At 38.4% G+C, this 125,341-nt stretch overlaps 1 protein-coding gene across 9 annotated transcripts; it reads right to left on the bottom strand.

The window, feature by feature from the left end:
- Positions 1-5,882: 5,882 nt before the first annotated feature.
- On the bottom strand, positions 5,883-124,568 carry PPP1R12A (protein phosphatase 1 regulatory subunit 12A). 9 transcript variants are annotated; one of them, XM_065631497.1, is made up of 27 exons: positions 124,192-124,568; positions 80,360-80,490; positions 62,580-62,698; positions 53,562-53,721; positions 51,482-51,626; positions 48,480-48,554; positions 47,927-48,015; positions 47,638-47,795; positions 44,945-45,072; positions 41,982-42,098; positions 41,395-41,610; positions 40,507-40,601; positions 37,731-37,853; positions 35,747-35,908; positions 35,124-35,300; positions 31,358-31,448; positions 29,300-29,497; positions 28,955-29,123; positions 26,807-26,928; positions 26,060-26,125; positions 20,756-20,772; positions 19,227-19,368; positions 18,425-18,529; positions 17,465-17,512; positions 14,670-14,720; positions 12,794-12,955; positions 8,193-8,269 (listed from the first exon to the last, which is right to left on the bottom strand). In XM_065631497.1, the coding sequence occupies exons 1-26, from the start codon at positions 124,426-124,428 to the stop codon at positions 12,821-12,823; spliced, it is 3,276 nt and encodes a 1,091-aa protein (XP_065487569.1). In that variant the 5' UTR covers positions 124,429-124,568; the 3' UTR covers positions 8,193-8,269; positions 12,794-12,820. The 9 variants fall into 9 exon arrangements, with proteins under 9 accessions (XP_065487583.1, XP_065487590.1, XP_065487616.1 ...); XM_065631504.1 differs by having other exon boundaries at positions 26,807-26,925; XM_065631511.1 differs by lacking the exon at positions 12,794-12,955 and having other exon boundaries at positions 5,883-8,269.
- Between the last annotated feature and the right edge of the window lie 773 nt (positions 124,569-125,341).

Here is a 125,341-nt window from a genome sequence, read left to right as displayed (position 1 = left end):
GGCGCTCAAGGTCCCAGGGGAAGTGGCTTCTGGGATCTTTTGGTTGTTGTGCTGTCACCCTGAATAACAGGGAATATAATCACAGAATCACAGAACGTTAGGGATTGGAAGGGACCTCAAAAGATCATCTAGTCCAATCCCCCTGCCAGAGCAGGAACACCCAGATGAGGTTACACAGGAAGGTGTCCAGGCGGATTTGAATGTCTCCAGAGAAGGAGACTCCACAACCTCCCTGGGCAGCCTGTTCCAGTGCTCTGTCACCCTCACTGTGAAGAAGTTTCTTCTCAAATTTAAGTGGAACCTCTTGTGTTCCAGTTTGAACCTGCTACCCCTTGTCTTATCATTGGTTGTCACCGAGAAGAGCCTGGCTCCATCCTCGTGACACCCACCCTTTACATATTTATAAACATTAAAGAGATCTCCCCTCAGTCTCCCCTTTCCAAGCTAAAGAGACCCAGCTCCCTCAGCCTTTCCTCATAAGGGAGATGCTCCACTCCCTTCATCATCTTTGTTGCCACGCGCTGGACTCTCTCCAGCAGTTCCCTGTCCTTCTTGAACTGAGGGGCCCAGAACTGGACACAATATTCCAGATGAGGTCTCACCAGGGCAGAGTAGAGGGGAAGGAGAACCTCTCTCGACCTACTAACCACCCCCCTTCTAATACACCCCAGGATGCCATTGGCCTTCTTGGCCACAAGGGCACAGTGCTGGCTCATGGTCATCCTGCTGTCCACCAGGACCCCCAGGTCCCTTTCCCCTACACTGCTCTCCAACAGGTCATCAGACATCAGAGTCTTCTCTTGCACAGAAAATAATTATATATGGTATATAATTATATATGGTAGCTTGGAAGCAGGGACAGAACCCTATCCATGCAGAGCTGAGGAGAAAAGGTCAAGGATACTGGAGAAGGATGTGCCTGTGGTGTGCTGCGGGTGCTTGCAAGGCAGTGAAGAGGGAGGAGAGGCTGAAAGGGGCAAAGAGAGACCTGTGAGGACCTCCCAGTGCACAAAGTGCTCTGGTTACAAAGCGAAGCAACACGCTTATATAGAGATCACATCAAAAGGAGGTTGAACAAGCAGGTGTTCTGGCATTTCAGCCAAGCTCAGTGCTGCTATGAACTGCTGGCCCAACAAGGTTTGATACGGAGAACTGATTTTTGGTTTTTTTTGCTTTTCCCCCCTCTCGGCTGTAGCAGAGCCATCCTGTGGGGCTTGGTGAGTGTCTGTCCATCTGTCTGGGCAGTACGGGAGTGCTCGCCGTGCGGCGGGTCCCTGCCTGCCCTCACCGAGGGGTCCTCCAGCCCCACCGCCCAGCCCTCCCTGGGCTGCAGCTCTGCCAACCCATGGGATGGGTTTGAGCTCGCCCGCCCGGCTGAGAGCTCTCCCTGCCGTGCCCGGGCTGTTAAAATCACGCAGCTCCTTTGGCAGGCTTGCAGTGTAAGATGTTTAGAAGGTGCACTTGCCGCCTTCAGGCTAACTCAGTGTCTAAATTGATTTGTGATTGCTGTTCTCTGCCGCGCTTCGTCTGTCACACTGGAACCGGCTTAACTTACAGAGGAGGCAGAATTTCTTCGAGTCGCTGTCGTTTGAGTCATTCGTACGTTTTATTTTTTTTTGGGGGGGGGGGGCGGGGAATAAAAAAAAGGGGGAAACCAGACAAGCGCGGTCCGGGCGGGTGTCCCGGCCGTGCCCCCTGCCCGGGTCAGAGCCGCCCGGGGACGCAGAGCCCGGCGGAGCCCGGCGGGAGCAGCGAAGCCGTGTGGTGCCACCTCCCGGCCCGGCCGCCCGGCCCCGGGCCGGCCTGGAAACTCATCTCGGTGTCGTTGTTCCCAGGAGGAAACTGGTGAAGTTACGTGAGCACTTCAGTCCCCAAGCAGCAGTGCGGCCCCCTCCCCCCACACCCTTTCCATTTGAAATGGATTTGCTCTTTTTTTTTTTTTTCCTAATGCACGGGTCTAAATACTCGTAATAAAAGCCCATAGTGAAAACTCTCCTATTTTCATTTTCAAGGCCAGGCTGGATGCGTCTCTGAGCAACCTGACCTGGTTGAAGATGTCCCTGCTCATTGCAGGGGCATTGGACTGGATGAGCTTTCAATGTCCCTTCCAACCCAAACTATTCAATGATTCTATAATTCATAGAGCACTGGCATTTTATACAAGGGGAGCTGAGGATGAGTTACTAGGCAATATACTTAACATAATGCAGCACCTATAGCCATGGATTAAGTGGGAGGAAATAACTCAATTTGCTACTTTTCATTCAGCTGAAAATAGAGGTGAGCTGGTAAGAGTTGGAGAATCATGCCTGTGGTACCAGCAGTTGATGTAACTGTGAATTTTTATTTCTAAACAAGCTTTTTCATTAAATCTTTCTGGGCACTGACTAGACTGTCTATCTACATGTGTATATTATGTAAATTTTTTGTAAATGTGTATTTAATAGCAGCTGATATAATGAAGTCATGGTCTTTTATTTGGAAGACTTGGGGTGCAGATCCAGGTAACCACTCACAGAGAGCAGCAGCCTTATTTTAGCTCTAATGTAGCAGCTTCCTCAGACCAGGCCTCTCCTGCGGCAGAGACATGTCATTAAAACAGGGGTATATAATGCAGACACCAATGAAGGCAACAGGGCTATTAAGAAGAATTCAGCCCAGTGAGTTTCTGCTCAAAGGACTCTGTGGTGGAACAGGTGGAGAGCAGAAAGTCGGGACCGTGGAAATAAACAGGTCCTGCTCACCCCCTGCCCCCCCAATTTTTGTTTTGTTTCCTCTCCAGCAAATAAAACTAAGGGAAAAGACCACACTGGGAGATGATTTGTGCTGTCTTGGCCAACTGCTGCAAAGCTTTAATAGGTTTGCAAACCAGACGCGCAGAACCCACGTAAGAAGGGTGAAACAATTAGAGTTGGAATGTGGGGCTTTTGTCCCTGCTGTAATTACCCCTGGGCCACATCAGAAACATTAGACATCCAACAGGTGATGCTTTTAGATGGGAGAACTAAACAGTTCCTCCTTTCTCTAAAGGCTACATACTTTTCCTATCTAATCAGTAATACAAAATGGGGAGGTGCTGACACAAGCAAGAATAGCGGATGACTTCACCAGTGTGGCAGCAGCTCTCCCTTCAAAGTGTGAGCAGTTCACTGTGGGTTTAGGAGGTTTTGTGTGTGCTTTTTATTTTTTTATTTTTTTTTTTAATTCTGTCTGCTATGCTGGACCCTGCAGTCAATCACCTTCGGGCCTGTTCTAGTCTTACTTTCAACCTATTCTGAGGCAGATCACAATATTTCTTGCTATTACTCTCTAACAAAGCCCAGCTGCTGCTCTTGCAATCAAAACAAATGTAAAGCAAATAACTCCAGTTACCAGAATTTTTTAGCCTTGTTATTAGTGGCTTTGACCTAAGAACTCAAGGAAGCTGGATCACCATAGCTAAATGTTAGCATTGTGTACATAACCATGAACACCGAGAACTCGTTCTGAAAAACTTAAGCAAATCGTTTCTGCCGTTCCCTGACAGACTGGCTATTCCTACATGGGAAAAACCTGCCATTTCATACAGGTGACCAGCAGAGTGACAACGAAACTATTCTAAGATTCAAAGCAGGTGAGAAAGCATCTCTCTACAATGCAGTTACAATTGTTTCTCCATCCTCTATAAAATTAGGCTCCACAAGAAATTCTGTAATGTTTGCATGGCTGTGGAGCTTTTCTTTTTTTAAACTGTACATTATATAGTGAATTTGTGTCATGTTTTGCTGTGACAGTCCTCTGGATTGGAGCTGGAAATCAGATTTCATTTATAAACACATATTAACCTCTCAGTTGCACAACCAAAATCACCTGCTGCCCACACTGCGTCATGTCAAGCTGGAGAAGCTGAAGCTATTAATATCGCTAGAAGGGGAGAAGTGGTTCGCGGTGTAACTCAAGTGTGGCTGCCCACCCCTGCCACACGGGACAGGCTGGAGGCCACAGCTCCCGAGAGCCCCGGGTCCCCTCTCCCCACCGAGGGTCTGGGGTGCTCTTGCACCGCAGCAGATTTGGCCACCTCCGCCTAAGCTGCTGCCACAAGGCTACAAGCAACATGATAGACGGGTGAATGTTCCTTTCCAGAGGAGCTGGTGTGTTACACAGGTGGGCAAGACCTCAGGATGCCATAAGGGAAGTGTAAAGTGCCAGCTGTGCAGAGTCATGCCATTTCCAGGGTCATCCAGATCAAGTAAGGGTCAGCGTAAGGATTATTTTCATCATCGCAACTTCATTTAACAAGAAATTAATACCTAATCTGAGCAGCAGTGCAAGCCGTAATTCACACTGTCGCTAACTTTGGACAGTTTTTCTCTGTTCAGGAGTTTGGATACGACTGGGGCCCTGAGCTCTGACTTGTGGCCAGTTTTGTTCTGATGTGTCCCCTGCCTTTCTCCATGTGAACTGTTCATTTTCTGACAGGGTGTTGCCTTTCCACGTCCAGCATCGTGGCACGCTTCCTCCTTGCCACCTGCATTTCTTTCTGTAGATTTCCCATCTACCATCACATGGATGTTTTTGGCATTACGTGGTGCCCTCATGCCTGACTATAAACCTCATGGTTAATTCAGCTGGCAGGGGTAGGAGCCATCTCGTCTGGAGCCCATTTCTGTATGATAAAGCTGAAGAAAATAATTAAAATGTCTCCCTTGACACAAGTCTCCTAAAGCAGGTACCTTCAGCTACCCAAAGGAAGCTTTTATTATCTTCTATAAAATGACATCTAAATAGCTGCTCTAAGAAAGAAACGAGAGGATGCGTGTTCTATGACAGTACATTTGCTCTTAGAAGACCAGCAAATGGCCATTGGCCAGGGATACTGAACAGGTAAGGTTAATACTCATTGGTTTCACGTTCATCTGAGCACAAACCAACATTCAGCATGGAGGATATTTCTAAAGGGAAGAATACTGAGACTCGTGTTTCATAGTTGGTGCTGAGCAAACAAATGCACCAACCTACACCACAAGACATACAAGTCTGATGAGGAGCAGCTAGGGGAGCTGGGGCTGTTTAGCCCAGAGAAAAGGAGGCTGAGGGGAGACCTTATCGCTGTCTATAGCTACCTGAAAGGAAGTTGTAGCATGGAGGGTGTTCGTCTCTTCCCAAGTAGCAAGTGCTAGGATGACAAGAAATGGCCTCAAGTTGCACCGGGGAAGGTTCGGATTGGGTATCAGGAAAAATTTATTCCTGGAAAGGGTCGTAAAGCACTGTAACAGGCTGCCCAGGGAAGTGATGGAGTCACCATCCCTGGAGGTGTTTAGAAGACGTGTAGATGAGGTTTTTAGGAACATGGTTTAGTGCCAAGGTTAGGTTATGGTTGGACTCGATGATCTTGAGGGTCTCTTCCAACCGAAATGATTCTATGATTCTCTATGAATTATAACTGCTCTGTTTGGAATCTGGCAAGAAAATAGCAAAAGTCTGAAAGCACTATGTAGTCTGAGCTAGGGAGGTCCAGAGGGAATTGTCTATGGTGAGGGAGAGAGGGTGGGCAACAAGATGAAGTTCCAGCTCCCAAGTCTTTTCTTCCAGGTAACTGACAATCAAAGTTGCTGTTCTGAATTACCACTTATGCTGCTTAAGGAGGCCTGCCAGAGCCAGCAATAATAAATTTCTCATATGCAAACTGTCTGCTAAATAATAACAGTCCTCCACTACCCATTTTCTCTCTGTGGTAGCCAAATTTTCTGAGGATGTGTTTGATCTACAACACCATCAGTGCAGTGAGACGGTGACACGAGTTTACCAGTTGCTTTGCGAGATCCAGTTAATGTCGCGTAACAAAGGGTTCTCAGATTCTGCACACAGACAGGTTTATGTAAAATATATAAACATTTGTCCAAGTTGTTACAGATTGCATAAATATGGCATTTTTACTGTTGCATTTACAGATGTGCATGTACAATGATGTGCAAATAATCACAATTTGATTACAATCTTTTAAAGGTACTTGAACCTTGCATCCAAGTAATGCAATGAATGAAAAATGCCCACCAAAGGATTTAAATAGCAAACTTATAACATGGTTTAAATTCATAACAAATTTCAATGTCTTCTCAGTAAAACTTTCACACATTTAAAATAGTTTGTATTCATTTTATTTGTATATGTCAAAATACATTTTTTTTTCCAAAATAGTGGGTTTTGCAACTAGTTTCATGCAGATACAAGGTCTGCTCAGTACTACCAATAAAATCAATATAGCACAGTAGCCATTCATTTTTTAGATATAAAGAATAAATAACCTAAATATAAAACACTAAAATATTAGAAACACGTATTTAATCATTCACAGGCACCCAAACTTTACCCAATATAATCCAGAATATGCCTAACTGTCTTGTAACAGAACTCAATACGTTGCAGCCATTCAATTCTTTATTTTATGTTAGCGTCAGACAATGGAAGTCCCTATGGTTCAGACCCACCTCTCATACAGATCAATTACAATAAGATATCTCAAACTATCTGTGTACCTTTAAAATCAAGAATCCTGAGCTTGGTAGTAAGAGCATAACCTTACATCTTCAAAAAACCAATCAACGGAGAGAGGACATCATGTCTTCCTTACCAAAACATATCCCAGCCCCGTAAAACTAACCCCCACCCCCCAAGTAGGCAGTAGAACACAATGACCTTTTTAAATGAAGGGGTACAAATTCACATTTAATATAGTATACAATATAATCAATAATACAATAGCTACTACAAGCTTTACAATGTACAATTTGTTTTAATGGCTGATCTGTTCAGTGGTTTTAGGCAATAAACTATGTGCCATTAGGATGTTGTATTTTGAATGGTTTAGTGAAAATATAAAAGCTGTTTCTAACAAAAGCGATTTCACTTAAGTACTTTCTTTTTGTTTTTAAAGGCCACTGAAATGTATAAAATGGTCTGACTTGATGGTGTTATCAAATTGGATGCCTTCTCACATGGCAACAACAGTGCATATAAACATTAATGTGAGTGTAATGGGTTATGTTTTTCAAATGATTTAGTACATTACTTTGGCTAGCACAACAGTTTTGGACAGCACTCAGATAAATACAGGTATGTGAAATGTAGTGAAGCAGTTATATTTATGCAATTTTTTATTATGGTGAACACTATCAAATGAAAAAAAAAAAGGGAGGAAAAGATAATAAAGTATTTTATATAGTTTAGACCTTTTGTAAAGATAGGGCTCCATACAATGTACAATGTCTAAATTCTTTATACCATAAAAATTAATGAACTTTGTTAAACACACTATTCTGGAGTAGCCTAATTTGCATTAACAGACATTGCAATAGGGAAATATATTCAAGCATGCCACGTGGTGGTCTGAAAAATCAAACCAGTACACATTTATATATACAGCATCACTCAGTACCTGCTCAAATGAATGTGACGATTACAGGATCTAACATCTTTCACTACAAACTTTTTTTTTCTTTTTTTTTAAAGTGACCAATAAAGGCAGAAAACAGGACTCTTAAAATATTTCTAGTTTCAACTGACTTTTAAAGCATTTTGTATAGGAAATAAATGCATATTGCACAAACAGTGAAAGCAAATGTTCCACCAAACATCTCTGTTCCAGGTGGTTGGACAATACAATTCTAGGTAGCTACACAAATATGTAATTTAAAAGGGTGTGTGGTCTCTGCAAATGGTAAAGCTGTGAAAACACTGTACAAGAAAACCTGGTACATGAATAATTAGAAGGGAAAAAAATTCCAAACTTAAGATTCAAAGAAAAACTGAGTATAGAAAAAAACTGGGAATTGTGGCACAACAAAAACATTATTGAGTAACTGTCTTCTGTGAGAGCTGAAAGCTTTTGTTGATGTAAAAGTGTTTATGTACAACTAAGGCTTACTGGTTAAATATCTGAGGCGTATCTGGCCTTGAACACTTTCCTTATTATGCTGTAGCTGTAAACAAGATTTCTCAGTCATTTTATCTTCTCAGCAGCTGCTTTTTAACAGAAACAATGATCTTGATACAAAAAACCACACAGGTAAGAGGGCGTTTGGCAGGATATCTGAAAATGACAGTCTCCAAGGGATCTTCCCACACTTCCAGTGACTGCCATACCGTGGTCCACTGGAGCTACTAGTGATGTGCAATACCGTTATTTGCTGCTGTAGTAAACCCTTTATTTGGAAAGTTTGCTTATAACTCTGATCAAGGCCCCATTTTCATCTTTTAGCCTCTGGTTGTCTGCCTTCAGGTCTGGTAGCATCTGTGAAGAATGAAACATGATCGTTATTTGCTGTTAAACCCCAAGTCAAAGCAGCAAGACTAGACAAGCGCTGGGGATAAAAATCTTTATTCGGCTCAAGCATCTTGGCGGTTCTCTCCCTTTGTATTAGCAGTTCAGAAAAATCTCACCTTTTAGCATGGTACAGTTAAGAGTTATAGATCAGGAGTTATCATTTGCTTGGACTAGATGCACCAAAACTCAGTGGTGCAGATGACGAGCCTCTAAAAAAGCATTTATAGTAGCAAGAGGAAAGTAATTAAATGCTTCAAATTTCACTGCAAAACAAAAAAATGTTAATTACCCACAATTTAAAGAGGCTTGTCTATACTGCACTTGCACGGTTTCAAAAAAACATGCTGTGGCTAAGCTTATCTACCGCTGTGCTCTCGGACGATTTCATCCTGATCACGTACAGGTGTGATTCAGCTTGTTAGCTCATAGCATTCATCTTCCAAACTCGTGTTGAAGCACACATCCTATAATTTACGATCTTATCTCTGAATAGCACAGTTCACGCAAGATCAGATCGCTGAAACACCAGGCTGCATTCTCAGGCATCCAAGTTAGGAGATGGCAAGACCAGGTTGCCACACGAGATGGTGACACACAAGCACAAAAGCTGGAAGGCAGAAGCCAAGTGAGGTGAGAGTTGGACAGGATCAGACAGGAAAGGAGGACAAGTCAGTGCACAGAGGTTTGTACTGGGAGAATACAACGTGTCGGAGAAACCAGAAGTAAGCTCGGCAGTTCTCCATATCTACATTCGCGCACTGATAACAAACCACCTATAATAACTCATGGCTAAATGACGTGTATGGCTCCCAGCAGCAGGTTTCCACAGGAGGTAACAGCCTATTCCTGCGCAGTGGTTATTCAGTAACCTCGAGTGCAAGTGCACGCAAGAGGTCTAAGTCCAGCTAGTGACCTATGTAACAACTGCTACACAATTTTTCATGATGAAATTTCCTTGCCTCTAGTTTTGTTTTCATTTTATTCAAGCAAAATTATACTTTCAACCCCATTATATTCAGAACATTATTATGGAACAGAAAGAACTGAGAAGTTTAAAAATGCAGGGTTAATAAACTGTGCATTACACTAGAGGCTTCATTTACGCATCTCCTCTAAAGGATTCCTGTCCATGCTCAGTTCCCCAAACAAAAGACCCTTTCACAGACTGAAACACCATAGTGCACTGAAGGTGACTGAGGTTATAGGATCTCAAGTTCATTTACCTGCCAGTACCAAAGTATGTGAAAGGAAGATGACAGATGGTAAGAGGAAAAAAGGTGGTCTCTACAATTAGAGTAAGTAAAAATCCTGTTAACCTGGATTCCAGTTGTGCTCTATGGTAGAGCTCAGGGCAGGCCACCTAAACCCAGCTCTTCACAGAGTCCGAGGGAAGCTGCCTTTACAGTCAAGTGGGAGCTGTGATCTGGACAGAAAGCGCTGTAAAATGCCCATTACTTGCAAAAAACATGTTAAGGTATTTGGAATTGGGCAACATAAGTAATCGTTTTGCAATTATCAACTATTATCTGTGTTAAGTTTTCTAAGCTGTAAAAAACGACTAGTGTTGTCTGGGATACACATGCTGGGGGTCATATCCAGATAATAGGCACGTGTACCGTGCATTTGTGCATGCACCTGTAATACCAGGATAAACCTGGGGCTGTTCTATGACATCCATCTGCAAACAATGAAAAAAATGTTTGTTCAGGCAAAGCAACTAGCACCTTCTCATTCTGTTACAGACTTCATACCAAAGATCCTGGGTGAAACCACGACAGCCTTCATCTAGCCATGCACAAGGAAGCAAGGGAGTCTGGTTTTGTTCTTGTTCAATGGGTCTCTCAACAGGTGTTGTCGTGTACGCTTTCTGATGAAACCTCAAAGTAACTCCAGGAATTTCACAGTTGTTAGGGAAGTTCCTTTGCCCTATGTTTCCCCAACACAGTCTCTTTCAGCTGACTAGGGAGCTGCAGCCCATAATGCTTAATTACACACAGGCAGACCCACAGAGAGGTATATTTTGTGGTGAACTGTTTTAACAAAAAAAGCTGCTGTTCAAATTTAGAGCTTTAACATAATCCAGCAGCATTATATGTCTGCAAATCGCTGTAGATGTATTTTAATCCTGATTAAGATAATAGGTAGAATAGGTATTAAGAAAATATTTTCTCTTTTGTCGTGAGTCTGTTACAGAATAAGGGAAGACTGGTAGGAGACAAAAGCAGTTATGAGTAATAGGAGACTGATCAGGAAGGATAAGCTCAAGTAACCTAAGACACTTATGCTTCTCATCTATACTAATCCCCACATACTTAAATCCTAGCCAAACACATTTATACCATTTTCTTGGAGCAGTGCATTCCTATGGCACTCAAACTTCTCATCAGGTGACACCACACACCTTTAATGTGCAGAGGCAGGAAAAAAAGGCTTTGCAGTAAATTCCATAAAATTACAGTTACATACTGTACTTAACACTTTGAATCCCAATTCGCTTCTCACTAAAATAGCAAAGTATCTTCCTGTGATGAGATTCTTGAATAAGATTACAAAATTTTGCCTATCTGCAATATGCGGCCAGCTGGTAACTTTGCAGTGCTGTCCTTGAGCAAATAATTATTCAGTAATCACCTGACATACGTGAAGCCAACTCAGATCTGTACAGTAATAATATCTGTTTGCTGGAATATTTAACAGGTTTTACATACAAAGCAGCTTTGTAAATTAAGATTATAAAAGGCTCATGAACTCTTAAGGTACCTGTTCAGATTAATCAAGCACAGTGCTATGGGTTAAGCCACCATCATAACATCAAACCTCCCTGCTATGTTTCCTTTTCTTTTGCCAGCCAGGCTCCTCAAGCTCCACAATAATCTGCCATTGAAAACTCGCCCTACAAAAAGGAAAGCTGAATGGTTTTCTGTGGTTTAACACCCTGAACTGGCTCAGCATGGTTAAAGGAATGCCAGTGCTAGCAAAAAGAGACGGTTTGGACATGTGGCTGTGGACAGCAGTTATTAGATTAGCTCAGCTGTGTTGAAAAACCACATTGTGAGCTGAAGCTTTCTGCCCGCCAGTTCAGTGATTCAACAACGCTGGGGTGAGACGGAGCAAATCATATAGCGAATAATGGGATTTGTTTTCAGCCAGGTCAGTGAGCTGACTTGACTCACTCAGCAAAGGTTAATAGAAGTGAACACTGAAGAATGAAGGACCTGGACCAGGAACAAGCTTTCTGTCCACATCCTAGTTAGACCAACTCCAGGTAGACACAGAAGCCAAAGGATAAACCTCTTTATTTCATGTCTCTCAGTGGGGAAAACCTCAGATGGGACTTTGAGCAGAATGACAAAATGTATGTTTATTGCCTTGCTTCTCAGGGAGAAAGGGGGCAGGTGAAGGGAAGCAGTTTAGCAAGAATGACTGTGCAGAGGAAATTTTTTTTTTCACCTACAGATCTTAAAAGCTCACTGAAACCTTCACCTTATACAGCTGTTATATTAGCGGAGGAAAAAAGGCACATAGATTGATGTGGAATGAAACCATATTTTGTTCCTCACAGAAGTTCTGAATCTTCAGTGGGTTTCTGAAGCAGCCCTGCAATAACATGAAGGACAACAAACTGGCATTTTTTTCCAATATGAAACTCAAAGCAGTTCACGCCTTTAACAGAAGGGGGCTGAGCCAAATGACCTAGTATGTATGAACCAATCTGACACACCAGGCAGGTGTTTTTCGTGTGTGTTTTTGTACAGTTCTTGCATGATAGGATTCTGGTCCATGACTGGAATGCCTACATATATAGCAATACAAATCTATGACCTTAAGTAAGTGGTAAAACTGGATATTTTAAGATGTCTAGATAAAAAGAAGAATTGGCCAGAATCACATGGAAGCTAATATATGAAAATATTAATCAACTCGAAGCTCCGATGCATTTTTGAAAGGGAAGAGTTTGGTCCCCTCTAAACACTAAAACACACAAACGTAAGAAATAAAGTTGCTAATGCAACTGTTTGGGAATGTGCAGTACTGAAACCACTTCTCAAACGTTCTTTAATTGAGACTAGATTTGTATCAATTCTGTGCACTTCAGTTATACTGCAGCAGAAAGCTCAATTCTTAATTTCAATTTATCAGAATACTAGAGGCAGATCCTATCTATTTGAGCATTCACTCAAACACCAAAACAAGGGAGTGACTTTGGCGTGTTCTAGTGCAAACTCAAACCCTTTCAATTGTTGCCAAGGTATTAACATGTCGAAGGTCTCCTGCATCACTGCCAATTTACCTTCAAGCCTGTGGGATGAGCTTTGGTGCTAGTAAGGACAACACCACACCAAACCAACGCGTCCGCGACACCTGTAGTCGGTACACCGGACACCATGCTTTAGCCACACTTCCACAACCGAGCAGCAGTCAGTCAGTGTCTGACACACAAGTGTTAATAGTAAAATTCTACCCAAGCACAAACTGAACATCAACACCTGCCTGGCTACACAAAGGAGAAGGCAGAAATTACAAGTCCACAGAGCGCAGTTGCCTACAGGACTCTGACAGCTTGGCAACCACTCGGGTCAAGGCCCTATTCTCTGTCACCAGTCGCTCATTTATGTGCCTCAAAGATTGAATCTGCTTTATTTGTTGCAGGTTCTGCAGGAATCAAAGAAATAGGAGTGAAAACAAGAAAACAACATGTATATTATGTTTAAAAGAACTAGAGCAGAATTGAAAGAAAACTTAGAAGAGACAGTCCTGTTTAAAGTAGGTAAGTCGCTGTGAAAGGAAAGTATCCAACAAGTGGCACATTCTTGAAAAGCAATCTAAGAACCAGCAGTGATTAGTCACGGCCTTCCAAAACAGTCCAGGATACATTAACAATGAGAGCTATTCCTGGAATTCTTTACTTAACATCCTAATTGCACAGACTAAATCTCCTATTCAAAAGTCTGTAAATAATGACACATTTAACATACACTTTAACACAGCAGTGTAACAAATGATAGGAAGATTAGTCTTTAATTCAAAACTTGCACGTATTGCTTATTGAAAGTAAACTTTTGAAAAAAAAGGCATTATATTTGCATTCTCTATTTTTCTTGGAAGCCCAGCCTTCCCTAAAAAGAACTTGGAGGTTGATGATAGAAGCTCACGTCCAGTCTTCCACTCTTAGACACAATTATTTTCCTATACCAGAGTTTGCTTTCTACATAATTCACTTCTAAAGACCCCTCAAGGAAAAACAGGCATTGTGTCCTCTCTTACAACAACTATCTTGGCCTGAATCCAAGGGAGCTGGAGGCATGGTGGTTGCCTTCTGCCTACATCTGCCTGTCAGTTTCAATTATTTCAACAAAACTTCATGTGTGTGTTTTAATCGAAAGTATTTGGAAGTTAATGCCATTTCCAAGCAGCAGAGGGAGCTCAAAAATGAGCTTGAAAGGAAACTTTTTATTAATCAGTGACAAATATCAAATGTCAAAACACTGGTAATTCTTTAAAATTTTGGAGCATAAGAATGTTTTCTATTTCATCATGTTCCGCTAGTTTTCTAGTCATACTTTACTTTAACAGTTTGGTTGGCCCTGTCCAATATTATATGCAAGGACATAATAGAAAACAAACCTGCCAAATTTCCCACCCTTCTTAATCATATCTGAGCACTTAACATAGACAAACCAGGAAATGAGAAAAGTTATACCATGACTGGTTAAAAAACCAAAAAAGGCCAGAGATGGATTAAAAAATATTTTGCTTCTGGGATTCAGTTTATACATAGCTGAAAAAGATGGAAATCAGTGCATGGGGTAAATCTCACTTATTTGTAAACATCTGAATTCTATCTACTGATTTTTGTTAGCTAAAAACTGATTATTATTTACTCTATACAAATGAAAGCTTTTCTTTTGATATTGGTAACATGCTGTCTCATACATAATTTAAAGACCATGAGACACAGGTTGAAGCAACATTTAATGCTTAAATATCTATGGAATGATATGCTACCAGTATTTTTAAGTTAATAAAATACAGGGTATCACATCAAAACCATAGATTGCAATTTTGTCTTTATTAGATGAAGATGCGCTTCAGTCCAACCATCTCTTGAATGTTTTTTGTTAGCCAATATGTTACAGAAGCATAAATCTCAGCACCTTCTTAGAAGTCCCACATGTACAACTGCTTATGCCAGTGAAACAGCTTCAGCACAAGCTACATGACACGAGTGATTCGGAAATGCAGCTATAGCTTAGTTATTTTCTAATTAAATTATAGAGACCAGTAATACTGCCAGACTACATGTTGCACTTACATAGTCATACGCTTTGTTATTAATAGTTTATTTAAAGTGTAATAGTTTACTTACTTTAAGTTCCTCTTCCATTTCAGATATCCTTCTTTCTAGAGCTCTTCTTTCCTAAATCAAAAGATATGTGTTAACACTGAACGATAAAATCTTTTAATAATTACTGCTTGTAAATTCTGTGGTAACAGTGAAATACTTCAAGTTTCAAAGGTCATACAACCAAAAGCGTAGTGTGGACAGGAAACTTGTGATGGCAGTGATATATAGAAATTTTTTCAATATGGAAAATTAATATCTGAGGAGGAAGAGATATTGAAATTTACATCAAGTCCTACAAAATGTACTCCTTCCTTCACACAAATTTAGACAAGTTGCACCTACCATTTGTTTGCATTTATTTTTCGTGAGCTAGGCTTCTGTAATAGCTTAATATACAAGAAATGCAGAAAATGATCAGAAACAAACGAATATTAAACAAGCACAAAAGCAGAAGCTTTCATAGACAAGCAAACGTAGCTGAAACATCTGTCTCAGCTCGGTGGGATCTGCCCACACCATAAACTGCCACATAAGTGTAGATACACCCAAATTTACGTTAAAGGAGTTCAGCTGAGTACCAAATAAATCTAGCTACGTAAGAACACCTGCTTCTTGACTAAATGTTTCCTGAATATTTTCTGCGTTTCTAGTATAGTTTTATTTTCCTTTCTTTTATTTTTACCTGAGAAGCAGGAGAAATCATCCTTTGTACAGAACTTCAGGACATTTTGATTACCGCACCCAAGCTACCTTATTGAAAGTTAGCTTAGGGTTTTCTATACTATGCTGCAGTCTGCAGTGCAGACACACTATCATATTTCTAAATTATATTCTTTCGTTTAAACCTAATTTTCAAGACATCCGACAGATGAATAGCTAACGCAGTAGACTTCAGGGGTTTATAGCTTGATTGCTTGCTTTCCTGTGTCAGACAATGCAGTGTGTCTCATTGAAAAGCAGCTGCGGTTATCAGAACTCTACATTCAGATTTTTCCAAAGTGTGAAAGGCAAAAGCAACAGATTATTGCGAAGTGGACATATGCATCCGCATACAACAGTGTTATGCAAACAGCAAGCAGCATTGACTGAGGTGTGTAAAACTTTGGTTAGATCATACCGCCCAGTAGATACTGACTCTTGCCGGTCACCTTTCAGATATAAATTATTTGAATTTAGTTTAATCATAGTGCAGTTATATCCCAACATTTTCTCATTTTAGCAAACAACTTTAAAGGTCTATCAAAAGTTAATCAAATAGATTACTGCAGTTGTTAGTACTTAATGTACTTAACTCCTCCAAGTTAAGACTTTTCCCATCATGAGACTGATTGATAGTAATGGGCATAGTAAATACCATTCTATTCTGTTTGCTGTTGGGCTAAATGTCTTTACAAAAAAAAGGTGTAAGAATTGCTAATATAGCCAGTTGTTTTAATGCAATGGCCTGTTCTGGGAAAAAGCACAGCTGTTAATTTAAAACTGAAATAATGTCTAGGTAGGCAGTACTGAATGTTCTGCAGACTGGAAGCTATACAGTAATGGACGCAGCTAAATCCAAATTAGATGTCCACTTGTGTGGCCATGATAGCAAGTGAGAAAGTAATTAAAGATGCTGACGAAACTTTTCTACTGATGAAATCACTGTCTAGAGCAGGATGCCAAAAAATCAAGGAGAAATAGGTGCTAAAAGGCTGCTGCAATTATCTAGAGAGATTATTAAGATAATGGAAGTTCAGGAAGTGCCTGAGAGCACTTCTACATCTCCATGTGCTCTTATAAAATCTACCAAGTGTTTATTTATACGCCAGACAGGTTTGTAGAACTAAAAATTGTTTTCTAAATCTCAAATACTGGAAAGTAAACATAAAAGGCTAGTGAATGTGAAGTTTACCAGGGATAAATAAATATACACCATATCACTTATTACTGCCGAAGTCCATTTAGTTTTCTTCCTGTTTAACTGTCTAATATGTCTCTCCCGGATGAAGGGAGGAAAAAGGAAGATGTGGCCAGGGTTAAGGAGGAAGCCAAGACCACAGCAAAACTAGCGTAGTTTGCGTTACACTGCTGTGGAACTAAAATTATATAGGGATGGATTTTAAACTAGCATGAAACTACAGCCTAAAATTATAATGTGTCCAACTTCTGAAATAATTCCTGTCATCTATCTCACATGGATTTATTACATGACTCCTTTCCGATTCAATTTAGGGTGGTTGTCTCTGACCCTGACGCTCCGCTGCCCACACTGCTTAATCATTCTTCTCCCACCTGCCACTGTATCATATTCCCTCTGGAAAAAGTTAAAATACAAGGACAGAGACAGATTATGATTCATTTTATATCATTAGAAGGTTTAAAGTCTCATGTCTGTGAGCTAGAAACAGCTACTTCATTACCAACAATAACTGGTAAAACGACATGCGTGCCTCTGGAAAACTCTGAGGAAATTGAAGTCTCTGAATGTTGGAAATGCATTAGAAGATGAAACGCTCCTGAATCTGCTTAACCCTCTGGGGTGCCAACATTGTTTTGGATGAGACAGAACAAGTGGCAGATCCCTGGAGGGCAGTGGCATTAGAACCTGGTCATCAGGAACAAACAGGCAACCTGAAGGCATTTCTGAAGAGTAATTCCATCTCACAGTATCTCACATTCATTGCTACTTTGAAACCTAAAATCCCCAAATCTTCTAAAAAATGCAAGTTATAAGAAAGGCTTCTGTTCCCACTAAAAAACATCCACGCCAAGGGTTGCAAAACAAACTAAAAAAAGCCTGAGTTGGAGTACTTAAGAGATCTTTGGCAGAAACTCACCCTTTTCTCCATTTCCAAGAGTGATCTGTCAGCAAATCTCTCTTGTCTCTGAAACACAAAATTAATAAAGACACTGGTACTTGTTCTTAAACAAAATAAAACTGAGGAAAAACAATTCAGTTGGACATTTTAGTATGCTGTCCGAAATATGTTTTCAAAAGCACTTTGAAGTGTGTTCAGGGAAGTAACACTGAAATATAGAATAAAGAAGAACGAACTGGATTTATCACACACTTCCTGTGTGACCATCCCTAAGGAATTTAATAATCACATTGCCTTTGGCAAATAGGAGCAATACAGTATTTCTATCTAAAAGCATTACAAAACAAACATCTTTTTAACGTACTTCGCTGATGTTTATGGGGTACACACGGAAGACACTTAAGTACCTACACAGGTAAACTGTGGCAAATGTGATCTGAGAACAGGAAACACTCTTTCTAGAGCAATTTAGAGACAAATTTAAGTTTTGTGTACATATCTGGTATTACTGTGTGCAGCACTCCTATCTGACAGCAGTTGTGTGTAAGTGGAGTGCACTATTTGCTCTTCAGTTCTAAGATAAAGCTATCTAACCAGCCAGGAAGAACTGGTGGGTCACGCCAATGTGCAAGCAGGCTTATGAATTAATCAATCAATCCCGACTGACAGTTGAATATAACCATAACAGTGTAGAAAGTGTTTATCCCTACCCTGCAAAGAAGTTCCAGATACATGCTGGCAAGAACCACTACTACTTAAAAAGGCAGGAAGCAGCCTCACACATTTTGTTCACAGCTGAAGACCAGAATCCTGCGCTCTTTTCTCTTTAGAAACAGAGAGGTACCCTTTCTTCTTCACTCCCATCTTTGGATAAGAAACAAAGCTGATGCCTAGTAAAGAGCAGCCCATACCCTGGGGTGCTTCTAGTTTGCTGTCTACTTTGTCAGCTACATACATGCTTTTTTGTTTTATACAAACCTGAGTGGTCTTCTCCAATTGTAGCTTAAGTTCTGTAAGTTCCATGTTGGTATCATGTAACTGTGCTTTCAGTTTTTCATTTTCAGCTAGAATCTGTTCATAAAGCTAAGAGAAGATATTAATTTGAAAAAAATATCAAATAATAATTCAGAGAGATTAGCCGAAAAATTTAAAAACCATGACTGAACTGCACATAACATGAACAAATACTTAAATAGTCTAAGAAGTAAAAACCAGTTAAAGATTTGAAAGATCTTTAGAATTAGCAAGCACTTGAAAGAACTGCTACCAAATATTTCTGGAAACAAGCAACTTTGCATAGGGAGCACATGGCTTACCTTACACATGTTAAAAATATACTTGCCAATTTCTTTGCTTCAGACTTCACAAATGAGACACCACAGCAAACTTTTCAACAAACTCTCTCCTCCTCTATTTTAAAGCAAGATCTAACCACATTTTTACATTATCTGTATGTAAGCTAGCAAACATATAAAATAAAAGGCTTCACATATGTATAAAGCAGTTTTAACGATACAATCGACTAAAAAAATACGATGATAGAATTTGTCATAAAAAATGGATCTTGTCTCCTCTGGATTTCTCCCTTGCCTTGAAAAGAGCAAAAGCCAGAAGCTGTTTTGTAATGTAGATTCTCCCCACTGTAATGGCTGTTCTGCTCCTCCGTTCGGCTGAGTTCCTTTAAGCAGCATTTGTGATGCAACATGAGATCATTTCCAGTCAACTTATGAAAAACAGTAATAAGGTTCTATTTTCACACCGAAATTCTTGGATCAGATACCTTCTTAAAATCAGTGCTATCTTCTTTTTCTAGCCTACTGCAGTACGGTTTTCGATCTTCAAGGTAAGTCTGTGACCCCGATCGCCCCTGTGCTGAATCGTAGCGGTCACCTGAGGACGTGCTGAGGGATCCCGTATCATACCTGTGAAAGAAAAGTTCTCATTTTTCTTTGCCTTCACATTCAAACTGAGACCACTCACTGTATCAAACACTCTGAGTTTGCTGTTACCCTGGTGAAAATACCAAATGCAATTATATACGGGGTGTTTCAAAATGACGGACCCAATTTGAAATCACTGTCTCTTTGCAACCATGCACTGCCCATAAATGAAACTCTTACACTTGAAAGGGCAGGGCACAGAGTTTCAAAGGATGACTGCTAGATGCTTCATTAAACCGGAAATTTTTGTGTAATTGTAACACGTTGCATCATGACATATATTGCTTTGAAACTGGGTCCATCTTTTGGAAACATATTTTAGTTAAGCCGCTGCCTCCTACTTTGATGCAAATTTAATTTTTACATTCTCAGTACTTCAAGATTCTGTGTGAAAATATTTGCAAACTGCTCAGTCTGCCAAGTGCCTGCCTTGTATGCAATCTTTTAAATTAAATTCTTTAATTCAAGCAAATATTTACATGTCTTAAAGGATTTTTTATTAGCTTAGATACTTTAATAATTCTTTGTTTATAAAGAAGACCTATTTGAAAAAATGCACTACTTTAATGGAAGAGTTTTAAAAAGTAACTTATAAAATATCAGCCTAGATGAATTCTCCAAGTTTTATTAGAGAAACCAAGAAGATTTAAAAACTATTTGGTCTGAATTCCAGTATTTCAACAGAAGTGATTTATGAAACAAATCTTCAGCAGTCTTTACCCTATTAATCACTAAATTACAGCTAGTATTAATACAGTTTAGAATAATTTCACATTGCTGACTTTTCATTGATTATGTGCTGTAGTAGTTCTGTTTAACAGATTTGCAGCACAGAGAGAACATAATAAAATCCTGTAATTAATTCAGAAAGTCTAAAACCAAATTAAAACTTTAAAAAAAATTATTTATATTTCTGCATTTCCTTTTCAACAAATCTTAAGGAAAAATTATTTTCAGAGGCTGCAGTACTGTTCTCGAGATTCCTTAGAAAATTTTCAGTAGGGTATTATTCTAAAAGAGGGGCAACAAGAACCTCGTCTTCTTTGTAAAAGCTGACCATACTGAAAAAATTGCTGAGAATGGTGCTGTATCCACTGTGTTCTACAAAATGCCCAGGCTGCTGTCAGTGCACTACAAATACTCAGTCCAGTATGTTCCCCAGAATGGAGTATCCCACTCACACATGGAAAAAAATATCCAGCACTGTAGCTTTACACCCGTATTTGACACAAATGTAAAATATCATTAATGCCTTTTAAGGCAGCTGACTACTGGGGTTAAGCTAAATTTGTACATAAAGAACTTAAAATGAGAATGTGTGAACAAAAAGCTTAACAATTTTGAATTCATTTGTTTAAATTACACATACCTTGAAAGGCTATCACTCTGAAGTGGGGAGGGGTAAAAAGAGAGAAAAAGAATAGATCAAGTCAATAATTTAATTAAATAAAATATATAACAATCTGTCAACAAGTGTAGTCAAACAGTTACATTACACGCATATGCTATCCAACAGTATATATTATCTGAACATTGTCAGATTTAATTTTGTTATGTCTGGAACATAAAAGAAGTATGTGCTAGAACGTACTTGCCAAAATTTGATTTAACATTAACATTTCACTCTAAAAGTCTGGACTGTCCTAAACATTGGAGTCATTTCAGCAATCTGTGCATTCTGTGATTTGCCTGCCTGGTATCAAAGGCATCAGACCTGTGTTCCCTGCGTTCCCTGTTCCTTCTTCCTCTTCTCTAACATTAGCAATAATGTTTTGAATGGTCAACGTAATAATGACTTCAGCTCAAAATAATAATATAAAATACAAGGTCACCATTTCAACATAGCTCAATGGGAAACAAACTATTATACCAACAACATAAGGGAGTACTTATTAGACTTAATTTAAATGACACAATTTCTCTTTTTATATTACTTTCATTCATTCATTTCAGGCAAATCCACAGGCACAAAGTTCACTCACTGTACTTGACAAGTGAATTTAATTAGAAGTGATGACTTCAGAGTGAGCAAGTGCCCTGTAAGCATTAACGTCAGTCATAACAAACCTTGTTCCCCTCTGGGTGGTCAATACAGATTAATAATTTATTCCAATTATAATAATCTGGAATTAAGACATTTCAGTCAAGAAACTCTACTGATGTATCATCGCCTGCACATCCTCCAACGTTATTCACCTCGCAGCGGTGAAAAACGCCATAGGTGGGTTTTGCTGGGGAGTGGTGTGGTTTGTTTGTTTCCTTTTTTAGAAAGAAACTGTATTTTTTTCAACTTGCATTAAGGAGAATAGCCACATTCTTCACAATACACTCAATTTCCCCTCAGACACCTTGAAGCGCATTTACTAGACATAGGAAATCATAAGTATGTGCTGTGGTCTACCCACTCCTAATAAAACATTGTTATTTTCTGTTATGAGCATGAATAATTCTGATAACTCAAGAGATTTTGTATGAAATGTCACAGTTAGGTGGCACACATCTATACATGGATAGTTTTTAAGCCATTGGCTAAAACAAGATGAGCTTCCACCTCAGTATAAGTCTTATCTCGCATTATCATATGTTAAAGTAAGATAAGTGTGAGATTACAGAATTCCACCATGTCACCAACCACCTACAAAAACCCTTTCTCACCGCTTCTTCCTCACCTCAGCAGGGGAAGCTTTGTCCGTAGACTTTAGGTTTCCTCTTCTTAACTTGAGGGAATGCCGTGTACAGAAAAATACTGAGCTGGCCCTTTGAACCTTTACCTACACTGCAGAACAGCCACTACAAGGAATTAAATGATTCCTACATTATTTCTTCACAAATACACGCTCTAAAGGCTGCTTTGCTTTGCTTCCAGTGGACTCCCCGTGGTGCCGAGGGAATGTGAAAACCCCCAGATCTCCATTCCCATACTGCGCTACGGCTGCCTAAAGATCATCTTAGAAACATGATTTTCCAGCTAGAGAGGGACAACAGATGAACTGGTGAGGTAAGAGAGCACTAATTACTAGAGGCAGGAAAACACAGATGCAGCCCATTCCTGTATTCCTGGCTAAGCCTGGGAGCCTGAGAAGCTGGTCAAGGACTCTGTCATCTCCAGAAAACCAGCAGTGCCCGTTCCCTGGAAGATGTGAAGCTCCTGCTGTTTGAGCACCATCCAGGCTCCACACCTCACTGAAGGAGCAGCACATTCCTCAAGTACATGCCTGTTCTTGTTCCCCCCGCTTTTCACAAAACACGTCTGGTTTGTAGATTTTTTTTTTTTTAAGCAGAGTCTTAGCTGTTTTCTTTATTTTCCCCTTCAATTTCTGTCAGTTCAGCTCACAATTTCTGCCATTTGACAAAAAAAATCGTGAAAAGGTGTAAGTGTACAAACTTTGCCTGAAGCTTGAGAAGAAATGATGCCAAGACAGATATCCCTGTGCATCCGAATCACATGAGATGGATGTTCTTTGTACAGTCACAGAACGGAGCACAATGAGCAGCCACAGTTGCACCGGCAGCACACCAGCAGTAATGAAAAATCAAAACATACATATCGTATCTAAACAACCTGAAATAACACTTATTTCTAACTCCATGCTATCAGTCTATACAGATCATAAGGGTGCCCCAAAAGAAACTGTATTCAAAAATATACACTAAGCTTCTAGACAGGCACATAATATTTTAGTGAGCTTAGGATGATTATTGGTAATGGAAATAAAATATGGAAGTCAGGTGGAATTTTCTGTATTGTTATAAATGAATGTTTCTGTAAAACTGCTGCTGCAGTGAAACTGAGGAACAAAATTTGAGTACAGCACTTCATTAACACTATTGATGTCGGCTTCTCATGTTCATTCCCACAGAATTAGAAAACCCAATGACATTTATTATCCTAATATTGCTAGCTTTCATCTTTCAGAAGTCGTATATCTCATCTCTTGCTTTTACAATCTTACATACTGATTCCATTTCAGCCCATTCAATTATAACCTGATTACAGTTGTGGTACCTATTCATTTTTTTTTTCTTTGTTTTGTTTTGAAATACTTCATACAGAAAAGCAGGCTTCACATAAACACTTTTTTACTTAGAATCCTTCAGTTGCCAAAGTGATCTTCTGACTTCCCTATTTTTAAACACGTACCCTACGACTTAGTCCTAAGACTATTCTTCTAGTGGGAAAAACCCTTACGTAACGTGGCATTTTTTGTGCAAATTGAAGAAATTCTCAGCTCTTGACAATAAAAAGCCTAAACGAAATTTCGTATAGAGCAACCTCCAGCAGTCGAAGTGCTTGGCAAAGTCCAGCTTCTCCTTACTAGCTCTCCTTTATGGACAAATGACTACCTAAGAAGTCAAAAAAGAGTTCTGAAGAACAAGAAAGCACAAACCGAAATCTTACACAAGATACTTCTTTCAAAGACCTTCGAGATGAATAAGATAATTTTTCTGGCTCCTAAAAGATTTCAGGCTAGAAATCATTTTGTCTAAGGTCCTTTAATTTCCTTTGTAGCATGCACCCACGTGCAAGGCTTGTTCTTGACATCCTCTCTTTAGTTTAAATTCTTGAGTTACTGCCAAAGCCTTTGGAAGTTTATAGTTACCACCTTCTACCTCTGGCCTGGAGCTTCACCAAGGAAAAAACACAATAGCAGCACCACATAAGGGAATAACAGAGAATATCAATATTCCCAAATTCTCTGTCTTCTGAATAGCAGTATATCAAATAATCAGCAGAACTGAAAAAGCACAACTATTTTCTGAACGTCATTCTTTACAATTCCAGCTTATTCATGCCTTTTTCCTTTTCTCTTCCTAGAACTGAAAAGGATTTATAAGCAAATAATGATGAATTTCTACGATAAAGCGTGCAAGATTTGTGTCAAAGTGAAAGCAGAGTTAGCAACTGCAAAAACGAAAGTGCAATTTCTTCAAGCACTTAAAAATAATAAAAAACGCACATGTTTTGCTATGGATTTGTGAACAAATTGCCTATTAGAATGTTCAAGATCTATTCCATTGTTATTTTTCTAAGACGGCAAAATAGTGCACTGTCAAAAGTAATGTATTTAGTTCTCAGTTTAGCATTGATAAATGCTAAATAGCTGTTTATCAATGAGATGAAGTTACTTGAAATCTACATAATGCTTTATATCTCTGACGAACCATTTGTATGCAAAGGAAAAAAACCCACATTAATACGAAAGTAATGAAATTACTATATACAAATTTTAAGATCTCTTATAGTTAACAGGTTGCAATAATTACAAGGCTAGGACATTACTATACTGGAAATTCCATATTATGTTTGACAAAATTTGAAAAGAAAACTTAAAACCACACAAAATACTTATTTTAATAAGTGATACAATTCACTTTCACTACATTTTTGTATTTTCTGCAGCTGATCTGACGAAAGAGCTAATATCAACAAACCAAAATCAATTTATGTAGCTAGGTGACAGTGAACTTGTTTCACACATTTATTTCAGAATTCTCCATGAACTCAAATTTGATATTATATCGATTTATAATGAAAGAATTATACAGGCTAGGAGCATGTTTTGACTCCTGAGCCAAGCCACAATTAAGCAGCCAATTCTACACTTCACCATCTCACCCCAACACACCTACCCTTTTAATCATAGATCATAGTAATAATTTGGGGCCTGATTTACCACTGTTTCACTGCAGTTTTATATAAGCCTAATTCTAGCAGAAGCATCACATGCACATTCTACCAAAATGAATTTCTACAGAACAGAATATGGAGTAATTACAGATCTAAGGATAAGGATAAGTACTAGCAGGAGGAAAGGAAACATGCCTGTATACTTATGTTAACGTGACATGGAAATAAAAAATACAGCAAACCAAAATGGCACAGAATCAATCTCTTAAATAAAGCATTTAATGAATGTGTAATGGAAGCTTTTATAAAAAAGGAGAGAAACACCACTTGAGTTTTATTCCTCAATTTCTGTTACACCATTTTATAGTACAGCTCAAGTTACCACTTCCCTTTTAACCCCTCTGTCACACACCATTCAGTTTATTAGGGCTTTTTTCATCAAATCAAGCCTATTATATTGTTTTCCACTGAATTTTTATCAAGACTAATAATACTGAATTATGATGTTCAGACATCCATCTTCTTCAATGGAGAAATCAGGTGCATTGCGTGCAACTTTCTATACTTCATTATATTAACTTCTCCTATTATTTGTTAATTACATTACTGAGAGCACTGGGTTTAATTTTAAAAGGTTTCAATTAGTGTGCATAAGTCACTGGGCACCATTTATCTGAAAATTACAGAGCAGATGGAACAAAGATTTTTGCAATGCAGAAACTGGAAGCTCCCTCCAGTAATGTGCTGCAACATGTCCCTGACCTACGCGTCAGAAATTTTGCCTACATTTTTTGGATGCTTATTCTACATAATCAGAATGGAAGAGAAAAACATCACTTTTAGTCATGGTTAATACGTTAAAAATTGTTATTAAAGCCTGCAAAGGAAATGGCACTGAACCATAGCCATGAATTATGAATCAGAAAGCACTTGTAAGAACTCTACCATATATACTCTTTTAATTGAATCCAACTACAATAGAAATTTTACGATCAAAATATATCTGTTAGAAAGGTAATAAACTAATTATATTTTTAAAATTACCTGAGTTTCTTTCTTATTTGTTCCTTCTTCTGAATCGGACTGCTGTTCCTGTTCATTTTCATCACTCTGGTAAAAGAAGTGGAAAAGGAAAAATAATTAAACTGCTGAAAGCTTACTGAGATTTTACGGCATTCTAGACTTCTAATACAAAAATCTAATAGCAGTAGAATTCTACCTAACTGAAATGAATAGAGAATATATGGGATATATGATGAAAATTCTCAAAGGAGTATATGTTTTCAGCATCAGATGGAGAGGAAAGGGAACTTCACATTTGGCACGTGAAAATGTTGCTTTTACAAACTTACATACTGATCCCATGACAAAGAGAAAGCCAATCAGCTGAAACACCAACTATAACTCTTCTAATCTGACAGCTGTTCCTTCAGATCTAAGTACATGGCTACTTGTAATGTGCCAGATAATGAGTCTCATTCTTACAGCTTTGGTATGCATGCAAGACAATTGTTCAATTATTATTTTTTCCTTAGATTATGATTAATTCCTATTAAGTTAATTCGAGAATTCTTTTTAGCATTATCAACATAACTTAGACTTAATTTTTATTTTGCTCCTGAAAGCTTTAAAACAGAGAATACAGAACTGGAACAAGCATCAGCTTTTCCAGAACAATTAGTTATATACTCTATTACTCTAAACTATTCTCTATTTTAAAAATACACTACGCACATTCCATATTACTACAAGCTAAGGCTATAAAATCAGCAGTAGCAGTTGTTTACTTACATCTTGTGTCCAAAAAGAAACTCCTGTAGATCGTCGTTTTTCTCTTGGTCGCCGCCTTTCCCTTATAGACTTAGGCTGTGACTTATCTTCTTCCTTTTCTTCCTCTTTTTTGCCCCCTTCTGCTAATAACAACTTTCTTACTCATCTAAGTATGACACAATCTAATTTTCTGAAAATTTTCTGTAATAATTCTCAGTCTTTAAAATGCTAACAATTATTTTTTTACCTGAAATAAATTTGCTAAAGACCTTACCACATACAGGGTTTGCTGTAATCTACATTCCTCAGAATATAGCTCTAAAACACTGTAAATATTGCTCCAATTCTTGGAGAGCAACTGCAAAATACTAATTCCATCTCAGCCACCTAAACAATATGTTTCTATGTAACAGTGTTACAAATTTTCAAACTGTCACGTAATAATTCAAGTATTTGTGCCAGTAAATGGATAAAAGTACAAAGTAATTCTTCACCATTCTTCTTCAAACAAGTTTTTTTTTTGCTTACATCAAGAATTCAATATAAAAATGGCCCAAATTTTAAAAGTCTGTTAAGTCCTCCTTAGAGTCCCCCTTTTCATCACAGTCCTCTCCATTTTTGTTCTAAGAAAGAGTAAAATGGGATCTTGTAGATTAGATTAATATAATATTACAGATTTCTTTTTTCTTTGAAAGAAATGCAGTTGCAATTCAAAATGGACATAATAACTCAGGATTGTGTTTCTTCTCCTATATGTTTACAAGCAAATTGTACAAAAAAAAAAATTAAACAAACCTGCCCAAACCAAATTTTTTTTGCAATCTATTCAGTATGCTGTTATTAAAGAAACCACAGATTTGAGTTCAGATAGAACCATCACTAATAACTTAACTTTAGCATCACTAGTCTTCAGAGGTAAATAAGCATTATAGTGTGAGGCAAGAATTAAACAGAAAAGAAGGAAATACAAATATTCATGGTGAAATATACCTTTCCTAATTAAAGATTATTTTACCTCTGGGCTTTCAAACAGTAAAGTATTACTCCTCCTAAAGTCATAATTTGAGAAAAACCTCACTGTTGCTAATATTTACCCATGAAAATCTTTTCCACAGAACAATCTGGAGTTTCCTAGAGTAAGCATGCATTACTGAAGAATCTTAATCCAAATTTCACTTCATATTAGGACAGAGGGGAAAAAAAATCAGAAAGTGCACCCCTGAAGTAACTTCCTCAGAAAATACCAGTCTAGGGAACACGGCAATAGTGCTATATAGTTAATGGAGATCTGTTGAATGGATCATTTAATCTTGATCCTCTGTATAACAAAACTATCAATTTCATTCAGTAATCCTATTCCAGTTACTGATCAATAACTCGAATTAAAGTATTTCTCCCAAGTCAACTGTGGCATACCTCTGAGAAAAAAGAGATTCACGCTGTATGTCAACAGCCTCCTCCTTTGGTGAGCAACTAATCAGGCACAACATCACTGAGAATTACAGCACATGATTCACACTTGAAATGAGGGCAAAACTCTGTGATATCAGAGAAAAGCTTTTTTTCTGGCCTCTGAATCACGCATCTGATCCCCAGCTTCAGACTACATAAACTAGTTAAGTATCTAGAAGTATGGTTCCATTAAATATTCTGAACTACCACTGGAAATATCTCCTTCCCTTTGTTTTCAGCTGCTCACGAAACCCTGCGAGGCCCTTAGAGCATTAAAGCATCCTTCCAGTCCTTTAGTGTGGAAGGACTGAAACAAAATCCCAGTTCTTTAGCAATTATTTAATCAAGTAAAATTACTCCTCAATACCTGCAAATATTTAAACTCTGAAATGTGATATTTCATTATAGTTGCTGTGGTAAAGCAGACCTGAAAGCATTATGTGGATAGTGATGGCGGCATATTTGATGTTCTTTGACCCACCAATGGAAAACACAGATTCACATACTAAGTGGCTGCAAAACACCACCAAGTACAAAAAACCCCCATTTTTCCTCTCTATATGCAAGTTTTGGAATTTCTTACAGAAGGAGGGAGTAAGATACAAGTCTGGTGGTCTTACTTACCTCCCACCCCATTTTGAACTATCTATAGAAACATAAGCTGCCCTTTGTCAACTAAAACAACAAAAAATATCCCTTCACAAATAGTACTCCTACCTCTCTCACTTTCCTTTGTTCCACTCCGAGAATAGGCAGAAGTTATACCTATAAGGCTGTTTGGTCTGTTTAGTTGACTTGAAGTTGAAAGAGAGCTAGTGGAGGTGGAGAGCGAAGAAGTGGTTGATGAAGGAGTTGACGTTGAAGTTGGTCTATAGCGATGATATGGCTATTCAGCAGAGAAATGTCAAAATTAATTCACCAAGATTAAACAAATATAAACCACAGGATTTAAAACATTTAAATATAGAAATCATTCTTACAGTAGTACCAAAATTAAAATATTATAGTTGGAGTTAAGACTCGTATAATTTCTCTACCTAAAGAGACCCATCATGAAAATACCTCTTCAACAGTTCGGGAATATCTTTGTCTATAATCATCATCTTTAGTTTCAGATTCTTTCTTTTCTTCTTGTTTTTCTTTGTCTTGCTTTTCTTTCTCTTCTTTTTCTTTTTCTTCATTTTCCTGTTCTCTGGTTCGCGTGGGACGACTTCTTCCTATAGTTTTTTCAGCTTCTTGAAGATCTGTCAGTGTTACTCCCTGTGAAAACAGCAGTCAGCAAACAACATTTCAATATTTCACCTGTATTAACGCAGATGATCACATTATATAAATACGTATTTTAAAGACAAAATTCACCTTAAGAAAATAAATTCTATCTATGAAGAAATAAATTTTATCAATATATTCTACCTATAGGCTTTTCTCTCAAATCTTGGAATCAAACATCCCTCTTTGATTAGTGGTAAGTGTTTGCTGTAATGTGATCTACCACAGATTCTCCAGCAACACAATTTTTAGCTGAACTGGTACATATAGATCATGCAGAAAATCATACAGAAATAATTCAAGAACCCACTAGATCCTTCCAATATAATCACAAGCATAGTAAATATTTTTGAAAGAACCCTAAAAATACAATACTTATCAAATTTTCAGAAATGTTGGTACTTTACAAATTCACTCATTGCAACTGGATTTTCAGGCCAACAACACAAAAAATTGCATTGACAGCACCAGAGAAAATTGCAATTAATTTCTTATTTCCTTGTTATTCTGATGCTAAAAAAATAGTTTTGAAATAAGCTCAGAAAGCAAATCATTTTTTAAGACAGTTTTTCTCAACTGCATTTTTCAGCTGATGCATCTTGTGAAGAAACTGCTTAAAACACCTCATAACCTATTCTTCAAAGCCAACTTTGCAGCTTATCAGTTATTTAATTGATTTTTGTGTTGAAAATGTTTTAATGCAGTAATTCCTCATAGCTTTTTCACTGTAAAGACTCAACAATAGTTGGCCTGTGGTTTGACCATCTCTCAGGGCTCTGAATTGATACTATCAAGAGGTAAAAAAGAACTCCAGCAAGATCAAGTTGTATCAAGTGGTGTGGATCTCTCAACAGGAAGGGTAAACAGAAATATCTGAGGGGTTTAAAATTGCAAAGATTTGAAAGTAACATCAGTAAACAACGTAGAAATAGACTCAGTCTTGAAGCAGATAAGGGTGATGGCTGGAATATTTCTTTGTGCTGTTTTATCCAGGGACTATGCTCAGTTAGTCAGCAGACAGAAGAAGAGATGGGGAGACACTCCGGAGGACAGTGGTTGGTAATTGCTCCACTGCCCAAAAAGTGCTCAAGTACCATTTAGAGATAGTCTGTTTTGCTACTGTGACATCCTTCCCTACATTAGGACTGCACTGGTTGCAATTCAGTATGAATTAGTTCTGAGAGAAATTGGAAAGAACCACCAAATGTATCAGTATGTAAAGTAAGAGAAAGAAATGCTGAAAGGAGACGTGCAGTTAAACTCCAGATTATTAGCAAGTAACAAAATACTCTTCCTTAGTACTCTTCCATGTCCACACAAACTAGGTTGAATGTATATTTTTCTATGCCATGGATCTTATTAGCTATCCATATGTTACTCATCTCAATCACATTATGTTCAATAGTCCATGCACAGGAAAGAGACTTAGAAATGAAAATAAATACAGTACACTATGCCTGGTTCTCAAGTGTTAAGTCTTCAGCCAGAAGCATAGAGCTGTTAGTTCCCGAAGAATTCAAAGTCTTTGATTTAAACATCTGCATAACATCAGATACAATTACTCAAGGAAGGCATGTTACCATAATGCAATCAAAAACTCCTCAGTGGAGGAGTCTGTGCTTTCAAATTTGTATTAAGTCATTCTTCAGTGATTAGAAGAAGCAACTTTGAGTACACAATGAAGGGATAGAGGGGAAAAAAAGAGGCTTTATTTCATCTGTTCAAAGTTGTTTTGTACCAGGAAGACCCATCAGTTTATTTGGAGCTTTAGTGGGAAATTAGAACTTCACTGTTCTCAGGGAGCTACATGGGTACGTTTCCATAAATGTAGAAGGTTTAATAAAACTATACCTGCGTAGATCTTCTAGACTGTCTTGCTTGCCTGGATCTAGCTTTTCTTTGGGACTCTGACTCTTCATCCCGTACTGGAGTGAGGTATGATCTAAAGAGTTGATTACAAACAAAATTGGCAAACCATAGTTTTTCTACAGATGTATTAAATGGTCAGGAAAAAGAAAAACCCACAACACATTATGACTGAAACCCAAAGCAGTTAGAAGAAAACCTTTAACTATATAAGACAGATTACTTTTTAGACACTTCATCCATATCATAATGATCTATTCACCAAGACAGCAGCCTTAGAACTCAATTAAAATACACAGTGTTTTCGTAGTTATTTTAGATTTCCTTTTACCATTTTCTCTAAATATAACTTAAGCTTTTTTTGGTATTTCACTAGTCTACTAATATAGGGGTAGAAGACCTCAGAGATCCAGCCAGTTACACGTTTATACATAATTATCTCTGTGTGTGCGTATATGAACTTTTAATGTAACTTGTAGGCTTTTAGACAAAGCTAAATGTACTGCTAATGCAGAAAACCTAATTATACCATCTATTGCACCAAAGATTAAAAATCCTTGAGGACGAGGTTACCATATTTCCACACGAATCATCCATGCTTTGAGTAACCCAAATCCCTTTGAAAAAACTGTGCTTAAAAATAAATCCTCATGAAAGACACAAAAATTCTGCAGAGTAATTAGGTAATTGTAACCAAAGCCAAAAGGTTACTAGGACAGACATACAAGGTCTGGACTCTTTAAAGAAATTCTCCAAGCCAGGTAACTGGGATATATATATATGCATAAATATATATATTTGTATGTATGTAACTTTCATATATATGTATGTAAAATTGTCATTAAAGAACTTACAAATTTTCAATGCATTTGTCGATTTTATATGACAGGATATTCTGGGAATGCTATTATAATTTAACATTAAAAAAAATCCTTACATTAGCTAAAAATTAGAAAAAATTCAAAAAGCAAAATCAGAAGGTTACTAAAAGGTTATTCAAAACACTAAAGTTCTTTGAGCTTCTTTAGATCATAAAATTAGCTACGTGAAAAATAGTTGCCAGATTCTGTAATATTTTCTGATTGTCTATATTTTTAAATATCATTAGTTAAGAATAATTGGCTAATGATTCAATAACTGGCTAGTGATGATGTTTCAAAAGCTGTCAATTCTCAACACTTAAATAATTTATCTATGTAATGAGCAGTTCTTTGGTCACTTAACTATATATTTGTTAGCTTTAGCACAAACTAAAACCAGTTCTAAATCAATCTTAAGTTTTAAAATAACTTCATTTACACAGACCCATGGACTACTACCCATATTCTACCTCTATTAATCAAATTACCCCCAAAACACAGCAAAATATTTATAATTAGCTGCTATAAATACATATGTAAAAACGTCTCCCATCTTATGACACATCTTAAGTACCACTGTAATTAATTTGATTTCCAGCATTTTTATAGACTTTCCATTTCCCTAGAGCCCTGGGCTCTATTTCTGTGAGGAAGATGGTGCCCGTTAGATGCTTCAGCAAACATGACCTGAAATGCTGCCTACCAAGGAGGTTCTGACTGCAGAGCAGGTGTAATCTGTAGGGCTTGAAAACAGCTACAAATTACTCCATATAAGTCGCATATTAACTCCGCATAAGTCCATATTAACTGGTGTACATATGCCTACCCTCCAACAAATCTGAAATAATTTACACCTCACGGAGGGAAAAGGAAAACTCTCAACTTGCCAAGTATGGCAACTGGCAGAATAGCAAGTGCCCTTCCCCAGCACCCCCTATATATGCCACACAGCTCACCTAAGCGGTACCAGTCCTGATACAAAGATTTAAAATTCAAGTTTGTCATTCTCTTCCCTGTTTCTCTAAACCAATCCTAAAAATTAGATAAAGAATATAGCTTCCTCAGCTACTCCAAAAGGATGCACCATTACATGCTTCATTACTAGAAGTAGTTAATAATATCCTTTCCGAACATTCTTTGAAATACTATTTCAAACATACTTTCTAAATATACATTTACAGTCTATAAATGTGGTTTAACCAACTTCACTTCTTAAGAAAATATTTACCATATAATATTTCATATACAGACAAGTTTTTGATGGGCATATAAACATACACAGATACACACTCATGCACATATATGTATCTGTATACACAGATACATATATGTGCATGTGCTGGTATTTAGAGCACTACCTTCTCATTTGCACGCAGTAATTATTCCAGTATTGCTGATTTCTAAGATATAATGGATATTTTAATATGCCATCAAGAATGCATCTGTAACAACGTATTACACAATCGGCCCAGAGTCAGATAAGATAAGGAATTTCAGGCCAATTGCAGGCAACTGGAATGTATGTTGTATATACGCATTAGTACAGACATACTAGTGAGAGCAAACGAGACAGCAAAAGCCTTAATTCTGAATTTCCTTGCTTTTCTAGCTCTTACAGACTGAAATACCATTTGCATGTTAAAACTGGAACTACTTTTGAAAAAAAGATGCATTTTGTTGGTTTTGCTTTTGATTTGTCGGGCTCAGTCAATTTTTGCTATGGAAAAAGCAGGTTCCAACTACGGTTGTTAGTGAAATGAGTTGTAAGCATATGTGGGCACCTCATGAGTCATGGTGAGGAAGAAAAAAAAATTTCCATTTCATAGAAGTTACTTCGTCTGAGTTTTGGGTGAGAAAGGAGGACTACGGAAAACAAGCTACCCTAAATAGGCCTAAAGCTCTGAGGAATCTTTAGATGTTGTTGCTGTCGTAAGTGAACCAAAAGAATGCAGGTTTCTTCTGTAACAACCAACAGCTCCATCACCTCCATGAACATGCAGAGATACACACGTCTGGCACTGATACATGGGTTACATTTCAAGCCTACTACGGGAGCAACACACAAATCTGAACTTGCACTTCAGCAGAAGGGTTAAAGGATAAACATTTATAAATACCCAGAAGAAGAAGAACCCAGAGAAAGCTAACACAATTAACAGCCTTGCTTCCATAAATAGCAAGTAACGACTCTACAGAAACATAAATATGCGCCAGTCTTAACTCATCCTCCATGTAACTGTAACAGAAAAAAACACCATAGTCTTCAAATAAGATTTATATCAGCTTCTTACTCATTCTTTATACTGAATAGCTCTTAATCCATTGCATTTACAACGGTATATTATGTTTTAAGTAGAAAAGATCCTAAAGGATGCAAAGAAATAAACAGAATGTGTTGGGTTCGATACTTTTTCTCAGTAGTGTCAGGCATACAAAATAACCAAAAAAATGCCATGCTGTAATTTATTAGCACACTGCCACTGGCCCAGTAACTCACTTAGTAGCAATGTACTTGTAGCAAGTATTAAATTATTGATTTTCTTATTTTTAATTCAGTGTTTTTACATAGTTTCCTTATGGGTATTTTTAAGAGGACCCATTTAATCTATTAACAGAAATACAAATATGAAAATGCTGCATGTCAAATGAACCCCCCCAGGCCAGTCAAAAATATACAGTATCAAACTTCATGAATGGCCTCTACCAGCACTAAGCTCTCACATAAGCTGAAGCACGTTGCTAGTTGTTTCAATACAGAGCAAGCAAACAACACTGCATTACGTAGTGTACTACCCGAATTTGTGGTAACCAACACATTCCTTTACATAAGAAGAAAAAAAAACCAACAACTTTTGTACAAGAGCAACGTTACTCTTAGGACCTTTACACACCTCCGTCTCTCCCTGACCTCTGATGTTGAGGACACAGTGCCAGAAGTAGCTGTGGTCATGGCTGTGGTAGTGGCTGTAGCATTTACAACCGATGGTGCAACAGGAACGGTCACTGCTGTAGGAACATTGTCCTTTTCTTTCTCAGTACTATCCTCAGCCCACAAACGATTTGAGGTACTACAGCATAACGAGCAGCAAACACAAAAAAAGAGAAAAGGAAACAGCTAAACAATGAAAGCACTTTACTAAACAACTAATAACATGTAAATTGAGGGATGGATTTTTTTTAAAAGCAAGCTGAGAAATCTCTCTAGTACAAAAGCTCAACTTGAGCTATTAAATTGAATAAATCAAGAACTGAGCAGTTCACAATAATTTAATTTTGATTTTTCACACCCTTCTAACATTGGATTTATTCTTTTATACCAACATGGCCGTCACTTTACAGTAGAAAGCCATTCGCAATTTTTGAGCCAAATTGTATAAAATCAATAGAAATTTAAAAGGAAAGTGAAAAAATCCAGAGCCCCAGGATCTACTAAACAAGAACGCATGCACGTACATAAGCACACAGTAGACCTGACAAAAAAAAAAGAAAAAAAGAAGTGTGCTGGTGCCATTACCTGCTTTGTACACTTGCTGAAGTAGAACCCGTTGTACTCTTTGTAGTAGTGTTTGCACTGGCAGGCAGTGTTTTCTGAAGACCAGCAGAAGAGGTAACTGTTGATGCAGTACTTGAAACATTAGAACTAATCAAATCGTCTTGTCTTCTACCAAAGGAGCCACTGAAGGAGAGACACATACAATGGATGCATTTGTATCACTTATCTTTGCTCATTAAAACATCACAAAGCTGTGAAGGATCCATTAAATTCCTGCCCGTGTATTCTGTGGCTCAGTTCAGTCTTAGAAACTTCTGGGGCAAAAGAAGCATTTTCTTCATTATCTCCTTGACTAGGACTTTCAACTTATGACTTCAGAGGGCAGCAGAAATGTCCCTTAGTCCTGACCATTGCTCCACAAGAAGAGAAGATAAAGAATGGAATCTCACTGGTTTATGTAAGGCTGTCTTGATCACACCTACCGCGTTCCCATTTTTAAACTGCTGTTTCCCCCACACTGAATACCTCAGAAAATGCAGAATTATATACTCCACAGCTTGCCAGAAAAGAAAATGTCATCAATATCACTCCTCTTACAATTTTCAACCAATTAAATTCACGGCTTTTTTTTTTTTTAAACTTTATTAATTCTCAGAAAGATTAACCTCCCACTCAGCCTTTTCCCTTGTTCTTCAAGTTTTAAAGAAGACGCAGTGGTTTCCACATTTTTATCCATTGGTTCTGGCTGAACAAATTTTGCATTACCGCGTCAAGATGTTTGCCCATGACTAAACCTCAGAATTTAGAGTTAGGACAGCCAGAGCATCGTATTACTAACTGCAAAAGATTTAAGGAAAGATTCGTCATTCTGCAATTGATCATTTTTTTTATTACGATAAATTCTATAATGACAAAGAAAAAATAACTGTACAAGAACAACTAAGGAAATACACCATTAAAGCACCACACGCACTTTAAAAGTGATCGAGTATATTTTATTTGATGAGTGGAGTGTAAATATTGATAAAAGCTAACCTGCAGAGATTGTTCGTATCTTGATATTTTCCCTCCATAACAGGAAATCTGTGCAACATCTTTCTAAACCTGAAGTTAGGAAAACTGAGTTTTCTTTTTAAGACAGGAGGTTAACAAAGATGTAAGATGTATTACACTGTATGAAACGGCCTGACTACATGCCGCTGACAACATCAATGTCAAGACTAAAAAAAAGGTTCACTACTCGTCGCTACATACATCAGCAGCGCATATCAATATGTAGCTTAGCTACGTGAATCCTTTCTTTTGATCTATTCATTTTAGATAGATATCGCTCCACTAATTCCAATGAAGAACTTTACTCAAATAGCTACATTGAAACTAGACAACTGAGTAAAGTTAATCATGTATATATTTCCAGGACGCAATTTCTTCTGAGAAGATCCTGCAAGATAATAGCCATGCACATCTGAAAATAATTTTCATATTAATCACCATTTACTTTGCATCCAACTTAGTTTCACGTATGCATTCTATGACGCTGATAGCCAATGTAGGCATGGCTACATTCTGGAGAACGGCCCAAGACCTCTGATACTGTCATACGAAACCTGAAATTCAACATAGACAGTATTTTTCCCCTTTTCTTTTCAGATACCAAGCAGAATTACTTCTATTCCAACATTCAAAATAGTTATCTTTGGCTACTGAACTAATCTGGAAAGAGCCAAATGAATCCCAAACTGAAATAAACAATAGCAAAAAGGAAGTATATAATTTTAATTACATAGCAGTTGCTGCAACAGTCTAAGCTAGTAAAAACAGTGTAGCTTTAAAATCAGCATGAGCATTGCATCAGCCTAAGTGCATACTTTGCAATTATTATGAACAACACTTCAATATGTCACCATTCAATTTTTAACTGTCCTTAAAAAGTGATTCAGTACTTAAATTTGTTTCTTTTAATTTGTCACCTTATTTTGATTAAGAAAAAGATAAAATTCCACACCTTCTTTGATAACCTGTGTTTAATGATGTAGGACCTTCATTCAAACTGTTTTTCTTGGCATCTTCCTCCCATTTTCTCCTGGTGTAGGAACTGCCACCACGTATCGAGCTAGCAGACGAGTCCCTGTAAAAAAGACTTCAGTTTAGCAAACTCCTATGAAGACTCATAGAATAGTTTGGGTTGGAAGGGACCTTCAAAGGTCGTCTAGTCCAACTCCCTGCAATGAGCAGGGAAGATTGTTTCTTGCTGTGAGTTGAAAAGGAGTTTCAAATTAAAGATTAAAACTCGGGATAACACACTTAAATATAACGGTGCAGAACAGGAATAAAATTATCTTTACGGCGAATCATTTTCAAGCTCCTGTGGAAAAATACTACATTCATACCAACACTGTTAGAAATATAATAGAAGAGTAGCATCAAAAGAAAAAATGCTAAAGAGGATTTAATCAACATGAAATCAATCATCGGCTTTTATCCGTGACCATTGCTGGCTTCGTTTTTCTCAAGAAAGAACAAGAGGTTTTTCTGTTTGCTCCTGAAATTATTCAGTGCAATAAAGGGAAAACTACTCAGGATTTTTAGAAACTTATTTCATGGGATCTTCGTTCTTGGATATATAAGAAGAAGTTCAAAAGCTGACTAGCCTTTAGAACTCATGATTCTGCAGACTAGCGTAAACAGGCCTGCAGTAGCCATTCCTGAGCAGCCTGCCACGTATCACTAGCTGACATTACTTTAGTCGTAAGGAATTTCCAGCCTGTTGTTGCAGTTAATAGCAGCAAGAAATAACCTTGCAAAAATCCACTTAGAAAAACTACCCTGAAAACTGAGACTGAGATGCAAAAAGCTGAAATTCTAATAAAAATGTCAGCTCCAGATTTGAGGTAAAGTTCAGATAGAAGGAAGAAAAAAATTGTCTTTCACAAAACTATACATAAAATGCAACCAGGTCTGTGAGGAGAAACGAAACGATATTTTGTAAAGATGTATACCTTTGTCCTTCAGCATGTACCTCTTTCTGCACACAAATTTACACTAGCGGTCGGTAACAACTTTAAAAAATTATCAAACACAGGCCAACAAAGTGTTATTTCTTACTACCAAAGAGAAACACAAATTCCAAGATACCATCTACCACAGAAAGGTCCTGCTGCACGACAGATTTTTCGTAATTACTGAAGGTTTCACTTTGCCAAGACACTACAGACTTCAGCACTTTTGCTGCAGCATCGGCTACTTGACTGAGGCTGTGTGTCTGAGATTTGTTAATCTAAAAGCCCAGCCGGGACTCATCTTGAAACCCTTCCCACTACTCACAGTAGGATGTAGCTGGATTACACCACATCATCGATAAAACAGACAAGCAGGTGTTCAGACAGGTCGAACACAAAGCCAGCATTAAGCTAAGCAACAAGGACAAAGATCTGGGACAAAGGCAGAAACATTAAGAATTTATTAGGGTACCTGTAGGGCAAATGGTTAAATTCAACAGGTAAAGAAGGTCAGACAAAATGTCAAAAATCTCTTATGGCTTTAAGTGGGTGGTCTGCCACATCATACACTAGGCAAAGGATTGGTGCCTAAGTAGGCTGGCCTAAAAAGTAGGCTTCATCTCTGGTAAACCAAGGAATACACTAAGTTCTCAGCTCAATTGCTTGGTCAGCACTGGGACTAATGCGACTGATGACCCCAGTTCGCTCAGTGCATATGAAGAAAAATATACTATTGCTGGTACCCACTTTTGGAACTATGTCTTTGAATAAGCCATGATGGTTAAGATTTGCACATCAAAGACACAAATAAACCTCAACACTGAAGTGAAATTTAATTCCTTTGTTACAAACAGTAACAACGTCTAAAAATAAAATTGCAATGAAATATTTTGTCCCAATCTTAAGGTATCATCTAGTTAAGATACTTTTGGAGAACAAGAGTTTTTGAGAAGACACCCATTTCAAGACCAAATTTGTCACCCCCACACTATCCCTAGGCAACAGTATTCTGCAAGTGTAAGAAAAGCAACAGAAACAAGACAGTAAGGAGACTTCTAAGTTTTGTACTATGCATTCTATGTTAACTCAAGAAAATGTCCAAGAAGAATCTCAAAAAAGGAGAGAAGTGAAAAATAGGAAGGTTCTGACAATGTAAATATGCCATGGAAGTACCATAAATCCTAACAGGTAACAAGCCTATGCACCAAAACTTTTTGCTTCTTTTATACTAAAAGCTACACAAGAAATATCAGCAAAGAAGGTAAAAAACTCCAAAACATGATGAAAGGTCAACATGTGAACAAGAAAAATAAAAGAACTGCTTTTGTAACTTAACTATGATTTTTGTAAATCATTGCTGAAGTACGATTTGGTTTTAAGTGAAGGCTGTAAGAAACAGAGCAGGTTTTTGTTATCAAAAGTAATGATGGAGCTCAGTAGCAGCACCCTATGGGTCAAGACAAAGCAGTAAAATGTTTTCAGCACTTTTCAGTGGCTTAAAGTTTATGACTTCATATTTTGGATTTTATTTCTTTTCTCCCCCAAGAAGACAACACTCATTGCCCAGTTCTGCTCTCGACATATAATAAGTTGGGTTTAAAAATGAGTCACTATAATTTACAAAATCGAAAACCTTCAGGAATTGGATTACCCTATGGATTAGCATAATCTATAGAGCAGGATAATGCTACAAATTAGCATTGTCTTAAAATCTGTAAGTTTTTCAGCCACTCTAAAATCCAGTCATTTTATATTTAACAGAAATTATAACTTCAGAGTTACCTGTTTTCTTTTTCATCAATGTCAGAGGTACTAGCCAGTCGTCTTGGTATTGTAGGTGCAACATATGCAAGTCGAGTTCCTTTTCCATCTTTCTCCTGAAAGACATGTATTTTTTATTAAGTGTTACTATTACTGATTACACTGCTGTTTGCTGGAAAATCATCATTATTAGTCCAGCTGGATTTATTGTGACCTGGTTATAAAAATGAGTTTTAAGCTTCAGTTAAATATTATAAGGACTACAATGGGAAGAAGAAACTCTTTGTTTTCATCCTAGTGATGCAAATGACTTTTTTTTTCTGCTTTGCTGCAGTACAATTCCAACACTGATTACTAAAAGCAACTGTTTCACTATTTTTATACAGTATACTATACTATATTATTATTCTTACGCCTGAAAACATTTAAACATCTGTACTTGAAACACAACCACAAGTTCTATGCTCTTCAATTACCTGTTCCAAATCGGTCCTTCACTTGGTTCTGTGTATACATGTTTAATTATAGAACTAAAATTTGTAAATAAAAAATGACTAAGGAATACAAAAAGAGACTCCTTTTTTATTAGATTCTTTCGACATCACTCTCCAAGTGATGCTGAAATTATCAAAACTCTGATCTCCCTTAACTGTAAAAACTACTACTAGCATTGCAAATTTCAAAAAGAGGAAAGCCCCAGATCTATGTACCTGGTCACCAGATGATGAAAGTGCATACTACACTTTTAAAAAGACTATGCAGAAGCTGCATCATTTAACTTTTTGGGATTTTGGTAAAGAAGAGATGTGTAGTACAGCCTTACTTCTACAATACATCATAAACATCTATACTAAGTAAGGTAGACCAGTTCCTCAGAATGTTGTTTCATACTGAAATGAACATGGTCACCTTTTCTTTGTTGTCCAACGAAGAGGAAAGTCTAGGACTTGAAGCAGAACGCATGACACCTGCAGAGTCCTTTTCTTTCTGAGCTTCTTTGGAAGCAGTAATCTCTGCAAGTGCACCATAACTACCAGTTTTTCTAAGACATAACCTCCACGAAGCAGGAGATTCATCTTTTCTCTCTTCTTCTTTGGGAGAAACCTTGGTTGTAGATGTTGGAAACTATAAAACACATGTACATGGATTTACATTATTAATTTACATTATTAATTTACATTAACTGTGGTAATTCATGCTCCTTCCAGAGATTTGAGAACACAACCGTTCTTAATCATCATAGAACTGCTGAATTTGTAGGGGAGTTGTGGTGAGAGACAACCTATACACTCATCTCTTAAATTAGTTAATGAGATAAGAAATGTAAGACTGATCAAGGTATGCTACTCCTCTAACAGTTAGAAAAACCCACACTTTGTAATACACACTGTGATCATGAGATGCAAACTTAGAAACATGCAAATCCAGTATCAGCATTTTGATTAAATATGTTATTTTGCAACCTGTACACAAAGCTGTGCACACCAGAACCTCACCAGAGATTTTTCACCCTTATTGGGCACAAGAACAATGCCAGTTTTGCGCAAGCCCTGCCTCCATGATGCAGGATCTACTGACTCCACGACAGGCATGATAGGAGGAATGAAATCAGACTAAAGCCAGTTAAGACGAGACAAAGATGAAGATTGAAAGAATGGAAAATAGAAACAAAAGGTTGTTTTAAAACCACACAGTTTGTTCCTACGTTTATGTTATGTAGCTCTTCATTACAGCACAAAATACCAAAAAGCAGTAAGAGACTTAAAACCTTAGTAACAGATTCTTTTTAAACACAACACAGCATGTTTAGCTAATTCGAAGACAGAATTATAGTTCGCACAGAAGAGGACAGCAAAGCCTGTTGACCTAACAAGGTCCATGGCCTGCATTCTCATATGGTTGAGAATACTGTAAGATTCATACTAAAATATGTCTTGTCTTATTATATTTCACTCACAGCCCTTAAGAACATCCCATGTTGGCTTAGCTACCAAACCCACACCTTCGCTCCCAAACTGGCCTTTCCTGAGTACCCTCAGACAGAAAGCAGAATTACTGAATGCCATATAGACTGAAGAAAACCCCACTCCAAGCTTGGTACACAGCACCTGCACCACCTGTGAGCAACACACGGCTTGGCCATCTACGGTCTAAGAGCCGAAGAGCAGATGCAGTAGCACCGATGGTGCAAACCTGAAAAGGTGGGTGCAAGAGTAAGTGCAAGATCACACCTAAGGTGCTGTTTTATCTTCATTACTAAGAAGATTTTAAAGTCTTTTTGTTCATTGATATGAGCTGCAACCGCTTCTCTAGATCACTTGTACATGCCACGTTACAAGACGATCAGTCTTGATATGAATGTGCATTTATTTTGTAGCTACAGAAGGCCCTGAATTTTTCACACATAGTATGAGAAAGATAACTATGGTTTACTTTTAACCTGCACCTTTTACCTTTAAGACCAATAGAACTGCATAATAAAATTAGAAATAAATGCCAGTGTATTAACTATTTATAAAAGATTACCATTCAGCTTAAAATCATACCCAATTCTTCTTATAAAAAAGTTCCCCCCTTACCCCCCGTTGCCATTTAATCACATACCAAAAAAAATTATGTTTATTTGATCATTCAGCTCTGGAATATCAAGCCACAGCCCAGTTAGCAACAATTTGGTAACGTCCTATTGCTGAAGCGCATACACCTTAGAAGGCTTTTCCATAATGTGAAATAAATTGATTGGAAGGGACAAGCTAGGAAACTTTTGACTTCAAGATGAATAATGAACTGTTTGAAGTGTTAGATATCTTAATTGTCATTGCACTCTGGAGATTCTAAGTGCAGTAATAAAACTGGGTGGAGAGCGTATCAGTTATACTGCCCAACTGTCACAAATGCTTGTATTACCGAAGTGATTTCAAAAAATAAACTATATAAAGTAGGCCTATTTCCCGGCAGTAAAATCCTCACTCTGTATTTGAACTCATTCCAGTTAGGCACAGTGAGTAAACCAGCAATCACTCACAACGCTGTCCCTCCCTCATGCATTTCCTACGGTTTGTACGGAGAACTTGTGGCTCTCAAGTTCTGCGCAGCTCCCGAGAGATGCAAATGCAGCTCCCATGACACAGAACCACAATTCCTCACTGAGCCAGCAGGAACTGTTTAGATAAATGTCACGAGTCCACCACGAAATCCAGCTGTCTGCCCAGGCACAGAGCTCGGAGAGGGGAAGCGGCAGTCATTCCTGTCGGTGAGCCATGCCTATGATTCCCCTCCCACTCTCACGTTTTTCTTTAAGATAAATCTTACGGACATCGGTCACAATTTTTGTAAAGCAGCTCTTGGGATAAGGAAGCTTGGCCCAACCCTGTATCACATAATACGATGCATTTGGGCAACCATTATATTATACTTTGTAAGATGAAACATCATTAGGTTCTATTGTGAATATGAAAGTGTAACTCCAATTAACGAAATAAAACACATACTATTCACCCAGCAATACATCTTCTCTCCCTACTGTGGTCATGGCTACGGTTCCTCCTGAGCACACTTACCAGAAACATCAGTAGAGGGTTATGCTTTCATTATGATGTGTACAGAAAAGTTGTAATAATTGACAAAGGAAGCCTTAATGGCCTACTATCCAGTTTGCTTAGATATTCTAAATATTTGACTTGTATACCGACTACTGACTATGCATTATTATCTACTGTAATTTTTTGCCCAAGGCATACATATTTTCCCTTTGATAACCAAAACTAAAATGAATTCCAATTAACTTTTTGCATCAAGCTGTAAAAAGCTTTCTGCACACAATATGGTTTGCTAGGTGTGTTTTTGAGCTTTGCATTGAATAAATCATGTGCCTCAATTCTCCAGCTCTTCCCGTGAGGTCCTAAACATACTGGAATCACGGCTGGGACCTATAGCACTTTCTACTTCTTATTTCAGGTATAATTTTCAAGTTCTGTGCCTAAGCACTAGCTGAACGCTTTTAAGGACTCCTGAAAGTACCTTAAGCCACACCCGCTTCCCTCGTCATCAAAAATGCAGAGAGAGAGACACTAGAACTATAATTTCTAAAAATTCTGAAGGAGTCTGGCATGGAAAAGACTTTGAAAAAATGAAGTTTAGCTTCAGAAAAACAAGAATTCCAGTCACTGTACAACAGATCTTGCCTTTTTAAAAGGATCCTATGTTCATCTATTCTGTAGTTCTGTATTTTAGATCCCTCTTTGGAATCAAAACCATTCAAAATGACAAAAAAACCAGAACAAAACAAAACAAAAAACCCAAGAGTTTCTGCAGAAAAACACAACATATTTTAGGAATCTGGGCATATTTTCATCAATTCACTGGATAACCCAATCCACTTTTTATACAAGAATCAAAAAATGTATGCTAACACAGAAGAACAGAAATCTAATATCACAAGAAAGGTATTTTATTTTACCTTTTTAACAGGTGATGTAGGTGCTCCTTGGCCACCAGCTACCGAAGGTGCTGTCACAGCTACTGATGCTGATTGTGTACTCGTGGTATTTGCATTATTAGTTACACCTGCTAAGGTTTTGGTCTTATCTGCAAAATATTTACAAGATTTTAATTTTCATTTTTCATTCACAATTTCTTCACTTCTACAACACAGAGCTGAATTTCTTCTGAACAAATCTGTGAGCAAACTTTCCCAACGGCATTATATTATTTATTCCTCAGTGTTTTCCACCTCATTCCCAATCTGTATCTTAGTTAGGTCCATCTTTTTTCCATAACACTCATGCGTATACAAACATTTTTTTATAATAACCTTCAGAGATGTAGAGACAGAACCACAGATTCATTCAGGTTGAGCATGACCTCAGGAGATCCTAATTCAGCCTCCTGCTCAAAGCAGGGTCAATATCACACACAGACCAGGTCGCTCAGGACTTCGATGAGTCAAGTCTTGAAAACCTCTAGAGAGATTCCACAGCCTCCTCAGTAGGAGGTATTTTGGCATGTAACGGTTAATTTGAACTACAGAAGATGCTAAGTCAAAGTAAAACATTTATGCTTGGATAACTGTGTATGTTGAGTGCAAAGAAATAATTAACTGCACAGAGAACCCAGCCCGGGATTCCGGTCAGTAGAACGAGCCAAGGCAGAGACTTGCCTTCCGGAGCTCTGACTTTCCTTTTGCTTCGTTCCTGCTTTATCCTTTGTTTTTCTTACCGAGGTTTCCCTGTCCACCTACTCTATCCTCTTCTGCTTTGTCCTTCCTGTCCACATTTCTTCCTCTGTCCTTTGTTTGTGTACCTTAACCCAGCTTACACAAACATACCGAAAATGTCATGGTTGCGACACAACAACTGTTGTCACTGCACTTGCTCGAACTTCATAATCTTACATCTCACTTCTATTTCACCTATTCAAATTGCATATTCTTTGGAGTGGGACGCTACATCCTCTCTGTAAAGTTTGGAACAACATGGGGTTCAATCCCCATTGGTTTTTGTTCTACTACAAACATACCTTTATATCTACAATATCCATAGAGCATAGGAGCAGTTAATTTAGAAAGCAGGCAATGTTTTCTTACAGCGTTCTCATATCTAACATTCAAATCCAGCAAAGTACCAACCTATGACTGGAAATCATACAAGTAATGGTATTGGTGTTACACACTTGTTTTAATTATGGACACAGGTGGACTGATGTTATGAATAATTCATGATGCAGTAAACAAATGAAAAAATGGTTTACATGAGTAACTGTGCACTTAATGGAAAGTTATGTTAAAACACAAGGGAAAATAAAGGGTGGTAAACTTCTGGCTCATGGTGATAAAAAGATCAACAGGGCAACGTGGACTGACAGAACGATTTGAAATGATGCACTGACAGATCTGCTGGAAATCTGCAACGGAGTAAACCAGAAAAAGTTATCAGGAATTAAAGCATGGAAGGAGCAAAATGGATTTTTCACAACTGCATTCTGAAATTATTTCAAGGACAGCAAGAACACAGCTGTATTCATGACTGAGCTAATATTGACTAACTCTCAAAAAACATTAAACTATCTCAAACAAAGTAGGTTAAAAACACAAACTGCTGAGAAATTGTATTTTTCAGCTTGTTTCCCTGTCCTTTAGGAGATGATTGCTTCATATTCGTATTTGCCTTCTTGGTCTTACACACAGAAATGATTTTATTTTTAAACTGCATTCTCCCATAATCAATGAAACAGAATGTGTTAGGAGAACATTTGCAATATCCCAATAGATTAGAAATCATGGTTTCCAGTACTTGAGAATACTGAACGCTGTTAACATATTTTACAACTGGAATGCTTCTTTTAATCTCAAGGTTTTTCACTAGAAAAGCACCTTAAGCTGAATAATGGGAAAAAAGGGAAAGTGCAAGCTTGGAATTTAGAGATGCAGCTCTACAGGGAAAAGCTTAAAGTCCAGCTTGCCAAATAAAGTATGATAAAGCCTTGTTGATATTAAAAACCCCAAAGTTTACATAAATTAATTCTTGTGTCACAGTCAAAGTTTCCTGGCACAAGCTATCTACTGGTAACGAACAGAACACAGTTACCGGAGCCATAAAGTTCAGGAAACATTACGGTTAGTTCAAGTGTCTGAGAAATTACTACATGTTATATATTACAAGTGTTTTGAGTTTATCAAAGCTCAGTCTCTGTAAATGAGGGATGCATGTATACTAAGCTGAAAGACTAATTACAAAGCTTGACAGATGTTTTTTTCCTGTTCCAATCTCTATACCAGTTCCACAAGCAAAAACTGCTATAGGGACTTCATTTCTAATTTCATCTAACTTCTTCAGTGTTTTCTGACATGCTCCTTAAGGCTTGTATTATTCCAACTATTTGATTAAAAGTATCAATTGTTAAATAGTCAATCAAATAAGTAGGTTAATTGCTTTAACCTAAATAGCCGCCAGTAAAGACACCTTTTTGATATCTCTGTTATGACTTGACTTTAGACATGTGTATCAACTTGTTTTAAAGCAACTGGAAGCTTAGTGAAATGCAGAAGAGTAAGTGAAACTTAAGATACTAAACTCTGTATAATAAATCATGATATTAAATAAGTAAATTTATAAAGCAAAAACTTAAAGAAAGACAATACTACAAACAATGTACCTGTCTCTGCTTCGGATTCTGAGTCATCATCCTCTTCTTCTTCACTAGAACAACTGGATTCATCCTTCTTTCCCTCTTCTTCCTCATCTGCTTTTTCTTGCTCCAGAGACTCTATACTAGATGCATTCTTTTCTTGCTCCATAATCAATGTCTCTTTACTGAGTTTGAAAAGAAAAATACTTACTAAGTCCTGAAAAATTTACTGAAGTTTGTCAAGCAGGACTTTGTGACAGCTTATAAAAGTTATCTTTTTTTATCAAGAGCTTATTAGTTTTCTGAGTTTACTTACTTTTTGAATGTTTTTTGTGTCTGATTATTATCCATGTTGGCTGTGGATTCAATTAGAGGAGATTTCTTTTCCCGTTTTTCACTATGAAGCTTCAAAACATACAGAACGATGCAGTTAAATTGACAGAATGGTTGTCAGTGTGACAAGATTACAAACAGAGGGAAATCTCCTCTAACTACTACAAACAACAGAATGTGCATAAGCTTTGGAAGTGTCAAAGTTCAAAATTCTAATATCTCAGAAACTTATTTCAAGCAAGTTGTTAATTGTTGATACTTGAGATCATGAGCTACCTGCTGGAGAAGGCACGTAGAAGAGCACCTTCTGTCTTCCAAGGCTTTTTAGTCACCATAATTGACCAAATAAGGACATGAAATAACTTTGGAGATGACTGCGACATTACCTGAACTGAAGCTCCAAATAAAACCTTTGGTTTTAAGCTATATGCTGCTCTGAGCTGTGTACCATGATCATATGTACAATTAAGTATAAAAGATATATCTAAAACATATATATATATATGTGTACATATATACACACACAAAAGGCCTACCAGATTCTGCTTCTTTTGTAATTCTTCTAAATATCCTAGAATATCTTCATCTGCCACATCAAATGCTGTCTGCCCCTGGAGAAGGGGAAGAAATAAAACACCATAACTGTAGAGCAGAATTTAAATATAACAGATTACGATGCCTTATCACATGATGATGCTGGTAAGGAGCACATTCAGAGAGGAATTAAAATGTATAAGCCAAGGTCTACTACAAACTATTAGTTAGTCAGTAGTTGAAAACAACGTTGCAATATTACTTTTTTTGGGTAATTGAAACAGAAACATCTACGCTTGATGAGTAAACACATTTTTTAAGAGATAAAAACATTACTTCAAAAAAATTTTGCTGTCCTTTGAAGGAAAAAACTATGAAGGAAAATAATACAGATTGAAAGAATATGATTATCATCATATTAGTTCCAAACAAAACCCTAACATTCTGTGATTCTGTGATTCCAATTGCAGATGTATGGATGAATACTGAGCAGTTCAGTATCCTGTCCATCTTAGGCTACTACACACAGCTTGATTTTTTTAAAGTTTAAATTATTCAAGCAAGTTATACTAAATCTAAATAGTTACACTTTCACATTTTTACAGTAAAACCTTATTGTACATTTTACGTTCTATTTTAGAAGGGATCTGCTAACAACCATTTGTTCTCATCCTCCTTTAGTGTATGATTTCCATTGGACAGATACTTGAATAAACAGATCATAATGTGATTCATTAACAGAGTAATCCTGTCAGATGGAATTTCTCCAGCTTGCTGTATCTTACATCTACATAGTCACTGCAATTCTTGACTAGACCAGATGCCCACAGGACATGAGATTTTATCTTTAAGGTCTGAATCGGTAGATTTCAAAGATTCCCTTTCTTCATCTCTACTTCAAGACGAGAAGGACCAAAGCTCACAGAGTTTCACAAAGAAAGCCTAACTTTGAAACTGCAATACAAAGTTTTGTATTTGGAAGTTTGCATTCAAATACAAGAAGGCTGGAATCTAAACACAGTCCTAGATCCATTGGTATGAATGCAGCTGGCCCAACACTGACCTGTGGACATTCTGAAATGTTCGGAGGATCATGACAAGAACAGTCAAGTAAGTGCTTCTGTACAATAACCAGCAATAAAGGCAGACCTGTCATTTAAAAGTGGTCACAGCAGCTTATAAAGGTAATTAAAGGTGTTCATATTTGTCTCTGCTTATTTCAGTTTCTCAAAATGTGAACTAACGGCAAACATATTCCTACTTACACTGTGAAGGTTATCTTAACTGGTTAAAAAGGATGGACCTTCAAACCACTAATGTTCACATCCATAAAACTTCTGACCATACAGCAGAAGCATGTGCACCTTTCAACAAGCATTACCCAAAACAGCTTGAGGTCCTCTGACATGTGAACTATTCCATTTAGTATAACACAGCACTAACACGGAAACTAAACAACAAAATTATCTCAAGTTCATATCTGGATTATGACTACAGTTTTTAATCTGGCCTTCTATTTTATAGGTAGCTATTAAGTGGGTTTATTTAAAAAAAAATAGGAGTTAGACCTACCTTGACCAGAAAAAACAACTTAGCAAAAAAACTGTTGTAGTTGGAAGGTTATATCTAAACCCAACCCATAAAAGTTGACACCTGAAATCGAGTGCCTAAACAACAATGGCTGAGTTCTCTGAGATGCAAAGCACCTACAACTGAAACCAAATTCAAAGGAATTTTCAATCTTCAGATCTCCAAAAGTAAAAATGCTTACTAGCTTACTTAAGAACACAACAGGCAAAGCTTTCATAGCTTGCACAGACAAGCCCATACACCAGACAAAGCAGCCTACATCTCTCTGTACCTCTTTTATCCTTATTCTTGCCCCAGTTGAGTTGAACACACTTTCATGAGAGTGCTCTCTGGAACACCACCTTCCGCATTCTCATAACCCCAGTAAAAAGTCTAACAGATAACTTGATAAACTGGTTTTAATTAATTGCATGAGCTTTTGATTGCCTGATACAATGTATGGCTATACAGCTGATATGTAGAAGTTCTATGAGCATTATACAGAAACAGAGTTGAAGCTATTTGAAATGTAATTCCAGATTTCATTGATTTTATTATAAGCAACCTCAATTTCTAAGGAAGAAAAAGTCAACAAAGACTACAAATGTTAAGCATGGAGTAAATAGCTGCTAATTCATGATCTCTATCTGCATATTCCCCTAATTTATTTTTAAAAGTTTATGAAAAAATTTAATGAAGAAGCCATCCTAAAAATTGGGCAGGTAATTTACATATACAGTATTGACAGAAATTGGAAGCAGATCAGAATCTTTCTGTAAAACATGGTGCGAAGAGAAGAAAGAGAGCTTCAGTACTCACACAGCTGAATGAAAAGTTTTGGATCTTTGTGATGCCTTTGTGAATCATGAAAATACTTATACCTCTTGGGAGCAACATCTTGCAAAGCTAGCAAGCTATGCAGGCCTTTGCATAAAAGCCAAGGAAATCTAGCTTAGGAAGCATTCAAGTTATGTCTAGGGAGCCCAGAGATGCCTGGAAGTATCTTCCAGTGCGCCCAAACCAGCACAGTGATAACTCTTTAGTATAGCAATGCAAGCTGATCCTTAGAGTTAAAACATTACCCAAAGGCATCGTAATTATCTTCAATGATCAACTGAAAGCCTGTGTGCAATCCATCAAGTCGCAATTTTGTACCTCTGAAATGTCAATAAACCCATTCTGTTAGGATTTTCCCTGTCAAAGATCACATGAATCATTTAATATAGAACTAAGCATGAAGTGGACCTAGAAATTAATTTAGACAACCAGAGAATTTAGTTTTAAACACAAACATGCTGTTTTGACAAAACATGCATTATATAAAGCTCCACGTACAGTAAACAGCAGTTTATCATCACTTTTCTTACCCTGGCTTCTAAAGTCACTTTAGAGACCAGAACTTTGTATCTTGACAAGGATTACATAAAAATCCTACCACTTTGTTGACAGCCTCCATATCACATAGGTTTTCCACTAAAATGCGACATGCTTCTTCTTTACCCCAGTGAGCAGCAGCATGAAGTGGTGTCCAGCCGTCATAATCTTTAATATTTACATCGTAGCGAGCCTGTATTAAAAGCCTAAAGAAATTAAAAGAATTAGATATTGAGACTGCTGACAGGGATAAACAATAATCTTTCGTAAAACCATCAAATTATTCAACTGTAATATCCTTCTCCTTTTTCATCATATTTTAGCTGGGCTACTGATAATCGATTCATTTTATTTCCTCACAGAAACTTTATCCTTTTCATTGTTCAGTAAATGTACATATTTGTAAGGAAAATTCAAGAAAAATAGCCTTTTCCATTTTCTTCTTTATTCACTTCCTCTTAATTAAAAATCCATTGCTTCTGTACAGTTATATATTTTTCTCTACATGTGCAGTAACAGAGAAAAGGCCTTTTAAGGAAACGGAAGCTGTAAAATGTCAAAAAACTGTTAGATATAGTGTTCTTAACTAGTAAATTATTGAAATCTCCTCCTGTTATATTAGTTGCTACGAGCTGCTAAGTCTAATAGCAGCTGCTTGAAACTTGCATCTCCTCCTGTCATTAGCATTTGATGTTGTAACAATCCAGTGTTTATGTGCTTTAATTGCTCTCTGAGAGGGAGGGGAGCTCTTCAAATAAAGGACCTGCTTTTCAGTCTGCGTTCAACACTCAAATTCAGCACGGCTCTGATGTGAGTGTCAGAGTGATGACACATACTTAACCTGACACAGAGTTTTGTATAAAGAGCTATCTGCTCTCTGAAACACTGTCCATACTTATTACAAATCTTATAACTGTGAAGTAATCTCAAAAATTCTCCCCATTTCTCAAGAGCCAATACACTTATAGTAATACCCTCCAATGAGTCAACTTGCACATATGCTCAGCCGCCAAACTTGCATCCTACACAGAGCACACATTTTTGATAATTTGAAGCCATCACGAAAATAGACTGCACATATATTTTTCCCTTCCTAGGAAAAGTACATGGACCGGACTAAAAAAAAGATACTAACTGAGAAAGCTGAAAAAAATGGTTATAGATACAATTCCCTTACAGGTACACGCTATTCTAAAACAAAAAAATATTATTAATTATTAATATTTTCCAACAGAACAATTGCTCTTCATATGCTGGAGCATCAGTGCTTTTTGAAGCAGAATTCTCATTCAGTAAATTGAATGTAATGGTTTTAACAATTAAAAAGCTCTGTCTTTCAAATTCTGTGTTGACAGAGCATTACAAGGCCCTTCAAACCTTAAAGGCAGCAATACTTACACAGTGAGAGTGTGTGCTTATTTTCATTCATGTTACAATATGTAACTGTTCATACGACTGCCAAAGAAGTCAAATACATTCACAATCACAGTAAAGCAATGCATTATTAAGTAAGCTTAACTTCAATAAAAGCAGAGCTTTGATGAAAAACGAATTAAACCTCTGTTACAGTATATGCTTGTATTGTGTTGTACTACTGAAAAGCTACCTGAGAATTACGGGACACCAAAAGCCTGAAGGTTTCTATAAAAGATTTCAAGAGTCATGATTTTCAACAACAATATCAAAAAAGAAAAATTAAATTCTATGTTCTCTAGGTCTGAAAACCTTTAGTCTGGATGAAAATCCTGCTTTATGTATGCAAATTAATATGTTGCCTTGAAAATATGCATAAACCAGAATGCTAGTTGGCACTATAAAAAGGTATTAAGCTTGTTTACACAGTTGGCTTTAGAAAGAGGGCAAGTTTTTTGCCAACTTTATTCTTTTAAAATAAGTATTCAGGCTCAACAGGTCCACTGTATTCATATCTTGAATGATTTAAGACAGAAAGCTAACAGCATAATGATTTATGAGTGCTTGAAAACATAAAATCAATCTTTGAGGAAAAGATAGTTCTAGAGATTGTTCTTTTCCAAGATGCAATCCCCGAAAACCAGAAGTGTCCAATCCTATCGATTCCAAGCAGCATTATATCAACAAGATCATCAAATATGAAAATTTTCCATTTAAACCACACTTACTTTAAGACTTCTGTATAGCCCTTAGCAGCAGCTACATGAAGTGCTGTACCACCAGATTTGGCGTGCCTGACATCATTTATATGGCCGCTGTTGAGCCACTGTCTTGCATCTCTCAGCATTATTCGTTCTTCTTCTTTTCGAGCTGCCTCTATATCAACACCTAATTCAGGTAGGGAGGGGGAGAGGGGAAGAAAGGACACAAAATATTTCAGTACAAATACTTCAATTCAATTATGTAACCAATCTTATACCACCTTTATGTGGTACAATAAAATGAGAGCTAAACAACATGAATGAGGTTAATGGTTAGACATGAACATCTTTTTGAAGATGAACCCCAAGAAGTTATGGAAACATCCATTACAGAATGACACTTGGAATGCATAATGTAGTTTTTTTCCAAAAGAAGGACCAAAAAAAAAGCCACTAAAACTGGCCCTTCGATTTTAAGAATGTCTGCCATCACAGTAATAATCACTGAAGTGACCTGTTAAAAAAAAGAGAAAAATGATATTTGAACCTTCTAAGCAGTGAAATATGTCTGGTTTGATCTATCTGCAAGAAAGTGGAAAACAGCTACAATTTTTTAACAGGGACGTATCTCTGGGAAGAGGAACAGCCTAGCTTTTCAACATCAATGAATACTTACAAGAAAGACAAAGCTATGTTTTTTATACTTTCTAAAGAATTTCTCATTAAATCAGTTTGTTTTCTCTACCACTGTAAAACAGAAACCTTATACTCAAATAGCCAAACCTTTGGAAATCTCCCTTCCTATGCTAGGTAAAAAAAACCAAACCCACCAAAATCTTTTGTAGTATGTCTCACAAAACAATTATCGCACACGGACAAAAAGGGAGGAACCCAATATAATATTTACAAGTATACACATCAAGTTAAACATTGGAAAAAAAAACAACTCAGACCCTGAATGGGCAAAGCAAAGCACGTATTTGCAAGCATTTTTTAATTACTACCATATGGAGTGATCTATAGAACACAAGAGGAAAGGGGCCTTGAAGAGAAGTACGCATGAGCATTGATTGCTCTGTCTGTGCTGACTGAAGAGTGACAACTTTGTGAGGAAGAGGGACTGGGGAACTGCGGTCATCAAGAGCACAAATTCTACCTGGGTTGACCTCTAACAGAAAATCAGTGGGCCAACCTTCAGCAAAATTATTTTATGTGTACAGTTTATCTAGTCTTAGACACTGGTGCGCAGGGACTTGGGAAATACATGCTGTTCTTCTGAATTTTTAATTTCTTGTGGAGCAAAGCATTAACTTGGACATAATAAAAGTGAAATCTAGAAAGAGGTACTGATTTGCTAGATAAGACCGCAAACTTCAACAGTATTCCTTATAGCCTATAAAATAGAAGATGGTTTTTAAAACACTTTAGAGAGAGATAATCCTCAACTCAGATCTAATTCTGCCTTCTTTCAGTGTTTCCTGCTGCAGCTTCACCTGTCCCCAAATGTTTTTTCTCCAAAAAATACGGTCCTATCACGTAACTTTCCTAACTGCCCAAATAATCAAATCACAAGCATATAAAGCAGACCACAAACAAGACTATGCAAAGCTAGAACACCTCTTTTCAAAATTATTCTACATAATTAATTAATTTTAATTAACTTTCAAAGTCTTTATAATGAACGGCAACTTCAGGCTCTAATGTCTTCAAAGAAACTGTAAGCTATTAATCCTTTAGAGGGTGAATGAATCCCCAGAATACGGAAGCCAAATGAAATCCAGCCTGACTGTTGCCCGTTTCGGCATGCAGCAGAAAATGAGCTGAGGAATGAAGTGGCCTTCATTAAGGAAATTATTGATATTAGAAAATGAGAAGACATAGAATACAGAGCTGCTCATATCTAGTACAATGCATCATTCTGCTGTGGAAAGCATGATAAACCTGATTATAATAAAACAGATTAGTCAAGCTCTTATCAATCAACTGGTAACTAGAAAGCCAGAGAAACAAACTGGCCAACTGAAAGCAATTATATTCGCATGGCTGAAATACCCGTAAGGCAGTGGATAGTTAACTAATATGTCTATTATATTATGTGTGAATTAGTATTTCACAAATGCTGCAATTCCCTAATTATAGAGCAAGAAAATCCTTGAAAATGGCATGCCCAAATCAAAATTTCCTGAAATGCAGAAAGAAGGAATATAATTAATACATGCTTCTGGAAACATAACATGCCATTTGTTTGGTTTGTGGTAGCATATGTCAGCGCTACAACAGAGTTCACTTCTTTTTAAATTATCCTTCCATCAATTCACCCTGTAACAGATATTTGCTGCCTACAAATACTTTAAGAAAAAAATAATTGAATTTTAAAAAAATGACCCCCCCCCAAACGAACATAATCGAAAAACAATCAAACAAACAAAAAAGTAGATCTGCTAAAGTTTACGCTAAGAACAGATGAAAAGATAAAACTTTACTACGTATCAACATAACTGAGGCAGGTTATACAGTTACTGTTCTAAGCAGTTGACCGAACTCCTACGCTCATCCACTTACTCAACTGAAACAATAATTTCACTCTTGGCAATTTAAAAAAAACTCATAGAATTATGTTCCATTAGACACTGATGAAAACTCATAATCCAGAGGCTAAGTCTGCAAGACGCATGAAGATACAAAACATTGTTGAAGCACTAAGCAGACGAAAAAGCTAAAATGTACTTGTTTGAAAGATACTGTGGTAAAAATTAAATACATGGAAGTTTCTAAAACTCTCTCTCTCAAGACTATCCATGACTAAATAAATCTCAACAGAGATTAAATTTTACATATCTAATAGTCTTTGTAACTCTGACGGATAAAAAGAATGATAACCAGGAACTCTGAATCAGTAACATGTTGATAAATCACATATTCTCATGCCCCCAGAAGGCTCCTACATATTGATGAGTGAACCACTGCAAACTGTAACTTCCTCGGGCCTTCACATTTGCTCGCCTTTCTGAATGACACAGCAGTGCAGACCAGCACATCCTGGGAAAATTATTCTCTAGAGTACAGTCATATTTACATGTCAGTGGTGCCTGCAAAACACAACTGCACAAATAAATAGTTTATCTATGATCTGTCGGTCACATTTGTGTCCATCCTTATCAGCATGAGTAACCTCCACCCGAAGAATCCGATATAAATTCCTATCAGTGTAAAGCTGCTCATGTGTGTGGTTGGTTGAGGCACTTTCGTATAAAGGAAGAACAAAGTTCCTCCTAAGCCCTGATCTTGAACTTCTAACAGTTAATGCCTAAGTGTACCTTCCAGGTATGCCTGAAGACCCAAAGAATTATGTGCTTTTGCAGAATAAGTAACTAATACTGAATATAGATTTTTATTAATATCACAAACAATTGCATTTCTGAAGCCCAAACAACATTTAATGGCTGCAGGGGACTAACAGCTGCATCAATATATTATTTTACAAGACAGTACATTTCTGATCATATTTCAACAGAAGAAAGCAGGTGAATCTTGCCAATCTAAACAAAACATCCCACTTTAATAACTGGCACAAAAATGGGAATTGAACTTTGTGTCACAGACAAAAAGCTGCGCTCTGAGATAAGCGAGATACAATTCTCATTATTAACTACAGAAAACGGAACGTAAACAGCCTTTATTATACCTTGTACAGACCTTTCTCCTTGCTTTTGTTTTCCAGGTTCTGTTAAGGTATTGGGGAAAATGAAAATGCTCCTCAGACATTTCAAACACTTTCTGCATCCGGCCCATAGATGGCAATGCGCTGCCTCTGAGCTCAGCTCAGCCCCAGTATTCACTCACACCACCAGACACTTGATCTCTCTGGCACTCTAACAACTCCTTAAATCATTAAAAATTTGTTGCTAAATGCTTTCATTTTTTTCTGATCAACAAGTATTATTCAAAATTTCCAAGCAGGTTTGAAAACGGTGTGTCGTTTGGTGAGCGTTTAATGAAATTCAGCATAAATTTAAATGCTGAATCATTGTTTCAGGGCTCCTCAGCCATATAAAGGCATGTTTTATAGATACTGCATGGAAGATCAACCCACTTTTTACTTCATGTAGTGAATGTTTATATACAAATGTAATAGTTCGCATTTTATCCACATAAACAAAGCTGAGTTAGCAATACATTCAAGAGAGTCCTGTTACATTTACCTATAATTAAGAACGAGGAACATTTGCTTCTCCTTGGAAAAGGAGAAATGATCTCTCCGAGAGTTACTGAATAGCTACCGCGCTGCATCATGAACTCCTGATTCACCTCACGTCACCCCTCCTCACTAACTCACCTCCTGAGAATGTTTTCTGTAATTCAAAATAACTGCTTAAGCAGTTAAAAATAATTTTAAGAGGACATCTCACGATAAACAGCTAAAAAATTGCTGCAAACCATTACATTTAACCCTACTTGAGACCTGAGGAGAGGCAACATTTAAAACTGGCCCGGGCTAGCCAGGACTAAAGCCACAGCCAAGCGACATCTCCCTCAAGTCTGCTGGTTTTCACCAGTACAAATGAAAACTTCACGCTACTGGCAAAAGACAATTTCCACAACTACGAAATGCTAAACACTGGAGAGCAAAAAAATACGGGATCATATCGAGAAACTGGAAATCATAGTATTTCTAATGAAAACATGGAATTCTGTGGGTAGTAGCATCTATATACATGGGGTTGGCCCATGATGAAGATTCAGCCATGTGGAGAAACAAAACAGGTCCTACGATAAATTTTTTGTATAACATACGAAATAGGCAAAGGGAATAGTTTTTCAGAACTACTGTGAAATAATTTCCATAAAACACCTAGCTTTGCTATTTGAGAAGTGTGTCAGAAAATCTTTATACCTTATGAGAGCGTGTATGTCATTTACCTCTTCACAAAATATAAAACTAAACTAGGTTTTAAGCTTAAAAAATAATTAGGCCAATGACTTCCCTTTGAAGAAAAATGAAAAAAATAAATTCCCCTTTGTAGAAAAATGCTTTTTCCTTACTATTGGAATGCTATGGCTTCACTTACAAGGTAGTGAGCTCCTTATCTTAGAACTCCTGCATATTCCATTACATCACTAGGGTCCCACTATATGCGCAGCAGAACACAACGTGGCCTTGTCCAGGGACCTGTGGCCCACAGCCTGAACCGAGGGTCACAGTTCAGAAATGTCGCATTTGGAGATCAGAATTACTGAAGATAGCAAGCTGTTGGATGACGTCCAACACACCCTACAACAGAACTTGTAAAACAAGAAGATTAATTTGGATCACTGATCATCTCCTCTCTAGGCAGGTCAGATTTTGGAGTTTGATTGCTAAACCGGGATGAAGAAACACTGCAAATCCCTCCCTGTATTAAGCCCCTAATGTCACATAGAACTGAACTGTGTTCTATTCTACAGTTTATTTCCATGAATTTAGTGTCTCCAGGATTCCTATTTTTTGCCCTGTAGTTAGACATTTCCTTAAAATATAATTTGATACCTGTGAAAATTGGGCATAAATACAAACTGATGATCTGTAGAAGGCGGAAGAGTTGCACAACAGAAGGCTCTGTTTGAACTTTTCCTATAAAGACTGAAGGTCTGCAAAAGCAGTCAAAAGGGTGAGCTAACAGGGTGATTATCCTCAGATTTCTACCAAAAATGTCACACCTCATCACTTACAGATATCTGAAATCACAATGAACCTGACAGATCTTTCCAGGCAGTCTTTTGCCACCAAATGACTCTGACTGCTAACGTCAATACGCAGGAAGCCATACTCACAACATCAACTAAGCAACACAAAAATGAAACTATAACGAATGATGGAATAAATACACATGGAAAGGCTGCAAGGCAAGACTTACAGAAAACGTCCACTTAATTTTCACGCTGCATGTTTTACCTACAAAGAGGTAAGATTTTTTGGCACCCAGGTTTGTTTATATTCAAAATAAACTGGCTGATCGTCCACTACCAGTAACACTGAGAGAGGGCTGATCTTTCCACAGGCCCTACAGTTAACTTGCATTATCAAAACTGTGGCACCACTTTATTTTATACAAGCAGCAACGCCAAAGCTGGAGGGATAATTGCATTAAGCCACATGTATAGTCAAAGATGAAACTGTCACAACACATCAGTGTTAATTCCATATTAACATAAACAATTAAGTTCCTACTTTAGAGCTATGAACTTCTCTGGCCACAACATACACACAATTAGGCACTTTTCAAGCGATTATGATAATGGCTAAATAATCGATCTGTATATAATATTAACTTCATATGCGAGTTAAGGATGCCATCAAAAGCACATGACTAAAATCTTTTTGCTGAGACAACTGTCTCGTGATTTAGTACGATATACACTACGAATTCCCATCCAGATTCATACCCTTCCATTCTCATCTACAATCATCAAATATTTTCTGTTATTTCATCCCTGCAGATAAAAGCCCTTAGTTCTTATAATTTCAGACACAAATTCAGAAGGAGGGATGCTGCATGCTTCTGTGAAACTGAAACTCCCAAGTGGTCTAACAGCAAAACAAGCTCGGTAGAATACTTTCATGTAAATGCATTCATACGTGTGTGTGTGTGTAAATATATATACATATATATATACACAAAATAAATTTTATATATATACACACACACATATATATACATATAGGTTACATATACAACCATAGGCTTTGGTGCCTGTTTGAGACCAGGAAGGCAGAAATGCTGTCAGGGATGTTCATGGTGTGGTGACTCTTCAGGAGCGGATCCAGCTCCTGTTCTCCACGCAGGGAGGTCCAACCATGCTGAAGTACAACCCCAGCAAGTTTCTTCCTCACACAACATGGTGTCTCATTCAACCAACATATTTTTCAAATCATTTTAGGAAGACCAATCTTCTGAAAATCCTTTAGCTAGTCAGCAAGCCAACTGACATAAAAACGTAAGAGGATTTCCATAGCAACTGGAATCTGGTCTTTTAAAACTACCTGAATTATTCCTTTAGAAGCTAACAGCTACAGTGTGGGAATATCTACATTCTTCTCAGACTTATAAAGACAGTACCATAGATAGTTTATTGTAAGCCGAAATATATAAACCACACTGAAATTTTCAGTGAATTGTGGCATTTAGTTTAGGTTGAAAACACTAACTTTACAATTGGGCTGTTCAAATAATTAAACTTGCAAAAGAATAAAAATTAGCATGTAATGTTGAATCTCTGCATTGCAAAAATAAAACCCTATATAACAAATAATATTTTTTTAAAAAGCAATAACATACAAATAAGACACTTTGGAAAAGAGTTCTTTTTTGGAAAAGAGTTCTTTTCCAAAATAATGTCAATTTTAACAAAGAACTACTGCAGTCAATTAGTACAGCACATCGGTAAAGTCAAACGTTTCAAAAACAACCTGAAAGAAACAACTCTCCAGCAAGGATTGAGAGTACTGTTTGAAAAGAGAACAACATTTGTTTTCCAAACTAATTAAAATAGACAAATGGTAGTACAAATAAAAAAAATATTTCCAGCTATCCAAACTGATGTTCTTTGTGTGTTAACTATAAGAATTGCTAATCAAAATTCAGTTAACACTACTAAATAATTGAATCAAAGCCTTTGTCAAATCTCCAGTCTACTTCTGTATATCAGTCTGTATCTCTTATTTCTCTGCATATCATGTCATTCACTTTCTCTTTATCATTTGCTTTGGGCACTAAGTGGGTTTAACCACACAAATTACACCAGAGCAAAGCCTGAAGCAATTAATTGTTATATTGTTAAATTATGTAAATCTATCTTACAGATATAAATTAAATGCTACGAAAAAGGTAACATTTTCAAGGAGGAAGAAGCCTTTTAAAAGGCAGGCAGGAGTCTAGAAGTAATGTAGATGCAGTCCCATAGCACGTGCCCCACAAAGGCTCCATCTTCACTCTGAATGTCACCTCCTTTCACAACACAGTAGAACTCAGACCACATCACCCCCGTTCTTGTACTGGGAGTGCTGGGATAGCAGTGCATTTCTACTGGACTCAAGATGTCAAAAACTTAATGTTCTTTCCTCTGTGGAATGGAAAAAACAGAAACTGATCGCAAAGACCTTTCACTGGAAAACCCACCTGAGGACTGGAACATGGAAAACAGTGGTGTAAAGAGGGGTAAAAACAGCAGGAAAAAATGAATCAATATGCTTTTTCAAAGACAAATTTCTCTTGTGGAGACACCACTGCCAGTACCGCCCTAGCAATTTCCTAGGAGCAAGGTGAATATATTTAGGGTATATGTTTTAAAATGATACTAACAAAACTTTATACCTATCCATTAACTGTTACATGAATGCTCACTTAGATAGTGCTCTCAGAAGAGTACAGAAAACCGGGAGGAACTTAAAGGTTCATGATGGGTTCTCAGGCCTAAAACAAGTGCAATCTAAAACCCGTTATCCCCAAGAAGTGGTTTGGGGCATTTGGCACTGTAGAAGGGCATTCGAAAGGTCAGAACTAGACACAAAGGGTGATTTATGGGATATGCTATAGTTGCTTACTCTTGTTTCAGTTATTCTAGGCTTTCTTGCAGTCAGTGGAAAGAAACAGTTACTCCAGGGCTGGATTCACCTCATCCCAAAACTGACATATGAGTCATCCTAGAAGTGCCTATTTCTTTCCTCTCTGAGGCAGGAATCTCTTCAGACATAGTCTAAAGCTGGGATAAAGAAGTCTATATCCCAGATGCACTGAATACCATCCCTAGTATCTGTATACCACGTAAATTCTGTTAAGTGAATGCAGGAATCCAATCAACACCTGAGTTCAATACTTCTGACCTCTTTCTTCGCAAGAGGCTGGGCTGAGTCAAAACACCTAGAAGACAGCTTGAACACTGCACATTGTATTGACAGTTCTCCTTAGACAATAAATTTAGTGACTTTAAAATTCCTAACTTACATAAGCTTTCAAAAATATATTTAGTGTCCAATAAAGAAAACCACCCTTCCCTACTCAAAATTACCTTGTCTATTTACTTCATTCTGAAGCAGCTCTTCCATTGCCTCTTCTTCAGCAATATCTAATGGAGTGTCTCCTTCACTATTTACAGCTCCTACATGTGCTCCTTGACTAATTAAATACCTGCCAATCGAAAAAGAAAAACAAACTGTAAGCAATAAAGTAAAGCTGATGCAAAACAAATAGCAGCCACAAAGATACGATATGCAATGGGGATATACATGCACACACATAATTCATAGAAACAACCGTATTAGGTATAAGTAAAAAACCTCATGATGGTCAACAATCCCTGAATAGCTGTTTGTCTTTTCATCATAATACCCATAAATACAAATAGCAATCTGCTCTTCAGCTTGCCCCAAAGACTCCTGGCACATTTTAATACATACTTGTAAGAACTGAAAGAAGAAAATGATTAGATGATAAGCAAAAGGGAACACAAGGCGAACAGAGGTCAAACCACTGATTCCCATGAGCTCCTCATATTAAGCCATTCCTCCTGTGTTCAGTGGCACATGATGTTTCTATGCTTTGCCAGAATGATGACTCCTGATCTCTGAGGCAGCTTCATAAAGTTAATAAAATGAGAATCACCTCTGCTCTTAAGTATTCATAAGGTCAGCTTTTGGTGAAGGAAGAGGCAAAGGGAGAGAAGAAACAGTACTTTACATTCTGTTCCAACCCCACTAAGTGTTTTCTTGAAGTGCTACGGTCTCAGGAATCAACAATCCAGACTCAGAGATATTTATTTCTGAATTTCAAATTAAGTCAAATGGATCAATTCCAACAATAAGTCACAAAAGGATTATTTCATTGTATTAAACATAAGCCTATGAAGTTATTTGAGAACCTACAGCTTTAGATATAGTCTGTTTCTAAGCAGACAATGAACAATAATTAAAACATCAATTCAGACCAGTCTTACACCTTCTGACCATAACATTTCCACTTCCCTAACAAACTCAACAGTTTGAGCCACAATAGGACTTCACACAAGCAAAAAAATGCAAACATACCTCCTTCCTTGCAGAACTTGAACTTTCTACAGATTTGAGAATAAAAAAATCTGGAAATAGACATAAAGAACTAGCTATCCCTTTGGTAAGAGGTGTATGAAATCAAAAGTGCTTTCTTAACCTCACTATTGCAAAATTCCAAACTCTGCAGGAGCCAATCACAAAATTAATCAAACACTAACACAAATGCTTTTTTTTCTGCTTAACTGTCAATTAACAATAACAGATTCCAAATCTACGATCATATTTACCTTATCTTTATTCAATAATTCAGCATCAATTACTCTCATAAATTTCTGTTTTTTAATGTATGATTTAAATAGCACTTGTTATTAAAGCTCTGTAATTACATTAAGAAGAGGTAAGAACTGACAGATCACAAAATGGAAATTAATTCCCAGAAGTGTAACTGTATCTCCTGGGATATGCATCACCAGTTGCCACCACTAACTTTGATGCTGGTATGCAGTGCTGATTTTATTCTGTTCCTCTGAAAAGAGTGCCGCGGTGACTCTTAACTTTCTGCAGTTTAAAGATTTAACTGCTGTGGGAATTAAAAATTAATAAAAGGCAACAACATTTCTCAACAATACCAGTTGTGTTGTTCTAATAGTGACACAGCCTTCCAGGTTGCAGATCAGGTAATTGCTATGCAGGATGTCTGCTAAACAGGCAAAAAAAGCAGTGGGGAAACTAACTTACTAAGACAAAATGTTGATTCAAGACCAAAGTCAACCACTGACAAAGATATTTTTATAAAAAGATCCCAAATCAACATTCATGTTCTTTTGACTTGTAATATAGACACAAAAAGATGATGTCTTCAAAACCTGATTTTTATCTATTTCCACATAATACCTATAAGGAAAAATGAAGGTACTTTTGTAAGGAAAATATGTATGTCATTGAAGTGAATGTATCGGGTCAACTGGGTCTATAACTTACAGACATGAGAAAAGAAGCAATGCATAAGAAAGTGTAGGGAATGAAAAATAGGCTTACAGGAGCATTTCAGAAAGTTATTATTTAGATACATGAACAACTTCATGATCAAATGACCCTTCAAAGCAGACTCCAAAATGGAGCCACTTCCAGACCAAAATCAGATCAGCAGAGCAAGGGGCATTAGTGGGGTTGGAGGAGGAGAGTTATCTGAGTTCTCCTTTGCATGTGCTTACAGGCTTTGGTTTTCTGGGTCAGCAAAGGAAGGATGGGTGAACCTGCCCTGAGTTCACAGGATGTAAAGGGACGGGAAAAAGAGGAGCAAGACGAAAGGCAGAAGGCTCCTCGCCAGAGAAGTGAGAATGGTCCTTTCCCAACCTGGCTTCAGCCACTCCCCTCTGTTACCCAACCAAAAAATTCATAGTGATCCCCTCATGTAAATTAATAGTGAAAGAGCGTTAGTCTACACCAAATTATTCAAATTCCAACCACTTTGAAGACATCTTGTAAGCCTGCGAGTGAAATCCATGTTTGTTCTGCTTCCCGCACCATTCAGTAACAAATGACCCTGCCCTGAAAAAGTGTATGCATTTGTTTATCTTCATTTACAGTAAAAATGGTTTCAGCAAAGTCATGATGGAGTTCAGATGGTGCATGAAGTCACCCTGGTACCTACACAATTGCAGCTTTAATTGGGAAACAAAAAAGCGCTACCAAGGGGAGGGAGAGCAATTGTTTCAGATGTGTAGGTAACTTGACTCTGCATCACATACAGAAAGGAAACAGATTTGGTAAATAAGCTTGTAAGGCACAGCTGAGCAGAAGCCAGTACCAGAACAATCCTAAAAATCAGAAGGTGTTTCTTTCTTTTTTTTTAAATTACTTTCAAAAAAATTGTTCTTCAACTTAGATGTTAATTAAAACTTATAGTATGACTTCAAATATGGGTGTATTTGACGTTTCAGTTGTTCTGGTACCATATACTAAAAATCTTCACATGCAACAGCATATTATTGTGTGTAGGTATGTATCGGTGTTTAAAAAGTCACCCATGTTTTGCAAGAAAAAACCCGCAAATAATTGCTTGGATTTTATCTTTATTAAGTGGGTGTTACCTTCATCTCGAAATTTCATCTTTCTAAAGCAAGTAAACATAATATAACTTTAATTCCTCAGCTGATATTTAATTGGTAGAGCTACATGTGTGCAGTGAAAAAGGAACTGGAGCTGTGTAATAAAAAGTCCAGAACCATGCCCTTTGACACTGTGTCCAGAAAAAGGTGCTTTTTGCAAACTTGGATATAGTGGAAAAGTAAAAACATACAGGACTCCCACCACCACTTACAAAACATTCTGGTACAGTACTTAAATGTGTGTCTTTTGCAATTCACTTGTTGCGAAATGTCCATGTCCAACAGACAGCTACAGCAGAATAATTCAGAAAAACCAATGATAAGTTATGTAATATTCTGGTAGGTGCTCTTTCAAATAGCAAATAAATGAGAAGGCAACAGTAGCTTGATCCATTAGATGGTTATTTTTAAGATTTCAAGGGTTGATACTGAAGCTAAAGGTAACTCTTCTAGACACTCTTTTGGTCTAAGTATGGAGAATTGTAAGTCTCGCAGGAATACAAAGAAAGACAGGAGCAGGAAGACAAAATAAAATAACTCCTGGGACTTTTGCCCTGATGTTTCCATGACAAGCATTATGTAGTCTGGGAAAGACTGGAAGAACAAGTCTGCTTTCTGATAGCCTAGTTTTATGAAGGCAAAACCACTTCTATTTTAAATTTGTCTTTTAGGAATCACTGCTGTATACTCCTCGATAGCTATTACAGACTGAAATTAACAATCTTGAAAAAAACGTGAAACATTTGTTTTCCATAATTATCATGAAACCCAGACTGCCTCCCACCATTTAATGAAAAATACATTTTAATACCTTTCATAAAGAGTTGGAATCTCGGTATCTCTAAGACAATAAATACCAGTGCTCTGAGATTACTGTCGAAAAGCCAAACAGCCCACACCAAAACCAAGCTAATGAACTGGAAGTGAAAAGTTTTACCTAGCAACTTGACCTACACTCCGAATTAAAAAAAAAAAAAAAAACACAAAAAAATCCTTACAGCTGACTTTTGTGTGTGTGTAAGTCAATTAACAAAATCCATATAGTGAGGCAGAGCAAACAGAGAGGAAAACACCTCTCTGAAGACAGTTACATTCAAACTTGAGTCTTCTTATACTTGTGAATTTAGGAAGCATTTACTTAAGAACCTGGAAGACACTCAAACTTTGGCTTTACTAAAGTTTGTTAGTGCTGACAACAACATATGCTGTTGATAACATTTAAATATCGTTTACCTCAGCAACAGAAAGAGGGGCCTATGTTTACGTTCTAACCTTGCCTCAGTTCACAGTATCTGCAAACAAGTCATTAGGGATATAATTAACTTTTAAGTACTTGCTGAACCTGAAGGTCACCAGAAGGGTGGCAAGCACAAGACGGGGCAGAGAAGTGGCCGCTGAATTGATTGAGTTAATTAAAAATTGCTTACTGAGGTCGTTAGAGTTTCACTGGTGAAAACAAGAGGCCTCTTCAGACTAGTCAGAAGGCTGGATGGCAGCCTCCAACTCCTAAAACATGAGGAGAGGGACCCTCTGAAAAAATATCTCACCGAACGGAGGTTCAAGGTCTTGTATATACATTTAAAATAAATGCGTTTAGTGTGGCCTTCCAGGGAAACATGGCTTAATTGCTAGTGGGGGCATCAACCAACAGCACAACTGTTCTCTTAACTAATAAGCAATTTCAGCTAAACCCAGCTGTTTTTTCAAAAATCCATAGATGGCAGAATTTAAATTAATTCCATGAGTGTCTTAGCTAAATGATAACAGGAGCTGAAGACAGGAAAAGTGTCAGTGTGTTCATGTAACTGTGCAAGCCGTCATTTGAAGAAACAATGAATGAAAAACAAATTCAGTTTGGGTTTGTTTGTTTTTTTAACGGAAACAAAAATACTATTTAAAGGCGTACACAACATATCAAGAGATAAACTTGCAGCTTGTATGTGATGCTTGAATTTTTAAGGTGTATTTCTCAATGATAAAGATGGTGAAGAAAAGGCTTAGCCTTTTTCTGTTAAATCTTAAATAATATAATAATATACAAATAATACAATCTTGAAGCAAATACAATAGCATTAGAATAACGTGCTAAATTCTGATGTGGCACATAGTATGCATATGCCCTGTGTCAGCAGGCAAGTTTCAAGGAAAATGTAGAGTCAGTTTAATACGGGTGAACAGCCAGTACCCAGCCAGCCCTCAAATCCTCTCTCATGGACACTCACACTGTCACCCTCACTTTTAAACACATTATTTGAAACCCATTTAAATGTAATGACAAAAAGTCACAGAACATACTCAGCACTGGTGAGGCTGCACGTCGAATCCCGTGTTCAGTTTTGGGCCCCTCATCATAAGAAACACATTGAGGTGCTGGAGAGAGTTCAGAGAAGGGCAGTGAAGGTGGTGAGGGGCCTGGAGCACAAGTCTGATGAGGAGCAGCTGAGGGAACTGGGGCTGTTTAGCCTGGAGAAAAGGAGGCTGAGGGGAGACCTTATCGCTGTCTACAGCTACCTGAAAGGAGGTTGTAGCATGGAGGGGGTTGGTCTCTTCTCCCAAGTAGCAAGTGATAGGACAAGAGGAAATGGCCTCAAGTTGTGCCAGGGAAGGTTCAGGTTGGATATTAGGAAAAATTTCTTCACGGAAAGCATTGTTAGTCATTGGAACAGGCTGACCAGGGAAGTGGCGGAGTCACCATCTCTGGAGGTGTTTAAAAGACGTGTAGATGTGGTGCTTAGGGTTTAGTGGTGGACTTGGCAGTGACAGGTTAATGGTTGCACTTGATGATCTTAAAGGTCTTTTTCAACCAAAATGATTCAATGATTCTGTGATTTTTTGAAATATGTATTGTAACCCTTGTAAGCATTTGGTGGAGAGGGTTAAAATGTTTGCCCCAGGGGGCAGGTGGCCAGCAGGTGTCACAAGGCACAGAGGAGTCCTGCTTGCCTGGGCAGGGACACCCTGCTTCACACAACTCAGGATCTCCTTGCCATCTTTAGTGTCAACATACTGATAATTTCACTTGTCCCCTTTCGTTGCAGCTGAGATACTCCTGCAGTCATCTCTTCTCCTGCAGCTATGATTTACAGAGGAAAATGAAGGCCCCACATTTAACACTGGAGCCCAAACTGTGCGATTTTAATTGGGCCAAGAATACTTTCTCCCGCATCATTTTGAGACTGATGTAGAAGAAACCAAATGACTTGAAAAACAATTAAGTCAAACTCATAGGGATGTCTTATTCAGGCACTCTGCAAAACACCATCCCACGCGATCAGTCACTGCTGTGCCTCAACCTTCTGCCTCTAAACATCTAGAATTTAATACAGACTGACATAAGAAGGCAGGCTTCTGTGATGGCATTTAAATTAAAATCCAATCATGATAAAACTCAGGCACTTTTAAGGTTATGTTTCTCTGCAAATTCCAGAAGATTCTCACTCACATCTTTCTTTCTTGGAAAAAAAATGCTACAGCACTTTCAAAATAGGAATGTTCTCCCTATGAGCAATATGATCAGCCAGCAGCCACACAAAACACCAAGTCAAATATGGTCCATTAGGATTATTTGGTAAAACTAGATAATTATTTCCCCTGAAATACATCAGTGATAATTTTAAGACTGCTGATATCAACAAGAAATCTGAAGTGAATTTATGATTTCCTCTTGCAGAACGCAAGAGCTGAGACCTTCAGATAGCTAGAGACATTGAAAAAAAAAAAGGCTAAGAAAAGAGTTGATAAACAAATGGTCAAATGATTTTAAGCAGATGAGAAGTGACATTTCTTTTTAATTTTCACCAGTCTAATCCCGACTCCAGCATGCGTGTTTTTCTAAATTAGGGACCAGTTTGAAAATACTTTTTTATTTCCTCCAATATGCAAGAGCTCCTCCAGATAGTAGCAAATCCAGCTTCTGATTCTCCCTCGTGAACCTGTTAAGAAGGGCATCTTGGACAGACAGACATCTTTGCGTCAAAATTGTCAAATACTCCTAACTATCAAAGTAGCATGCCACAGCGATGAGACAATTTTTTTCCCTCTATGCAAACAGCACTTTCTATCAATTCTAAATACTGTACCTATATGAAAAACATATTTATGTTCACAAAGCCAACACTTCACAGTGTATCATCGCACCACTGAGCTCTGCGTATAGTTGGCTGTCCCTGGCCTGCACTGCAACTTGCACGCCCAAGGAAACCCAGTAACTAGAATCACAGCTGTTTTCCTTCCTGGTTTGCTGGAGCATAGAAGACACAGCCTAGATAACAGTATCTGGTTGCTCTTAGCCCTCCTGTGTACCAAGAAACCTCTGAAACAAGCCAGCAATAAGCTCCAGAAATATTTGTATGTAGGCAGCCACCTAAACATTAATGGTGTAAAGATGGAACAGGAAAAATTCCTACTTGGAGGATACGAAAAGCAACTAAACCTTTTTCTTTTACCATATCCATATAGAGGAAAGACATATTAGAGGTGGCAGAGTAATGTTTAGGTGTAAGTAAACAGTGACTGAGAAAAGTGGGTAACATGAAGAACGCTATATAGGAAAACATATGCTATAACCTTTTTACAAAAAGAAAAAAAAAAGGGGGGGGGGAGGGAAGAAAAAAACCCACCCAGATCTGGAGTCAGGTAATGCCAGGATGAATACAAAGCAAAAATTTGAGCAGGAAAGACAGAAAGAAGCAAAGGAGGAAAGAAGGAAAGAAGGAAAGAGAAACAAAACATTTTTAAAGTGCATATCAAATGTTAATTCTACTATGCACTTCGTGAACAAGCGTTTCTCTCTTTTACTTTGAAGTCTTTGAAAAATTAAGAAACAAATACTTTTATGCTAGCTAGCAAATATATGCTGATTTTCGAGGTCAGGCATATGAAGTTTTATAGCAAATACTGTCAAAATTCACACAATTTCCTGAACAAAACAGAAGTAAAAAAAAAAAAAAATCTCCAAAGAATTCATCAGGTTTTAAGGTATCAGACCAACATATTTTGAAGTCCGACATTCTCCAAAAGTATCAGAAATTTTAAAACATTATGAAGTCCAAAAATGAAAATACATGTTATTATTCAACCACAGATAAGCCTTTTTTTGATTTTTTTTTCTCCCTAGAGACTGCTTTTATCTAAATCTGATCATCCTTCTTGTACCCTACAATGCAAAAGTGAAGGTTGAGTTTGAAAAATATCTTGTTGCAGCTGCAGAGGTACACAGGGTACATAAAGCAACCTCAGCTCACGATGCTCTCTGTGCTCAGGATGCTTTCCTATAGCAATTCTACAAGCATTTGTGGTGATTTGCGGAAGTGTCACCTAGGTGAATACTTGGGATTGAGTTAAAAAGAAGACGTAACAACAGCACGGAGGCAGAAAAGGAGGAGGAAGAAGGAAAACCATGCTGCTGCCCACCTTCCTTAGCTGACTCCTCACCAACAAGAGCTGGTCACAGCACCAGCTCTCCATCCCTCCTGCCTTGTGCCAAAAGCAGCACTGCTAGAGTTGACTACAGTAGTACCACAATTTTGATTTTTTAACTGCTGCTTTCTATTTCAGTGGAAGTTTTGAGGCTGGACCTAACTTAACAACTTTATTTTCCTCCAACAGCCATGTGTTGGCACTTACATCAGAAAAAATTAAATGAGGATCAATTCTTTTACTGTGCTTAAACAGATATTAGCATAGATATAATCACTGCATCACAGAACTTGTTTGTAATTATATTATGCAATAACAGAGTGACCGAATCTCTCTATGAAGCAACACTGCTATCACAGTGCAGGTTTTTGCATCATGCAGTAGTACTGAACTCTGCCTGACCCCTCAGTAGGTACCAGCAATCTGCAATTCATAGCAGTTGTTTATCTGTCCAGTCCTCTTTGAACTTCCTTGAAAATACATTTCTTCCAAAAGAAACTCTTTATTTTTTATTCAAATTTGATAAGCAGTACTTCATCTGTAATCAAGAGGTTTCAAGTAATTCCTTTTTAATATTTTTTTCTGTCATAGTTGCTGTTAATAAAAAAAAAATCACATTTTTGTGTCTTAGTATCTGAATTTCATCCAAATAACTCACTCTCATCAATGCACAGCAGCCTTACATCACTAGAGATACCACACTATTTACACAGACTTCAGAAGAATTCAAGCAGCTTTTATACTGCCCCAGTCATGGATAAGACCAGAAAAATACAGATTAGGATCACTTGCTCTGAAGTGACGTAGTTTAGGATATCCAACAAAAGAGTCGGCTGTAAGAAACGATAAGTAGGTCATAAGTTGCTTTAGTGTCATTAGAAAATTTACTATATGTGGCAGAATAGGGTCAAACTCACAATAGAGAAAAAAGCTCCAAGAAAATAAAAACTGAGATGCACAGACGTGACAACCTACACCAAACTCATGTTTTCTCCTAAAAACAATACTCAAAACCAGCTTTATTGTGAATAAAATTATTTTTTTTCCATCAGATAACTGAATAAATACTATATTCACTATTTAATGGCACTAATAATTCCTTAGATGTCATTCTCTAAGAAGAAGCCATCACTTCCTCTCTCTAAAACAGCAATTTTGAACTAGTTGTTGAGGCCTTCACAAGTGCCAGGATGCCATACTTAGCAAGCACTTGCTCAATTCAAAATGTGGTGGCTCATGTATCTACAGCTGCTCTCACATGTTCCTGTCATACCCAGAGAACGGAAGTCAATCGGTGGCAACAGGCAGTTCTGAGCCATCATCCTGACATGTTACATTTCTCAGGAGTCTGCCCAAGCTCCAGGGCTTCCATATGTATCATTCTTTGTATGTCTTCTTCTCCATATGTATCACTCTTCTGTATGTCGTCTTCTCCATATGTATCACTCAGATGCTCACATTTAACTTCAGAATTCTTAAGTAAATTGTTCTCAGGATACCAATAAAATCAATGTTCTGTGATAAACAATTATGATCTTTCCTATGCACATTGCTTCTCAAAGCAGGATGTGTTTTCTTCAGATATGAGCTGCACTTTTAAATTCTTTTTCAGCCAAAAATGAGAGTGCTCTGAGCTTTACACTTTTCACAGAATCACAGAACGTTAGGGATTGGAAGGGACCTCAAAAGATCATCTAGTCCAATCCCCCTGCCGGAGCAGGAACACCTAGATGAGGTTACACAAGAATGTGTCCAGATCCAATGAACTGCTAAAGCATATTAAAAAAAAAAAAAAAAAGACACTTTCCACTAAATTATGTCCCTGAAGAAGATCTCTCTGAACTTGAAGGTCTAGTAGTTTTACCTTCAGAAGAACAGAAACACAATATATTTACTATCAAATATTTAGGGTCATAAGTGGAGCTGCAGACAATAATCCAATGGGAAGAAGGCAGCTACAGAGCACACACTCACTGTGCATCCTGGAGTGAGCGGCTCTCCTGGACTCCCTCCTCAGTTGAACAAACAGGCATCAAACCAGTTAGGTCCTATAATTCCCTCTAACCCATCAACCATATCTTACTGTGTATTTCTGCCAGCTGGTTTTTATCCAAAGAGCAGATCACAGCTACACAGCAGAAAAGATTAAACTCTACCACATAATGACATTAATTTAAAAAGGGAATTTCACCATCAACCTAAACAACTTAATTAATGTTTCATTATTTTTAGGACATACATACATGCAACAAAACATGCTGAAAACAGCAGCACGTCTTCACAAAAGAAAATGCCAACTGATACGAGCACACTGATCTTCTCCAAGTTTCTCCATTCCTTTCTCTAATGGAATTCAGCTTTATCTGTCCAGGTATCCAACAGAACTCTGGAGGAGAAACTTCTGTGTTGCTGTTAAAGAACAAACATCGCACTTTGATTTGGGGACGAGGGTGGGAAGAGACTACCATACTAGCATATTTTCTCTCCCATTAACTTTTTTCCCAATCTGTTCTTCCAGAAAGAAACACAGCAGGAAACAGAGGTGAATTAACTGAAGCAATTTTCCAAAGCCCGCAGTGAGCTTTTCACAGCTTTCATCTTTACCAGTGTCAACTTGTAAGACGTCAGTCATTCTTCTAGAAGAGCTGTTCTTTGGCTGGGAATAATTTTTTTTCCCTGCTTTTATTTTGTCACACGGCTTGTTTTATAATATATCCTTGTGAAGTCGTCTTCTTATTTCCTGAGTGGGTTGTACCAAGTTTCATCTTTGGTCCTTTTTCCTTTTAATTCTACTCCTCCAGTTAACATTTCCTTGTGTCATTTAAAGTGACATCTTGAATCCTGACAAAAACGCTCTCTCACCTTGCAGCACCTCTATCAGACCAAACCCACTAACAGTTTGCATAATCAATTTGCACGTAGTTTACATCAGACCACCAACTTCACCTTGTCATTCAAAAATCCAAACTTCTGATTATCCTCCAAAGGTCCGTTGTGGAATGTATCACTAATAACATCATGTCACACTCAGTTAACACCGCAACTGGGAACAAAGCTGAAGGAGACAGGAGCTATCCCTGACATTTTTATCAGTCTGCTTTGCCTAAATAACATCTTGCTCCTCTAGGATTACAATGGCTTACGGTTAAAAGAGTTTAGATTAAAAACACTCCGGTAAGTAATGGCTCCAGACCATCAGCTTATTAAAACGTAGAGAGAAATGGATTAGAAACAACTGCTTCAAAACATATTTTGTGGCGCCACCACCCTCAGATGTTGTGGAAGAACCAGCTGGTTCAGGCTCATGAGGTGGGAGATGAAGGAGAGGACTCCACCTCAGCCCAGGCAGCTCTCCACAGCCAGCCTTCTGACCAGAGGCACAAGCTATGTCTGAAAAGCAGCCCAGACTTCTTTTTTATACCCTCATATCTATGCCAACCGCTGCTCACTGATCCAAGAGAGAATAAACCCTCTAACCCCGCCAAGGCTCGTCTTACACTAACAGTTCCCATATCGTTGTGTGATCATTAGATAATTCAAGAGAGAGGGTAAGAGCCTGTAGAGGAGAGAAAACCAAGCAGTCACGGGAATGACTGCCTGTTTCTGCAGCAGTCTCAAGTTAGATCCCATTAAGCATATTGTGAAACTGCGCTGAACTTCTTTTACCAGCTGTTGCCAGATGAGCACTGATCCCTTTTTCTACCAAGGGCAGGACTCGCTGCCACCCAGCACCCACAGCAAGCCCCACAAGGCAATTAGAGCTGTAAGTAAACCACTTATCACTGAACATCTATGTATTTAACTACAGGTTTGCAGACCTCTCACTCGGTACACCAGACAATGATCACTCATTTAGTCTTAATGGACTGTTACTAAAATAGAGAGATCCTGGGACAGTGGCTTGCTGAGGTTTCAGCAAACTAGTTTGGCTGGGTTCACTTTCACGTGTCTGGCGTCTGGAAAAGCAGATGGGCGTCAGCAGCAAGGCAGTGGGGACACACGAGCCCATAAAGTCTTTTAAATATTAAGGGAGGGAGGGGATACAACATAGGAAACTTTGGGCAGGAAAGAAAAAGGGTGAGCTGAGTTTTAGAGCAGTGGAGCTGGTCAAGGTGCCGTTCTCTTCCCAAATGAACTGAGTGAGGAGGCTCTGAACTTCTGAAGTTATTCTCCTTCTAATTGCAATCATATGCTTTAGCCTTTAAAATCTGTAAAATAAGGAAGATGTATTTAGAAATGTGCTAAGTCTTAGGGTCTGTATGTGTAATTATGTGTATCAAACATGCCTCCCAAACAGAAAAGCAACCATATTGAAATAGACTCAACATCCATTTAACACCTAGCCTGCCTCCAAAAGTGGCACATCTTCAAAGAGAATAAAAAGAGGGCAAATACATGCTACTTTTCCTGTAATAGCTTTCCATTCTCCAGTTATTTTCCTGGATTTTCTGAACCAGATCCTATTTGTATGTATATATTCTGCATTTGTATTTTTTCCACCCTCACCGGATTTTTCATCCCTTGAACCCATGAGAAATTTTAGTACCTACAGCAACATTTGCCAAACTGTTACTCAGATGTAGTACCCACCCCATGAAGGTATAAAACCTCTCTTCTCCCCCTCAGGAGACACCTCCCTCCCTCTCCTTTTTTTTATTTTTTTGTACGTAAGTGTAACTGTCACTGACTTCTATGTTATTTTTGAAAAATATTCTTCTTGCACTCGCTGGAAGATGCACCGTCTTTCATTCCAGGGAAAATGAAAAAGCATTTGTGTTCAAGTAGTAAAACTGTATTGAAGCATCTAAATATTGCAAACAAGTTTCAAAATACATCAACTACACACTCACAACTAGGCATGGTACAAAGTCCACAAGAAAATACATTACTTACAAACTTTAATTCTTGAATAGAAAATAAATTTCTACCATTTCAGATTTATTTTACATTAATCTGGTACAATACAAAGCAGAGAGAAATAAAAAGGTAAGCATTTTAAAATCCTGTTTCTTAAATGCCACTTTGCACTATTTTTCCTCCTCTATTACATTTTTTGCATTCTAAAAAGGAATTTGTTTATTCCCTGATATTGAAATAATACACAAGATTTTAAACTGTAGATCTATCAAATAAATCTATCGAATAAGAAAATGCATTACATACACCCAAATAGTTTTGTAAGAGTTTTATAAAGGTAAATTTAAGGGTCCTACCCATTAAATACCAACTTAAAGAATGCACACAAAATTTCTGTCGAAGTCCTCCTGCATTAAAGCTTGTTTCCACATAACTACAATTTTTCAAAGTATTTGATGCTGACTTTTTAATTCATACTAATGTATTGGAGAAACAAAGGCTCCTTTGTGTAACACTTTCTGTATAAGAAAAAAAAAAGGAGAACAAGAGAAAAAGAGAACATGCTATACAAAATCTACCTGTTTTGGCAATTTTCAAGATTTTTAATTTAAATCACGTTCATATTACAATTACTTGTAAGCTAATTCACATGATCATAAACTAGATGAACACTAACTTAAGGAGGCAATTCTAAAATTAAACTATTCAAAGAATTTCGAGTAAGCTGAAGCTCTCCCAGCATTTACAGATCTCAGAAACAACAAGATCAGTTGCCCTCCACGGCAGAGTTTTTGCTCTACAGCACAACTCTCCATCTGCAACCATCTGACACTCTAATTCCCACTAAGCTATGTTTCTTTGCTGTATTTAGCCTGAAGTGGGCTTCTACAACACTAACATTTCTTAAACTGGAGGATGCATTTTTTACAGGAGATGGGATTAACATTCACAAGAAGGCGGCTATTCCAAAGAAAACTGAAAAGGGACAGGAGCTACTGCTGGGAGAGGATGCCATAGGACTGGTTAACATAGCACAAGGTGACAGGGACAAGGAATACAGCTGCAGTGAGAGGCCTACTGGCCAGACAGCATGGCTAGTGAAAGCAAAATAAAAACCCCAATGAGCGGGGGCCGTGCCACAAATTCACTTGGCCAGTTAACATGGATCAGTAACAAAACATGGCTGAAGTGTTGGCTTCTGGAGATAACAAGAGTTTTTTTGGAGAAGCTCCTACCACATACATATCATCCTGTTCCTCCCGATCTCCAGCACTTGGGTGCACTCAGGAACATCTGAGGCATCGCAGGTGCTACTTAAGAAGAACATGTACATTATAGAGTGAGCGAGAGAGAGAATGCGGTGTTCAGTGAAAGCACAGCGACATGGCAAGGATCCTGCATTCACAACATAGGCATCATTCCATATTAACCCGGAGTGACTCCCAGCCATTCCCATTTACTGTACATAATAGGAAATGGGTGTTAGTAGCAAATGGATGGAACACATAGAAAGAACAGCTGAACTGTGAGACTGCTTGTGTACTGATTCCATTATAAAAGCAATCTGAACAGAAAACTTTCTCAGTCTATAAGGAAGTACATTAACCACCCCAAATACAATTCTATGGAAGTCAAATGAGCATCAGGAGAAGGAAAATTATGATAAAGATTGTACTATAGAGGGTTTTTTTTTTCATTTTGGAAGCAGAACGAAGGTTTCACATCCTATTAACAGATCTATGAACTCCAACACAGCCCATCTCAGTTATATTTCATACACTAACCCTAGTTATGAATCATGCAAGAGTTATCATGCAACATTAACAGAACTTCTGCTTTCTTTCCCCCTCTTTTAAGCCGAGAAAGTGATGTACACACAAACATGAAGAATGGTAGCGTTGAAAGGTGACCATAGTCAACACACGGGTGACACACATAGTCCCTAAATTACACTCTAAACAAAGAAATGCATTCATAACTGAAAACACGTCCATCTCCGAGCTCTGTCATAATTTTAGATTTTGAGACAAGAAAACCTGAAATAATGAAAGTATGCTATCATGCCACATTTTTCTTATGAATTGTAATGATATAAGCATTGTAAACAAAATCAATATATTAACTACTTTTGCATATTTGGAGGATTTTACAGACTGTGCCATTTCAAGAGAAACAGATTCTGGCTATTTAAATCTGAAGGAAGCCCTAAGAAGACTTAGGATGGCAGCAGAGGAAGCAGGAATAGAGTGCTGAGGCTCCAATTTGGGAAGCTCTACAAAGCCGTGTAACAGGCAGTTAGTTCTCTGCGAGGAGGAGAAAGGGAAGCGTAAGTCAGACTCTCCCCAGCCATTCATTACCAAAGTTAGGAAACACCAGAACCCATTCCCTAACTCTCTTCTCTCTCGCACCTTGCAAGAAAATAGGAAACGAACAGATGACGTTCGGTACAAAAATGCTAGTCCATATCATATATGACAGAAAGATGACAAGCTATCGGCTGTAGTCTTTTCAGAACTATATATATAAGCTCCATAATTTACCCAAATTAAAAGCTCCCTTCTTTGAACCAGAAAATGTCGTGCTAGAAATAAAACATATCAGATTCACCCACAGACACACACACATTCTCATGCTTCTTAAGAAAGATGCATCCTCACTCAAGCAGATGCCGGACCCATCACGTACTATGGGCCAAATAAAAATCAAATTTCTAACCTCTTGCAATTTATTGTATCATCCTTTCGTCTCCCTCCAGTTTTGTCTCACGTACAAATGTTGCTGTCAGTTTTCTAAATTACTTGAAGCTGAGTTCCTGGAGAAGCAGTGTGAAGAAAATCTAAACTCTATGGGCCTCATCAGATATAAATATTGCTCCATTCAGTCAGGTTACCCCCCTCAGCTGCACGTGGAAATTTGTTTCCACGCTTTATCTTCAAAACTCCTTGCACCTTAAAAACACCACTCTTCCAACAAATTGGATGTCCCACATCCGACACAATTATCCTCCAATCATCTCATTTCTTTAGAGAAAATATGCAGACAAGTCCTGTCCCAGCCTGAGAGATTACAGACTTCAGTGACATTAGAGATTTCAGATACTCAAGTCAATAGTGAAAAACTGTATTGTGGACAAGGGACATTTCTCCTTCTTCCCTGAACATCTGCCATGCTACGCTGCAAGGCCAAATGAAGAACATTTATTCAGCTTTTTCCTACTGCGGAAAAAGGCAGGTGTGTTACCTCCACTAAACTGAAGAAAGGCTTACGTTATCTCAGTTTGTAGAGAAATTCTTGTCACAGTATAGCCAACAAGTACACACTTCCAGCATGCACGCAAGGGAGATTACAGCATCAAACATCTGCATAGTGTAGAAAGGCAGATTACAGAAGTTAGTGGTCAGTGTCCCAGTTAAAATGATATATAAAGCACTTTACTGTATGAACACCCCCAAAAAAAAGAATTTTCCCAGTGAAAACAATATACAAAAGTCTCCAGAATTTTTCCTTTCCCTTAGGATTCAAGCAAACGTCTCAAGCTCACAGAACATCATTAAGTGATCCCCTAAACTTACAATTTCCGTCTTTCTCCACTGTAATTAGTACAGTAACATAATTATGTGATAAAATACTACTTATATTTTATCCAAGTCTTCCACTGGATCAGGCACCACACTGAGTTTAGCAGAATTAATGGAGTCTGTGTTTACCCAAATGATCTTTAGAAAGACAATATAACCTTCTTCACTGCAAGAATGGAGTGCTGAACATATGCCACACATTTTTTCAAATCAATCATTACTTCAGGTTAAAACAGAAAACGTCTTGAAAATCTTGATTTTAGCATATCTTCAGTGGCCCTCAACAGGCTTCAAGAATAACAACAAAACCACTCCTGGAATTTAGTACTGACTAAGCTTTAACTAATACCATAACAGGCATATAACTTGAACTGTAAGATTTTGCTCCACAGCCAAAATAATTAGCAAAAGTCACCACTTTATACCACACCTGAAAAACAAGTTTCAAGACTGCAAATACAATTGAAAAATTAATCTCCTACACATAAACTTAACCTGGGGCAAGGTTTCAGACTACTAATAAAGTGTAAATTTGAACTTTCTCCCCATGCCTCTCCCATAACGACCTTTCGACAGAAGAAAATAATTTAAAAATAATCATCTTACACACATGAACAGTCTTAAATGTTTACATCTTACAGCTACCCAAGATACAATGTAAGAAAGCTAGAAAGAGGAAATGCAGTGCACAGACACACAGCACACTTCACAATCAACACACAATATATCCCAGAAGCAACTAAAAAGACAATTTACGAATGCCATCTGCTTCTAGTGCGCCTCTAACAATGTATTAGCAAAATACATGTATTTCAAAAATAGAGGAAAAAGCCTTACTCTGCTATATCAAGATATCCACAGGAAGCAGCTGCATGTAGAGGTATCCAGCCTTCATTATCTGGTTGATTAATATTTGCTCCATTTTCCACCAGAAATTTCACCATATCTACGTTATCATCTATACAAGCCTATAAAGAAAGAAAGATTTAAGAAATAAGTTCATATTACAGCTGTTCTACAACACTGTGCATCTTTACACAATATCTTCAGGAAAACAAGTTAAGTATTTTCAGATATTATGAGGGAGGAGGTTTTATTTGTTAGGATTTGACAGCAATACAGGAAGAATTTGAGAGAAAAGCAGCAGGTTTAACAGATTTGAAACCAAATCCTTAAATAAACAAATTCAAACAGAGTGTAACAAAACCAACAAATGTGATTCCGTGAGGTGAATTTCTTCAGGTTTTCTGAGAAGCCATTTATTACCCCCACCGCAACCTTGTTGTCCAGTACAAAGTGGTTCCCTTTATCAAGCCCCCAGGCCCTTGCTCCACCCCAGGCCCAGCTTAGTCACTTGAGTGGATATTAGAATTGAATAAACGGCTACGCTGTCAAGTAGAATTGTTGTGACCAAGAGATGGGAAGCAGTTTGGAAAACAACAGCATAACCTGGTTTTAATTACAATGCAGAGACTAAACAGTATGGAAGGGGATGTATTTCAGCACCCCCCTGCTGTTTTCTACTGCAGCATATTCTATACCACCATACATCTTTTAACAGTCCATTAATCACTGCTGTTCATAAACTTACTTGAGTATCAATTTGGCACATCGCAAAGATATTATCATGTGTGCACATCTCTTAATTACCAAGCAAACAGTGTTGCCCAGACGCAGGACTACTGCTGCTCTCCAGATCTCCATCTCGACTGGCTCCTATTTTGCCTTTCTTCTCTGCGTTTGAGTATTTTTCTCACAGGGTGCTCTCAGGAAGGTTTCTTGCCAACTTCCATACTGCTGCCCTTAAAAGGGCAGAGCAACAGAGAGAAAAGTCCCTCTGCATTTCAGGACAGCAAGGACTCAAAACAGCTAGACCCCACAAGACTGGTATTAATTTTTTAGCTTAATAAATCAACAATACTACATAGCCAGAAGGCTGAAATGAGAACTTTTACTGCTGGGCTCCTAAATCCTTCTGAAGAATTATGCCTCTAATTAAATGCAATTAAGGTATAAATATTATTTTTCAGAATATTCTACAGCAATAAAGACTGAACATTATATACTTTATTACGGCAAAAAAACCCTCAGATGTCCTTATTGTGCCTTCCAAGATGAACCCCGAAGCTCTCCTCCGTTCTGCAGTGCTGAGGCAAGAGTTGCACCACGAGGGAGATGTGTTGCTGCCCCGTTTAACCAGCCAAACAAAACCAGCAAGAAATTATCCCTCTTTGACCCCATCTGCTTTAGTTAGGTACAAACTTAAAGCTTTGTTTAGAATTTAACACAGAATTGTTTTAACAATGACTCTCATCTGGACTTGGTCATCCATAAACTTGCAGCTAGACTGCAACTGGCCTGCAGTACACTGCTTGCATTATTTGTTTTTATATTTAAAACAAAACCACATTATCGAGTGAAAACATTCATAAACCTGCCTGGCTTTTCAGGTAGTCTTGAAAACTGCCTCCTAAAGGATTTCTGAATTATCTTTTTAGCCATACCCATCCCTAAAATCAGCAATTCTTTTAATAAAATAATTGATGAACGGACTCCAAAAATAGAGTACAAACTCCTCATAGATACTGTCTTCAATTTCTTCCACCTCAGTGTACTATGCTTATATGCTAGCAAAAAGCTCTGAAACACAATAATTGCCTCTCTTTGCAAGGCATTTTGTCATTTACATGAGAAGGAACTAAATGCAAGACATCATGCCTCAGATGAGGAGGGAAACAAATTCAAGAAACACGTTTACACTTAACAGAAACATTAACCTAGCCATATTTCACATGTGCCATCTATCCGTTTTTTCTGGATATACAATTTACCTGACAATTGATATCCTACGTATAGCATAATATTCATCAATTTATTCTAAGAAAATAAATCTACATCAGAAAACTTTGAAACTGCCTAAGCATTTTTAAACAGAGGTCTTTTAACATTACATTTCAATGTGTTGCATACTGGTATATCTTAAAATTTTATAGAATTCATAATCTGTGAAAAAAGGATATCGTAAAATTGATTAGCACTATTAAAAAAAAAAAAAGCCCGACCATCTGATTGTGACACAACACAACAAAGAACAATCTTTGCCTGTTTTTCAAGTATACATAAGAAAAACTGGCAAGACATACTCATAAAAATACTGTTGCTAAGTGAATCAAAAGCTTACATATGCAGCACATTAAAAGACATATGACTAAGTGGCTAAAAATATTTGACCAAATTTGGGCAGTTTATTGTGCCATACATGGCAAGAACCAGGAGAGCTCAAATACACTTCTCAAGTATTATCAGAGGTTGCACATTCATGACAAGCAAAGATAAACAATCTGTGAGATTATATATATTAGGATGATAGAAAAGTAACTACTAAGATAGCAAAAGAATTCACTTGCATATGCAAATGGGAGAGTACTGGCATTACTAGTGATCACATTTGTGACGTTTAAATGTTCCTCATAACTGATTATACAATCTGAACAACTGTTCTAACAATTTTATTATAGGACAACAGGAGCCACAGAAGCTGAAGTTGATGAAATGTAAGACAGTTGTATAATTTAAAAAATATGACCTTCAAGCTTCCTTAAACAAAGATTATTTAAAAATGAGCCTTGTACCCAAAATATTTTACAGAAAACTCACTGTGGTCTCCAAGAATTTTATTACCTATCTTAAAGTGAAGAAAAGTAAATGCAATGGATCCTGTCGCTGAAGAACACATATATAATACATCCGTGTTCCCTTTTCCCTTTAACAGCACCGCAGGCAGTGTTTGAGGGACCTTATCACTCTCAGCAATTTCCATATGAAAGACACCTCTGACTATCAGCAGGTACCTTAAGTCAGAAAGCCAAGAAACAAATGTTATAGAAGAATTTCTATCTAAATGATTTTTCCATTTCTACTCCAACTATCATTGCGCTATCTTCACAGTCACTTCTAAAAGCAGTATTTATCAAGTGTCAGAAGTGCCTCTGTTGTTAAAGACTGACATCTCAACCCCAAAAGGAAAGCTAGTTAGAACAGCATGATAAACTTACAGCCTCCAAAATCTCAGCCCTTCTAGACCTCAGCTCAAAAGTATTACAAAGGAAAAAGCAATGTACATGTAAAGACGTAAATAACAAGAGTTCCAGTGATGTTACAGTGACTCAAAAAGAGAAAATTCCTGTGACTACATCTGTCCCACTCTCCGCACAGGGGAGAGACAGCCACAGGCCTTCCTCTTCCAGGCCTGCTACCATCTTTCTAGGATTAATCTGGGTTCTTGGCATTCACCTCCCCATCCCCAGTCTCTTCCTTCACAGTCCTTAGTTCCCACCTAGAGCTTCAGTTCCCGCTTCATGAAACAACAGGTTGTCTCAAAGCTCTTTCTGAGTGCTTGCTAACATCTGCAGAGCACAGATACCAGCCAGCTCCTGGGGCGAGCAGAAGAACATGGGAGCTCACACTCAAGCTTCCCTTCATCCCACACACTGGTTCTCTCAACCCCATTCCCAGCCCCCACAAACTGGTAGAAAGGCAGCATTTCTGCAAGAAGCGCACTCCTTACCCTGCCAAATTTCATGGAAGTTTGCCAATGGGCCCCAAACAGAACAACAGCTGGACAGTGCAATCATACAAACCTCGTTTCCTTCGGGAACTAATTTAGAAACGAGGCTAATTAGTCATAAAGGAAGCAAAACAAAGCAAAGTTGATACTACAAAGTCTGGTTACCTTTTCTGATAAGAACAGAGGAAGGAAGTATATTAAGGCCCAGGAAAGAAAACCACTTTCTATTTGTACAACAGCCTGAAACTTAGACTCCAAAGACCAGCGAAGAGCCACAGTGCCTGGCTCCCACACAGACCAGCCCCAGGCAGGCCCAGCTTGTCCTGGAAACAACACGCCTGTGTTAAGTGAAACGACACTTTCAACTTTTCCCAGAAATACCTTCTGATCACTCGGGAGGGGATAACCAGGTGCCTGCTGAACGTGTTAGATTTTAACCGTATTCACCACATGTCCCAGTGGAAGTGGCGTGTGACCCAACCGGCTCTCCTCGCTATCGGGTGTGAAGTACAGAGGTGACCTAACTTGGTAAGTAACCTTAATAAGAGACAGCTTTAAAAGAGACATCTAGAGTGCTTGATCCCTCAATGAGTAATTCTCTTCAAAAGACAGAAAAAACAAGCCTGTTTTGGTTTTTGTTTGTTTGTTTGTTTGTTTGTGGTTTTTTTAATCAGAAATCTTGTAGGGAGACAAGCAATCAGTTATACTATGGTCCCACATACATGCTGCAAAGGTATACACTATGTACTTCAGACTACAGTTTTTATTGTTTTTCATCAATGATGAGATCTAATGAGCTAATGCCATCTAATAAGCTTTAGACATTTGATTTTTTACCAGTATTTTCTAGAGAGAGAGGTTAAAACCTACTTTTTACTGTTACCTGATTAGTAATCTGATCTATTCCACAAATTAAGATATTTTGCCTCTAACAGCAGAAAATAAACACTGTATATTTCACTTCTGTCATCACATTTTTCCTTATTTAATTTTCATAAGAAAAAGAGTCAAAAATACAAACACAGAATAATACATTAGACTTAAAGGGATAAAACAAGCCAAACAACCACTTGTGGGAATGCTGGAAACAGAAGAAAGACCTCACGCAGTGGCCTGGGGAACAGATTATTGCTTCCTTTGATTCACCCAGTGAACCAAGTCCAGTATGTCCAATGGAACTAAGCAGGACATTAACATCTTTTTTATTGTACCTGAGAATCAAATTAAGGGAGGGTATCCACACCCAGCAGCAGAGCTGGTTAGAAGTGGCTCCCGTTCTCTTCACGCTTGATCACCTGTTCCCTCTGCCATCATTTACCACACCCTTACAGTTGCGCCAACATACTTTGCTGAACTGGATCTAAAGTGGATCAGAAAAGCAATTAGAATTTAAAACTGAATAAAATAAGAAAAGGACAGGAATAAGGTATTGTCTTTATCTGACTAAAACAGAATTATTTACTTTGATTATATTAAAACATTTTTCATATTCAGAGAAGAAGCCTTATTCTGAGATTCATCTTTATGTCCTAATTCCACTACGAGAGAACCAAAATTTTGTTTTATTGTGAAATTTCACCCATTACAAACCCTGTGTTAAAGCTTCTTGTTTAAAACCGACACTTTTCGAAGAACACACTTCTAAATTGGCAACCGCTTCTGCCACCCTCACTTTCAAATTTACAACACATTTTAGCCTACTTTTGTGTTTGCACCGACTTCCAAAGGAAATCACATTACTCACTCTGTCTACCTGGCTGTCCTCCCTCCCTCTGCAATTTCAACTGAAACTGAGACAGGAATAAAGGTTGCAGAGAACTAAACTCCCTGCTTGTCACAAAAAGGTGGTTTAAGGATGAGTCCTCTGGAACAATGCTGACCCAGAGCAGTTCACAGTGTAAACTCAACAACTATTATACCACTCCTGCCTGGGTGCTCTCGCTGGCCCACCAGTGAGCTCAGCACTGCCACACAATCCCCACAGTTTGAACACCCGTCTCAGCCTGCAATGATTTTTGCCATCAGGAGGAAAGGTTTTGTAAGGACAGAGGACATCACAGTTCACTAGTGACACTGTTTCTGAGTATCTTCTGTTCATCTTCATTCTCCTTTGGAAAAAAAAAAATATGTGTTGCAATTCCTTTTTTTAATTTTATTTTTTTTATTTTATTTCAATAAGCTACTAATTGAGAAGGCATAAAAAGAAATTTGTTCAATAGATCCAAAGCAAGCTTGAGCAACACTTACCACTTCTGGCAGGTAACATATTTATGATGCACATTAATTACGAATGCAGCACAAACAAGTGAAGTGGCAGTAAGGCGTATGAAATGAAATGAAATGAAAATCATAAGCTGTATCTAACTTCCAAGCTACAGATTTGAGATAACCTGGCAGTTACAGCCACTAGAACACAGGAGGAGTATTTTTTGCACCTCGAATTTGTTTGCAAGTCATTAATTCTATGTTTTCATACAAAGCATGACATCTTAAGAGTCTAATATTAGTAATGACAATGCCCTAAGACTCACTAACTATTTGGGAACACTTCCAGGATAAAGGGTAATAAAAATAACCAACAAATTAGATCATGAAATATTAGTGATTATTACACTTATTTACTATTTAAGGAATCACTATAAAAGCATGTAGTTTACACTTGCTGAGTATTCTTTTTTAATATAATACATACAAGGTGGAAAGGCTGCTGTTGATGTTCATGTTTATGGTAAGAAACAGCACAGTTGGTGTTGTAACAGAACTCTAGGCACTAACCTAGTATTACGGATGACAAATATTGCTCAATTATTAAATTAAGTATAATCTTTCCAGTGTTCATTTAGTCAACCCACAAGTCGCAGCTTATATTTTTCAGTGAGCCGGGGTAATGCCAGATATATCTGTATACTGACAAAATATAGTTTTCTGATTAAATATGTTACTTTTAAAAAGTATGTTTACTAGTAAAAAGGAAAATGCTTTACCTTGTAAACATTCTTGATAAATTAGCAATATTACCCTTTTGCTACACTAGTGTTGTTTTGTTTAACTTGTTTGTAAATAATGTGTGTCTGAGGTGTGTGTTATTTTCTGTTAAGAATGGCCTACTATTTTAAATCCATACAAAATTCCTAAAATTATAGTTTCCATCTCCAATAACCCAAATTAACAAGTAATTTCAAGAGCATCTTATTGTTTCTGCAAGTTTCGGCAGTTTCAAGTTTATTGTTTGTGTTTCACCCCAGAATTAGAGTCAATCTTGGGGTTAATCTCAATGTCAAACCCCTTACCTCACTGCAGGGCAGCAAACTTTTCTCTGGAGAAACTTCTTAAAAAGTTTCACTTCTAAGTGTAGAAAATGAGAATCCTTTTAGACACCTGCAACAGCAGGTGGGCAAGGTGCTCTCTCCTAAGGAGAAAAGACTGTTTGAAGCTGATGCAACGTTTCAGGTCCATTCAAGTCTCATGGGGAAGGCATGCAGAGACGACGGAAACCAAGTACCCCTTCACCATCATGACTTAATTCAAACACTGCAGAGCTGTCAAACATTGACAAAAACAGGCAAATCATTGCAGAACTCAAACTTCTCTAGCTATTAATTCCACTTCATGTAAACGCCCTGTCGTATGCATGAGTATATCTCAACAGAAGTTCACTTAGATTTCATTTCAGCTCCAAGAGGTGAAACCAGAAGCTACATGAAACCGATAATTGTTTAGCTCAATTATTCAGTAAGAGCATAATGTCATTTCTATACTACAGCTCTGCCTTGTTCTCTCTGTTACACTGAACTACTAAATTAATTACATGCACTTGAGCTTTGCTAGTTTGTAATTTATAGTTAAAACTGTAAATTTAATTAAGGTCACAATTCATGGAAAACACTAAAATCTATTGCTGTTGAGACTGATATAAACTATCTGTTATAAAACTAATTTCATAGGGACACGAAAGCTTAGGCACAGTTCTCAATCAGAATACATATATTTAAGTGTTTTCAGTGTGGTTCAAGTGGAGATAGAATTATTCTTGTCCTCTAACCTCCTGCTGAGATAAATAAGGGGAAGAGGATAGTTGGCCATAATATGTTATTTACTATAACCAGAGATACTACCATTCCTGCTAGCAATTCCAGTAATGGATCAAGACTCACTGACAGGCATTATATGGACAAAACAACCCAGTCTAATGCCTGCTTTCCTGCTTTTGCTGAAAAAACCCCAAATACTCCAGGCTATCTAGTATTACATGCAAATCTACTTTCGAATAAATATTTGTTTTCTTTTTTAGCTGCCTGCAAATCTGTTTTCAGGAACACTTAAAATTCCCACACTAGAAGCTACCTCTTAATTAAAACTACCATACCAAATGTTTAATATTAAACTTCACTGGTATTAATTTATTGCAACTCAAAGAAAAATCTCAAGACAACCTGCCAAAACAATACTTGTCAAAAGTCAGCCAAAAAAAACCCCCAAAGAAACATGGAAAACGGAGATGTCATGGGAAAAAAATGGTAGCCTTTACAAAATTATTTTAGAGGAAATCAAACCAAACAGCATTCAAAGACTACACTGCTGATACTGGAGCAGTTCCATTTGCCTGAATGCCCTTTTCTCTCCTGGCTCAATATACTGACACGAAGTTGGTGAAGATACTGGGAACAAAGGAATTTATGAAGCAGTCTGTGCCTTAACTTGACACAAATGAGGGTCTCCCTTCAACTCATGGTCTTAAGCATCTGAAAAACAATTTCTTCTGTTTCTTCTGGTTTCTTTCCGTTTAAAAACAAAACCAGTACATTTTGTGGAACAACAGAACTTGCTTTTAAAGGTAGATTCAGGTTTCTTAGCTTTGTAACCACACTGCAGGTGAAATAGCATGAGTTTACTAAGTGAAATGGAGAAATGAAGATCTGACTGACAGCATGGTACTACATCTAGTAGATGCATAAATTCACAAGCTGTCTTGAACCCTGCAGGCATAGGCAGGCAGGTATGTACAAATTACATGTGACAGATTCTCGTTTTAGCTCCACGTTGTTGAAACCTATGCCATTTGCCCAGCAGCACCCAATCTGTGAATTTGGGAATTAAATCCAGAACCAAATTTCAGACTCAGACATTTCACAAGTGGCTTTCTCACTCCTTTGGTCTGCACCTTTGCAGTTTGCTTTCTGGAGCGATTTCAGCAGTTGTGGCTGATGCACCATGCTCAGTAGGACACAGACATAGAACCCTCCACATCTACCTTGTAGCAGGTACAGAAGCAGTCCTGTTCACTGAAAAGAGATGTGTTTCAGGAGTAAACAAAACTTTGATACTGTAAAACACAGTGCCATTATGCAACTATGCTTTCATCAAGCATTTATTGTGATGTTTTCATGGTCACACTGTGTAAATATTACATTTGAGAAGGAGGAAGGCAGTGTCATATAGTATATGTATTTCTGTCACAGTCAAATTCAAGAATAGGCCAATCGTATTTCAAATGCTTAATTTTTTTTGGTGAGTAAACATAATCTGCTTTTAGCATATTGGCAACTTAACAAGTTCATGTGCCCAAGCAGCTTTTCAATTTAAAATACCTAACATACTGATACTCTATTCAGCTCCGAGTTCTTCGGGGCAAAAAACTGTGCTGCCTTGGAGTGAAAACCCAGGGACAAAGCAAACCGGACCACGTCTACCAGCGAATTCCGACAGAGTACATTAGTGATCTACTCGTCGACCGACAATTTACCTTCTGCTTTAGAAGGATCTAGTGGAAGTTTTAATTGCTTTCTGATTTTAGCCAACTGAAGAGGAAAAGCTGAGTAGAAGAAAAGTAATAACACTGAATTTAATAAAAACAACGCCAACCCTTCATCCCATCAAGGAAAAAAGAATATACATATTGATAGGTTATACTAAACTAACCAAGACAAACGTTCCCTGAGCTCATTTTCCTATTAGACATTACTGCTGACAGTAAAAAGCACCTTTAATAGAAGAAACCAAGATTACGGGTACAAAAAGGCAGTCAGACACTCAAATTTGCAACTACACACCTACGAATGCTTCATTCAATTAGCATTTGCTATGTGTGATTTTATCCTCACCATTATACAAGGTAAGAAAGAGCATATTTTTAGGTAACGCTGGTATCATTCAGGGCTTTTTACCTCCTGAAGCAGAGGAATCTATGTAAACAAACGACTAATTTGTATAATTCAATTTAACATAATAGAATTTAAAAGTACACGTGAAGTATGAACGACAGGTCAGTTAGATTTATATACATTTTATATGTAAAAAAATAATATAATCATGTTGCACCTGGATGGAAAAAAGAACTTAATAACAAGTAAAAGTGACATTTTGAATTGCTTAAACATTAATCAAATTATCTTAAATGTGGTAAATATATTAGTTTATCAAAACTGCATTTTGTACACCATACCGATTAAGCAAAGGTAGTACTACATATAAACAGGAAATTCAACTAACCGTTTCTCACATTTTCAACTTTTAAGGAAAGGAGGTATTGCTACTCCTACTTTCTGTTCCTAGACCAGGAAAAGAAAAGCCACCCTTCTCTAATATAAATCCCAGTATTTTTTTTCCATTTATGATCAAACTTATGATTTGCTGAATTGACTAGATAAACTGGAAAGCATTTTCAGTTCTTAAAAAATGCTACTAGGTCTTAAAGTTGATGTAGGCTTCCAATCAGCAGGTTCAAAATGAAAGTGGAGTATTCAGACAGTATCACTAAAATTTTAGAAGAAAACCAAGGCCTGTCTAAAAAGCAATTAAAGAGTTTTAGTGAAGTTATCCAAAAGCGAATTAGCCCAAATTTGTTACAGTAAATATCAAACAGCTGCTCTTTCTTAAAACTGTTTTTTTTTAATACAGATTTTGTCTATTCAATTGGTAAGAAGGTGAGAAATGTGCAGCTTCCAGCTCCCACAACCCTGCGGGTGTCAGGCACGGCCTTTGCCTGGGGCAGCAGAAGGAACAAACCTCCTGGCTCCCAAACAGGACAATGGAGACATGTCGATAAACCTCCAGCATCATCCTGTTGGCATTTGAAACACCTAAAGACAGCACAGTATGTTTTACAGTCATAAGTGATTTATATGCATTTTAACTTCACTTTTCAACAGGAAAAAAAAAAGCAGCAGGTCTCCAATTTTTTAAGGAAGACTGGCTGTGGTATACACATATATGCATAACTAGATTTTAAAACAGCTCAAATAATTTCTGACTTCAGAAATATATTCAGCACAACACCTAAAAAAACCCACGGGATCTCGTTTCCTTTCTGATGTGCCAAAAGTCTGAAGGCATTACTCAGGGGAGCACATAAGGTATAGATAATGCCAAAAAATTCAGTGTCAGGTAATTTCCATATACATTTTCACATTCCACAGCACTTGGAACAAACTGTCCAAAAGCCTTTTTTCTCATTTAATCTGCACAAAGAAATGTCACTGTGATCCCCAAAAGTTAAGGAACTTGCAACTGGCAAAGGTCACCAAGGCTTGAATAAATCCTCTGCAAGGATAACATCAGCTCAGAATACACCTAAACCCAAAATTCAAGTCAGCCTCGGTACTTCAGGAATCCCTCCAAAATTAAACAAGTGTGTACTCATACTGTGCCTTTGCTAAATTTGCTAAACAATCTTCTAAAATAACTTACATCAAATACATTGCCATGTTTTAGTGTAGCTAACTGTACAAACAAATAAGGAGATGATAACCAAATGCACTACAAGCCTCTGTCAAGTATAAAGAATAAAAATAAGTATTCAACACCAAACCCCCTCTCTCTCAAAGGCTAGCTACGCAGCTGTTCCATCTACACAGATACAGTTTGCAACTTCTAAAAAAGGCATTTTTGCTCACAGTGTAACTCAATACTTTATTTTCGACAGGCCGGCCACTTCGTGAACTTGCTGAGCAAACCCTGACAGGCTGGAATGACAAGGAAACCTGTGCTCAGGGGTGTGCGCTACCCAGCTCCACCTCCAACAACTGCCCATCGACTGCAAACAAATTTTTCACCAGCACAAGAAAACAGCCGTGAGTACTTCTTAGCAGAGACGTTTAACAATTTATCTCTAGCCACGAACATAAAAACAACATCCACTTTGTGAACTTTCTCTCTCCCAAAAGAGCAGGACAGAAGTAGCAGCTTCGGCATCAGACTCCTCCACTCTGTCTAAACAGGAAATACTCTGGTACCGTTGTCCCATTAGAAACTCATTAAGACAGATTAACGAAGAAACTGCAAGTACTCCCAAGTTCCTAGGAAACCGCTTACACCTCAATTACATTGAAAAATAGACAGGCAGACAACAGCCAACAAGTAAAATAATCTAAGTTTATACATACACAACAGTGTATACCACTATATATACACACACAATATGTGGCATTTTAAAAGGGCCAATTTCTAAGTCCTTTTTCTTTTTTTTTTTTTTAAATGGGTATCACACAGACCAAAAGCAGAAGCCATTATTCTACAAAGCCATTTGATTAGGATGTTACTGTAGTACAGAGACAAAGCAAAGGAATGTCAGCAATTAAAAATAAAATGTTTAACAAACAAAACCGTGAAAATCAATATAAAGCCAGAATTTTTAAAATGTGTATAAATAGTATAAACTTTAAGTAACAGAGAGTAGAACTCTGGAAAGGAAAGCTATTAACATTGATGAAAAATACCACAGCCGGCAGGGGAAGGAATACCAATGCATTTCTTAAATATATTAAGAATGAGAAAAAAATAGCCATGATATAGGGCATATATATATACACACACACACACACACACATACACACACATATATATATTAAAAAAATATAGGGGAGAGATTCTGTCAACAAATATCTCCACTTCGTGTTTTGAAAGAAGCAGAAAGTTTTATTTATCGTGTATAATGAGGCTTATATACCTTCTCATCTGCTAATAACAAAGAAAAATACAGAAAATCCACAGTGGATCTTGGTAAGACAAATTGCCAGTTTGCTTAGGCAGCTCTCTAGCCACTATTCAGTAACTTAAGGCAGCTTCAAGTTTGCCCATGTTTATTTTCAAAACCGACCTTGAAACATCTGGGAAACAGTAGATGACTTAACGCTGGACCAGCGCTGCAAAGGGGTAACACAGATGCCTAAATGAGCCAGCTTGTCAGCCACACTGTGCAAAATAAATAAAAACCACACACACACAAAAATCCATGTGACAGATATCAAGATAACAGAGGCTCATTAGGCTTATTAGCAGGAAGGCAATACTGTGCCAACACAGTTATATTGCTTCAAAGGCTGCTGAGCTTCACCAACAGCACCGCTGCTTTTTTTGCACCGTGAGGCCAGAGCCGACCAACACTGAAGGACCACAGCTCACACACGCTCCTAAGACCTGGGCCACCAGCAAACACGGTTTTGAACCAACATGGATCCAACGAGGCGTTTTAAGCTTATAGCCTTGCCAGAGGAAAGTTGACTCCACACACGGCAACTGTTCATAAATGTTCATGAAAGCTAATTAGCAAAGGCACCTTAGGTGCAGAATCTGAACAGGCTTCCTCACTAGTATATTAAGTATGTCTTCCTGAATTCAAGATTTTTGAGAAGCAGTTCTCTGCAACTGTTCTTCTCACGGCATTAAAGGAAAAAACAAACCAGACTCCTCTGCTCCATATTTACTGTGATACAGGAGGGAAGGAAAATAGACGCCGACTTTTGGTCACTATACCAACAGAGTAAAGTATACTAAGAATGTTAACACCTTTGATCAGCATATTATGAAAGCAGCTTCTTTTTCTTCAAACTGCTGCATATGCTCCATTATGGACAATGTCTCCAGCACCATTCTGGCATATTTGTCTGTATGCTACGATTCATGCTATACCACCCTCACCACTGCCACCGAACAGATAGCAAGCAGCATCTCATGTGAAAGGACTTAAGAACTCTTCAAGTCAGAGCTGTGGTCACTGCCTGTTCTGTGGGGCACGACCTAAAGAGGTTGTGCCTGACATGCCCTAATTGTCAGAAAACGCCTAGCGAAGAGCTTACAAAAAGGGCAAGGATACATCTGTATTTTCTTCATCCTTTACAGAGCCTTTGGCCTTCACAAATGAAGTTATCTTGAAAGGTAAACCTGTAGGCTAGTAACCTCTAAATTTTCCACTTCTCATTAACCTTCTAAAGAGCAATTTTATCCAAGCAAATAACCAACAGGAAAGTACTGTAGGTAGATGAGCAATTGTAACCCACAGCATACATGCCAAAACCAGCACAGTACTCATGTCATCTGCTCCTTTGACAGAGCACAAGGAATTCATATGTTCTCACACATGCTGGGGCATGTGGCCCTCTAGCTTCTCAGTACTGCATGCCAGATACTGGAAACTCAGACATCAGTTTCGAGGAGAAAAGGCACTAAAGAAACTTGCCAGAAAACCAAAATATTTCTTAAAAAAGTTTAAGTACTTATGATCACTACTTCATCAGCAGTGTCACTCTGCAGGAAGCTTTCACCTGAGTCAAAGTAAGACATTGATGTATTTCTTCCACTGTCTCTAACAGCACAGAATAGCACTTTTAAGAAGTTATTATAGCCGAATATATCTTTGGTAAAAGTTCTTGTAGTCAAATGCTGATAAAAACCACCCAATTTAAGAAAGCATTCTAACTGAGCTTATAGGATCTTCTTCCCCTGCTACACTTTATTTTGGGCAGTTACATGAAAAGGATATCCCAGTTGATAATAATTAGACCCTCACCTGAATATTCTGCATTAGAAACTCTGACATTCAAGAGATGACAATGTTTCAAAGTACTCATAAATATCATCCCTATTGGATAATTTGCATTTCTGTTTCAAGATTTTAAGCAATATTGTGTTCCTTGCAGGAGGCAGTGTAATAAAACCAGCAAACTCTTAATTTTTTTCTGCTAACATACAGTAACCACTCAGGGCATGATTCTACACGAGCTCACTGTTGACAAACAGGGAGGTCCCAGTCTCCCTCCTCATTCTCAACTGCACACTCCCAAAAGCATTTGTCAGACTCTCCATTAGCCAATTCAGCTCACCGGCAAGGCAGAAACAACCCTTTCTCCCTCCCCAGCCATTGAAATAAATGAATAAATAAAAGCAGGGAAGGAAACCAGCACGGCAGGAGGAAGAAGCGAGAGCACACCCTTTCAAAGCAGCAAAGTACAGTATCATTGCCTTCATCACACCTGGAGCTGCAGCCACTTCTGACTTCTCAGAAAAGATTCTGGAGAAAGGGGTAAAAGTCTACATTTCTAATTACGTAGTAACTCTTCTGTGTTGACTTCTAAGCTCTGAGACTGCTGACATCTTTGATTTGCACCAGGACAGAAAACACTCTGGCCTTCTCTTTACCAGGACTGTGTCAGCTTGAAAGAAACAACAAGAACCCAGAAGTATGATGTTTACCTCATCTTAGCAGTATGCACGTCATCATGAAATCAATCATAAATGTTTTAAAGTCTGCTTCTTGTACATCAGACTTCTAGTTAAAGATGATTATTATCAAAGAGCACAAAAACGAAAGCCCAGTTTAAAAGTACCTTGGATTCACGGTCAGTCATCGCAACCTGACTGCCTTTACTGACTGCATTTCCCCCACAAATAGGTAAGAACAAGTGCTAAAGTAAAGAGATGGAAACACACAAAAAATGAAACAGATTTGATTATATGGAGAAAGTATACACACTGCCAGAGCATGGGGACAGTCTATGAGCTGCAGTTTTGGCAGGTAACCATTCAGCAGCGCTGGCAGGGCCAGAGCAGTGGGAAGGGCCAGGGTCGGGTCTGACAGGGAAGACTTCCAAATTTCCTCATTTCAGACAGACGGACAAAGGCTCATCTGGCTTTCTCTACTGTTCAATCATCCACCATTCACTCTGCAAACTGAAAGCTCCTGCAACGCAAACTGTTTTTAAAACTGGTTCTCCATTTATTTTAGTGGAAGATCTATCCATCTGGCTAGAAGCTATGCTCCAAATACCTCAGAGCGCATGGTGAGAAACTGCCTCCATATTAAACAGAAAAGAGAAACCCACTCCCTGACGCACCAGAAGACGACCTTCCCTGCCTTGAGCATGCTTTTTCTCCTCTATGGTGCACACCTCTACAAGAATTCCTGGAGGGGAAAGCTGTTCTGCCAGCTTAATTTACACTATTAAATTAGCCAAAACATGTTTAAGCTTTATGCTTCTCTAAGGACTCTACTTTTACATTAAATATTCATTTACGCACACACCTATATGTAAGCAATAGCAAGGCTGAACAGCCAAATATTCCAGGACTAGGAAATGCTTTAATTAATGCTACCTAAGCCAAAGAAACCAGCCCCACAAACATCTGACCTGTGCGCAGTCCTACATGAGCTCTATTTCTCTGTGGCCAAAGGAACTTGTTTCATTCAATCTATGAGGTGATCAGTGCTTCCTTAACGCAGCTATTCAAAATTATGGATTTTTCTTCACTGTTTACTGTTCAGCCTGTATTACTCAAATCTTGTTCCAAACAGAACTCATTCTCTCATGGGCTCCTCCACCTATCAGCACTCACCACTATTTAGGAACATAAGCAAGATTTTCAAAAAACCTCCACCACAAAAGTTATCATTTTACAGGTCGTAAACAGACAAAAAAGTCATCATAAGCCACATCCCCTGATTTAACCATACAATTTGAAATACTATGGAACTGAGGTCTTAAGATATACACCATTTCATATTTCTAAAGAAAATCTTCCTTTCATCACACTTAGAGCCACAAGTGCATAATGTTTCTACAGATTTCCCTGCAGTCTCCTACCCCATTTACTATTCCCTTCTTTTTTCCCCCACCGATCAAGCAGAAGACCCACAAGCAACAGCATCTTTTATCAGATGTCCTGAATTATCCTAAGAGCAAATCCTCTATACAGGCCCTGTAATCTAGGTATGATGACATAATAGAGTATTAAAAGGTTAATGCATGTTAAATCCAAGTACAGATTTCACAGAAAACATTAATTACCTGATATCCAATATACCAACACCCGAGTTCCATTATTTTAGTATTCCTAGTATCAGCCTTTCTTTCCTGCTTCCTCTTCCATACCACCATTTAATTTTCCTAACTCTCAGTTTCATCCTGACAGCCAGCCCACATCTGACAGCTTGCTGTTGCCTCCACTCTTCTGACTCACTCCTACATCCCTACTCTATTTTTGCATCTTACAGCTTCCTCCTCCTCTGTGCTAGTGGAGGCAAAGAGGTCACAGCAGAGATAGCACTAGTGTATCTCTAACTGAATCTTAGAAATCCACAACCACCTGACATCTGTACTGCTTCCATGTTCTGAATTACGATATCGAAAATTAACTTAGATATATCACTGTACAGTACCACAGTTCTTCTTTAGGTCTTGGTAAATTCTCTTAGATACCATCTTTTCTCTGAAGCACTCCTCTTCCAGTGAATCTGAAAATGCTTTAAAAAAAATGAGTTCTGAGAAATTCTAGCACCTTCCAAAATGCTAGAGTATTAAAAACACAGATCCATCCAAGACTTTCTCTTTGCTTCTCCCAATCTGATTAAGTATAAAAAAAATCCAGCTGTCATTCCGCAGCTACAATTGACAGAATGTCCTATCATGGTGGCAAACCCAACACTTCCTGATTGAAGAAGAAAGACAGTATCATCCTCATTTACAGCTCTTAGCTGAAAATAGTACAACAGACTTCGTAGAGATCCATGGTTTGGATTAAAGGCACAGACTAATTCCCAGAAAAAGAACTCAATAGGCCAGAACTCTTCAGCCTAGAACAAAATTACTTTGATGACCACATAATATACAACTACAAAATCATGAATAATAGGGAGAAAGTAAATATGAAACCAGTTGTTCACCCTTTCTGCTAGTACAAGGAGTTGAAGTCATTTCATGAAGCTAGTAAGAGCTGAAACCAAAAGGCATAAAGAAACAAAAGCTGCTTTTCTGAAAGCTGACTGGAATGCCCCATATCAGCAGAAGCAGAGATGACTTATTACTGAGCTCAGTAGACTGGCCTTTCCTTTTTACACTGGAGCTACGTGATTAACTGAAAGAGTCCTTAAGGCCTTAGGCAGCCTTCATACAGGAAAAAACCCTCTTCACTGCAAGTCAAACTAATATAGCATTTTTACTGCAGAGAGCCCGCATCACAGCAGGTAACTGACAAAGTGCTCTGTGTTTTTTGTTTTGCAATAGAAAACAGGTTGTGTTTTTCATTAGTATTCCAAATAAAGGTACTGACGTTCCTGTGTTCTGAACTTATCATACTTCTTGTAAAACAGGATTCTGTGTATCTGAATAAAGATATATGACTAAGTTTGACAGTCTAGCCTCTCATTCAGGAGGGTCTTTTAAAGTATAGGTATTACAGTTACCACAAGGAAAATTACAGAAAAGTTTATGTGCATCCTAATACTTGAGAGTAAATACAAGGTAGCTTACCTCAGTGCCAACATAGTCATTTTCAATGACGAGTGCTACCATGCTCAGATGCTTTTTCCAGAGGAACCTGAACCAGATCTCTCTGAAGCAATCCCTTAATATGCAAGCCTCAACAGGCACTTATTTAAACTGTTAGCATCTATTCGAGCAGTTAACAAACAAGCCAAACACACAGAAAAAAAGCATGCCGGATTCTGTTGACTAACCTTTGTTTATAACAGCTACAGGAATTATCACCAGTTTACAACAAGCTTGGGTAAAGCTTATCTGATGGCAAAAGTTCATTATGCAACGAAGCTGTATTATCAATATCCTACTATTCTTTATTAAATTAGCATTAAATCTTTAGTGTACAGTCACTGCCACAAAAGGAATTTCTCCTACTAACTGCATAGACTCTTGCCACATTTTTAGTTTTAATAATTAGCTACTGTGCTTCTGAAGGAGGCCAAGAAAGACGGTATTACAGACAAAGCTAAAGCCAGCTGGGCTGCTTTTTTTTTGTTGTTGGATGGCTGCCTTCATTTCACTGAAACACTACAAAGCAAGTTGACCATATAAGGCGCTGGGATTCCCATGGAAAATGCTTACACAAATCAGATCCATGCCATCTTTTTAGTTTATATAGTATAGTTAATATGAACATTTGCAGTACATTTTTAAAACACACTTCAGAATTAAATCTTACAGATATAGCATTACTTTTGCCGTAACACAGTCCATGTAAGTAGCATTCCAGAAGAATCTACAGCTTAACATTCAACCGAATACATTTCTTTACGTAATATTAGACCAGATCAATTTGAAAACTGCAGGCAGCATTCATAAACACAACCTCCTTGATTTTGGTGCAAATGAAAAGTACCAGAAAAGCCTAATTCACAATTCAAGGGTCTGACAGCAAATGAATCTCCCTGCCAGCCGCTGGCTGCAGCCTGTATTTATCAGAGGCAGCAACTTGCTGCATGGAAAGATTATTTGTAGCCTAGATTCCAACAAGAATAACTCTAACGAGCAAGGGCTTATAAGGAGATGGTAATACACAGCCGACAGAGAAAGGACAAGGAGAGCTGGGGAAAGCACCATTCTTGAACAGGCGGGGGTGCAAAATGAAGCAGACTGTAGGGCTTCCACTTCAGAAGGGCAGGGGAGCTTTTGAGATGATGGAAAGAAAACGTCAGTCTCGAAGAAGGGGGGCAAGAAAGTATGCGGACTTTAAGGTTAGACAGACGAACACAGCAATACTAAAAGACTCAGTCAGAGGTATGTGCCAGCATGACGACAGTGTCTTCCTAGCTCTAGGATTTATTTTTCAGAAGGAATCAAGCACTTAAATGTTGGGAAGCAACACTTTTAACACAGTATCGAAATTACTAGAGAACTCTGCCTTCCTCTTATATCCTACCTTTACTTACTACTTGCATTTATTAAAAGGCTAATTAATTATTTAAATTAATATATTTTTAGGTATGAATTTCACAACACAGATCAATGCTTTATGAGAACTCAATATGGCCAATACATGGTACAGTTTGGTCAACACCGTGTGTGCTTTTCAAAGAGAGATCCAAACCTCACAGTATCCTGTATACCAGACTACCCGATCTGTTAAATTAACCAGGACATTTGCACTTGCTTTATCGGGGAGTAGAAGGTAATTCTTCAATCAACACATAGTCTATTGATTCATAAGGACAAAAAATGTGTCTGTAGTTTAATACCATCTGAACAGAACTTTTCATGCCAATAAATATCAACTGCTGCCAGATCTAGCTGCTTTCTTGCACCTCAGAGAATATACTTCATCTAACAGAGGCATCAACCTCTGTACTAATATTAAAAATAATACTCAGCAATTTTTGAAAGCATCTCTACTTCCTCATTACTATATGCACCGGTTACCAACTGCCTGTATGACACAGGCTCATGTAGCATGATGCTGGAAGTTGGTATTTTCAATACAGAATTCTCCACCTAAAAATATCCTTTCCCTAACAGAGAAGGGAAATTTGAGATTGTTGCCATCCTGTCTATCACAGGAGTAAGACATGTTCAGTGAAACAACATGCATAATAACGCACAGTAATTAGTATCAGTCACCAACAATCCTATCCATTAAATGCTCAAAATTTAAATGCTTCCTGCATTGCATATGGCTTATGCTATTAATTTTTAATAGCTGTTTTGGGATTCCCTCTGCTACAACCCAACTGCTTGCAAACTGAATGACAACATCACCAACATATTAGCTACTATCCTATTCACTGACATCAAAGAATCTGTAAAATGACAAGTAGTGAGATCAACTTCATATATCTTCCATAAAAATAAAGGGGTTCCAATTAATGTAACCATTTTAATTATATTGCCTATGAAAGCATCTGTGTCTTTCCTGCAAGCACACTGAAAAATTATGTTAACTATCAACACACACACCACCCACTCCAATGCCTAACCAGTCATCACATCACTACAGCACCCCTACACAGAACAACTCCTGCATCCAAAACCAAAGTCGACTTGAAAGATTTTTCTTAAATTTTACATCCCCTAGGTTTGTTCTGATTTTTTTTTTAATTTCCTGAGGAAAAGAGGAAGACTGTGTTCCACTTCAATATTTAAACTTCATGTAATCATTAACTGGCATTTTTAGTTGAGGCAATAGTGAAAAGACAGGGAAAAGCAAAACCACTTACAGAAGGATGAACCTTCTATTCTAAGTACCATACTGATATGTATTTGTATCCATAACCAGAGTACAACATCCATAATGGATGAATACAAACAACTCTTTGCTCATTGGGAACTTAAAGCACAGACTTCCAAGTACTAAAAGAACTCATGGGGTTTTCCTCAATGCAAATAAACAGACTCAGAAGTGGATGTACTGACAAAATAAAACTTTTATTTAGAGAGACAGTCCTCAAGATTTGGGATAGAACATAAAAGCAATAAATTCAGAAATCTAGCTTCTTTCCGGGGAAAGGCCAGATTGGGCATTCAAAGAACAAACCCTTCAAGCTCTAAATCTATGAGGCAGGTGGGATACACATCTTTGACTAAGATTTCACCTATGTATTTAATACTTATGGATGGCACAACAGTCTTCGAAGCATTAAGCTTTAAGAAAGGATTAACAAATCCACTGCTTTCTCTTCTCATAAGATATTTGATACACTCTAGCAGGGGGGATCTTTTCACAGTTATTAAATATAAAATGATGGCTATCACTTTAAGTCAGAACAGAACTTTCTGTAACAAGGCAATTTTCCTATTAAACTATATACAAATATACATATAGACCTCCTGAAGATGTATCTTCTATTCCAGTTGAGGTGTGAGTTACTGGCAAAAGTCTCAAAAAACAGTACATCTAGAAATTAAGTACATATGTTACCACCACAGTATAAATACATACACAAAGATGAGAGATGACAACTACATCTGTGTGTAGTAAGATGAAATTTCAGTCTGTTCTTAAATTTGCCCCCAACACTAACCACCTTTGAAATCTATGTGCCATGCTGGGAACGAGAGGCATCTCTATTCAAGTTCAGAATTCATTTGGCTGGCATTCCCCCAAATTAAAAAGATCCCTTAAGGAGCTGTAAAGCATTTAGATTTATGCAATTTTATCCACACAGGAGAGCTAAGACTCGAGTTTTCAAGATCTTATCGTTGGGTTGTCCTAAGCAGTAATTTAATGGACTGCTCGATTAGTTCTTATACCAATATTTTAGAAGTTACTGCACTCCAGCTGCAAGCTCGTCTACCAAATGACTTGCCAAGTGGACAAATTAAACTTCTCTACACAAGAGTGAATGAGCATGGGAATGTACAGGAGCTGTCAAGGAGTAAGTACTGTGCTTAAGTAAGCGTTTAGTCTAGAATAACAGCAGCATTGTAGTTGAAAGTATCTACATCCCTATCTAAAGTGAATGCACACTTAGTTTAGAAGAAAGTATCATTATACCAAGCTACTTCAGACAAATTTATAGTAGCTACAACTATATTTCTGCTCTGCAGGGTATTAGTTTACTTAAAGTACAGTTTATGTGGCCTTGGAGTCAAAAAGCTGCATATATGGGTGTTCCTCAGATGAAGTGTCTAAGGAAGCGTACTCATTCAGTTCCTACGGGCATCCCAGGCCTTGTCTCTGTGGCTGCTGGATGGTGAGCTCTCATTTAGAAGGACAATGTTCAGCATTGAGATTCTTCTACAATCCGACGAAGTTATCTCTTAACAGTTCTGCACTAAAAATAAACCATCGGGTTAACACTGAAGCAATATAACGTTAATACATTGCTGGCCTCAGGCATGGTACAGAAAATACCTTCTGCTCTGCTGAAGACTTCTCCTGTTAGACTAAATGAGGTTAGGCAAAAAACGCAGTGCAGCTGTAGCATGCTGCAGGCGTAGGAACACCATAAAGGTGTCCAGTCCTCTGCAATGTGCCAGTAGGCAAGAGGGAGAGGGAAGTGAGATGGCAGGCGAGATTTTGCCTTTCAAAGTTAGTCTGGGCTACAGATGACTTTATTTCCACGGAAATAACTAGTGTCTGAGACAGAACAGGTTGCTAAAACAGCCGAGTACTTTGCACTTATATAGCCTAAGCTGCAGCATACAAGGAGTGGAGTTCTATACATAAACCAGCTGATGCTGCACAGTCACTCCAGACCTTATCCAGTAACTACAAGTCATTAGCTTAAAATTTTAGAATTGGTTCATATGTTGCCTCTTCTTCCTTCCCCTCCTGCTGCCTAGGAACTGTGAGAGGGTAACTGATTATCAGCAAAATTCAGCCCTGCAGTCTTTATGATCACTTAGGAAAAGCGGGAATTCAGGTCAGGACAAAACAGAAGCATTCACACTTCTTAGTTTAATGTGTGATAATTTAGAAATCTTAAGCCTTGTAAGGTCACAAAGAATAACAAGCACTCTTCTTTCAAAACCTACAAACAGCTGACCTCCATCACATGCTGGGGCAGTGCCCAGCTTATCACACAGCTGCATCTCACAGCTGCGGAGGACAGTTGTGGAAGACAACCATGTGGCAGAATGCAACTATCACTTTCTGAGGTCAAAGAGAAGAAAAGTTCGGATCCAGACTAATTGAATCCAAATCCAGCTCAGTCACTTTCTGGCCAAGAAGCTTGCAGTAACTTTGCAGTTGTTCTTTGTATCTTCATACAACATCATATTGTTGATATATGCATCAATAAAATAGCATGTGTATAATGTGTATACATTTGCACTAAAATAAATGTAGATGTTGAGCTTCAGAAGAAAAGGCTTTGTTTTAAGGTGGTTATGAGAATCACTTTTCTTAGCCCTAATGGAAAGCAACACGACATCAGGGACACCAGAAGCAGCACACGTATGAACAAATGAGGTTATTATCCAAGTAGAAGAAAGAGCTGAGCTGTGTCAAAGTTCCCTCACATGAAGATGACAATCAAAACCAGTGGTGACAGAAGACACACCACCTTGCTGCTCTAGGGGTTTGTGTTTAACCACACCATTCTAAAAGTAGAGGATATAATTATCCAGCAGACCAGAAAAAAAGTACTTAGATATTGTCTGCAGTAAAACAGGTTTAGGTATTACTATTAGGATGGTTTATTTTGCTAAGCAGCTTATTTAGTTAAAGCAGATGCAAACTGTGTGCTTAGATAAGGGTTCATTATTGTTCTAGAGATGGGGAAAACAATGCCTTTGCAAACTGGAAAGCTGCATTGAAATTTAGCATTTAGTTTTGAATAATCTATAAGATATGATCTTAAATGTAAGCATTGAAAAAGGATGCTTCAAGAATACCAAGAAAGGGCTGCATAGTTTAGCCCCAGCTGGGCAAGTCTTATGGATAATGTGACTAAAGCTGTGGCATTTACAGGAGTTTTAAGTGTTTCCAGGTGTATAAGCATCCAGTTTTTGAGTCTGTGCTCACTACCATCTACAGTAGAACCCTATAAAGACTTGTAAATACATCAATCGTTGTTTCTTTAGACAGGCATTGATAACTGAGGTTTTCAGAGGAAGGTGTCAGACACAGATTAAGAGTGTTCTTAGAAGAATGATTAGTAATGTTTGGTTAAGAAGTTATCCAGTGCAACTTGACTCAATTTTATCACAAACAGGACAACAAAAACAGGATCACTTGTATTTTTTTTTCCTGGTGTTTTAAATCATCACATTCAGGTGATTGTAGAATCTAACAATGGGACTAGAAAGTGTCGATGGACTCAAACATGGCCAATGCCTACAAAGGTAACTCAAAGCCTTTGCTCCAGAACTTTCCTGTTCTTATTTGGAAGGCTAATGCTGTTTAGGGAAGAAGTCCACACACTTGTGCCTTCAGCCACCTACATACTAGAGACATCATTCACATAGAAGCCAACATCAGAGACGTGGGAAGGCAAAAGGAATGTAGAACTGAGAATTTTCACCTTGAAAAAAGTGATTAAGAAGTTCAAGAGTAAGTTGCCTTTAATTTTCACTTCTTCTTGGGATACCAGGTGACAGAGCCAGTTTTCTGTAATTTGGATCTCATTTGGATGTCATAAAAACAGGAGTTAGTTCCTCTCATGTTATAAGCACGTTCAGGGAACACCGAGGCAGCGAAAGAAGTTTCTATGGAATAAGTTTTGCAACACATATTACAACACAAGTTCCAGGTATTGTTTTGGTTGGTACCTGCTATGTGTCTAGCAATGCAGAGTATAACATTGCAGAATATGACTGGGTAGTTCAAAAAGAATATTCTAGTTATTACTTTCAATTTGGGCAAAGATTATTCAGTTAGAACAGCTTGGATTAGACAGAAATTCAAGGAAAGAAGCACCTTATTGTTAATTTGATTAATACCATTCTTTATATGAGATGTCTTTGAAATAGCCTCACTCATAACTATGAAGTAATCAGTCCCTAATTACAGCAATCTTCCCTACTAATGTTTAATATTTAAAATTAGCCTGTACTTAAGGTCTTGAACTGAAGATATGAGGTCTAAATGAAGGTTAAATGTGGAACTGCAATACATTTGGCTTACTCATAAATGGTTTGTTTCTTTCATTTGAGATGTATTTGATCTACATCTTGGAACTCTGGCATGCAGACAACAGAACTGGAGAAGGTGAACAGTCCACGGCCCTCACGTCATCAGCAATCTCCTCGTTACTCCAAAGAAGTATGCACTTCTTGGCACGACCAGCAGAAGAACAAATTGGCACCATCCTTACTCTTCAGGTGACATTCTAAAGTGTGCAGCATGAGTTTCCTCAGCTAAATTGTACCTTGATCTCAGGTGACTGCACTTGCCTTGGCTTATGGTTTTTGAACTATGATAATAACTGACTAAGCCTAGAATATGAAAGTGTGAAATCTGCTAGGAAAAACAGAAATTTTAATAAAAACGGCACATGAAGACTATGACTGAAGCACTTGTGTAACTGGAAATCCAGCAGAATACACTGATCTTCAACCTAGTTTATGAAGTGCTTAAATTTAGCTTCTGTTTTAAGGATTACTGTCTGCCTTTTAGCTAATTTCTGTTCTCATCTTGTACTGAGTCATGTTTTCCATTACTGCAAGCTACTTTGTTTTTATTGGATGCTTTCACTCTAAGCGTGTTCAGAACATCACAACTTTAGAACTATGGTTAAAGCAAGATAAAATTTACTGCAATTAACAATTAAAATGAGCTTGAAGTAAGAGTTACAGCCCATCAACTACCAAAAAAAAAAATAATCTGTATAACACTTTAATACCAAAACACAAATGTAAGCCATTCCTTCTTTGTCATCAAATAACACATTAACAATTTCATTACCTTTTGGATGGATTTTAGGGACCAAACATTTAGGTGTTTTTTTTTTTTTAATTCACCAGGTATCTTATACCATCACAGCTGCTGAAAGGGAATCAACTGTGCAGTTTTAAATTTATTTCTTTAGGATCTTGGCTTTATATAAATGAAAGCTTAACAAAAACTACAGACTGTTAAAAGATCCTCTGCTTTGTTGTGTTACAAATCAAGTCTCTGAACAGGAAGATGACATATTTGTTTCTTTAATAGCTATTGCATTAAATGTGCATATAAGATTACAAAAAACCCCTTACAGTTTACAGGATCAGATCATTTCACAGATGTGATACCATTCCAGTTTTCAAAGAAAGAAAACATATTTAAAAGTTGGAGTAAAATTGCCCTAAAGAAATCCTGAATAATTATTCCTACCCAACTACTCTAATTAAATTTATGAGGTAAGGCAAAAAAACCCCAAAAACCACATAAAACCCAAACAGAACAGGAACGGTGGACAATTTTTTTTTGTTCTTTGCCCTCAGCATGACTATAGTGCTCCTCGGTTTGCAGATACAGATACAAATGAAGTACAACCTAGCTTTGACAGAATGGTAAAGTCAGTCAAAAATTTATTTTCATTCAACAAGAAATGGACATTAAAAATGCAAGCTAGTATGATTTTATGGTTTTATTTGATTGTATTCTTCCTCCCTCAACTTCATATGCATCTTCCACTACGACACACTGTAGAGCAGGAACCACGTCTTCCAAGTTCTGCACAGAGCCTCGCGCAAGCGGAGCCACTGTTTTATTAGGAATTTCTGCTGGGTCTGTACATCAGACAGATCATGGGAGAAAAGCTATTAAATGTGTAGCAGTTACCCCATAAATCCCTGTATTACTGTGACACCTAGGAGCTCTAGACATGGACCAGGATATCCAGAAGAATCTATATCCACATCTGCGGAGCAATTCAGGTTTTCTGGAAAAGGTTTCTGCTTCAATACCTAAAATCTCCCCAAGTGTAGCAAAAACCAGGAGAGTCTCCAAAAAGGGGAGGAGAAGAAGCAAGAAAAAAAAAAAAAAAAAAAAAGGAGAGATAGATGAGCATGAGTTAGCATGCCACCAAACGTCCTGAACTCTACAAACAATACTGCTGAAGAACTATCCTGGGCATGTAAACCTCTGCTTTGAACAATCATTTTTAGAATTGAATGCAGACAATTTAAACCACAAACTTTTTCAGTATGCTGCTGTTGCCATTCCTCCTCTCCCCTAGTTCCTCTGCTTCCTATGTTACGCTTTTCAGGAACCAAGACCACTTATGATGAGCAAAACTTCTATCTAGACTAACTTTGCAGTAGGTGGGAAGATTATAACACATGCCTACCTGCCAAAGAAATAAGCTCATGTCCAAGAACAGGTTGAGCAAAGATATCCCTTCTTAACAGACTGAAGCTTGCATCTAGATTGGAGAGAAACTCCTTGCTTATTACACTGATTGAAACATGAAAGACCACACCACAAGCTGTTGCGGTCAATATAATACCAAATAGCATTCTAAAACTGTCTGCTAAATGTACATGGCTTTTAAAAAAAAAGAAATAAAAAAAGCAGAGCAAAGATCATCTTAAAAGTGCCACCCAGAATACAGCAGGAAACAGAAGACTGTTTAGTACCCAACTGTGGTAAATATCCAGTCTCTGTATATTTACTTGCCTTCCATGGCCAAGGACTCAGGGAAGTTAGAATTCCTTAGACCCTATAAATCAAAAGCCATATAAATCATATTAGAGACTTTTTTTAAAGTAGAAGACAGCCTTCTCATTTTAATTTCACTTAAAACACTCAGACAAACATTAAGCAAATTATGTTCCAGATACTTCAGCAGTAGAAATAGTACAGCCTTTCATCAGGCACTTGATAGCTGGCTTCTAAAGGTACATAACAAAGCAGTATCCTGTTCACAGAGTTTACTCCTTGAGAACTGAATCAGGAAGGTTGTAAAGCCCATGCAACAGCAGCTTCTTGCCTTCAGGACCCAGTAGAAGACTTGTTTTCAAAATAAAATAACTTTTAAAATAATTATTTATTAATTAATGGTAAATACATATCTATTAATAATTATCAATTAATTTTATAAAATAATTTTAAGCAAACCATAGCTCTGCTTTGTCTTTCACCTTCTTAATGGTCCTCCAAAACAGTACTTCCCACCAAAAAGAATGCCTAGTCTGACCTGGCTATTGGGAAAGGATCCTAACTATTCTGCATATGTATGCCATTGTATTAGGTTTTTTGCAGCCCTAGGGCAGAACTATAAGAGCCTTCCTTCTTTAAAGGCAAGGTTTTAAGATAGCTACCAGGACTGCAGTTTAAGGAGGCTGCATCATTTTTCTTCCAGTTTCTGTATAAACCTGAGAACACGTCAGCAGAATCGTTTCATAGTTTGCCTGCATATATTCTCAGCTCTGCTTCTGCTTGCGAGTCAGATTTTTGTCAAAAACAAAACCTGAAGTAGTGCTAGTTGCAAGCCTCCATCAAAACCTGAAATATGCAGCAAGCTTTCACACAAGACTGAATTTCTACATCAGTTAGATTATCGTTTTATAAGTTTAAATAAGTAGTCCGCTGGGAACAGTACAGAACACTAGCAACAGTAGTACTATAGTTTCACCCAGTTTTTGTGTTTAATTTCCAAAGCTAAATCAAAGATGAAACAATGAAACTTCCATCTAGTCAACAACTCTTATACTGAGCCAAAGTGGAGCACAGATTCATGGAAGTGTCATTTATAAGCACGTAGTTTCTGACTTCTACTTTTCATAGCCCTTTTAGTTCAGCAGTTCCACACTGACCCCTCAGACCACAGGTAATCAGAGTCACTGCTGCACACCAAGGAAAATGTGCACACAAAGTTGTCAAACTTTGTAGTTTCCTGTCATTCAGTCTGTAAGAGCTGATCAAATGCAAATTAACAATAACTCCCTGAAACAGCAGCCACAGATGTAAAGGTTGGGGGAATAGCAAGAGCTTGTTGTTGTAGGGAAGGAACGGAAGCTAGGGATCACAAGGATTATTAAAAAAAAAAAAAGACACATAAAACCAAAAATCACTTTGGATATTAAGCAGTATCATCATATAAATACTTGCTGGCTTTATGGTAAAGATCTTTGAATCAAAGATCAAAAGCAAGTGGCAAATACTGGAATCAGCTGTCATCCGGTTGTTGATCAGAAAAGCAAAGTTATGAATTTGCCTCAATATTTGTCTTGTGGAATTCACAGCTGCTTGGCTCCAATTTCCATCTGCAAAATGAATAATTTCCATTTTAGGAGACCAACTTGCAGGAGGTCAGAGCAATCTGGCTATCCTTGATTACACATCATGGCTGGTTACAATCTGAAGGATCTACTTGTGCCAGTACATGCACAAAAGATAATCTAAATTCATCAAAGCAAGTGTACTAGAACTTCATCAGCTGAGGCAGAAGTTGCACTGAACTTTGTTACTGATATTCAGCTACTACTGCGGAACTTAACATCTGCTTCTAGCAGTTTTAGCTCAAGCATTGGATAAAATTACAAGTTCAATAATCCCATATCACAGGTGGGGGTAAACATTTTGGCTTCATGCATTGAGAGGCTTCTCCTCTATCTTCAGATTCAGTGGCATGTACAACTCAGCCTAAGTTTGCCGATTAGCAAGTGCAGAACACCCATCTTTCCTTCTCCTTCCTCTCAGTCCTTCAAAATAACTCAGAAAATAAAGGATTACTGGCTTACAGCACTTAGTGGAAGTACGAAGTGTTGTAACTACTGGCATAATATAGGAAAGGATTATGACAATACTGAAAATTCACAATTCTTTAATTCTATGTGATATGTATATTTAAGTCATGGGTCAAACCCTACGCAAACAAATTAGAGAAGACAAAGCCTGCCAATTTGAATGTTCTTCTAAAAAAAAGTTACTGCTGACATATTATATTCACTTGAATTCTCAAGCTTAAAAAGAATGCTGTAAAAGTTCATTGCATCAAAATATTCAGAGACATAGTTAAAGCCAAAATTTTAACTATTTGTTTTATGGCTGAAGAGTGCTGTCAACCAGCTAAGCACCTGTACTGTTCACTAATCACAGGTGTCAAAACTCTAGTAAACACAGTATGAAGATCTAGTAATAACATGGAGATATTACAGGTTAATCACATCACTGCTGTACACCTGAAGGTTCTACAGCAGAGCTGTCTGTTCAACCCTGGAACTCGAGGGATGCCACTTAAGTCAATAAACCACATGGCACGGAAACATCTCCAAATAACTGGAAAGAGAAGCCACTCAGAATGTTAATAATTATTAACCATAAATGTAGTTTACACTTTAAGTGGGACAGGAGAAAAAATATAAACACACAATAACCACCACAACAGCCTGTTTTAAAAATACACCACCAGTCTTCAGGCTAGAAACCAAATGTTCTTCAAGTGGAATAGACAGATAAGAAAGTCAGATACCCCCAAATACTTTTAAAAGTAGACAATCAATCAAAATCACTGAGTTTGCTTTTACCTATAATCTCTTGATACTTGCTGATAGAGGATATTTATTTCTGTTGCAAAAACATAACCTCTCCACAGCTGCTTGTAACTACAGCATCTTCTGCACAAGTTTTTCAGTGAGCTTTACTTCATACTGCAGCTCCTACAGCCTTTACCATAACCAATGTCCAATCTGACATTTTGCACTCTCTCACTCAGCAAGGTGCTTCCCTTTGATTTTTGCTTTTGTGGACATCAGCTGTGACAGAGACAGGGATAAACCTGATGACGAGTCAAAAGCCTCAGGTTAAACAGGCCTCAGAATACACGTTCAAATACAAGACAGCAAAGCAGCCAGAGCTACTGGCTGAAGAGAGTGCATGACAGACCCGTCCATTTAGCCAGTGACTTAACTGCCTAATTGTATTTTTTGGTTTAGACATTTTGCCAACCTGAAGGTGTAATTTTAAAAATTAAGTGCTGTTCTCATCCCTTCCACCCCCACAAAGCACACAAATTACCTTTCCCTAGTTATTCCAGTGGGCCACCAACAGTCTGCTACTCACTCTTCCTGTATCAGCATCATCTTGTAAGCAGCAGCTTTCCTTCATTTTGCATACTCTTCTAAATTGGCAACAGTATTACTGTTGTATGACTGAAGTGTTTTGGGGAAGGAGGTAATCACCTCCAAGAGACTGACGCATTTTTGCAATGTTCACTGGAGTGCTTAATAACTTTTTTCCAAGCCCTGGACGTGGAGTCAAGTTCTATCAACTGATAAAACTCAGCCACTGAAGTATCTGGAACTTAGTCTTGTATTCAGAAATCAAGAAAATTGCAGAAAATCTACAGGCCACATGTTGCCTAAAGCAGGGAAGTTATCTGCATCTTAATGTAAGAATTTAAGAAAGATTCTTATATGCACCTTCTAAAGCCAGAGCATTACTAAAATTGGACTTCACCCAGAAATATTTGAGATTAAGAAGATAAATAGCTTAGCGGAGTCACCAACGTTCTCAGTGAATCAGACTCACTGGAAGTGACAGAAGCATTTCACAATCTACACGCTGAGACTGACAAAAGCTAGAGTTCCCAAAAACCTTTGGTTCACCAATTTGCTTTACAGGAACAACTCTGTGTTCTGCTATTCCTTGCATTAGGAGAGTTAAAAAAGAAATTTATAGCGCAATCAGGGGTTTGAGAGGACAAGGTATCATCTTAGGTATCCTCATAAAGTCAAGAGGAGCAGAGATGTAAATATCCTGTGTCTCAATGGTTGCTGATACTACCAAAGAAAGGAAACTAACCTGCAGCAGACCTTGCTCAGAGGAAGAAATCAAAGTAGGACACGTGCTGGGTTTCAAGAAGCATCAGCACCTTGTTTAGCTCTGTACAGATGCAGACTTGAATTCGGAGTCTGCTTTTATAACTCTATGTGCTGGTTTTGGTTGGGATATAATTAATTTTCTTCATAATAGTAGATGGTATGGGGCTACATTTTGGATTTGTGCTGGAAACAGTGCTGATAATACGGGGGTGTTTTTGTTACCGCTGGGCAGTGCTCACACAGCATCAAGGACATTTCTGCCTCTCACACCACTCCACCAGCAAGTAGGCTGGGGGTGCACAAGAGTTTGGGAGGGGACACAGCCGGGACAGCTGAGCCAACTGACCACAGGGATATCCCATACCATATGATGTCATGCTCAGTACATAAAGCTGGGGGGGGACATTCAGAGTGATGGCATTTATCTTCCCAAGTAACCACTACACATAATGGATCCCAGCTGTCCTGGAGATGGCTGAACACCTGCCAGCTGATGGGACGTGGTGAATGAATCCCCTGTTTTGCTTTGCTTGTGTGTGCAGGTTTTGCTTTACTTCTTAAACTGTCTCCATCTCAACCCACAAGTTCTCACTTTTCTGATTTTCTCCCCCCTTCCCCTGTGGGGGGCAATGAGCAAGCGGCTGCGTGGTGCTTAGTTGACCACGAAGTTCTTACTGAAGGCAATGTGGCAATCAAATACTTTGGGGAAGCCTCTAGCCTTGAACAAGACCAAACCCAACAAACTAAACCTGAATACTAGCTCATCTGTAACTACTAAGAAGATAGATCAAACAGTCATTCTCAGGCATGCTAAGATGGCATCACAGAATCACCTGGCACTTCAAGCCTACAATGCATGTTTCTCCAAACAGAACTTCCACCATCTGTGGTATACTTGCACCTATCAATATAGTATAGTTTTGCTTTCCTAGGGACTAGGGGGAAAAGCACTGTTTAAGAATTTAGATACATTGAATGGACTCTAGCAATAATTTCATACATATATACACACACGCATATACATAAAGCAGTATCTCAAGCTGTCACAAAAGTCCATGATAAAAAAAAGGCAAAGGGACAGCTAAATGTAAACAGGCTTTTCATCCCAGTGACGTAAATACCTTCTCTTGCACATTCCCCTTCAGGAAAACGGAAGAGTAACATCTGACATGCTGGTACTACAAAAGAGGCAGAAGTAATCTACCACACCATCGTGTAAACTGATTATCTGACACTAAATATTTTTCCCAATTAATGGTAGTCAACTGGCTACAATTATCGCTATAGAGAAAAGGAAGAAAAAATGCATAGTCTGCATTTAGCTTTTTAAAAGTAAACTCACCATAAGACAGCATCATCTTTTCATTGCTTAGACACTAGAACAACACATGGATTCCAAGCTCAGCCTTATGAAATTAGATTATCATTGCTATTCATTAGTGCAAAGCTAGCCCATTAGCAAGGAATTAGCCAGGAATTACTGGTTTTAAGTGAAGAACGACTAGATACAGAGGTTAGCACTGAGATAACCAAATTGAAGAACAACTCCCTAGAGGAAATTAGAGAAAGTATACGATTCCCCTACACCTCTCATCCTACTTTCACGAAAGCAAGTAATACCTCTTTTCAACAAGAATTCATATACACAAGCAGCCAGAGGGTTGCCTGTGTTTCCATACTTCACATCAGTATCTACAGAGACATCCAGCACTGTTAGATGTTGCCAAAGCAGAAGTTTCTCAAGACACCCTCTTCCTGGATCCGACACGCAGCTCCTCTAACTCACATCTTTCTTTTCACAAAATAAACAATGTCTTCTGGCATTCCACTAGGCAGTTTTGTATTTTCCATTGAAAGAGTAGTTTTTAAATCACCACTGCCATACTTACCTAGAGCTATAGGTAAAACTTGTTTATACAATAATTTCATGAGCTTTCTTTGAAGTCACATTTGACGGATCAGGCCAAAGCCTGGCAGACTGTGGGTAAAGTATAACACTGCAAATGGCAAGTAAAAATATGAAGAAATTATTTCCCATAAACCCAAGTTTGAGGGCAGCTCAACTAAAACAGAGGGCAATCATATACTTGCCAGTGGCTTTCTTCAGTATTTTACAAGTATATTACAAGTGTTAGGCACAAGAGCCACTAGATTTGCTAAGTTACTCCTGTAAAGAGATAGGGGAAAGTTGATTCTCTTACTAAAACCACAAATAACCAACAAGCACTGTGCCATACACATATTAGTATTCAATATGGCTATTACACACATACAAGTGTAGCAATACAGAGATACAAATGCCACTATTTGGCTCGGTTGTCTGCAAGCAAGTAGAAAATGAGTATCAGAAAGCCACGTCCAGAGAGATTCACAAAAAACCCCCACTGACAGCCACAGTGTTAATGCAACCCACCCTTTCTGCTCTACTCAGAAGCCAAGAAACTGATATTAAAAAAAAAATTCTTAAACAGATAAAGTGTTAAACTTTTCCATGAAGTAGCAAACAAAGCATATACTCCTCAAAAAAACCATAATCTTTATCATTAGGACCTAAAATAATTCAAGTTGCAGTAGTTGAACAGAAGTGGTAGCAAATTGTGAAGTTTGGCATGCTTTCTAAAAACATTGTTTTATACGGTTTGATATAAATGAGATTATTACTTAACAACAGGGGTCCCAGTTTGGCCTACAGGTATAATGCTATCACCTCAATCTTCAGTTTTCACTTTGATTAAAACCTAAGGCAATTCATTTTTGCCCAAGTTTGCAGCAAGTTCAGCACTTAAAACACCAAGCTGGATTGATTTGAAAACATTTCCAAAGAACAGGTTAATCAAACAAGTTTAAGAGTTGTTGACTTTTTGTAACTAGATAAAAAAAATAACTTAATGTTCAACGATAAGTAGGGTTACTTATATTTTTTAGAATACAGGGAAGGTAGTCAAAATCAAGACTGATTGAAGGAATAATACCAATATCTTTGGATTGTTTCACCTCTTGGATGGAGGCACACTTTTTGAAAACTCTCATTGATTTCATTAAGATTATTCACTTAATAAAGCCTACTCATACAGGTATAATTGTATACATTCGTGAACATACTGCAAGCAACAACACTTTTGTTAAAACCTGGGATGCCATGCTTTGCAGCTTTAAAATAACAAATTTTCCACTTCAGTAATGGAAGCACAGGTTTTCAGTCAAGAATGCTATAGCAACTTTCAGGACATTAGTAAGCCAAAACTTTCAAAGCCAAAGCCCAAGACAGTATTTTTGTTTCAAAAGGGGCCCACAAGGATCCCAGACTTGACAGAGGAATGCAGCTTCTCAGTGAAAGCTTCATCCAAGTTAAGTGTTTCCCAAGTGAGCACTGACTACACACATACATCAGTGCACACAACTGTCAGCCATCTTCACTTTTGTTACCAGATGAAGATGTTGGTGTTTTTGCCTTAGACAAATCCTCGATTCAGTTGTGAAATCTGAAGAAAAACACTTTTGGTAAGTTCATCCTATAAGTTTTAAGCAGAATTATTAACAAACAGGCCTCATGTTGCTAACACTCAGTCATTCTGTGAAAGAACCAAAAAAATAACAGGAAAATGAAATTCACATGAAAAGTGGCGTGTATATATATATATATATTCCAGATCCACAACACAGACCAAGATTTGTATGTAATCCCTTGATGTACAAGAAACTTCAAATATCCAAGTATGCATGTAGAAGATACTTCAGTTACTCTTTTAGCTTCACTATCAGGATGGTAAAACAGCAACAGCAAAACTAAATAAATAATCATCCCAGGACTAAAACTTGCATAATAATCACCACTGGCTGTCTAACTGATCTTGTTAAAGCCAGCTGTCATAGTCAGAACTCAAGACCATGAATTACAATCACAACATGGGAAAATAAATCAAAGGATATTTCAGACTGATTTAAAAAAAAAATATATATAATAATCCATGAGACTTGGCCTCTGACAGAATGTTTTAGAACTGGAATCATCCCGAAAAACCACAGCTTACAGATATTTTAGTATCAAAATAGATAGTTATGTGCCAGTTATAGACCAAATGTAAAATTAAAGTATTCAGAAGTTACAGTAGTATAACAACTATTTACATGCAGCCTTGAAGACAAATCTACTTCTGTATGTAGGCCCAAAATGAGGCTGCATTTGCTGGTCAAGGTTTTTTAGGTTTTTTGGTTTGTTTATTTTTTGGTTTTGTTGTTTTTTGGTGTGGTTTGTTTGGTTTTTTAAGAGGCTTCACCCCCTTCTTAAAGCCAACTCCACTCTTTACTGTTTAGCAGACCTTTAGAAGCCATTAGTTTAAGAATATATTGTTAATGGAGTAAGTGCTAATACTGTTGAGGCATAAGTGGGAAATAGTATTTTCCAAAGACTTCATCATATTGCTCTAATTTTGGTTTTGTGAATGAGTCAAAGATCCAGTGTTTCCAGGATAAGCACAGTGGCTGTTTCAGTGTTCTCAAAAAACAACTGAGACAGAAAAGCTGAGTTCCGGGTCTTGTCAAAACAAAGCACTTAAAAAAATAAATCCAGAAACACTCCCTCCCCTACTCCCAAAGTACCCTTATCTTTTACCTTCTTGTTCTATCCTTACAGTCTTGAAATTACTAGAAAGGAAACAGCTGAGGAATGCTGCCACTCTTATGCCATGCTTTCCACTGACTGTCATTCCAGGAATGCATATAGGAAAGTAAAGCAGTTTGGAATGTCTCCACCCATCCAGCAGCATCAGAAGCTGCCCAGCTTACTGACAGCTCCACTGCCTTGTAGCTGCATTCCAGTTTTCACTTTTACAGTTGCCCAGATCAATGAAGAAAGATATATTGCTAAGCACTGATACAATATTTGTTAGGTAAATGTCCTTATCCACTGCATGCCCTATCTGCATATACCCTATGCTGATACTACAGTATGGCAGCAACAAGGCATAATTTACAATTTCTTGGTTGCAAGAGTCCCAGAGGGGTGTACTCATGCTATAGTTGTCCAAAACTACAACCATATTCCTTTCAGAGCGTATCAGTTTGTGTAAGTCTAACCTGTCTGAATATATTCTCAGATAAAATTTAAGTATTTTCTAGAACACATGCATGTTCCTCAATTCCACATCCTGTTAGCCCAGCCTCAGGAGTCAAAATTACACAGAAAGAAGCAATAATCTACTGGGCTCTCAAAGTTTGAGAAGATTGCAGTGTCTTACAAGCTCAAGTAAGAACTTTGAGAAAAAGAGCAAGTGAGAGCACAAGCAAAGGGATAAACAAGAACTGACCAAGAGGCTGTCAAATCATGTGTTCCAGCTGAAATTGAGCATATACCCTTAAGCCTGGAATACAGATCCTCAGTTAGAAGACCCAAACTGTATCTCTACTAATGATTTATACTGACTGCTTCTGTCTTCTAGCTTCAGATTTAGCTAACTGAAATTTAGTAATCTGGTAAAAACCAGCATGCTTCCTACTATAATGCCAAGATCAAAAAGGCCTCATATCAAGTGTGTTGACATCAGTTTTATTCATACATACAAGAGCACATCTCATCTACTTTTACAAAGTGCTTTTCATGATTTATTATGAAAAAATGTTTGAACGATATCAAGAATTTGCCAGAACACATAGAAAAACATAGATGAAGCTTTACTGTAAAAGTAGCATTAATGCTACAGTAAAATTCATCGCTATAGAGCAGCAGAAATTGTCCCTGAACATAAGCTTTGTTAAACGCTAAAGCCCTACCAGCTGAATTCATCCTTATATTGAATGCAGAACTCTTCCTCCATTACCAGGTAAGTTTAAGAAATCTGTCAGTTACACTAACATGGATACGTGCTTTACATACTTAAAATGATGACTTGGGCTGTTTATTTGTGCACAAGAAAGATCCATAGCAATGAAAACTGCTAACCAGATACAGAAATCCCAGGTTCAAACTTGACAGACCATGAATAGGCCAAGAGATGCTTTGAGATAATAAACATTAAAAAGTGAAAAGATTGTTACTTGTTTCTTTTATAAAACACCAAGCAGAACACAATTCTTTTGAATGCAGCATTTAAATTTCCACTATTATACTTCAGGTATATTACAAAGAATCACTTCTTTTTTCCCCTCTTCTTGCCTCCATCTCAAAGCATTAAAAAAAATAATCTTAGATGACAAGATTAGTAGGAAGTTAACCAGTACTTATTGTAGAACCTGAACCTAGCTACTGTAACTATGGAGAGAAAGATCTATGGCCCACACAAGAACGAACTGCTATTACAAAGGGGATTTTAAACAAATATGCCTCTGTAGCCTAATCACTGAGTAAATTCAACATTACACTTATTTCAGGACTAATTTTCTCTGTGCTTTGTTGTACAGACAGAGGATTTTTTAAAAAGTCAGGATGGCATAATATAAGCTGAGCAAATTACTCCAAAATTCTCAGTTGTGTATCATCTACAACAAGAGCATTAGAGGGTTCTAGGGGTTGGAGGTTGTTTCCCCTCCAAACACTGATATTTAAGCATCAGGTTCATAATCGACTGCAAACCTTTCCATATGAAAGGAAGTTCTCTTAAGTCTTGAAAAAATAACAGATTTATCATACACATCAGCATTTTCTCCCTCCAAACGCAGCAGTGCAGAAGTCATAGCTGGGAGGTTACCAACACAGCTTTGAGCTATTTCCATACCTTCCTTACCCTTGGTTGTTGGGTGCTGCTGTTAGGATGCAAACACCCTAGAGATTTAAGACTTTAGCAACCTGTTCTTTGCTCTTATGACTTGACATGCTGCACGTGCTGTGGCCCCAGCTCAAATATGGGACCTGTGTTATCATTTGTCAAAAAGGATCCTGACAGTGCCTCTGTCGAGTTCTAAGGCAAAGGGATCCAGTGCTGGTAGATTTTATGGCCCTTTTTCATCACTCCCTGCTGTCTGAAAGGATGTTGTAACAAGGGCAACAGTTAATGCCTACTGTAACAATACTCTTTACCATATCAGGAACTATGAGCATGCCACCAGGAGTCCCAACAGAATTTTTCACATAAGCTATTGCAGAAACTCCCGGAAAAGAAGGTATTCTTATCCAGCAAATAAATCCCGTAGAACCTACAGGAAATATTAAGACAGTAATAACTGTCCTCAACCAGTTAGAAAGAAAAAGTGTTCAGTGAAACACACTTGTGAAGAGTTTCCCAGCATCTTAATTACTACTAAGGAATCAATGCAGCAGAGTCCTACAGTAGTGGCATCTAATCCAAATTTCTATTTAACATTGCATACTGCTGTGCCTGCAAGCTAAAACATAACTACAGCGTGGGTAAAACAGTCTCACCTTCATATTCAATTTAGTACTTGAAGAGTTGCAGAAAAACACTGATATTTGCAACAGAGACATAGCCTTTGGGGAACTTTGCTTAATTAAACCATATTTGTCCTAGAAAAAAAAAAAAGAGCACATGAATCCTTTATTAAGGATAAGGAGCCTCTCTTGCTGTTCAGCCGTCACCAATGACAACACCTACTGGACTCAATGAGCCCCACATAAAAACAGCCAAGACAATTTCCCTTACCTTACATCCAAAGCAGCACCACCCCCCAGGAAGAAGCAAGATCAAGACAGAAGGACACACTACTTTCATGCTGTGTGGTGGAATTAGGCCACAGCACCTACCTTCCTCACCCGGAGAGAATGAGGCCAAAAACCAGGTTACCACCTCCTAAGTCTGAGCAGCTTCAAAGAAAAAGGGCAGCCAAAAAAGAAGACTGCTTAAACTGTCATACCTCACCGCAGCCTAATCTCAGTCGCCTTCTTTATCAGGAGTGTGCAGATACTCCACAGCGCACACTCCACACTCCCGGGGGAGCAGCCTGCACAGGAAATCCAGCCTTCCAGGAAACTGGTCACATCACGGTCCCTCCCCACCACACGCAGCCTTCCCATGGCGCTGCCCAGAAAGGGTGGGCTCCTCTTTCCTGTACAAAGCTTTATGTCACTTGTAGACAAACTACTTTCAGTCACTTAAGCGACAAATTCCAATCAGTGCCAGTGAACCCAGTCCTCTTTCATGGAAGCCAAGGAAAGAGAGGAAAAGAGTCCAAACTCTAAGGAGGGGTGCTAAGATTTCAAGATGATAGAACTGAATCCCACTACAAATAAATATGTGTGCCCTAAAAGGCACCAGGTTTTACTGAAAACAGTATATAATCTCTGCTTAACATTATTTCAGAATACGACACTTTTCTCTCCACCTCTGCAGAAACTATTAATCTGCAAGGTCACAGATCACCTTTGGGCTTCATTTTTCTCTCAAGTGCTCCTTACATTCAATTGTTAATGTAGATTAGAAAAGTTGCACTAAGTTAGATCTCAACCTGTGTGACAACTGTCTGGGAATGCAATGTTTAAAAACAATCAACTTCAACCTCCACTAAATTAATAGAAGGGACATGCAATTGCAAATTTAAGGTCTAATTTAAAGGTAAGTTTTCTGGTCTTACAGACATACACACACAATAGCTATATAAAATGCAGGATATTGCAGCAGAGTACATACTACCCTGCTGCAATATCCTACATTGCATGTATCTCACATAGATAGAAACACAGTACGTACACAGTTTTGTCCTTTGTGCTCAAGGCCAAACCTAAACATATACTAAAATAAGTTCTTAAAGAGAATGACATTCGAAGCCAACATCACATACGGGAATAATCATCATCGTCTAATGTCAATTCTTCCCCTTCTGCAAGATTTTTAACGCAAAGAAATTTAATTGATATGCCCTCAGATTTGATACACTCAAGTCCGCAAATATAAAACAAAATCACTCATTGGCAGTGTCAAGAGATGAAGAAAGTACCTACATATATACTTCCCACTCCTCCTCTGAGCTATGAAGCCAATGGTAATTTTTTATTTCCCATATGCAGTAAGAGAAAAACTTCTACATAAAGCCTTCCAATGGTGATGGCATTCTACCCCACCAATAGAGGAAAACTTTAGCTAATGGCTTTAGTAACAAAGCTTGATGCTCTATTAAAGACCAGATCTGAAGTTGACTAGAATTTCAGGATCAATGGTACTTTCCCCTTAGCACTTCCAACCACCTGGGCTGCCAAGAAGAAAACAAAGCTTAAGTCTCTTCTTATAACTGCCACATCTAGCAGGAAAAACAAAGGCTAAATAGTATACTAAATATTTAATTCTACCGCTATTTCAGACACATGCATTTGTTCTCAATCACAAAAAAATTTAGATGCAAGACAAGAAGGACAGAACCCAGAAAAGGTAGAGTCGCTTTATCTTTGCTAAGATAAATTTATTCTTGTGGAGCAGTAAAGTCTACATAGGATCTGACAGACAACACACATGCGCACACACACACACACAAAAAAAGCAACAGAAAACCATAGGAGTCTTAAACACAACAACTTCGACACAGTTGACATCCAACTTCAATACAGATGACATCAAATCAGTCAAAACTCTGTCGGGAAGAATGACAAGTTTTTGAAGAGTTTCCTTTGGGAACAGATACAGCTTTGTTCCATGCCACAGCCAAATCTGATTAAAACAACTTCATGTTACAGACTCTATCATGTATGGTTTGCACCTTTTATATGGCATATCAAATAATCATATTTTGCTCTAATAAGATTAGCAATAAATCAATATTTGTCAACAATGAAGTGAAACCATTCAGAGGTAGTCATGGGCAGGGGGTTGTTATACGCCTTTTTTTTTTATAGCAACAGGCACCACTTACTGGGCTGCCTCAGGAGGATTATAACTTCACAATTCATCATCTTATTTGCTTTTTATATCATAAAACCAGAAAAGACTCTTCAGTATCACTACAGGAGGGGAGGGGGGAAGAAGGAGAGTGAGCAAGAGTTTTAGCAGTGATGTAAATCTTCACCTCTGCTCCCTTAGACTTTGCCCCTCCAAACTGCAAGCCGACTACAGGTAACAAGAAGGGGAGAATAAGCTCAGAATCATCTTGACAAAAGCTTTGTTGTATATAGTAACCAAAGAGATTTTGAAAATGCCATCCAGATGTCATGAAGACAGATAACACTGTTCATCTCTTATTCTAACAACAGAATTAAACCGAACGTCATCCTTTCCTACCAATCACTGCCGCACAGTAACTTGTAGACCTAATGATCTAACCAGTTAAGGCATGACTTCTCATACAGAGCTCCCTGGAAGCATGAAGCAATTGTAACTTGATTAGAGAAGTATAAATATATAAAACCCCACTAGTGTCAGGCTAGCCTGAAGTCAGATATCCGTGCTGCAGTAGCACACTGACAGGCTCAACCACAACACACATTCATTCTTCCAGTTCAGTTCACAACTGAAAGCAAACCCAAACCCTTTACAGGGGAGCAAGCGACAACTTATACACAGGAAATAGTGCAAGGAGTAATAGAATTTCACATCTTATGTTTAGGAGGGGATTCTATCCAGTAGTATGGGGCAACTTATGTATTTGCAGAGCCTCGCATCCTTGAAAAATCAATATGCGATGGATAAAATACATCAAACAAAAATGAGGCGGTGAATTTAAGCACAGCACATCCTAATTACCTCACCTAATCATTCTGAGAAGATTTCTACTTAATCAACCTAGATCTCATAATCGTGAAGAATTTTTTTAAAACTGCTGAACAACTTCTAAACTTAAGAAGCTAGCCTGTCAAAGATTTTAATTTATTTGGTTTTAGATATTTAGTTAATTTAATGTCGTGTGGAAGCTTTTGGCCTTCTAGAGAAACAAAAACTATTCAGGCAAACCCGCATTATCTCCGGATTGCCACAGCCTTTCCTTATTTGGCTAACGTTTTGAGATTCCAATCAGACTGCTATGAAGTTCAACATGCACAAAGCATCCATTTTGAGGAAACTTCACAGCCAGTTCCCCTTCCATTCCCCCCCTGCCCCAAGTGAAAGTTATCTCCCTCAGCACCAACCCCCCCTCTCACATACCCACACCAGAACAAAGCAATATGCATTCGGGTTTGTTTTTTTTTTACTGCTCTCCGACGCACGTAAGAGACCTATAAGAGCCCTGCTCCCCTCAAAGTTTGGCTTTCACCCTGCGGCAGGAGCCTCCGCTACAGAAAGCCTGTTATCGATACACGTTTCTATATTAGGAACAAAACACCGGTTCCCCTTAGAAACCGGAGGGAAATAGGCGATCCGCCCCTCCGCACGCACACGCGGCGGGTTTCACCGCCTCAACTGCTGCGAAACCGGGGAGCCGGGCACGGCAGGAAACTGCTGCCGGGATCCCGGGCCGGAGGCAGCCGGGGCAGCGCCCCCGAGGCGGGCCCGCCTCCCTCACCTGCCGGCCGCCACCCCTCCCTCCGCCGGGGGGCACTTGGCCCGCTCCCCCCGCCTGCCTCCCAGACAACACGGGGCCGGGCCCGCTGCCCCCGGCCCTCCCGAGGGAAGCGAGGCGAGCGGGGAAAGCGAAAGGGGGTCACCGGCACCTCCTCCCCGCACAAGGAGAGGCCCGACCGCCCCCGTCCAACGCCCGGCCTGCGGGGATGGGGCGCAGCCTCTCTGCCCCCCTCCAGCCCAGCCGGCCCGGAGCCCGGGCTGCTCCCCGCTCCGCCCGCCCGCCCCCGGGCCTGACCCCGGTCGCAGCCGCCTCCCGCCCCGCGCTCCCGGCCCCTCCCCGCCCCGACACCCCCCAGCGGAGGGGAGAGCAGCCGCCTCCGGCCCCTTCCTCCTCCACCTCCTCCTCCCGGGAGGGCACTTGGCCGGCCGGCCCCACCACCGCCCCCCCCCCCCCCCCCTTCCCCGCCTGCCCCGAGCCCCAGTCCCGCCGCCGAGCTCGGCCAGGGCCCCCTCGGCCGGCGGGAACGGCTCCGCACCGACCTGGTGGAGCGCGGTGAGCCCGTCCACATTGGCGTAGTTGATGTCGGCGCCCCGCTCCAGCAGCCGCAGCACCTCCTCGGTGTCCCCGCTGGAGCAGGCGGCCAGGAAGACGGCGCCGTCGTCAAACTTCACCTTGGTCTTTTTGCGCTTGACCACGGGCGGCTCCAGGTCGGTCTCGGAGCCGATCCAGCGCTTCAGCTGCTCGTTCCGCTTCTGCTTGGCGTCCGCCATCTTCATACCCCGCTCCCGCCTGGCCCCCTTAGCTAACGCCGCACCGAGGATAGACTATATACCGCCAGTATCCCACAGCGCACCGCGGCCCGCACTCGCCCTCGCTCGCTCACCCACCCAGATGGAGGGCGCAGGGCGGGAGGGAACCGGAGGGGCGGGACGGCGGCGGCGGCCTCGTTAGCATAACCCCGCGAGAGTACCGGCGGCGGGAAGGCGGGGCTGGGAGGAGCCGCGGTGGGGGGAACCGGAGTGGGAGGGACGGCGGGATCGGGCGGCGTCACGGGGTTGGCGGGGGCTGGCTGGGGGAGTGGCGCTGCTGCCCGTGTTGTGACGGGGGCGAGGCCGGCTCGGTTTGCCTCATCCCGGGCCCGTGAGTTCAGGAGTTCAGCCGAAGGGTCACCGGCTTCCCCCGCTCCGCCGCGGGGCGGAAATCCCCGCGGCTGCAGGGGAAGAGCCGGGCCGAGAGGCGGCCGCGGCACCACACGGCGCCCGCTGCCTGCCCGGGCCCCGCCTCGGGGGCGGTGGGGGCACCGGCCTTCTGCTGCGGCCTGGGTCTGCCAGCAGGGCCGCGAAAACGCACTCAAAAAGAGGTGAGGGCCTTGCCAGTTAAACGGCCGCCACCGAGGGGTGACCAGGGATGTACTTCTTCAGAGCAAAGGCCAAAAAGGCCAACAGCGTCCTGGCTTGTATCAGAAACAGTGTGGCCAGCAGGACTGGGGAAGTGGTCGTGCCCCTGTACTGAGCACTGGTGAGGCCCCACCTTGAATCCTGTGTTCAGTTTTGGGCCCCTCACTACAGGAAAGACATTGAGGTGCTGGAGAGAGTTCAGAGAAGAGCAATGAAGCTGGCGAAGGGTCTGGAGCACAATGATGAGGAGCAGCTGAGGGAACTGGGGCTGTTTAGCCTGGAGAAAAGGAGG

Source organism: Caloenas nicobarica, chromosome 1 (genome assembly GCF_036013445.1).
Source record: "Caloenas nicobarica isolate bCalNic1 chromosome 1, bCalNic1.hap1, whole genome shotgun sequence".
NCBI lineage: Eukaryota > Metazoa > Chordata > Aves > Columbiformes > Columbidae > Caloenas > Caloenas nicobarica.
The sequence above is the reverse complement of the archived record's forward strand: the minus strand, read 5'-3'. Positions and strand labels throughout refer to the sequence as shown.

What these genes read in the sequence shown, in the direction of transcription:
- PPP1R12A (XM_065631497.1), bottom strand. Translation starts at nt 124,428, where the DNA reads ATGAAGATGGCGGACGCCAAGCAGAAGCGGAACGAGCAGCTGAAGCGC. An exon ending in TGGAGGCTGTCAACAAAGTG is followed by an intron (nt 48,555 to 51,481) that starts GTAGGATTTTTA and finishes CCCCTTCTCCAG; the next exon opens with GGGCAGACAGCATTTGATGT. An exon ending in CGTTGGACAACAAAGAAAAG is followed by an intron (nt 40,602 to 41,394) that starts GTGACCATGTTC and finishes CATGTCTTTCAG; the next exon opens with GAGAAAGATGGAAAAGGAAC.